This window comes from Lates calcarifer, linkage group LG19, assembly GCF_001640805.2.
Source record: "Lates calcarifer isolate ASB-BC8 linkage group LG19, TLL_Latcal_v3, whole genome shotgun sequence".
Lineage (NCBI taxonomy): Eukaryota > Metazoa > Chordata > Actinopteri > Centropomidae > Lates > Lates calcarifer.
Genome location: NC_066851.1, coordinates 20,402,116 through 20,524,011, shown reverse-complemented (window position 1 = coordinate 20,524,011; position 121,896 = coordinate 20,402,116). Strand labels below are relative to the sequence as shown.

The 121,896-nt window shown below is 41.4% G+C and overlaps 6 protein-coding genes across 16 annotated transcripts; 4 read left to right on the top strand and 2 right to left on the bottom strand.

Annotated features, from left to right (window-relative positions):
* Window positions 1-1,642: 1,642 nt before the first annotated feature.
* On the top strand, window positions 1,643-35,475 carry galnt16 (UDP-N-acetyl-alpha-D-galactosamine:polypeptide N-acetylgalactosaminyltransferase 16). 2 transcript variants are annotated; one of them, XM_051077924.1, is made up of 15 exons: window positions 1,643-2,033; window positions 10,159-10,340; window positions 11,056-11,154; window positions 11,254-11,321; window positions 15,411-15,476; window positions 19,462-19,583; window positions 25,344-25,431; window positions 25,815-25,899; window positions 26,611-26,714; window positions 27,722-27,848; window positions 28,648-28,740; window positions 29,289-29,372; window positions 30,467-30,593; window positions 31,486-31,602; window positions 31,905-33,298. In XM_051077924.1, exons 1-15 carry the CDS (start codon window positions 1,833-1,835, stop codon window positions 31,908-31,910), a joined length of 1,569 nt encoding a protein of 522 aa, XP_050933881.1. In that variant the 5' UTR covers window positions 1,643-1,832; the 3' UTR covers window positions 31,911-33,298. The 2 variants fall into 2 exon arrangements, with proteins under 2 accessions (XP_050933881.1, XP_018521790.1); XM_018666274.2 differs by lacking the exon at window positions 31,905-33,298 and adding an exon at window positions 34,557-35,475 and having other exon boundaries at window positions 1,644-2,033.
* A 2,860-nt stretch (window positions 35,476-38,335) lies between these two features.
* numb (NUMB endocytic adaptor protein) lies at window positions 38,336-76,916 on the top strand. 6 transcript variants are annotated; one of them, XM_018666233.2, is made up of 11 exons: window positions 38,336-38,496; window positions 59,542-59,678; window positions 64,142-64,216; window positions 69,670-69,702; window positions 70,418-70,492; window positions 71,290-71,430; window positions 71,867-72,071; window positions 72,352-72,648; window positions 72,978-73,121; window positions 73,813-73,944; window positions 74,687-76,916. In XM_018666233.2, the coding sequence occupies exons 2-11, from the start codon at window positions 59,553-59,555 to the stop codon at window positions 75,433-75,435; spliced, it is 1,977 nt and encodes a 658-aa protein (XP_018521749.1). In that variant the 5' UTR covers window positions 38,336-38,496; window positions 59,542-59,552; the 3' UTR covers window positions 75,436-76,916. The 6 variants fall into 6 exon arrangements, with proteins under 6 accessions (XP_018521749.1, XP_018521748.1, XP_018521751.1 ...); XM_018666232.2 differs by having other exon boundaries at window positions 72,349-72,648; XM_018666235.2 differs by lacking the exon at window positions 69,670-69,702.
* Window positions 76,917-77,308: 392 nt separating this feature from the next.
* exd2 (exonuclease 3'-5' domain containing 2) lies at window positions 77,309-85,839 on the top strand. 4 transcript variants are annotated; one of them, XM_018666239.2, is made up of 10 exons: window positions 77,309-77,479; window positions 78,905-78,975; window positions 79,077-79,498; window positions 79,902-80,158; window positions 80,300-80,426; window positions 80,681-80,991; window positions 81,250-81,356; window positions 81,914-82,049; window positions 82,463-82,831; window positions 84,335-85,839. In XM_018666239.2, exons 3-10 carry the CDS (start codon window positions 79,103-79,105, stop codon window positions 84,549-84,551), a joined length of 1,920 nt encoding a protein of 639 aa, XP_018521755.1. In that variant the 5' UTR covers window positions 77,309-77,479; window positions 78,905-78,975; window positions 79,077-79,102; the 3' UTR covers window positions 84,552-85,839. The 4 variants fall into 4 exon arrangements, with proteins under 4 accessions (XP_018521755.1, XP_018521757.1, XP_018521754.1 ...); XM_018666241.2 differs by having other exon boundaries at window positions 79,062-79,483; XM_018666238.2 differs by having other exon boundaries at window positions 77,310-77,479; window positions 79,062-79,498.
* A 50-nt stretch (window positions 85,840-85,889) lies between these two features.
* On the bottom strand, window positions 85,890-99,767 carry si:ch211-168d23.3 (BRD4-interacting chromatin-remodeling complex-associated protein). The gene is made up of 14 exons (XM_018666243.2): window positions 99,228-99,767; window positions 98,233-98,278; window positions 97,975-98,017; window positions 97,695-97,760; window positions 95,954-97,492; window positions 95,216-95,449; window positions 94,526-94,962; window positions 94,313-94,494; window positions 93,972-94,120; window positions 93,305-93,369; window positions 92,091-92,239; window positions 91,878-91,972; window positions 91,434-91,536; window positions 85,890-90,107 (listed from the first exon to the last, which is right to left on the bottom strand). The coding sequence occupies exons 2-14, from the start codon at window positions 98,271-98,273 to the stop codon at window positions 89,386-89,388; spliced, it is 3,825 nt and encodes a 1,274-aa protein (XP_018521759.1). The 5' UTR covers window positions 98,274-98,278; window positions 99,228-99,767; the 3' UTR covers window positions 85,890-89,385.
* Window positions 99,768-102,435: 2,668 nt separating this feature from the next.
* LOC108876620 (ERH mRNA splicing and mitosis factor) lies at window positions 102,436-106,127 on the bottom strand. Its single transcript, XM_018666256.2, has 4 exons — window positions 105,984-106,127; window positions 105,130-105,217; window positions 104,425-104,545; window positions 102,436-102,735 (listed from the first exon to the last, which is right to left on the bottom strand). The coding sequence occupies exons 1-4, from the start codon at window positions 105,984-105,986 to the stop codon at window positions 102,633-102,635; spliced, it is 315 nt and encodes a 104-aa protein (XP_018521772.1). The 5' UTR covers window positions 105,987-106,127; the 3' UTR covers window positions 102,436-102,632.
* A 537-nt stretch (window positions 106,128-106,664) lies between these two features.
* On the top strand, window positions 106,665-119,371 carry psen1 (presenilin 1). 2 transcript variants are annotated; one of them, XM_018666255.2, is made up of 11 exons: window positions 106,665-106,820; window positions 108,990-109,077; window positions 111,049-111,401; window positions 111,916-112,057; window positions 113,322-113,389; window positions 113,492-113,712; window positions 114,545-114,643; window positions 115,472-115,564; window positions 115,674-115,847; window positions 116,900-117,018; window positions 117,224-119,371. In XM_018666255.2, exons 2-11 carry the CDS (start codon window positions 109,042-109,044, stop codon window positions 117,377-117,379), a joined length of 1,461 nt encoding a protein of 486 aa, XP_018521771.1. In that variant the 5' UTR covers window positions 106,665-106,820; window positions 108,990-109,041; the 3' UTR covers window positions 117,380-119,371. The 2 variants fall into 2 exon arrangements, with proteins under 2 accessions (XP_018521771.1, XP_018521769.1); XM_018666253.2 differs by having other exon boundaries at window positions 111,046-111,401.
* Window positions 119,372-121,896: the final 2,525 nt, after the last annotated feature.

Below are 121,896 nucleotides of genomic sequence, written 5' to 3'. Positions count from 1 at the left end.
TTGCTCTGCAGGAGCTGGAGGCTCTTAATTTAAATGCACGATTTAAAATGCATAGGCAGAATAATGAGTCTTCTTATACAGTCTGAATAAATATGTTGCAGCAAATGTGCAGATATCTGAATTGCGGCTGACGGGGAAGCAGTGTGGAAGAACTTAAAGGTTCAGTTCACTCAAATTAACATATTTTCTAATTTATTCAGTGTTATCCAGCCACATAGACTGATTTTAGGTTCATTTAATTAATTTCAGTTTTCAAAGGAAATACTCTCTATGAAAACTGTGAGGTCTGTGGCTTATTCAGATGTAGCCTATAATACTGTTTCTGAAAAGAGATGCTGCTGTTGAAGTTTTTAATCCATTTCCCCGTGCTCTGGGCTCCACAAATCAAATTCTGTTCTCATCCATTGCATTAAAATGGAAGATGAAATTTCAGCAAGAGATGTCTCAAAAATGGGAACAAATAAAATAAAAACTATCTGCATGGATGAACAGCACTGGACTTGAATGAGAATTATGTCTATACAGACTTTTCTGCCTGTGCCCGCTGCAGCCTCAGATTTCTGCTCTCGGCTGACAGTAGTGAAACCTGATTTTGTTCTGTTTGATATGATAGTAAACTGAATATCTGTGGATGTTAGACTGCTGCTTGGAGAAAACATTACATTTGAAAACATTACCTTGGACTCTGAGACCTTAATCAAGAAAATACTTGGCTTAATCAATTCTAAAAATGTTCATTAAGTGCAGCCATATTCCTCTCTGTTATTCAGCTAGACTGAAACAAAAGATGTTTACATAAGTAATAGGGTCAAAATACATAATCTAATACTAACACAAGTACTCTAAGTCCTGCATTGAAGATACACCAAAGCTTAAAATATAATACAGAACGCTCCAGTAATAGAATAATATAACACTGACAGTGTTATATTATTCTATTACTGGAGCATTATTATTGCAATGTCATGCAAGAAGTAGTTTAATGTTGTATTTGGTTGGGGTGGACATTATTCTTTCTGCTCTATATACTTTGTGGTAGTTTAATGTGCAACAGTGCATCATATTTTATAGACTGATCACATGTGATGTGTGTCAAATCGTATTTATTTAAGTAAATAGTAACTTTTAACAGTAAAAAGTACATTTGCCATTCAAACATCGGGGAGGATGCGTAAAATAAATAAAATAAACCTCTAAACTACACTTCAGCAGAGCACCTGAGGAAATGTAATTGTTTTTTCCACCACTGCCTTTAATGCACACATTACCCAAGGCGATTTAAACAAGGGGAAGGGCTTTGTGTTTTAAAGGGAACGATATGTTCTTCCAAGTAAAGACAACCACGGTGTTAAATCGGGTTTCCACGACACGCAGAGGGAGTAAAGACAATGTGCATCAGAGGAGAAGTGAGAAGTGAATCTCCTGTCATCTCCTCCTCCGCACTTTGTATGTGTCTGAAATTAAAACCTCAGCTGCTGGGAGCAGGTTGGACATCCTCTCCTCAGTGTAACCGATGGATGGTTGATTTGTGTGTGTGTGTATGTGCTCTGATCCTGTGTGTGTGTCTCCCTCTCTCTCTCTCTCTCTCTGTGTGTGTGTGTGTGTTTTGTGTAGGGAGGATGATATGACTCGGCGCTAGGACCTTGGCTCTGTCAGTGCGCAAATCCCAGCAGAGAGGGAGCGCTCCGGCAGAAGAGCCTGTTCGCGGAGAGATAGAGGTTGTCTGTCTGCGCTGCGGTTCAACCCATCACCGGCGGGGAGGCTGCACCTTCTGCCGCGGACGGACCTGAACCAGCCGGGCTCACCTCCGGAGCCCTCCTTATGGACTCACCATGCGCAGGATACGGGCCAACGCCATCGCGATTCTGACCGTTGCGTGGATCCTGGGGACGTTTTATTACCTGTGGCAGGACAACAAGCCCCAGTCGTCGCCGTCGTCGTCGGCTTCGCAGACCCGCGGCAGGAGCCATGGGCAGAAGGTGGTCCCCGGTCGGCTGGAGATCCACCGGGACGACAGGACCATCCCGCTGATAGTGAGTGAGCGCGGCTGTGGGGGGATAGAGAGAAAGAGGGGGGGGGGGGGGGAAGGAGCGCGGCGCTGCGCACGGCGCTTTCGCTGAAGGCGCCGAGCTGCAGGAGAGTGTGTGCTGCATGTTGATGTGCATGTGTGTGTGTGTGTGTGTGTGTGTGAAACCTGGGATGATGAGGATGGAGGTGGAGTGGTGTTGGTGATGGTGCACAGCTGGGGGTGTCACAGCAGGAATGTGTTGCTTTGATGGACGTGTGTTGCTTTCTACAGCGTCCTCCACCTCCTCCTCCTGTGCGGTCATGTCTTCATTCTCCAGGCTGGAGAATCAGCAGCCTGCTTATACCTCTGTTTGTCGGTGTTTCCCTGCCTTTCCGTGCCTTCCCAGAGCCCGAGAGAACCTCAAGTACCCGTAAGAGGCTTTCCATAAGTCCTGTGCGTCGTGCGCAAACGCCTCGTAAACCATATTATGCTGAGACCTTTCTTGGATTGCACATGTGAGGTGAAAAACACGGGCTTTCAGCTCCCACAGAGCGAGAAGAGGCATCCTTCCTCTTATCGCCTCTGCCCTTTACAGTGTGTCATTAAAGGCCTATTTCAGTCAGGTCAGGTCTGTATTCGTCTGTCTTTGCCTGCGCCAGGACGGAGGAGTGAAAATTACCTCTGGTAAATAGTGTGACTGTAGGTGTGGTGGTCGTCAGGCTTGGCTTGCAGTAACTTCTCCAGGCTGCAACAACAGCCTATAGACTCGGTGTGAGCAGTGTATGCCGGGACTGTGGCTGGGTCCATGCCAGCTCAGATTAGGAGATCTGGTCTAGTTGCCTTCAGGGGTTTTTGTTGCATGAAGTGTAAAGGGATACAAGACCTGTAGCCTGTGCTTTTAGTCTGTAAACAGAGAGAGAGTGGAGAGAGTGAACAGGGCTGGGGTGCTCAGGGGATAATTGATCAGTCCTTTGCCAGAAAAAATCAATCAGTGATTGTATTTACATTTTATAATCGATCTTTTGGCATAACAAAAATCTGTATGAGAGAGATTCAAGTGAAAAAGTGTGTTTTCCACTGGTTTGAGTGAAGAAATATGACTTTATTAAGAAAAAACACATTTCAATATGAAATATTTTGTGGTTCCAGCTTCTCAGATGTGAGAATATGCAGTTTTTCTCAGTGTAAACGGAATATATTTGGGGGTTGGGGATGTTGTTTGGACAAAGCAAACACCCTGAAAATGTCACCTTGTGCTTTGGAAGCTTATGATTGGTGTTATCACTAAACTAAACAATCAACTATTAAATGGAAAATAATCCACAATTTGGAGCCTTAGAATAAACTGGGGCTGCAACTAACAGTTATTTTCATTATTGATTAATTTTCTGAATATCGTCTTGATTTATTGATTCATTGTTTTACATATGAAATAACAGAAAAGAGTGTAAAGTGCTTCTTACAGTGTCCTTTAGCTCAAGGTGATGTATTGAAATTCCTTGTTTTATTTCTTATGTGTCATATGTGACCATCAAAGCATCAAAACGTCACATTTAAGAAGCTGGAACCAGTTTATATTTGGCATTTTTGCTTGAGAAATGATGAAAAACAATTATTTTTGATCGAAATACAGTAGTTGCCAATTTATATTCTGTCAGTTTATCAACTAATCATTGCAGCTCTACAATAAAACCCACTTACTCGCCAACTTTTGAGCCTGATAAAAGTCTGTGTGATACTCTGACTATAGAAGTGAGTCTAGTTTAACATCTGTGAGAATACAAAGTTTTAAGGCCAGTTCTTTGTTTTCTTTCTCCAGCTGTTTACTGCTCCTTCCACTCCATAACCACGCTGACAGACAAATCAATTAAGTATGTATGTCCAACTGTATCTTTAGGAGACTGGGACTGTTGAGGAAACAGTGCGCTGGAGCCTCTTTCACAATTTACTAGACCAATAAAATTGTCTCAGCTGTGGCTGAGGATGTGTGCCAACATGTCAGGATGTTTTGCTCCAACAGCAGTGGCAGAATCATTAAAACGCTGTTCACAGGATTAAATAATTCAAGGGCAAATGGTGGAGCTGCTGTGGCATTTATGCTACTTAAGCAGTCTCCTCATGTGTAAAAGAAAAAAGAAAAAAAGGAAAAAAGAGAGGAAACTGTGGTCTGCATCAGTGTGTGAGCGCAGGCCAAGTGAACAGTGATGTTCAGAAGATGCACGCAAACAAATATGGAACCACTTTGAGTAATCGGTGAGTCTGATTGTAGTGAAAAGAGATATATTTCATCTCTGCAGGACAGTTTAGAGTCTGAACACACACATCACTTCTAATCAGGTCGGTCTTTGAACTGTATACTTTGGATGTGAGTGTTTCCAAGTGTAATCTTTGATTTGCTCAGCGGGGTCGTTCACCTTTGTCACCAAACTGAGATTTCCTCGCTGTAGTTTGTTCTGGTAATCTGACCTGAAGCTCAGAGGCTGCCAGCTCCACACAAGGTCCAACAGTTCAACCAGGAAGAAGGCCTTTCTTTCTTTCTTTCTTTCTTTCTTTCTTTCTTTCTTTCTTTCTTCATCCCTCTGTCCTTGCTCCCCTCCTCTCTCTTTCCTCTCTGTCTTTCTTTTATATTTCCACCCTTTCTTTTTTACTCCAGCTCACTTATTCTCCCATTTTCTCTTCTTCTGTTCTGTAATCTGCTCGTTTGTTTCCTTGTTTAATGCTTCAGTCCTTCTTCTATTCTTTCCTCCTCCTCTTCCATCCTTCCTTTCCTTCTTCCCTACTTCCTACCCTTCCTTTTTTCTCCTCTGTTTACTTTTCCTTCTATCCTTCTCTGTTGTTTATTTATTCACTTGTCATTTCTGTCCCTCCTTCCTCCGCTTCTTTTTCTTTAACTCCTTTCGATTGTTCTTCTGATCGTCTTTCTTTTTTATGTCTTTCATATGTCCTCTCCTTTGATTCTGTCTTTCTGCGCTGCTCTTCCTCCCTTCATTGCTTCCCTAATATCCATCCCTCACTCCACCCCTCTTTCTTTTCCCCATAAGTCTGTTCATTAGCAGCATTTGATGTACTAATGACATCATCTGTGAGATCTGTTTGCACTGGCTCCACTTTTTTTCCCTCTCATTTCCTGTGTTGAGAGGTCTAATTTCCCAGCACCAGTTCTCAGTCTCTTTCTACAGTAACAATGTGTGAACGCTGCTCTCTGTCTAATTCTATTTTAACATTTACATCAGCGGTAATCAACAGAGTCTCTGACCAGCACATCTGCTGCTGGACATGTTGTAAACATCTGACCACAGATCCTCGTCCAGTGTTCATATGTGTGGCTGAGTTTTCTAAGCACAGATTAACCGAGAGATTACGAGAAGCGTGCCACATTTTTAATCTATTATTTGATTTTGAGTAGTTGTCAGTGCTTCTCAGCTCAGGCTGCAGGTTCTGGTGCCCAGACTTTACAGTAGTTCTGTAGATACTTTTTTTCTGACCAACCCAGCAACAATTTTTTGATTCATCATGTGATCACATAAACAGTTCACAAGAGAACTGGGTTAAATGTGCTGTGAGCTAGGATTAGCTACATTTTCCATTACAGTATAATGCACACAAAACTAGAAGACACGGTAAGAGTACAACCCTCCACCAGTGCTGAACAGCTTCATCACTTTTTATCATTTAAAGTCCTTGAAAACAGAGTCCAAGTGTAATACTAAAACTCAGCTGATCTGTTTCAACAGGACTGTGTGGGTGTTTTATTTGATTGACAGTGGCGTGATCACACAAGCAAACAACCCCATTAAATGTTGTTAAATCCAACCACATTGTGTATGAATAACATTTTACATGTTATCGCCATGTTTTGTTTGTTTTTGTTTTTGTTTTTTTCATTTTGTCATCCCATGATATCATGTGGTTAAATCCCACTTGGTCCAAAGAAATACATCCCACAATCTAAGAGTCTAATATCCTAATCAAAGTAAATGTACTCAGCAGAATGGCAGCCTTTGGACTGATACATTGTTTGTAATTATAACAAATGATCACATTTTCGAAGGTAATCCTCGATTTTATATGTAACCTGTAACGAGATTTAAATGAGTACAAAGAAGTGTAGTAGAGGAGGTATAAAGTAGCATCAAATAGAAATACTAAGGTGATGTACACATCCTTTACCATGGTACTCAAATGCAATACTTAAGCAAATATATATATTCTTTTCATTAAATATATATATTCATTAAATTTTGAGATATTCTGCTGGAAAAAAAAAATAAATAAATAAAAATTCATAGGTGAGACCCTCAAGTGGGCCCTTAAAATTAATCCAGGGAGGAGGAAAATAAAAAGAAGTAAATTCTGCCAGACAAAATTAAGAATAATAATTCATTTTATTAATAAAGCACTTTACATTTGAGGGCAAATCTCAAAGTGCTAAACAACAAACAATAGCATAAAAACAAGTTAAATGCAAGTTAAAAACGGGTGTTAAACATAAATTTAAAAAAATTATAAAATTCTATCTTATATCTTTTCCTTTTTTATTATGAAATGCTGTAATGTTTCATCTCTTCAGCCCTGGTCTTGTCATATGAGGAGTGTAATTCAATACTCTAAGTTCGTGAATAACCCAAAAGGCAAAATACAACAGAGTCTGCACAGTGGGACATTTCTGCAGTGCAGTGAAAACATGTAGGAGAAGGCAGTTATGGTTGGAGGTGTCTGTCTGATTCCAGTCGTGCATGTAGGGACAGCAGCAGCAAGGCAGCACTGACACAGTCAGAGGCAGAGAAGACGACATGTAGGATGGGAAATTAATCTTACAGAAATTTATATCTTTATAAAGATATTCCAATCCCGTCTGACTTTTGTGTTTATACGATACATTAAAGTTTAATGGAATGAAGCGCCTCTGAATCTGGCTCCATAACATCTTGTTTTCAGTAGTTTCAGTAGTTTTTTCAGTAACTCTAAGGTTTTTTAAGTTTACAGTGAGTGAAATATTTAAAACCACAGCTCCAAGTGGAGATATGTTGATTTGCAAAACTAGCTGATAAAGTTTCTACTTGCACACAGTAACTATGATGGGACACATATTAGCACAAATATATTTCTTAGGGAAAATAACCTACCAGTTTAGATGACATGTAAACTGATCATAAATAGGACTCAGGCCCACCACATCACCACTACGTGATCTGATACGATGTGTCCTCAGCAGGATCTCATCATCTGTCATCATAGACTCAGAGCCACAGTGCTGCTTCATCTCCAGCCAATCAAGCAGATTTACTTGTTTGTGATTTGTTGAGTCTTTTAAACTCGGCTTGAGAGAGAGCCAGCAGACACGTGCTCACATTCCAGACGAGATTCATATTTAATTCAGTGGACTGAGCCGCAAAGTGTCTTCTGTTATTTTTGTCTTATTATGCTTGAGGTACCATCTTTGTAGCTTTAATATTTAGTCATGATGATACTAGTGGATTACCAGGGGATATAAGATACAAGATTCTGGAAAAAGGTCTGAATTGTGAAGTGAGTAAATTGCCTTTACCATCACATATTGGTGGTGATTGATTTGTTTAATGGTATTTACTATTAATAGTCATGTGAAGCTAGATGAGAGTAACTAATCATGTAAAATATACCCTTCAAACACTCATTTGTTTTCTGGGCTTTCTAGTTCATGACCTGACTCTGTCATCTTGGTGCTCTCAGTTCCTGTTAGAAGAGATAATGCTGTTAAAATTAATAGTAGTGATAAATATAGGCGTGTAACCCTGCCACTGTCCTTTCCAAGGTGATTTGGAGAATGCTAATGGACAGGCTACAATTGTTTATCTTCACAACTGATAATTATTTGGGCTTTGCATGGCACAAAGATGTGCAATCCACCATGTCTGTGTGTTTTTAGATGCCTGCAGGGGTTCACTGAATAAGTAAGAAAATGTTTCATTAAATTAAAGTTAGAACCTGAAAATCTTCTCTGAATTCCTGTGCATTGGTTTCAGATCAGATCATGCTGTTAGACTTAGTGAGGCTCATTCTTTAAAGCAACTAAGGTTGTGCTGTAAGGGTATTATCTCCATACTTGTTTAACTTATACACAGATAACTTGTATAACCAGTAAAGTGTTTGTCAAAAGAGTCCAGGTTTTGTAGTTAAACATTGTTGCATGAAGAAGAACAGTGTTGTTAGAGGTGTCTCTACGTGTGTAGTTAGTAATTAGATGTCCTTGTAGTAAGCATTGAAGTGAAACATTTTTGTAATGATCTTACAGATATGATTTGTTGAAAATTATACTCTCAATGTGGTTAGATAATTAACATGCTCTCAACTGATTTCAAGCTGTTTCTCTGTAGATCTAACTGTAGAGACTTACAGTCGCATATAATGACATGTTCATGTCAGGCAGTGATACTGAACCTTATGTATAAATGCATGTACATATTGGATGAGGTAGAGAACAATAGGCTTGATTAATGCAACACAATATACGCTGAGTAAAAAGGCTTCTTTACAAAAGTAAATTGAGTTGGTGCAGAGTAACTAATTTATATTCAGACCTTAAGTGTTAAAACACGAAGCTGCTGCTGAACCAGTTTTCCACAGGGTGTGGGAGAGTAGGTCAACTTTATGTCAAAGCCAGAGTTACAAGGTGCCTGACAGGTGCACACAAAATATACTAACACTGAATACAGAAAAACTTTAGGAAATAGCCCAATGCAAAGAAATAAAACTGGAGGAGGAGGAAGCGCTCAGGTAAACTTCTGGGGTCATGCTGCTCCTCTGAGAGACTGAAAATGAGACCACACTCACCTGAGCCTTGTCAGGAGCCTCCTCTTAATCCTCCATCTACACCGACTTTTAATGAAGCAGCACAGAACAAACACTCTGCCTTTCCTTTTCTCCTTTCTCCTTCCATTCCTCCATCTGTCCATCTTGTTGTTGCTTCTCTTTGATGAGGGCTACTCTCATCTTCCTTTATGTATTCATCAGCTGTTTTAACCTCCCACTCAGCCATAACAGGCTGCCAGCCAGTGTTAAACCTCCTTGTGGGGAAAATCCATTAATTACTGAGGATTTATAGAGTGTGGATTCTGATTTGATGAGTTCCCATCCCATTTTGCTCTGTTAGCACTGACACGCTGACCTGAAGAAGGAAATAGCATTAAAATGTTAATCGTTTGGCTGATACTTTTCTGCAGAGTGGTTGTGAAGTTCTCAGGGTGGATTTTTCAACCCCCAGCTCCTCCTGTCCATGTGCTGATGTGTCCATGAGCAGGAGGTTGTAGGCCTTGTTTGGTCTGACCAGGCGTCTAAAAAACATCTTACATTTTGCATATAAAGAAAAGCAACCAGAGCATTTTACATTTTTTCTTTTAAAATGACAAATCTAGACTAGACAGCATCAAGAGTAATCAAGTGATTAATAAATTATGAAAGTAATCTTTTTTTTTAGTTTGAATAAAATAAACATAAACTTCAATCTCCAACTTTTAAAGGCAACACGAACAAGAAGTCCTGAAAGTTCTCTGAAAAATAGATGAAGACTCTCTGCTGAGGAAGAGTGATAGGATCAGTGTTTTGCCAACAACTCTCTCCAAGGTCAGCAATGAAGTTTTAATTTCAAATACAGTCTAGGCCTTAGTTACAACAAAGCATCTCGTGCATTATTTTTAATGGGAGATTGTAAAAAATCGTGTCTGTATTTTATTTCTTTTTCCACTTCAGTCAAAAGTTTAGTTGGTCATTTATAGAAAGATTTGTGACCTGAAGGCTTGTGAAATGAACCAAAACCAACCTTTTTTTCTGAGCAGCTTATTAACACAGGCAGTTAAAATATGAGGCTGCTGGATGTGGCACTCAGCCCTCTCACAGTAATAATAGATGTGGCAGAGGAACAGTTTGTTGACAGTAGTGATGGCAGTGAAGAAGCAGAGTGTTGACACTAAAAACAACTCAGCTGCTGATGTGTGTGCACTTGAGTGACAGAGAGAGGATTTGTGTTTGTGTATCATTTAAATCCCACAACATTCTTCATTTCTGTTTAAATTTTTATCGTTGATTTCTACTTGAGTATCAGCTGTTCATATTACCCTGTGTTTTTCTGGCTGATGTGAGCGTTTAAACACACCATGCTGTGTCCTCTGCAGGTGACTCAGCCCCCACGGACTGAGCAGCAGGGCCAGCTGCTGGGCGGCTTTGACGAGAAGGCCTACCTGGTGGGGAAACAGCTGAAGCCGGGGGACGACCCGTACAGAGAGCACGCCTTCAACCTGCAGGAGAGCGACCGGCTGGGCAGCGAGCGCGCCATCAGAGACACCCGACACTACAGGTGAGTGGAGTTAGAGCCTCAGCCCAGGTGCTGTCTGCCTGCTTTGATCCGCACAAGTAGATCAGGGACTAATCTAAGCTCAGGCTGCACATGGATTTGGAGGTGTGTAGAAAAATCTGTCTCACACTTACAGGTAGTTAGAAGGTCAGATAGGAGGATTTTATTGCAAAGTTCAACCTGACCTGTGCAGCCTAGTTTGTATCCCCTCAGCACAGGGGGTAGAGAAACTGATACAAACTCTTAGTTTGATACCAAGAGCCTTACTTTGAAGAATTATAATCTGTTTCTCAGTTTGTTTTCAAGATGATAAAATGACTTCCTTACCACGCATTAAGAAAAAAAAAATGTTTTTAAGGGATTTGAATAAGGACTTTAAACCCCAGCAACGACTGTGAAATATGAGATGCTCCTGCATGTGACCCGGTGGCTTCGTTATGTTTTTTAGCTTATTCCAACCAATGTTTTTGAGTTGCGTGTTAAATAAAAGTTAAATAACAGAATCATCCTCACGTCTTCTGACCTGTGCTTAAGGCTCCCAGCTACAGGTGGCAGATTAAAGTGGAGGGTCAGAAATCTGTGCAGCTGTTGCCTGGCAACCAGATATTTCCATGTCACTACAGCAACAATGCTGAGACGACTCCAGAGGGCACAGCTGCCCAAAAAAAGAGGAAGGATTGAAACCTGCTCACTCTGTGTTATATTCGTCTCTCTGCAGGTGTGCCTCTCTGAATTACGACACTGACCTTCCCGCCACAAGTATCATCATCACTTTCCACAATGAGGCTCGCTCTACTCTCCTTCGCACCATCAAAAGGTAATGAGGTCGAACTTAAACGGCCTGATGAGACAGGAGCAATGACGCTGATGGATGTTTTTGTTCTCTGATCTCCATCCCTCCTCTTCTCCTTCTTAGTGTCCTGATGCGAAGTCCTCCATCTCTGATTCAAGAGATAATCCTGATAGATGACTTCAGCTCTGACCGTGAGTTTCTGTTTTACTGCTGCTAAAGTTGAGGCGAAGGTGCCACTGAGCACAGTGAGGCTTTATCCTCATTGTTTCTGGGAATTTGAGAGGGAGTTTTAAGAGGGGCTGATTCAGTATTTTTAAAGTGTACCTGTAAGGTGTTGCTCATGAACCCACAGAGAATTATCCACTCTGCAGTTCCTCCCCACCTTACACAGCAGGCTAGTGTGTTTCAGCTCGTTGTCTGGTAGGATTTACAGCTCTGTTTTGGTTCACTCTCACTGCTTTCAACAATGTTGTTTTCAACCACAGCAGGCAGCTGTTTTCAGCTTTAAAAAACCTACTGTACACTACCTGCTCAGGACCAAGTGGCAAAGTTAGCAACTAGCTGGTGAACGTAGTGGAGTTTGTTTCTGTCTACGCAGAGAGGCCAAAAGAACAGTTACAGCAGGTTTAAATGTGACTGTCTTTATGAAAAACAAAGGGATTTAGTATTTCTCCAGCAGAATTATATGACTGGCCGGGGCACTGCTGCTCTCTTGCTCCCTGGTTCCCTGTCATTTCTCCATCATTGCATGAAATGCCCTAAAGAATCATTTATGAAAATGATTCATATTACTGGCAGTGTGGAGGCTTGAAACAGCACGATCATGTAGACAGGCAATTTTACAGACAATATGATGAAACTGGTAAATGAAGAAATGTGAAACTTCTACAGACACTTGGTGGCTCATTAAGGAGGGGTGGGGCTGCACTGAAGGAATTTGGGCTCATAACCTGTATGTCTAAAACCCTGGCTTTAAAACACCAGGTGTTTTGCTGTCTTCACACTGCCATCTGCTATGAAAATGTGTGATGCAAATGTGAAGGGGAGAAGAGGAGAAGACCTAATAATAGGAGAGTGTAGGGGGAGGATAATATCAAGAGACAGGAGTGGCTAATATCACAGACAATCAGAAACTGAATCAGAGGTGAGAGCGTCCTGAGGATCTGCTCACTTTTTATGTAACTGGTCTGTGATGCTGCTGATGGGTGAAAACAACACGGCAACAGAGAGGAGCTGGAGCTGTTACCACCGCGAGAAACTGATTATTTTTTATGTAAAAGCAAATTAGTCGTCTAATTGACCTTGACATTAAGAAAATGGAGGAGTTGAATCAGTTTAATAGCGCCATAAAGAGCGGGTTATGTTTTATGTAACCGACCAGGACTGTGGAATTACAGGATAACCACATTTGAGCAATTATTCCCCTTTGTCAGCAATAGGCAGAAGAATTACATGAGCTCACGCTTCTCACTGTCCACAGCGCTTTCTGTAATTACCACCACATGCATCTTCTGTCTGTGGGAATAACACAGCGACCTACATTCACTGTGTACTCAGGCACTGACACACACACACGCCCACATGCACACGCACACACACATACATGCAGACACACTCAGAGGTGTCAGAGCTGGCCAGACATCTAAACAGTAGTGTCTCAGCGGCAGCAGCAGCGGGAGCTCTATTAGCTCACTAATGCCTCGTTTATTCTCCCTCTGCTGCTGCCAGTCTACCTGCACCCACGATGAGCTGGCAGCACCGACAGGGCTTGAATTTTTCCACCTCTGCTGTAGTGTCCTTGAGCAAAACTTTTAATGTTTGGATCTCAGGTCTCCGTATTAATTATCATGTGAAGCTGTTTCAAACACACTTAGGTTCCAGCCTGTGGCCTTTAGGTTTGACTCAGTCTGAGTGTGAACCAGTAAGCCTCAGATTAACCAGCTATTCTTTTCCTTCCAACTCTTCTCTGTTGTCTCCCTCTGATGCCAGTTTCTAATGCTGTGATTTATTTAAGTCTCAGTAATCTCTGCTAGTAAAAACAAAGTAAAACTGTTTTTTAAGTTGTGGTTTAAAGGCAGGGTGTAGAGCATTTCCTCTAAAATCCAAATCACTACATGATGTTAAATGAACATGGATTCTTTCTTGGAGCTTGCAAACACAGTTTCATCCAAATTACATAAGCACATTGCAAAATACAATTTCTGGTGGTGGTGATTTTAAGGTCACATGACTAATTGATATAAAGAAACTGTAAACAGCCTCAAATACCATCATAGTCAAGGCAAAATTGACAAAATCGACAGTGAAGCATGATATGTTGGAGGACATTTTTATGTTTAAATGAACATGGATACCCACACTGCCAACAGTAAAGAAAGATTACATTTACTCTGGTGTGTTTTCAAGTCTTTTAGCCTCCTAACGCAGTACTGTCAGAGCAAACAGCGTTTTCCACTTTCAACTGCGATCTTTCAGCTTTTCACAGCAATATAATAACAATAATAATCTTTATTTAATCTTTATTTAATTTAATCCTTCTGTTGAAAAACCTGAAGATCAGTTCACCTAAACACACTCACACACACAAAATAAATAAACCAGTTTGGTTTAATTTCTTCTACTGTGGCTGTTCACAAGTCCAAGACAGCTGTATTAACATAATAGCATTTGCACGTCTGTCTCTCACATTTTTTCCTCCACATTAATACAGTATATTTTGTAATATATTTGCTCTTTGTTTTCATTATTTATAGTGTCCATATTTTCAGTATATTCATATAGAATCAGGCAGAGTGGATTTGTCAGCTTTGTTTTTATTTTATTTTATAGTTTTCACGTAAGTATCAACAACAATAAAACACCCAGCAACACAGAGATTTCATGATTTTTTTCTAACATGTAGCTGCCGTGCTTAAAGTGCAGGTGGAGTTCAGACAGGGAGTGAGAGTGTGATCTGATTGGTTGGTAGATGTGACCTGGCAGGCAGACAGCTAGAGGAGGTGGTGGGGGATGTTGGTCAGCAACAGGAGGAGGGATCGTCCTGTCCGAGTGTAATCCTGTTAAGGCTTGCCTTAATCGTAAGGACACTGTCCTCAATCAAGGGCAGTGATCTTTACTACGAGTCCAGACAACAGCATGTGACTCCAATACTGTTGGGATAAGAATACACTGCAGTAAATACAGTGTACTAATGTTAACAGTGCACTATTGTGGCAGAAAGGGTAAAAGAAATTGAAGGAATTAACTTTGTTGTTCTAATTGGAAATCTTACGAGTTGTATCCTGAATGGAACTCCAGCTTTAGATCACCACCACTAATTTTAAATTAGACAAATTCATACATAGAATTCAATTACATGTTTCCATGCAATTACATGCATGGAAGCACTCACATAAGCATATGCACATACACACACACATGCACAGATGGACACACACAATCTGGCTAGAAGTATACAACATCTGCTCAGTGAGTGTGATCTATGACTTTCTGCTCTTCTTCCCTGAGTGGATAAAGCCTCCCTCCACTCCACTCCACTGAACACACACACACACAAACATCCCAGCTGTCTCCTCTGTAGCGCACTCATACTCTCACATATTTGACAGCTTAAATGCAAACAAACAGGTTTGTACACACAACTAATTTAATCAAACAGGATTACAAGTTGTCATGCTTGTTTCTGTCAGCATACTCTATCGCTGCTGGGGAGAGGGTCTGCTTGATCTACCCACAATCCCTTAGCAAGATCACACTCACTCTCTGCTGCTAATGCTAATCCTCTCAGGGGTGGGTGGGTGTGTGTGTACCTGTGTTTGCATGCTGTTTGCATCAACAAAAAGTCTGCGCCAGATATTGCTCATGTAGAGAAAGGGAGTGGATGATGGGAATGGGCTGCTCGCTGGACTTGTTTATGGAAAAAGGATTTTGAATTTAATTATCCTGTGAAATGAAGCTCTTTTGTTTGAGCACTCAGTCTCTCTGAACTGTGCACTTTTTGTGTTTACATGTTTCTTGATTATTTGCATGACAGTGATGGAGCACTGATGGGTGTTGTCTCTGAATGTGATGTGTTTAGGTCATATTGTTCTGTGGTGTGAGTGGCCTTGTGTTTATGTGTGTTTAAAGTGCTCTGAATCCATTTAAGTGTGGGATTGTGGTGTGTTTGTGGGTTTGTGTGAGTGACAGAGTGTGAGACAAGGCGATGAGGAGAGATGTTTTTCTCAGTGTGTGTTCTGATTCCACCATAACATCCCATCTCCTCTGCTCTCCTCCTCCAGCTGAGGACTGCCAGCTGCTCTCTCAGATCCCCAAAGTGCGCTGCCTGAGGAACGGCAGGAGAGAGGGTGAGTGGAGGGACGGGGGAGACAGGGGGAAGACGGGGAGGAGACAAATTGGTTTAATAGAAAAGAGACCGTACACATGTGTGTTTTTTAAGCAATCCAACATGAAGGCATTGTGTCACATGGTACATGTACACACAAATCGGCTTGGTGCTCAGGGCTGCAGCTGACTAATTATTCATTTATTTAAATCAATCAGTGGTTTGTTTAGTCACTTCTCTCCTGCTAAGTGACTGTAAATTGATTTTCAAATTAGTTATTTAATTAATTTTCTGTCTTGTCAAGTAATTAACTAATCATCTGAGTACTAATAGTGACAAAAACATAACTTAATTAGACTGTATAGCCTCAATCAAAACAAAATAATCAATTAACATACACACAAGAAATGAAATAGATGCTTTGGTGCATCCATTCTGCATCTGTATCTCAACACACACATACAGTATATACATGTGCCTATGGTTCATTTTACTTTCATTTGGATTTATCACCTACTGTGAGCAGGTGTGCACACCTGACATTGGAAATGTATTTGGAGAAACAAGGCAACTCTACAAAGTCTGTTCCAGTTCTTTCCATTGCAGAATCCTTATTAAAAACACAAACTACAGGACTGTAGAAGAACATGCCAGCATTGTTTGAGTCATCACCCACAGGTTTCTGAATTGACTTAATTTAATCCCCAAATTAGATTAAATCTGAACTAGCAAAACAAGAAAGTTCAGCCAAACTAAAGGCCAAAAGCGCCAGTGTTCCTGATTTGTTTGGATGCCTAATGATAAGCTCTCTTACTCAGGTTGCTGCTTGTGTTCCTGCTCTCACTGCAGAGACTAAGGACTTTGTTTAGGCTTATGAACCACATGCTGACAAAACATGAGCATGTTGGATTAAGGCCAGCAGAACCCAACTGGCAGCCAAGTTACATGAGCCAGGAGCGAGCTCAAGTTTGCCTTTAAAATCGATGTGTTCAGTGTAAAAGCCATGTCATGGAGTGAACAGTCTGATTTAATATAAATCTTTTTCTCAGCTAGGGTAAACCAAAAATGCAACACAAAATGCAGCTCAAGCAGAAGAGAACAGTCCCTGTCCCTGTGATTATTAGAACTGATTTCAAGATTGTGTTCCTACTTTACACAGCTCCTAATGGCCTCACACCTTCAGGCATCATTGACTTTCTCTCCTTTAATGCGTCAAACTGCTGCCTGAGGTCATCAAGCACTGGAGCATTAAGTGTACCCACAGTTGCAACAAACAAGCAGGAGGAGACAGGCTTTTGTTGTTACAGATGAGAGACCATAGATGGGTGGGATAGCCATATATCTGACATGTACTGTAACACACTGAAAATGAATTTTAGAGACAGTTAAACACTACTAAAATCTTTCCTTAACCTGAACCAAGTGCTGTTGATGCCCTAAGCATAACCATAGAAAGTTTAATAATGCTGTAGTCACTATAAGTTGATACTGTTCTGCAAGATCAGATAAACACATATAAACACATTCTCTAGAAGACAGGGGCTGTATCAGATGTATGGTGCTTTACAAATACAGTTGTTATTTCTGCACATAAAGTGAAATCACTTTTCATTTTTTTCTGCAAGGGCATACCTGTGGCACCTGAACTTTGGGACATTTAGACTGATGCACAGGTGTCACTCAGGTGACACTGACACTGGACTGAAAATGAAAGATCAAAGTGTCTGATTCAGGCTCATATCCCAGTTAAACAAAGGTTAAAAAAGTCAGTTTGACACAGTGATATCGGACGATTTTTAAAGTAGGTTAGAGTGCACTGTTGTGTGCTGCTGCTGTTAATTTGTATGAATCAAATACTGCTTTTGTTCCCAAATGCTGTGAACAACATTGAGCCAAGTATCTTCATACAAGTTTCAGTTAAACCTGTTTTTCTCTGTGAAATGGTTCAGTGTATTTGTCTTCTTATAAAGTGCATGTCTGAGGAATGTGTTTCAAAAAGATGTAGATAATAACCCCTCCTTCTCTATGACTCTATTTCTATATAACAGGTATAATCATGTTAGACTTCAGGGCTACTTTTTCTAAAAAAGCACAATTAGCTTTTCAAACAGTTTCACAAGTTTGTGTTATTTTAATGATCTTTGCCTTTGGAACAAAACTCCGCAGATGATGAGATGCATCAGTTAAATGAACTGTAGCTGCTGCATAGAACAAAAATTAAGTAAAAATATAATTAACCTCCTCCACGGATCCCTGTGGAAAATGCAAATTACTGTGACTGTAGACGTACTTTTGACGAAGAAAGACACCTTTGCTTCCATCACTCCCCTGTGTGTCTCCTTTAAAATAGATTCTACCCCTGGCTCCAAATTAACACTTTTTTTTCTTTTTTCAGCAAGCAATTGAAAGCGGTTGCCAGGGCAAATAGCGAGACACATTCTGGTATCTACTTTAGACTAATCCAATTAACTGGTTTCATTTCTAAAGGCTGTTTGTTCTGTAGAAGCTTTGCCAGCTAAAGTCAAATGGAAATACCCCAGAAACACAAATGATTTCCTCTCAACCAATAAATAACTTTAATGAGAGAGGTCCTTAAATTGTTCAGTACTTTGATGTTGTTATGTAATTTACTTTGTAGTGTAAAACATGTGGCCTATGATGACCTTTTGAATGCAGTTTAAATAGAGTCTCCAGCTTTTTAAAAACATCATTTGTAAACATGATGTCAGGCTCTCAGAATCAAATATCAGCAGCTTCTCTCTGCTTTGCAGTGATGCTCAGTGAGAGGGTGAGAAATCAATGGTAGAGGAGGCAGAGAGGCCAACTTTGGCCTCACCACATTAGAATGCAGCGCATCCATCTGGAAAAAACAACCCTTTTACAATCATTCCCTCCACCTATACGTGAAATCTATACCTGAAGCAGCAAGTTCATACCTGCTCATCTGCAGTTAATGAAAGTTGTTGTTGGGAAAATAGACTAAGAAACAAAAAAAATGAAACAAAGAACAACAATAACCTTAGTAGCAGACAAGGCAAAGCATAGAAATTGAGCACAGTTAATCATAAAAAGTGTTTTTAGTCATTTAGTGTTGCAAAGGTTAGTTGTTTTTTTTTAAGGTCAAATGTTGAGGCAGCAGAGGTTGAAATATATAAATATGAAAGATTTACTCTACCGTTTTTACACATCAAAGTGTGTTTACAGATCCCACAGTACCACTGCATACATGAAAAAGTTTCACAAAGTCTTCTGTGGCTCCAGGGGGAGTTGCAAAATCTAATGAACCAGCTAGAACTGACAGTTTGTTTGAGCTAAGAAGAATAAAAAATGCTTGCTCTTTTCATAAAAATTGTCCATCATAAGTCCCACAATTTTATATGAGTGCAATGCCAAATAAGTACTGTTTGTACCTTTCAAACTCTTGTTGTAATGAAGGCCTTCTGTCAAAGATTTGTAGTCTCCATGTCACCTCAAGCAATTTCAGTTGTGCAATAAGTTTATTATAGATCACCTTTCAAGAGCAAAATGTGTTCACAGTAAGAAAAATAAGGCAAAGGACATAAAGTACAGACTTAAGAAGAGTGAAGACCGCTTAAATAGAGACAAGAAAATTACACAGAGGAAAGTCTATACACTAACAATGTAAGGTGAGGCACAGTCTCCTTTAGTTTGAAGCTTGGAGTGAGGAGCAATCAACAAAACCTGATCAGAAAACCTGCTGCAGTAGCTCTGTAATGTGAGCAGAGCGCTGTAGGAATCTTGAGTTGAATTCTGAATTGAACAGAGAGCAGGTATAAAGAAAACATTTGGGAGACTTTGGAGGACAAAAGCTTAGCAGCAGCACTTTGAGCCACAGAAGACATTATACAGCTGTTCACAGGCTGAGGAGTAGTCATTGTGACAAGTAAATTGACTGTGGCATGTTCACTCAGTAGAGTGCATCTTTAATAATGACTCAAAATAAGCTTCAATTTCATGGCAGCATCTCTACCCTGTGCTTCCTCCAGGTCTGATTCGATCACGTGTGCGAGGAGCCAACACAGCGTCGGCCTCCATCTTGACCTTCTTGGACAGCCACTGCGAGGTCAACACTGACTGGCTGCAGCCCATGATCCAACGAGTCAAGGAGGTACAGACCCGCAGACTCACAGTCTGCCCTCATTCACACTCTCCAATCAGACACTTAATACATGCAGCTCACACATGCACACACACATATTTTGGAGGTGGAACAATTGCTTTTTTTTTTGCCCCTGTGATGTAACGCTTCAGGGGATTTTGCTCCTTTTCAGGGTAGATTTTATTGGCTGTGATGTAATACGTTGGCACTGCATAGTGTTAAATAAACACTCAATTTGTTCAGCTAAGATTTAAGTCATTGTAGACCAGATGTCACACAGACCATGGTGCCATTTTCCCAACCAATGTCTTTTCCACTTGATTGTGGGGTGTTTTACCAGATTAGTTGGTCTGTTTTGTGTTGCACCAGTGGTTTGTGTTGTGCATAGTGACAGCATTATCTCTGGCCTGAGGCTGCACGCTGGGTTCCTCTCTGATTTTTAATGCAGTGGGAAGATTCTCCCCATTCACCACATCTTACAAATTAAATTATGTAGCCCACCAGGGACACAACTGTCAAATTCAAATCAAAAAATGTGAACAGGATGAAATGCAGAACGAGCCACTCTTTATTTTTTGCTCTGTCATTTTTAATTTCACCGGTATTTTTATATGAACCTTCAAGGACATGTTGGCTCTTTCTGTTTCCCTCCTAGTCTGCTTTTCTGTATCAGTTTCACAAAGTTATACAAGTGAAGCGCACACAGAATTTAAATACATACATGCAGAGGCACACGAGTGTCTGCAGAGCTGAGTGTGTGCACTTACTGAGACGTGAGTGTCTGGGGTCGTGATAAAGAGAGATGACGCTGTGGAAAGCGTCCTTAATCACTCACTAATGAGCGATAGGCCGTTGTTGGCTGTGGTATAAGTAGCCTGCGACTGGGCTCTAAACACCACAGCTGCTTCCCCAAATCTGCTGCCGTCCGCCATCACAGGCAAACATTCCCTCTGACTGTGCAGTGGGAACAGTTACATTTCATATTTCTCTCAGTAATCACTTCTCCTCTCATGTGAGCTCCCACTTAAGTCTGACACTCAGACTGAGCTGTTTCCAGCGCACCTCATTTCTCCGTCCACTCCCTTTTTCCCTGTGGTTTTAAGGAGGCGCTGCGTCTGTCTTTACTGCCTCCATTCACTGTATTATTTATTTATAAAACTTGATTAAAAAAACAACTTTATTCACTAGGATAGAGCTCTCTTATCGGCTCTCCTCTCTCTGCTGCCTTTAAGTAGCTCCAAATGCTTCCTCAGTCCTGTCAATACACAGAAAATATTAGACACTTTTTGGGTAACTTTCTTGCTGAGTGTTAGGTGAGAAGATTGATACCATGTATGTTTGGTAAATGTGAAGCTGAAGCTCCTTATCTTAGCATACTGGAGAGAAAACAGATTGCCTGGCTCTGTCTTTAAGTAAATTTAGCCTACTAGCACCTTTACAGCTCAATAACTAACACATTATTTATCTTGTTTCATTCAAACAAAACCTTAAGAGCAAAAAAAGACAATTTGCACAGGTTAATGTGTTGGACTGTTCTTGCCAAAAAAATTTAACACCTCAGTTTGTGTTCAGATGGAAAAAAGGATAATTAGTGTGATTTAGAGGTGCTGGATTGTTTTTCTTCTGATACCGTGGTTTCCCCCTTTTTCCAGCCTTCATGTTAAGCAAAGTTAAAGCATAGGATAACTCAGGTATGTGTGGCACTTTTACTTATATAAAGGTTCTGAATATTTCTTCCAACACTGAAATTCATAGAATAACATAAACAAACTAACTGATTGAGACAGCAGTATTCCAGCAGCTCCTGTGTTCTGTGAAGTAAAATGATTGTTTTTGTCAGTGGAGTTTGGTAGTGATATATAGTGATGTTTCTAACTGAACAAAAAGGATCTTTCTCTTTAATAAATAGGTCTATCTCTGTAGGAATCCCATCCATAAAGTTGTCAGACACTTATAATAACAGTCTGAGTTTGTCAGTGGCAAAAACAAGTGCTTTATTGGACATACTTTGACACAGACAAATGTGCAGTTAGATTACACTGCAGCAGCTGTTCACAGTGTCCAGGTCCTCTGTTCTTGCTCAATGCAGCACAGATGCCAAAGATTTTTGTCCCTATCCATCATTTACAGAAACGTGATAAAATAAGGACCAGGTTAAAAAATATCTGAGTTATCCCTCAACTGTCATATGACTATAGCTTCATGTTAAATGTACAGACAGGAGAGCGGTATCAATCGATCTCGGCAAGAAAACAACTCAAAATGTTGAACTATTCCTTTAAATGAAGAAGCATTATAAAAAGTGAGCAGTTACTGAAGGACACGAGTCTGCAGTTTGTTCTGAAAGTACACCAGACAATAACCTCAACTCATTCAAAAACTCTGCATGCAACGAAACTCATATTCAAACCACAAAACCTCTCAATGTTTTATTCAGAGGACTCTACACATTGCGAGTGTATGCACATTGTGTTTCCGTAAACTCATCCTTGGCTCTGGGCAGCTCTGAATCATCCGGCTTGCATTACAGTCCTTTAGTCTGGCATTCATGAGAGCGCAGCCTAATTCTCCTGCTCCTCGGTCCGGCTGCACCTGGCCCTGGATTCATTAATCTTCCTGAGACCACAGTCCTGTTTTCATAAAGGAGAGTATGAATACTGATAAGGGGTCAGTGTCCAGTCCTTTAATGCAAAGTAATAACGCTTTTCATTTGTTAGCTCAGAACAGCAACTAAAAAAGCTTTAATTAAATTAGTAATTAAGTACTAATAATGAGCTCTCCCCCCAGAAATGTTGGGGGATTAGAATTGGAGTTTTGTGAAAGGTATAGCCTTTCATATGCACTCTCTGCAGCGCGGTCATTTTCTGATTAGGTTTAGGTGATATGTAATACCTCATGGGCGACTTTCTTTAAGTGCATTACCTTCTGTAGACCATGGAGAATAACTGTAATCGTCTGAAGGTAATTTTCTACAGCAGTTACACACTTACGAAGTACAGAAGCTAATAAAATATCATCAGTGGTTGTATAATGCTCCTCTCTTTGCTTTATCTTGTTGTCTTCACTGACCACAGCAGCAGTGAGCCCTGACCTTTTGGGCTCGTGACTCCTTAAGCTAGTTGCCAGTTATCACCAGATCAACCTAATTTACAAGAACAAAAAGCAAAGATTATAGGAAAGTCTGAAAAAAGTGTAGCAGCAATATTTTTTCTTCTTTCTTATCCTGTTAATCATCCTGTAACCCTTTGACCAACCCCAGGGTGGGAGTCATTTGCCAACAGACCAGAGACAATTAGTGTTTCACTTAAGAACATTTCTCAGATGCACAACTCTGCCTCTGTTTTGTTGGCTTTAGGCATTAGCACGAGATCTAATGAAAAAAAGCAAAAGAAGAGGAATTACATATCACTGCAGGCTAGAATTTTTCATGTTAGCTGGTTATTTTAACTAAAGCCGGACAGATCTGTGGCCAGGGGTGGAGGAAATACTCAGATCACTAACCTAAGTTAAAGCAGCAGTACAACAATATAAAAAATACTCTGTTCTAAGTACAAGTTACTGTAAAAGTTGCATTGAAAAGGTACAATAGTGGGCCACTATCATTAAACTGTAGTGAAAGCATCATAATTAAAAGCCTCTGTTATTTTATTAGATGATTATTACTGATGCAATAAAGTATAATTTTATCTAAAGCAAAACATCATATTTATAAGATCTTCTTACATTATGTAAATACAGTAAAATCCTAATTCATTTACATTATTATTATAATCTACAAAAATGCCTCTGCCATCTGTACCACAAACTATCTCCACATAGTGAGTGCATAACACACATTTACAGCAAAGAACATGATTCAGGACAGAGAAACAGAAGTCTGCCTCTTGACCTTTAGCCCCAGCTGGACAGTGTGTCCTCTGTTGGTCTCTTACTCAGATATTGATGCGACATTACTTGGTGATGAAATCTCCACATGTCAAAGCACAAGCTAAAGATAGATAAAGCTTTCATTCTGTCAACAGTTAATTGTTCATTTTTGTTCCCTTTCCCACGTTTCATGTAAATTAGTGTTCTTTTCCAGAGCCACATTTTGTAATTGCAGTAGAAAAATAAGCTTAAATTCCGTTATTAGTGACATTTAAAGCAGCCAGATGTAAGAGAAGAAATCACAGCACTCTGACACTGTAATACATGCAGACACAGGAAGAGAGAATGAAAAAGGGAAAGAAGGAAAGAGGGAAGCCATATTTAGAGATCATCAGTGACATCCATTTTGGAAGTGCTGCCACTTCACGCATTACCAAATCACAGAGGCTCATTAAAAGCCCAATAAATGTCTATTGCTTAAAGCTGTTGAGAGCATCACTTTCCAAATTGCTCTCTGGCATTTCACACTCGCTCTTCCCCCACACTTTTTGGTACAATGAGTTCAGGACAAAGTTCAGCTCAGATTCTGAGCAAAGAGAGGGACTGCACTAATTGGAAACAGTCATTTCGAGTGTCCTGATGCTAAGCTGTTCGATTATACACACACACACACAACAGATGCCTCATGGGCAAACAGCAGTGTTGGCACAGACACACATGCACAGACAGATGCAGGCAACACTCGCACTGTCTCCTCTGCTGTGTTTACTTTTGGGTTTGTGTTCCTTCTGCAGCAGGATGTAGTTCAACGGTTCAGAGTTCATTTCTCATGAATTTATGTCCACTATGAACTCTGGGAAGAATGAGGATATGCCTTTATGTTCTGCACCAATGATTGGTACATTTATTTTTTTCTTGCTTTTTACTCTTCTGATTTTTATTCTAATTCTTGCTCAGGTTAACACAAAAACACTGCAAGGGAGTTGGGTTGTTACCAGTGATCATCTCTGCTTATCAAAACCATAAGATCCAAACAGGCAGTTAATCATCAGACCTGTCTTTAGTCACATATTCCACTGGGAGATGAATTCATCGCCCCCACAGAGTGGTGGTGCAATATTTAATATTCATCAATATACACTGATGTATTCTCTTGACACACACAAAGACAGCTGAATTAATTTTCTGAACATCTATGTTCTGAGAAGGATTCTGATCAAAACATTGTATGTTAAAATGTTTCGCTTGTCATACTTTCTATCTTTTAATTAGTTAGAGTCAATTTTATGCATAAGCAAGCTGAGTTAAAGTTAGTCAGTGAAAAACATAATTATGATATAAAATATAAATCATCAAAAAAAAGCATTGCAAAATAATGACTATATTTATATTTTGACAGTTTGACAGATTTCATTTTTATATTAAATAACTGTGATCAGCTTTAACTGCATTTGTGATTTTGCTGCATGTCCTGTATTTTATTATGTTAAAATCTAATGTGTTATACAAAAGGTGAGGAATAATCAGTCTGTTCAATGCAATGCAATTTCATTATGATAGACAAGATTTTCTGGAGAAGAAATGAGAGTTCAGTATGTGATATTACACATTTTGTTAGTTACCAGTTAACAGTTGTTCAGACTGTTTGCTTGTTAATTCATCTGTTATTTAAAGGAGCTATAAATGTACATCCTAATTATCCAGAAACAAAAATCTGTTCAACCAGACACACTGAGTTTCTGGTCTACTAATACTAAAAATATGATTTCCATCTCTGTAGATCGGTTAAAACACAGCATATAAATACTTTTATGAGTTTAAATATAAAAGGTTTAATCATGTCAAATAAGTGTTTTAACACATTATGTTTTATTAATAATGTGTCCTTCTCCTCCCATGCAGGATCATACACGAGTGGTCAGCCCCATCATTGACGTCATCAGCCTGGATAACTTTGCCTACTTGGCTGCTTCTGCTGACTTGAGAGGAGGTCAGGACACAAAGCACAAATCATGTACAGTACCAGCTGATAACACACAGCTGCAGTCAGGGAAAACCCCTGTTTCACAAGCCCTTGTTATATGACATCATGATCCTCGCCAGATCAACTCAAAACTCAGGGTAGAAATTCAGAAATGGATTTACAGTTAGTTACTCTGGATATAAAATGTGTAAAGACAGAAAGTTTTCATTCGACAGCAGTGAATTATAAACAGGATTTTGTGCAAGGGCTTGTTGCAATGATTGGAATGAACACTGGGTGGGTGAAATCAGTCTTCTTGGCTGCTTTAGGACTGATGTCTAGACGAAGCAGTTGTAAATTTAACTGCCAGATTTGACTTTTTGTCTCACTTGTGCTGTATTTTTTGTCAGGATTTGACTGGAGTCTCCATTTCAAATGGGAACAGATTCCCATCGAGCAGAAAATGGCGAGAAGCGACCCCACACAGTCAATCAGGTGTGTCCACAATGCTCATCATCACTCCTCCTCATCTTCTTTTATGGTGTAGTGATCCATACTGCCACAGTATTATTGACTACTGAACTTAAAAATTCATCTTGAACATATATTATGTATATGTCTGAAATATTATGGATATACATTCATTTACTGAATAAACATGCTGTTGTGACACATTTTAAAATACAAAAATGATTTTCTTCTTCCCAGAGATTCTTCACCTTAGACTGAAGTTGGAGATTTCTTCTTGTTTAACAATTTAAAACACTTTCTGTCTTTCTGTTTCTGTCATGTGGGAACATTTGTGATATCGCTTGTTTATGGATTAAATTGCTTGGCCTGTGTTATTCTAACCCCCTGGACTTTAAGCTTGTTGTCCACTGTTTGCTTTTTCTTTGCTAAACTACTAAATAGCAGAGTGGTAATGTGATTAAACACAAATTAGTTTAGGAACATGAAACATGTTAGCATAAAACTAAAATAAAAAGTTCATAAAATTGGATTTAGACACTAGGACCCTCTGCAAAACCTAGTAAAGCAAGACCCAGATTTAGAAACTTATTTTATTAACTGATATTTTGCAAACTTAGATTGAAGTATGGCAGGCCATCTGCAGCGTTAGAAAGACTGCATGTCTTCAGGCTTGTAAAAACTCTCCAAAGAGAGAGAGAGAGAATGTAAATTACTCCTTCCCTCCCGTGTCCACAGGACTCCCGTCATCGCTGGTGGGATCTTTGTCATGGACAAGAGCTGGTTCAACCACCTGGGCCAGTACGACACCCACATGGACATCTGGGGAGGGGAGAACTTTGGTGAGCTTGCTGATGATTTTGAACTTTTACTTGAATTTGAATAATGGCTTTTTATTAATCATCCTCCACATATATCCCACTCAGAATGTCTTTAAATAAGTCCACAAAACCAGGCTTCACTGCCCTCTGGCAAAGTTCAGACACAGACTGTAAAACTGTCAATGTTCCTGACTTTATTGTGTCTAATAAAGATAAATGCTCCTTCAAATGATCCAATAAGTAGGGTTTCATTTCATAATTTATGCTTTCTACATTAAATTTTAATATGTGAACTTCCCTAAAGGTGACTAGAGCAGGGGCAATAGAAGAAAAGGAGATTACACATTTATTTAACGAAATAAAAAGAATACTGAATTGGAATATTGAACCAAAGTCCTGTACGTTGTCTCTAAATTTAAACCTGCCACAAATCACTTGTTTTAAAAGGAAAATTGATGAGGGACAATGGATTTGACTTGGGTTCACCCCATTAGTGTGCGTAATGAGAAGAATAATGATTTTCCCATTCAGTGTACATCGTATTCAGGTCTTGTTTGGGAACAGAAAACAAAAAGTATGCTTATTTATCACACTGTTTATTTGGAAAACACATAACTGTTTCCAATGACTAGAGAGTCTTGAGGTTAAATACATAAATAATAATGAAATGTTCAAATTTAAGCAACAAAACAGGAAATTTTAGTTCCTGAATGTGGTCTGCCTGGCTCTGGATGACTGCAGATGCTTTTGGATGCTGCAGAGGTCCAGCACCCTGTGCTCCAAAAATGCCAAATGTGTCCTTTGAATTTGCAAGGCAGCAGAGCGTTAACTTATCTGTGACAACAGCTCTCATGCACTCAGATTATAGCCATCTGCTGCATGGAAAATGTAGCAGGTGAACACGGCCAGGCTGATTCTGGGATGCTGCCAATTAAACAGTGTAATTTAGGGATAGACAGACAGACACCACCTCAGATAACTACACTCCTGCATTCCTGGCCTCATCCTCTACCTCTGTCCTCCTGCAGAACTTTCTTTCCGGGTGTGGATGTGCGGAGGAAGTCTGGAGATTCTCCCCTGCAGCCGCGTGGGTCACGTGTTCAGGAAACGACACCCGTACGACTTCCCAGAAGGCAACGCTCTCACCTACATTAAGTGAGTGGGTCGATCTGTACTGTGTTATTACACCACATCACAATCACCAACTGCAAAGAAGGTTAATCTTTGAGCCAGCCTTAAAATCTTACAGCTCAGTGTGAAGTTAAGTGCGTCATCAGGCAAATGTCACACTTTGTGCATGTTTTTACCCAAGTGGTGGCGAGAGATTAGTAAGTAAGCAACCACATTTTGAAAAGTCACTACCTGGACCTCATGTGACAAAAACAGTAAATGACTCAAACCTAAAATTCCTCTTCCTAACATCCAGAAGGTTTGAGGATGTTGACAAAGATCGAACTTTCTCTGGATGAACTAGAGCAGCAGTGTAACAAGCCCCTGGCAGCAGACCAGTAGTCGAGCCATGAATCATTTCTATGAAATTATATGAATCATCAACAAAAGCTTAACAATAATAAAATAACTTGGCTGGACGTTACAGCTTATTTTGCTGTATTGTCTTTGAACTCAGTGCAGTTTGTACTGCATCTTTCCCTCACCTCTCCCTCTCATCTCAACAACAATATAGTGATTGTTAAGTACTTATTAGCTTGCATCAGTATATAAATCCTGTGTAAGGTACCTACCTGCAGAGATCCAAACTATTTCATCTTCCCATTTGTCTTCACTTGCAAATATACCTAGGATTTAAGGATGATGAAGTTCCTGATGGAGATGGGTTTTTTCAGGCTGTCTGGAGGCTCCAGTGTGTGACACTGTCATTAGAGTTGGCTGCAGGAATGCCAGCAGCACTGTCATTACTGTGTCTGAGCAGGTGTTGTGTCTCTGTCCCCCACAGGAACACCCGGCGGGCGGCTGAGGTGTGGATGGACGAATATAAACAGTACTACTACTCTGCGAGGCCGTCAGCCCAGGGCAAGGCCTTTGGGAGGTTTGTCTGTTATACTGTCATCCTCTTCTCTCTCAATGTATCATGCAGACAGCAGCTCACATGCAGGTTTCCTCATGTCGCATACAGGTTACAGATTTTGTCTCTGACACCATATTTTGCACACATCCTGTATTGTTTCAGTCAGGCCAGTCCATGTAGTAGATGTGATGATAGAGCTAGAGAGCAAGATTTCTTCATTTCACCATTTTACTGCTCTTGTTCTTATGTGCACTATTTTTAGGGACATTTGTATGCATGGAGCAACACATTTGCATAAAGCCAGTGCTGTGGTTGTGGATTACAACAAAAAGCCCTGATTAGCAGAATTGAGTTATTGCTGATCTAACACTGTTAATAAAATCCCCATTAGCTAAGTTTGTAGCTGAGTTTTCTTCATCGAGCTGCTGATCGTGTTCCTGTGAGCTACACAGAGCTCATGTCTAGTTTTCTGTTCGGAGTTGGATCCAAGTTATAAATGTCTTCCTCTCTCCCTCCTATTTTTGTCCCTTTCCTCATCTTTGTCTTTTCTTTATCTTTTATTCATGTAGCATTGCAGACCGTTTGACACTGCGGCGGAAGTTGAACTGCAAACCTTTCCGCTGGTACATGGAGAACGTCTATCCTGAGCTGAGGTAAACTAAGCAGCAGTCACTGTTGTTCATGTCGACTCATGTTAATGACATTTAAAGATTCCCTCAAGACATTTTTTAGAATTTAGAAAAATAATCTGCTGAATATCTGAATAATAATGAATAATAATTTCTGTCTGATGTGAATTTTTCAGAAAAGAAGTTAACTTACTGTCTTACAAAGTATTAAAATTACATATAGTTCTTCTCCATAATCTATTTAAAAGTTTAAAACTTTGACTGTTTGACACAAAATGTCTCTTTCTTTACTGAAAAGAAAAAGCAATGAAGACTTCACATTTTCACATCACACTTTCCTAAAAACTAGTTGTGATTCCACAAAATCATGTTTGTACATCCAGGTGTTAAATTCAGATTTATGATGATTGTGTCAGACTCTGCACAGTAAAGGTCAAACATCCAGCAGAAAGAATAATAAGCAAAACACATTTTTGAGCAGAGGGGGACTTTGAATATGTATGCGGGCCTTTATAAACATCTTAATATTCATTTTGCGCTGTCTGTTATGTAACACCAAAGAGAACCAAGAAAAAGAACCATTAAAAACCGAGAAATGGAAAATACTCAGAAAAGTTTGTTCACCCGTGTTTCTTTTGATTGATTATTGGAGGAGGCCAAGGGGCTGAAATGAGGCAGAAATCGCTTTCAACTATCAGTCAGTTCAAAAGAAAAAAAGACACAGTTATAAATGCAATAGGATTTTCTTTTTTTCCTAGCACAAAATAATCTTGCAACCCCTTGGGGTGTTATGACCCCCAAGTTCAGAACCAGTAATCTAAATATATCTGACTGGGTGGGAATCTCTGAGTGGTTTATCAGTGTGTGTCCCACCAGCTTGTTTCTCAAGCAAAGCCCCCACCTCTCTGGCTGCGTCTAATCTATGGCATCTCTCCAAATAACTGTGGTTTCTCAGATTGTGATTGTATATTTTTATAAGTACGTGTTGTAACAGGGCCTATTACTTTGTGGTGCAATTCACCCAGCAGAGTGAAAAGTCAATTCAATCCATCTGTTCTTTACTGTTGTAATTCGACCTCTCGTTGACCTCTCTTCTCTCTGTAAAATGGTTCCTTCAGGGTCCCTGAGCAGGAAGCGGTGTCCAGTGTGTTGAAACAAGGTGGTCTGTGTCTGGAGACCCGTGGGGCCGACATCCTGGGCCTGGCAGAGTGCAGGGGCATCGGAGCCAACAGGCCACAATCACAGGTCAGGGCTCTCAGGAGACTGTGGGTCATACACTTTAAGTGTGAATTATTGCTATAAATTCAATAAATGTGCTGGAATTTGACCTGATAACACTGATGTGGGAGCAAAGTAACAATTAATGCACTGATAGGAGTTCATAGAAGACACTGGGACAATGTCAGATGTGAAAAATTACATGGATCCTTGGACGTTTACACAATTTAATCAGTGCATGACTCATGTAATAATTCTGTATGATATTTTTTTTAATCATTATGACATTTTTATCAACATACAAATCCCAGGTTCCTTCTTATTCTGTTACAGAACTGATAAACACATGCTATTAATTATCACGAGGAACAACATGCCAAACCTTAATTTAGTTTTAATTTAGTTTAGTCACGTTAGTCAACATTAATCACCATTATATTAATCATGATGCATACAGTACCACCTCAGCTGAATGTCACAGTTATTATTAGCTGCTAGGTTGGCACTTCTAACCTGTGATTTAGATAAAGTAATACAAATGAAGTTGAAAATCATCAGTTCTTCCTTTTCCAGGAATCAAACCCAACCATGTTCCTTGATTTCAGACTTCATCTCTTTAAATCAGTTGGACAGAAACATAGCTCTTTCTGATTGATAACAGTAGGAATCTGCGGTCCAGTTGTGTTGTGCTTAGCCTTTTGAGTTAGTAGCATATGAGACCAGTGTTTACACAAACCTGCTGGATTACTGTGCGTTATGAAAATCATTTTTTGTGATTAATTGAGGATTTAGTAAACAAACCTGAAAGGCACTACCAGAAACCGGATAACCACATGAATGCTAATATTTGTCCTTTAAAACTCTGTTCAAACTGAGATGATAGCTGTCACCACAGGTCTCTTTTTTGTGTGTTTTGCAGAGATGGGAGCTAATAGAGCCACTGATCCGACAGCAGGACCTCTGCTTGGCCATTTCAGCCTTCACTGCGGGGTCAAAGGTCAAGATGGAGCCCTGCAATACAAAAGAGCCCAGACAGGTAAGAAGAAAATGGTGTTATTCTTTCAAAAATATGTTTCATTTCTGTTATGAAAGAAGTTCCACAAAACATTAAAAAGCATTTGAAAAAAAAAGACTTGACACAAACAAGTCTCATTTAATTTCTTATAAAAAGATCTATTCTGTGAAGTTGGGAAGTTAACTAAGGGTTAACAAAAGAAACAGGACTTAAAGCTTTAATCCTCCACTATCAGTCATGTTAACAGTGGGTCTTAGTTTTTCCAAATACTTATTTCATTTTGGAATCAAGTGGTTCATTTGTCCTTGATGTGCCACTCACAGTGTTGAACTCATGACATGAAAGATTTGGAGATAAGAGGTGATTCCAGGACAGATGCTTAGCAGCCCGCCTGCTAATGATGCCAGAAGGCTGAGATGATCTGAGTGGCTCCCGCCAAAGGAAGAGATGATTTTAAAGACGCCGTAGAACAAGCGCTCCCATAACTTCAGACCCCACCCCGTTGCTTCCACATCCCATCCCAGCAGTCACATCCCATGTGGACTCGTGTTGGCCGTATGGCTGATTTATGACATCGAAGAGGAGTTATTAACTCAAACCATGTGTATGAGTGTGTGAGACTCCTGCCAGACCATCCTCTCATCTCTCTGCAGGCCCGTTGCAATCCTTTGAGAGTTCGTTGGGAGCCTGCCAGTTAACAAGCAACCAGTTTTTGCTGTGGGAGAAATTTGGCCTCTTTTGTCCTGAGTGTTTAATCCCCTAGAAAGGAAAAAGTTACTTGTGTTTCTGACTTTGCTCTCTAAATGAAAGAGCACTGAAGTGTTTAACCCTTAACCCAACAAGTGACTGTGGTGCCTTGTAAAAAAAAATGTAAATAGTGGCATATTTCAACATTAAACCAAACCACAGTTTATTCACAGAAGTTTGATATGAGGTTTTTATTCATTATTGGATACTTCAGTCATGATGTCCATTAGCAGAATAATGGGAGGGTTCTCCCTGATCACTGCTGCATAACAACAGCCTCGAGCAATTTTGCATCATTTTATTTTCTTTGCATAAATTCCATTACATCTGGCACAATCATCTGCATGGATTTCAGGATGAACTGATTAGAATTTGGTAGTGAAAGGTCAAAGATCGCCATCACTTTGACCACACAAAACATGTTTTTGGCCGCAACTCAAGAATTCCTACACTAATTATGACCAGCGTTCACATAAATGTCAAATAGGATAAAATGATGAAGCGATGACATTTTATATCTGAAAGGTCAAAAGTCAACCTCTCTGTAATATCATAATGTTCTGCACAAAAACACTTTTCTGGCCTTTATTCAATGGCATAACTCAGGAACAGAAGGGAAGATTGTGACCATATTTCCTGCAACTTGACTCGTTGGCACAGACATACAACCGTGAGGCCGTAATTCTAGTTTGTAAATCATTTCTTAGTTTAATCCTGAAAGAATTTCATTAGTTTGGGTTTTACTGGTGATATTTTGTCCAATCCTGGTCTAAAAGCTGTTTTAGAAGCTGTTTCCAACAAGAATAAATGAAAAGAAGTTCTTGGAAATTCTTTGGCATGATTTAGTTGTATGTCAAGACAGAAAACTGGCTCTAAATGTTTACTATCAGCAGCTTTATTACGAATGTATTAGTGTCTATATCAGTCTTCAAAAACTCATCCCTATCAGTTACTAAACTGTTAAAATTTCGCTCAAATGTTTCATTTTCTCCTTCTGCACAGACACACCACACATGTAACAGTATACAGTGTGTTTACAGTATGTGACACACACATGTATACACAGATGCTCTGTCCCTCCTCCAGGATTTTAAGATTAACCTCCCATTCACCTCCACACTTTGATTGGCTTCCATATGGCCCCAGAAATCTGTACGTGGCACTCCCATGCTCTTCCTTTGCATTAAGTTCAGCTCTAACTGTTTAATCAGCGAGCTAATAAACAAACCACTTATACCTGGTGATTTATAGACAGCCTGGTTATGAGGAACACACTCTCGCGCTCCCTTTACTTTTGGTCTCAAGTTTCTTGTCGAACTCAGACACTAGACTCCAGGGAGACACTGTAGAAAGGAATATTAGATTTATCAAGAATCAAAAAAAATCTAGCTGACTTGTTACTCAGTGGAAAAACATCACAATATAAACAAAAAACAATATAAAAAAATATTACAGACTCCCCTTTATCAGAGTGCCCTGTGATTGACTCTGATGAAGGGTGAAGGAGTAACTGATTTCATGATAATCAAATATAGACATTAGGAGAAAGTATGACAATAATAAAAGAAATATAACAGCTTTTTCACCACAATTTTTACAGCAAGGATGATAATACGAACTTGGTGCCTTTTAGTTCCTGTAAGCTTTAGTCTACAGTCAGACATGAACTTTATCAGTGAACTTCAGTTATGGATTATGTACAGTTAAATTCTTCACTAAAGTAAAGGTAATTACACTACAATACACAGTACATACATACACAAAAAAGTGTTTAGAATCTAAAAAAGTGGAGCTAATGAAGCTGTCAAGTAACTGAAGTGGAGTAAAAGTACAATATTTTCTTCTGAAATGTGAAAAGTCGAAGTAATATCCAAGTGAATTACATGTTACATTCCACCACAGCTGAACTCAGTAACAAATGGAGAACGTACAGGACGTTTTGTCAGCAAAAACAAATTGTTTCTTCTCTTAGGGGATGGCAGGTTGCCGTGCTCTGTACTATGATTTTTCCACTGTCAGTGTAGGAGGTCAATCATTCATGTGATTACTGTAATCCAGGTCTGACTCAGTCCATTAATCACTACTAACACTAACCTCCTGTGCTGATAACAATCATTTATGTGAAGGGAATGATACAGAATGTGTGAGGACGTCTGTGCTTTCTGTAAAACTAACCGACAGAGATGAATTGATCTGTTTCCTCCTTGTTTTTTTCTCTCTCTCTGCAGAAGTGGAAGCCAAAAGGCACAGCTCTGCAGCACATGGTCAGCGGCCTCTGCCTGGACAGCCAGACCCCGACAGGTCCTCCTGTCATCACACAGTGTCGCCCCCAGATGGCCAGCCAGTCCTGGGAGCCACAAGTTATCACCTGAGCCACAGCTGACGGGGAGAGGGGAGAGGGAGGAGAGGGAGGAGAGGAGCAGATTCTGAACCCGGCCTTTAGCGGGACTCAGGGGATCACATCTGCACACATCTGTTTGTCACCTTGCTGAGGGATGAAAGGAGTGAAAAACTGTACTTTTGTGATGTCAACTTCAAGCTCCTGCTCGTTGTGTCTTGGTGGCGAGAGCGTCACCGACGACATTTTAAGGCCTTGCTGAGCAAAACATCTGAGGTCTTTCATGTACAGTGCTTCATCCTTCGAGGATGCCACAGTTCTTCTACGTAATCTAAGCTTTTCACTGAAAACTGTTGCACATCTCACTTTTTAATTTCTGTATCTATCCTGGTCAACAATTTGCTTAAAAATTGGAATAGTGTGGATTGCCTCAAAACAAATGAGTGCATACTGTACTGTAGCAAATGTGTTGAGGTGCACCTGACCCACTCTGAGTGAAAGTCACTGCTTGTCTTGTTGCCTAGTCTTAGGTTGAGGCATGTCTGATGACTGTGTGGACCAGGGCAGCTTTATGTATAGCCAACTAAAATCTGAGCTTTTTTTTATTGCTGAACAACAGTCTTGAAACATGCACCATGCAAAGCACTGTCAGGAACATTATTTATTGTTTTGCATGGTCAGACCCAAAGAATGTTTTTTTTCTGTCTCTCTACAAAGTTTTATGTAAATATTTGAAGCAGATAATGGCTTGGTTTTTGTGTAAAGTACTCTATATGTTGTTTGAAAAATAAAATGTCGTAACAAAGAAATTATGTTTGGTCTTAAATGTGGTTTTGATCTACAGTAATGCTGCAAAGAGAAGTACCTCTCTAAAACCCAGTATTACTATTAACTAGATTCATCTTTTTAAACAACAAAGACACTGTTGCCTCGATGAAAGAGTCATTTTGTAAATACTGTAACTACCAATAAATAATGTTAATATATGTTTACAGTAGAAATGTCCTGTGCAGCTGCATCTATTCAACAAATATTTCAAACAAGTAACAAGTAATGAAGCTAATTATTAGTCAACAGTGTAGTTCAATTCCAAAACAACAGATAAGTCTAATGAAATATTTTAACATCTCTTATATTAATTGTCATGGAATTTGGCACAAACTCTGATGAAGGGCATAAATATTAGTGGCGTCCCTGACGTTTTTATTTAGTGCTATCAGCAGGCGAACCTTTCCACTTGTCCACAATGCTAAATACTGAATGTGTAAGCCCCAGCTGTACTTTAAGATTGATACTAACAGTGTCCTAACATGCTATAAAATGTACCGAGTGTAGACATATTACCATACTAAACGTAGGCTATAATACGCTTTAAATGTTATACACTAAACATAGCATGTCATCATGCTAAAATTGAAGCTCAGTGTTAGATCATAAATGTCAAAACCTCTATAACAGTTTCAACAGCAACAGAACATTATAGACATCATGAACAGTTGTTAGACTGTGCAGGTGCACCTAATAAGTGGACACTTTATTCATGTTATACCCTAATTAAGGCTCTGTTTAATTAGTCTGGCTGATTAGGACTTGGCTGTTGAATTTGGGCAATGGCATTGTCTGAGGTCATAAAGGTGGAATTTGTACTGCTCTAACAGGTGCAATAAAACTAGCTTGATGGGTTTGGATATGCCAGTCTGTCGCAGTGTGTTCACTACAAAGAAGCTTTTGGTATGATAGCTTCAGTTTGTTTGAAATGTTGGACAGCTACAAGTTTTGTAATTATTTCTTTTTGATAAATTAATTTGAGTAGATCTAAGATAATGAGGAGACAAAATTATGTGTAGGTTTAAGAAAGTGTCATGCCCACACAGTCCTGAGGAGACATCTAATTAAGCACAATAGGTGAAAACACTTGTGTGAGTGTATCGTGAATGTGAGGGGGGGCTTCATCGACATGTCACATTATTGGACTTACACTCAGTGACCACAAGGGGGCAGAATATCATAACAGATGTGAGAGAGGCTCACCAGCAATGTTTTATGACTCTGACCTTGACAGGTTGATGGATGATTGTTGTAAAAAAAAAAAAAAAAAGAAGAAGAAGAAGAAGAAAAAGGAGTCATAAAGAAGATTGGGTTTAAGATAATTAAGGATGAAAGGAGAGTGACAATGAAAATGTCTGTATGCTGGTTCAAAGAAACACATTGGCATGACAATCATCAGCATAACAGGCTTAACAACTTTGTTAACCAAGGGTTTTTTTTTCTTTGTTGGTTTTGTAACCTTCGAGGCCACAACACATGCTACACTGCAGATTAGTCGGATTCAAAGTATTCCAGGAATGCAACTTAATGCTGATAAACTTCTGGCCTTTTAAAGGGGCCAAGGTTTCATCACCAGGGGAAGATGGAGTGGGGGTGAACATGGGAGAAGCCTGAGAAAAGTTAATAAATATAAAACATTTTAAGATACAGCATAATGAATGTCAGTCAGTCAAATGTGTTTGCCATGGCCGCAGTTCAACATCTGACATATGGTGTGACGGATATCAAGAGAATTACTGTTATGATATCAGGAGGATCATTAACACTGTGGTGTTATCCAAATTGGCTTTTAAACTATCTGGTTTCATGAGTTCCTTCACTGGCAGGGCTTATTTGCATATCAGCCAGCTATAGAATATATAATCAGTCAGGTGACTGGCAAACACTAAACACAAGTGGAAACAAGTGACTTGTACATTTAGTCACACACTGCACTTAAGTACACTATTTAGTTACTTGTACTTTACTTGAGTATCAACATTATGTGCTACATTATACATAGTTAGTTTTACTTACTGTCAACTTAAACATAAAATTAAACTATCATACAATACAGTATCGTGATACACTCTATTTCAATATCAGTTTATTAATCTCAGTTAATCATGACATGATTAATGGGAGAGAAAAGAGATATGAAGTTCTGATACAGAAATCTATTTTCAGTTTTCTGATTTTCTCCAATCCCTTTTTGTGAAATACTGGATAACTTGAACAGTAACTGAAATTAAACCATGTGAGAAGTTTAGAGGGAAAAAGTTTTTTTTTTTTTTTTTTTTAAAGCAAAATTACAAACAACTCATAGGCATTTAAAATGTGTAAAGGGGCCCCCAACAAGACACTCATTTATGTTACAAGCCATAGAGGCTAAATTGAAATAGAACATAGCTCAGACCTGCAAAAATCTCTCGTTTTCTTATAGTTCCAGCCTCTAAAGTAGGAGGATTTACAGCTTTTCTTTGTCATATGTGATAATAAACTGAATGCCTTTGTGTTTTATACAGAAAAAGATATTACCTTGAGAAACTATAGTGAAAACTTTCATTATTTTTTGATGTTTAATGGACAAAACAAGTTGGTTACAAAATAATTAGCAGATTAATCTATAATGATGATGATGTTACTTGCAGCTCTAGAAATATAAGGGAGAGAGTCCAGTGCGGCGGCTGGTCACTCCCTTACAGTGATAAGTCTTTTCGAAGTGATTTGTAAGAAATGCAGTGAAAGTCCAGTTTGATTCAGGTTGCATTATAGTCTATCGATCACCTCCGATCTGCACGCGCCGGCCAATGAGGTCCCGCGGAGGCGGTCCGTTGCTAAGGAGGAAGTTTGGTTGAGTCTCCGCGTAGCAGCCATTCAGCGGCGGTGGCTGAAGCGATTGGACTGCGAGCGTCTCTCCCTGCACTTTCTGTGGAATTTGAATTATTTTGGCTCGGCACGGTTCGTGATACATAGGTGACGGCATTAGCGGGGCGTCTTCTGGGTCGCAGCGGTGATCACAGGTAGGTTGAAAAATGTGTGAGGGGTATTTTAATTAGCTTGCCCCGTGGAGCTTGTTAGCTCGTCAGGCTAAGCAGCACTAGCTTGTGTTTTTCGGATGCGGCACACGCAGCTATGTTAGCTCCACGGCTCGTAGCTGCCCGCAGACCCAATTACATGGCATTTAGCTCGCTTGCTAACCAGACTAGATATGAGAATGAGCCAAATGTAAGCTGAGAAGCTGTCTGCCACCTTTCACGGATGTTGGAAAAGGTCTGTTTGCCCTACCGAATGAGCTATGAGGTTAGTTAGCTAGCTAATGTTAGTTAAGAGGCTAACGAGACTCAACTTACCTGATTAACTTTAAGTGATGAACGTTACTCAGCAAAATAATAAATCTAACTCTGATTAAAATTATAGGATAGCTATCAGCTTGTACATTGTTTGTCATATAGATTTCAGGCTGCCAAACGTTTGCCTTTTGTAATATCGTTACAAATGTGTACTGGCGTTAAGAGGCTGAATTTATTTGTAGTTAAGTTTAGTGACTTGGCAAGTTTTTAAAAACATGTCAAGGTAATATCGAAAAAGGTTAAAACAGGCCACTCAGACATGTAGCGCGGTTCTAGCCATCACGCAGGTTGATTGCCCTGAAGATATAAACTCATGACTCATAGTCTTAACACTCTTGAATTTTTGTGTAGTGTGATAATGCGCCCTAGATTCTCTTATAAGGTAATGATATCATTGCTAGACCTTTAGCTCCTATGCGAGTTTACTCCCTGCATCAACCACAGAGCAAAAGATTTCCATTCTGGTGGTCTGCCATCCCATATCAGATAAACATCAGCGGTCAGATTACCTTCCACATGCAGACTTTACAAAGATAGCTCCACGATGGCCACAGCAGCACTCCCATTCGGCTGAAACATCCTGTTTATTGGACGGCAATCACATGTGGATGCCCTCAGTAGCAATAATTTTTCTGTCATTACTGTTTAGTTGATGACATTTATGACTTGATTAATACAAGCTGACGCATTACTTCCCTAAATTTGTGCACTAGCTCTGACAGGCACTAATATGTGCGACTGTTTTGTACTTTTTTTGGTGGAGAGACAGTCATGTTCAACTCCAAGGGAAATGCTGATGGTTTATTCTGTCTAAAACTGATGTTACTTGTATGTCACATGTAATAATAATAATTGATAAATTAGATAGAAAATAGTAAAACATGTCCATTATACTGTCCCACAGCCCAGTTTGATGTGTTCTTTTTGCCTGTTTTATGCAACCAGCAGTCCAAGTATATTTAATTTACTGTGTGACAAAGAAAAGCATCAAACCCACACATTTGAGAACCTCAACCCCCACAACTGTTTGGCTTTTTCTTTGAAAAATCCCTGAAGTGATGAATAGTGCAGAATCATTTTTTGCTCATCCACTAACTGATTAAATGGCTACTTACTGAGGCACTGATGTTGCACATTGTTTGTAGTGATAGCACACCGGGTGTCTAACCATTTGGGAATTGTATTTGTCTTCTTGGAAGGAATTTGCTGATGTCTCTCATACAAAGAGAGAGGAGTGATTTGGAAATTTTGAAAGTAACTCATGGTTTAGCTCATCTCACAGATTGAGGGAGGCAGGGTTGGCTATCTGCCACCAAACCCACTGTGCAAGTCTGTCAGCTGTTTGGAAGGGTGGGGTGGGGGGGGGCAAGAACAAGTTTCTCTCCAAAGCTTTGTGATTCACTCTGTGGGAGAAACTAGCGTTACTCTCAGCGTGTTCGCCCTGTTCTCAGAGGAGAGGCCTTTTCTTGGCAGTACATGTGAATGCTGAGTAGTGATGCAACACGGGGAAGATAAACTTGCTGTGCGATGACGACGCAATCAAAGGGCTTCACTTTTGTCCCCTGATAACGACGAGATAGCCGAGCTTCTTGCTCCTTATGGTGAAAGCAGAGTGAGCGTCGGTGTCAGCTTAGCGTTCAGCGCAGTGGTAACTGAATCGATATGAGATGACAGGAATAGGAGATATGCCTCTGTGTTTCTGTTCTTATTTTTCAACATCAAACACTCTGGATCAGGGCAATTTGAGTGTGACCAGCTCTTGACTGCTCACCTGTCCTATTTATGTGTCATGTTAATCCTTACTTCAGTATGCAAGCTATTGAATGCGCTGGCTGATGGTGCCATCTATAACCTGTGCTTTTTGTCAACATCACAGCCTGCTACAAGTGTGGGCACACCAAGCATATCTGGAATGCTTTCATAAAATGCTTAAATGTTTACTTATTCAGTTTGATTTGTGTGGGAAGGTGAGAAAGAGGACATATAAACTCAGGTGCACTGAGATGCCTGAAAATTTGTCTCTATTCTAAGTTAAGAGTGATATTGTTCATTAAGAGTGAGAATATAATCAGGATTTGTGCATTTTGGATGACATTAGCGTCAGAGATTATGACAAAGAGTGCAGACAGGTCAATCATTTGTTATTAAAGTCACAAAAACTAGAGTGGGATTTGTTTTGACACTCTCCTCTGTGAAAGAACTAACCTTGTGGGATGATGGGTTACTGAAACACTGTTCAGTAAAATAGCTGCCTGCAGTCAAGAGACTTTTACTCCTGGAACACTCATAATTGGACAGTGTGACTCAAGATGAATTGTGTACAAAAATGCACCAAAGTAAGCTTTTCTATTACTGTGAAGTGCAGAGAAAATGACCTGTAAAGTGGCACTTGCCCGACGGAAGTTGGAAAATTCTTCTGATGATTGCTTTAGAGGACAAATAATGGTGCAAGCATCATTAACATCCAGGTCCACGTAGAAACTGGCACCTTTGCATCATTAAAAAAGAAGACATGCTATCTGTATTTGTTAGCTTCTCACTCAGAGCTCCATATTCTGAGCTGATTGGGACTGGATCCAGCAGAGACACTCTGAGAAGATTCAACCAGAGGGGAGGTTTTACAATCAGGATCTCAAATGTGCAGCTGACCCCGTTTCAACATAAGTAGCCTAAAATAGGTTCTGTGGAACCGCAGAGTTGGTTTGAGCTTGTGTCTTTGATGTGTTTGTTGGTAAGCAGTGTTAGAGTGTTATGTTCTGTTACAGAGGAAGACTGTTGGTCAAGACTTTCTTGTTCAAATCAGTAAATTTCAAACTGATTGCTAACAAATCCAAAAATATCCAAATGTTCAACGCTAAGGAGCATCGTTGACAGGGGTTACATGCACACACAAACACACACACACACACACACACCAGTCAGATTAGGTTAGGAAACCGGACAACATGTTTATATCCGTCGCATTGTTCTGACTGCTCTTAAACCACAGTTTCCACAGTGTTTGGTAGTACGACACATTTTCCACAACCAACCCAAAAACAGATCTCATGCATGTATCTTCACACTGTTGTAAACAAACATGTAGTATATGAGATAACCGTTCAGTAGAAGAGTTCAAAAAGTTTCCTTTCACTTCACAACTCATAGCATTAGCAACCACTACCAGTTATAACATTTTTTTCTCCATTATGTGTATGTCACATTACAGTCATTGTGTGACTGTCCATTTTTATGGCAGAGTCACATGAATTGAACCCTGCAAGAAATCTTTCTGTGATACACTGGCAAGAGTTTCTCAGAATTCAGCATTTCTCTAGAGCATAATCTACATGTCCTAACCAGATTATCATCAGTCTATTTACCTGGTAAAAGAAACAGAATTTTGCATTTAGATAAATGTTTTTGAAATGTGTGTCTGCAGAAGAATGGCTACGTTACTACAGTGCATTTACTCACCCTATTTTATACAAACCTTGCAGTATTTGGCTGTGTCAGCACTCATTTAAAAAATGAAAAACAACAGCGTGAGGGTGGATGTTGCTGGTGTTTTACTGCTTTGAACACTGTTCTTTGAATGTCCCCATTTGGGACAATATCTTTAGCTCTTAATTAGGTCCAAGGGGCATTGAGCTCCTCATTTTGCCTTGGCTGTTTAAACTGTGGATTAGAGTTGGGAGGGTTGGCGGGAGGGGGTGTCACTGTATGCAAGGAGTTGCCTTTCAGGTTTGCGTCCGTATCAGTCCTCCCTGGGTATGGTATGGGGCTCAGGGACTCCTTTTGTCTCGCTGGGCCCTTATACAGAGTGATACTTGAGCCTTCTGGGCTGGAAAAGCTCATGCTTTATTCAGCCCTCTGATCTCTGCTTTAATTATGAGTGACCCAGGACGGGGAGACCGGCAGTGTATCACTCAGGGTGGGAACTTTGTTCCAGCCACTGGTGCCAGTCAGAGTGCTGGATGTGTAAGCCTTTTGGCTCAGGTGTGTTTTTCACCTCACAAAGACACATTCATGTATTAAACAAAGCAATCAAATTGACCCACAAGACATGAATATAAAACAGGGAATCAGATCTCTTTTGTATTAGCTATTTTTTAGCAGGTTTTGGCTTGTGAGTAGAAAGTTTCGCAGCCCTCCTTGTTCTTCCCTGTCTGGCTTCTCAGGTGCACTGATATTATTCTTGCTAACAATATTTGACTGTTGAATTGATATTTGTGTGTGATCTTTACCAGAGGTTTGTCACTTTATATGTAAATACTAATCACCTGCTTTGGGTCACACAAAATCAAATTGTGGTATTTGCTTTGTAAAACCACCATTGTGCATCCCACTTCTCATTTCCACTGTATGCACCATTGTGAAAATCTCACTGTGTGGTTGGTGTAATGACTCCCTGTCACAAACCTAAGTGACGCACGTCTTTGTCTCTGTGTTTATGTCTGATGACTCCCTGCCCTTAGCATGAGTGACAGTGCTCTGAGCAGGGATGCTATTCCCTCACATGTTGCGCACAATTTCCATTTACTTGACTACAGTGATAGTCTGTATGCTGGTTCCACTATAGTTCTGTCTAATCTGTGGTATAGTCCCATCCTTTCTTAGCCCCGCCTACCATCGTCACCCTGGACGTGCATCAATGTTGCCGTGGCACCAGTTCCCTGGTAACCACTACAGTGGTTGCTGGGTGATAAGCAGAATATGACCCAACAAAATGTTCAGAGTTGGTTCCCCATGTCATAGAAATACAGAAAAAACTCCTTGCTTGCAAAATGTAAAAATGTTTATTAAAGATTTTGATGCGCATACATTAACTAAAGCACACACAATGCAAAAGACGAACAACACAGTGTCTGTACTAAAACATGCAGATAAGTAGGAAATGCATCAGGCAGCACACTGCTTAAGCTTGGAACACACTCTGTCTGCAATTTTATTAACATATGCACATAAAAACCTGTAAGTTACTTTTACTTTCTGCAAGCAAGGAGCTACTAATCTTTGTTTTTGTTTCTTTTTTCTGATAAATCTGTTTACACCCTGGAAAAATAATGTATCAAATGAAATACAGCTTTGGTATCAAGACCAAGATGTTTTACATTGGCATAAGTCTGGAAAAGATGTCACTGATATCTGTCTTTAATCAAAATGGCCTCAAAAACCCGCTCTCCCTCAGTGTAACATCTCTCACCTCTCACTGCTTTGAGATCAAACTCTTCTGCTGACTCGTGGTGTACAGGGAAGCTGCTTCTGGCCCGTATGGGTTTAGTTGGACCAGCACTGGCTGTTGTGTAACTGCAGTGTGCCTGATCCAAAGTCCACTGGCTACTGTGTTTCTGTTAGATAACTGTATGCTATGAGTAAGCAAAAGATTCAGTGGTGTAATTGAGTTATTTTCTTATTGCAGCAGTGAGTAAAGAGTTATTGTTGTAGCAGTCTATGAACTGTTTTGGGTCTCTAAGTTGTTGACAATGGAGGGCAGAGCAGCACAGCAGCCAACATTGTAGCCTGGCTTAATCGATGATGAACGATCCCCAGCACAAGAAAGATGTCAATTATTAATGAGCTGAATATCATGTTCTGCCTCAAGTGGAGAGGCTTAGTTTTTGTTTATAAATCTTTGCTGCTGGCTTGCATTTGTTTCAGACACCATACTGTCAGAATAAGTGTAACACTTGTGTCTGAGAGGTCTCACAGTTTGTTTAACTTTGCTTTGTCAATCCATAGTCCTCTCAGATAATATGAAGCAAACCAGGAACAGGTAGTTAAAGCCTTGTTCCTGAGGGGTTATCAGTAAAGAGAGGCGGTGAAGAACGTGTTTCCTGTGTGTTGCATCACTGTGCAGCAAGTGCTGCCTTGAGCACTGCAGCTTTTTGTTTACCACAGAATTACAGGGACAGGTGTGCAAGCAGCATGTGTGTGCACATTTGTTCGACGTATGTTGTGTATATCGGACTGCAGAGACGAGGGGAAAGTGTGTGGAAAAACCAGAAACATGTGCAGTAGCAGGTTCACACACACCCCACACCCTTGCACCATTTCTCCACCACCAAGCGGTCTGCGGAGAGGATGCCTGGCTTGTGAGAGTGCCACTGTGCTGAGTCGACAGGAGGGGAACAATGGCTTCGCTGTGCTGCTTGTCTGTTTGGCCGCCTTCATGCAGCATTTCAGCGAGGGGCACCGTCGGCTTTTGGCTCTGCAAGCCTTGTTGACCAGGCCTTTGCCTGCTGGTCACTGACCCGTTGTGCCCACAGTGCCTGCAGCTTGTCAGGCCTCTGAGGGCTACCGATTATCCCACAGTAATTGGTGCCTGGGCTCTGGCTGATCAAAGGTGCCCAGCTGATTGTGGAGCCCTGGTAATTTTCCATTCTGTGATGCTCTGCAGTCCTTGCCTACTCGCCTGTTCGTCTGTCTTCCTGCCTCCCCAGACCCTGTCTTTGGCCAAAGAGGGAAAGACATGACGTCTGTTGGCTTTATTATTCCTGCTTTTCTCATAAGAGATGACAGGGCTGGGCTGTCCTTTCTTTGGCCTTTCAAAAAAACACGCTTTCCTTATGAAATCAAGTTTATGAATGTGAAATAATGGGTAGAATTCAGATTTTCAAAATCAATAGACAGATAGGTGAGGTCACAAGTTCAAAGCCTGGAGCCATTGTGTCTAACAGCCATGTGACTTGGCAAAGCTTCCTAGTACAAGACACCTACACCTCAGTCATGTGCTGTGCAGGTTTTCAGTTCAGCTGATCTCTGCGCTGGCTGATTTTTCTGATTAGTTTGTTCTCAGCTGAAAACCTGCATACAGTAACCCTTCTCTAACTCTATCAAGCATGATTATACTGTATACTTCCGTGAAATATAAAATCGCTTATTGCCTGTCTGAGTTTCATCTGCCCATTAAGCGCTGCAGAGAAAGCGCTTAATGGGCACGGCGAAATCACTTCTTATGCTCATATTACAGCCTTCTACTTTGGACTCTTTTGCAAAAGAGTTGTCCAACATTTTTGGAAAAAGAAGGCGTCCACCATGACTGCTGAATCATTCCTGGAACTGAAATAAAAGCGCACCGTGGAATAAGTTGCTTTTATATTAGAGACTGTTGCTTACATAAACATTAGTCTGTGAGGTTAGAATCACAGTGTTTTGGAGTGAAACCTGTAATGATATAATCTCATGCTTACCGATCTTCCTGGAGTCCATAGTCCAGGTTCACACCTTCACAGGTGTTTTCCATGCTAACTTCCCAGTAATAACCTCCAGCACGAAGCTGTTTCCAGAATTATTTCCTTACCTATAAAATCGGCAAAGACTGAAACCTTCCCTGTCCTTCTAAAGACAGTGCTCTGTTCACTAATCTAATTTAGCCACACAGCTAACACAATTCCAGCCATTAAGACTTAAGCCAATGTTTCTAAGGAACGTAGCATACTCTCAGAGGGTAAGATGTGCACATATGCTCGTAGGTTTAAGGCAGCTGTAGACCTCTTCCATGTAATTTTCTTGAAATTAAGTCCTGCTCCACCCCTGTCTGAGCTGCACCATAAATCTGCTGGGTAAATAGCCAGGTAGCACCAGCAGTTTGGCTTAATCTGCTGCATAACTTGGTATTCTACAGTCATCCTCGGCTAGACAAATAGCACAATCAGGACACAAAGTGCGAAGCTCAGGTACGTGGAAAGAATTCCTGAAATGAGCGAGCAGCTCAACAGCTGCACTGAATACTACGGCTCCTTTTACATTCATGCTCACAAGACCAGTTTGGTTAGCTGATTCCTGACGTCAACCCACCTTGCATCATGTGGACTCCCATTACTGTTTGACTCAGTTTTCTTTTTCACTTGGAGGCTGATTAAAAGACGTTTATAGACTGTGTGGAGTGTGTGCGCAGTAACCAGTTTTTATCTTTATTTTTTCATAATTCAGCATGTTTTTAAGATTAGGTCAGCTGACCTGAAGGGCAGATGAGGTGAGAAGAAAATGATTTGTGTGCGATGTGTGTGTTCACATACTCTGAGTATGTGTGTCTGTGTGTCTTGGCCTGGTCAGAGGGGCAGTGTAGCAATTGCATGTCTGTTCACTCAGCAGGAAGTTCCTGTTCCACTCCATCCTCTCATCACTCCTGCTGCTAGACAAATACTGCTACTGACACACACACACACTGTAAGTGCCACTGACCAGTGGCTTTATGTTGCCATTTACGCATAGTGTTGTTGGGATGAAAAGCTGTATTATTGACTCAGCAGCTGGAGCCATGGAGTGGGTTCTCTGTGTGATATTGATTCTTCTACGATTATTTTTCCATGTAATCTGTTCTCTTTCTCTCTGTCCCACTCATTCATTTCCATCTCTCATTCTCATGCAGGATTTCATTCATCCACTTTTAAATCATTTATACACTGTCACCTCTGTTGTATGTCTCTATCTTTCTGTCTTTAGCTCTCTGTCACTTGTGTCTGTTGCCCTCTCAGCGTTAGTCCTGTGTGTCTGTTTTTGGGCACGTCGAAGTGACACGCATGTTCTCAAGTGTGTATGTGATGCGTCGTAAAGTGTCAAAAGTGTGTGTGAATGTCAGCCAGCCAGCAGAATACGTTTCCCCTACAGCCATCTCTAGGTTATGATGGGAGACCAGTGAGGAGTGACAGGCCTTCATCACTCAGTGAACCCAGTGAACACACATACTGACACAATTCCTCACTGCGGGGCTTTCCTCGCTTCTCACACATTCAGATAGCCTTCCTTAATGATCTCTCTGGCCATATAAATAAACCTGAAACAAACTGTTCTAGTCATTTTCTGCTTTTTAAGGTATTGACTGGTAGTTACAAGGTATTATCTCACTTTCCTGACTATTTGTACTGAACACAGCTCAATTATCCTGATTATTATGTAGAAACATGGGACTACAAATTATGATTATTAATCTAGATGAGTAAAGACGGAAGACTTTTCTTTTTAATCCTATTTTTGCATCTTTCACCCACATCTTTCCTCAGCTCTGTTTTTATATCGTGGCCCACAGACCCAGGCTCATTTGCATCCTTTGTAGTGGCACTGTGGCTAACCTAAAGCTTCTGTAAAATTGCTCTGTCGGCTTTATAATCTCTGTTTACCAAGTGATGGGGCAGTAATGATGATAATGATGAAAACAGTCGGCTTTTAGTCATTCCAAACTGTTTCTATGATCGCCACCACATAAAAGCATTTTCTAAAGGGTCTAAACTGCCACAGACAGCACGATTTAACTTTCACTATACTGCATTAGCACCACACATAGGACAGAGAAATTATCCCCATGCAGTTTAATTCCTCCTGGATTGGCTTGGAAGCTCATTTGGGGAGCAAGTTAATTGGCTCCGATCACCGAATAATTTTTCTTACTTTGTAGTTTTTCTTTGATGCCTAAATTGACTTGCTTTGAATTTGTGATCACGTAACCGTCGCCATTGATTAAACAATCAATAAATGTTGATATTAATTGAGTGTTTGCCTGCAGCTGTCTTGTGAGTTCCCTATAAGCTTCTTTTAAGAGGCAAAGTCATTTGGCAGCTGCAGAGCAGACATCTCCTCTGGGTTGCCTTAATTCAATAGAAGTGAGAAGGGTGAGAGCACTGCAGGGAGAAGGACAAGCATAGTGGGGCAAAGAGGAACCTATAACTTCTTACCATTAAATAAACACTTGACTGTAAAGTAAAAGTAACCACAGCTATTTAGCAGCATGTTTACACAGTGGAAATCATCATAAATTGCTTTCCACTGTGCTGTTTGTGCTCCTCATCACTTCTTTGAGAATTAAACCACAGTTTGGGGTGGTGTTTAAATTGAAAGCGCTTTACATTTTTGCGTAAGGAGCAGGGAGGTGGCAGCAGTCGGTGTGCGTCAGCGGTAATGACTGTGTTTCAAAAACCCAGCTACAGACTGTCACTTGCCCAGCTGTGGTTAAATCAGAAATGACGGTGCTGCCGTTGCAGCGGCAGAGCTGAGTGTTATCTATGAGATCTTGTGATTGCTGAGGCCTAAAAACCAACAGCCACGCATGAAATTTGCCACAGACTGCCTTCAACCTCCCATCACTCAGGTATTGATAACATTATCTATGGTATTTCATTTTTCTCCTCTGAATCAGCAGCACTACAGGATGTGCACTCTGGTCTGCTTGTCTGTTTTCGTGTCTCTGCCCTGCATGCTAACTGGCTCACACTGCGACAACCAGACCCGTTTGACTTGACAGAAACGGTGTGTCGTTCTTTTTAGGGGAAATGGCCTATAAGTTTGTGGTTAAATCCTTAACTTGGCAGGAGTGTAGCTTGACATTTTTTGTGGTCAATTGTAAAGTGAATGTTGACACATGGGACTTTAACCAAGGTTCTCAGATTGTGGCAGTCTCCGCCTACTCAGTAATCCACATAGACCCTCTGGGCTCAGGTTCACAACTTCACAAACTCACGGTAGGAATACTGATCCAGAAATGGTCAGCTATCTGTTTTAGTCAGCAGGGGCTCTGCTGGATTAGTTTGCTGTTATATATGAGTATATTCACAACCTGGCGATATAACTGCAATCTTGGATCAGCATTCTTCCTCTTAGACTCTATAATGTGCTAATGCTCGCCTTTTTTGTTGCGAGTCAACCATAAGTAGGATTTATAGATCATGTATTAACAGCACTTTGCTGAGGCTTGGTGAATATGTAACTGTGGCTGTGTTTCCTCAGGTCAGTGCTGTGCTTAGAGAAAATACCCGGTGTGTAGTATTTGGCCTGATTTCTCCACCTTGTTTCAACTCTTCTAATGGCACTTTACATCTCTTTAGAACACCAAACTTAGTAAAAGAGCCATTTTGACTCCAGGGCCTCAAAAAGCCGTGGTCGTCTGTCTCACTTGTGTTTTTGTGTATGTGAGGGTGTGTTTTTCGTGAGTATTGTGTTTTTGAGTGTGTGTTGTGTTTACATTTGTGGGTGTATGGCAGGTGTGTGTTTATGCAAGTGTGTATCTCCACTTCTGCTTGTGTGTTTTCTGCACCGCTGCTACTGCTGCTGCACTGCTTGTGTGTGTGTGTGTGTGTGTGTGTGTGTGTGTAATGCGAATGATGTCAAGGGGAAAAAGTAAACATGGTTTCCATGAGTAGCTCTTTTGCTTCGAGGTTTACTCAAAGTTTCCGTGCAGAGTTCACTTCTAGAGTCAGGGACAATGTATTGTAGTTCAGTCTAAGTGATTGCCTGTGAGAAGGTTAAGTTTCTGTCCCACAGTTTGCACGACACTGATGTCTTCCCAACAAAGACAGAAGACAGGAACACTTTACTGCTTTGGGTCAGCTGGTGTACAAAGTCACAGCCACTTTATAAAGACATCTTCTCATGGCTGCCACATGAGTGGTTACCTATTGTGTTCTCAGCCGCAGTCTGCCGTAAAGAGGGACCTGGATTGATGGCATCGTGGCACTCAGACCACTACATCAAACCCCTTCTAGCAGCGCCAGTGCTTTCAGTCAGCAGCCCCTCTCCACACCATCGCTACAGTCTTTACAGCTCTTTTCATTTAATTGAAAGTCTACCCCACTTGGCTTACCATCTCCTCTGGCAAGAATTTTTTGAAAAAACAATCACAAAATGCTTTGGGGCAAATGCAAGGAACATAAATTTTAAGGATGCCTTCTTGATGCCCCCTGTGGCCTTGTGACGGAAACCAGGCCAGACCCTGCCTATTGATTCGGGCTGTGAATCATCACCGGGGCACGCCTGAGGGGAGACGATACAGTGACAGTGATTTGCCACTCCCTAGTGCCAGAGCACTGCCCTGGTCGTTTAAATGTGTCCTCAGCTGTTGCCCAAAGTGATGTGTGGCTCTCGGTGTTGAATGGCCTGCTGGATGATAATACCACGCCTGGCCGCTCCTGCATACACACACACACACACACAAAACCACAAGCGTGACGACACACGAAAAGCTTGATACAATGATGTACACACACAGTTAGAGGTAGCCGGAGTAAAGAGCAATTCAATATTCCCTGTGCAGTGGTCTGGTCCCTATTTTCTTTCTGTGCCTCAACCATAACCGCGGTCAGTCATGTGAACTCAGGAAACGGAGGTCGTCGTGTCTTGCGGGGGGCAGGGAACAGATTGAAGGACTCTGAAATGATTCAGTGGCAGACAGGGTGCAAGTGCGCTGTGCAAACAGTAGCCAGCACTCCTATTCCCATCATTTCCTTCCTTTGTGGAGTACCACCCATTTGTACAGAGTCTCGATCGTGGCTCTTGCTCTGTCCCTCAAACATAGCGACCCTCCCAAAATAGATGATTTTCAGGAATAGTAAAAATATTGAGTCATTGTTCTGCTGAAGTTTACAGTTGTATACGGCAGCAAAACTTGGGTTAAAATGCAGGTCAAGACATTAGAACTTGCTGATCATAGATTGTTTTTCCCTTGGATCTGCATCCATCTTTTCCTCATGGGTGTCAGGTTGTGTCTTTGGACTTCTGTACAGACACATGCTGTACCTATCAAATTAAGTGATTCTGACTATTCTGAGGACATTGATGGTGCAAAGTGTACAGATCATCGAAGCAGAGAGTGGCGTGCTGAGCCATAGCAGCAGGTGATGAGTTACACTTGTTTACTGACAGTGTCTCTGTCCACCAGCTTGGACATGCTGTTACTACTGCTGTTTTATTGGTGAATAGTTTCTCCTTCTTTTTAAACTAGTTATTTTATGTTCAGTCTTTTTGAAGCCAATTACAGTAATTGGCTGTGATGAAGGCAGGTGTGATCCTAGTTTTGGGGTCACAGCTGTATCAAAAATCTGTTTTGCCAGGTTAACAAAAAAACAACCCAAGATTACATAACACTTGCATGATTGCATGAAACCCTTTAAATGTCGTTGCATTAGCTAAAAAGTGTAATGCGGCCTATGATGTTATATGCAACTGTAAAACTGAACCTTCACAAGATGCATATAAAGAACGATAATTTAACACAACACATAACCTATAACAAACGAATTATGGAGTGTTGTCCAGCTTGTTGTATGTAAGCAGTTTGTTTAGCACAGAAACAGATAATTGTATTCAAATAATAAGTGATGTGTCACTTAAATCAATGTTAACTGTGCCATGCATTCATTGTATCTAAGAGGCACCTGGACCAAATGTGGCTCTCCAGAGAAAGACAAACCCGTCTCTATTTTTGGTTATTCCAAAAGTTGAATTCTCTGGGGAAAGATATCTTTTTGAACAGGAAATAACTCAGCACAGATATGTTAGTGCCACAGAAATACACTTTCATAGAGGGGGAAAAAGGTGCGCACATTTCCAGCTATGATGCCAATTATTTTGTACAGACAGCATGCCGCTACTAAAAAGACATATATTGACATTGATTTAACTCCATTTGGGCCACAACTGTGACACAATAATTATTTCTGTGCCAACGCATGTGACCCAAAATATCACATTTAGGGGTTGGCATTAATGAAGTTAGCTGCAGGACGCCCTGTCTCACATTGCTCTCTTGTACTTGAACATTGAATGTCAGTATCAGACTGTAATTAAATCAGTTGCAGCCCTAAGCAATAGCAAAACATGTCAGTTGTGAATTTTCCAATCCCAGTTGTTGATGGTTTTATTGAATTTGTTGTGTATGTTGTGTCGTTATTGGCTGTAAAAAGGAAAGATTAGTTTGCTAAGTCATTTCCCTCTGTTTTCACCATAAACTCAGTGATCAGGATGCCAGCAGGCATATAGTCCTGACCCTTGACCCCATTTTGGACCCACAGTCTATCCCAGACATTTTAGTTTTCTCAGCACTTCACTTGTGTGCCTTGGCTTGCTTTCCTTTTGATGCGCTGCACACTGTCGTCCAGATTTTCTCCTTGTGTTTTTTTTTTTTTCTGCCCCTCTTTTTACATAAGCATGCCAAGCCACAAACCGGGGCCCGGAAAATTGGATTACCACGGTAACAGCATTTTTCAAATTCTCCCTTCATATGGCCGTTTGGGAGCAGAACAGAGGCACTATCACCTCAAGTCGGTCAGCTCCCTGATAACAGGGCTCAGCAGATATACCGGCCAGGCATGCTTTGCATTACGGATGGCTGGCCTTATTGATTGAGGCTATCCTATCCCACTGTTGCTCTTCAAACTATAAACTCAGTCTGAACACAGATGACATGGAATTCCCTGAACAGAGCAGTATAAAATAGGATGAAGAGTATCGGCTGGCGCAGTGGTGGGGCAAGTCATGAAAGGAGACAGTGGGGCCTTTTTGTTTTGAATTGCTGCCCATTCTCTCTCTCTTTCTCTCTCCTGCTCTCACGCTCACTCGCTCTCCTAGTCTCTCCCTCCCTCCCTCTATCTCTTCTTTGAAACCCAACCACTGTACTCATCCCTAGGATCCTTCTGCAAGGATTAATCAGTTTTCCATTCCTGGAGAGATTATTCAAATACTGTTACATCTACAGCCAGCAGCAGCAGCACTCCCTGCCTCTTTCCCAGGCAGCAGCATAGCACTGACTGAGGGAAAAATCCCATTTGGTCTCTCCGCTTTCCTCTAGTTCTGTAGTTTTGCTCTCTGTTTGTCCTGTGTGTGTGTCTCTCCTCTTCTGTGTCTTTACACTTTGCCACCATTGTTGACAGTGTGTGTGTGTGTCTTTATTGCCCGTAATTGTCCAGTGAACGCATTGATGATATTGCATGTTTGAGTCTGTGGGGAGCTCTGTGCTTTTTGTTCTTCACTGTTGCTCGTTTCTGTGTATATGAACACACAGAGAGTATAAACGGCCCTTGTGTAATTGTCCTCATTAGTGCTGGTAGGAGAACAGCCAGCGATCTTCACGGCACCAGACTGTAGGAGCTGTGACAGCTCCAGCAGGGTTCAGATCCTGCTTTTCTACACCAAAGCCTTTACCTTCCCGCCTGCCCTTTTCCCTCCAGTCCCCCTCCTTTTCCCAATCCCCCTTCATGCCTCTCTCTCCTCCATTCACTCCATTTTTAGTTTTAAAAACTGCCATAGTATTGTTTTATTTTTGAAGCTGTAAAAGCTGGCTCTTAGACATTTATTTGCCTTTTGACATGATCAGTGTTGAAGGTGAAGCACATTCTATTTCTGATTTGTGATGGTTATACCTCTTGTACAGCCTTTGCCTTTAAATAAAAAGTACCCTTCATTTCTGACCTATTTTGTTTGGTTTGGCTCTCCCCATGTGTAAGTAGCCAAACATAGGTGTATTTATGTTATACTAGGATATTTATTGTTAACAGAAAAAAAACTGACCTTCGAAAACCTTATGTAAAGATCAGGACCTTGCTGTTCGAGAATAGCAAGAAGTCAGTTGTTGAAGAGGCAGAGAAATACAGTAAATCTCAACAGACCAAATGCAGGGCAACAACAAAATGTTACGTATTGTAAAGAGTTTTCTTTTCTCAGTGGCAGAACAGTGCTCTGCCATTATTTTTGGCTATTGCTTTGCAAATGTACAAACAGCAAAATTTCCACCCTCACCACCATTTCTAATTAGATTTATTTGTCTGCTTCACTTGAAATTATAACTTCAGTGTGATTCTTTCCTCAATTTTCATTAATGCCGACAAAAATCATAAGCTCGGTGGTTGTATTTGAGTCAGAAACTATTAGTCTGTTTTACTGCAAATTTGATTTATCTCCTTAAGGTCATGTGGTTGCGTTCATTTGAATTTTTTAATCCAGTTAAAAACAACTTTTGAAGACATGCTAATGCACTGAGGAAAATTATCCTTATTTTTAATGAGTCTGGGATAAAAACAAACCTAGGGGGAAACTGTGCTAATTCATATTTTACCCCTTCCTTCTCCACCTTACCTTTCAGCTCCTTCAGCTGCCCTGTTCTCTCTCCCTCTGTCTTAGCCTCTTATTCTTTTCCAGTATAATTATTTTTCTTCCCTCTGTCCCTCCTGTCACTTATCACGACTTTTCCCTTCCTTTATCTTCTCTTCACCTGCCCCTGTCTGAATTAACCACTCCATCTTGGCCTCCCACCTTGCCTCCTGTCTTGCCTTCCTCCTTCTGGATCACGGCCAAACAAGAGGCTAAACCCACCTCACATGACCCACACCCACCCACCCTGCACCAGGCAAACACACCCAGACTTTCCCCCTCACTGCTCATTCTCTGCTCCCTCTGGCCGCCATCCCTATCACTGCTCACCTTTCTGCCAACACCACTCACACACACACACACACACACACACACACACACACACACACCACACCACACACAGACAATAGAGTTACCTAACGCTGGTGGTATTGCAGATTTCATACACAAACACCATGTTTGACATGGGATAATGAACATGTGTTCAACCCGCTTTTTACCCAGCAGTCTGCTTTTACAGGTTAATCCCTTGTTGTCGATGTTGACACAGACCTCCCTATGTAACTGTAGTTCAGTGCACATTCCTGTAAGGCATTTTACATTGCTACAGTGTGTGCAAGTTTGACAAAATAATCTCACCCCTCGACATGAGGGTAGAAAAAGTTGAAGTTTATTGAAACCCTTTCATAACAAAGCAAGCAGTGTCAGACCAGGGTTAATCTCAAATTTAAAGCAAGGCTGAGAAGTAAAGTCAGATGATGTGTGCTACAGTAGTTAAGATGGATCACCCTGATGAAGACAAGGTAGCCAACAGAGTGAGGGGAATAAATATTGGTATACTCTTCACTGTTAGAAAATATTGTCTCAAATTACTGACCAATGTGCATTTATCCTGGGCCATTGTTTTAGTTTGGCTTGGGTGTAAGGGATAAAGAGGATAAAAATCTTCAGTATGAGCCTTGAGTTTTAGATAAAAAAAAAAACACTAACATACTGTTGAGGGATTCAGATTTTCTACTTGTGCTTATTCCAAACATCTCACATTTTGGCAACACTTCTCACATCACATTCCTGCTAATGGTTACACACGTTGTACACTCACTCAGGTGCATATGCTTGGCTGAGCACTAACATTTCACCAAATATACACAAACACAGAAAATGTACGCTTTCTTTCCCACGCACATGAATATATGTGCTTTCACCTACATTCCTGCTGCCTCCTTATTTGTCTCTCTCAGACACTGCAGTAGTCAGGAGAGAAGGTGTGTGGGTTGTACGCTGGCAGTAGCGTTAAGTGTGAAGTCATTTAGAAGGTGAGTTCAGTAAGATGCTCTGAGATGAAACAAAAACCATGGGGCATTAATGGGCCTACATCAGCCCATGAGATGAAAAAAAAAATTTTTTTTTTTCAGACCAATAGTGTCCTACCTCTGTCTGTCCCCGGGATATATACAAAGAGATGCTCCAAATTGAAATCTCCTGCAGGAAATGTCCTTTTTTTCTGTACTTGAGTCTGACTTGGTGGCTTACTTCATCCCCAGAGTTTACCAGCAGCTATTTTAGAAGTTTTCCTGGGCAACCCCTTTATGTCAAAAACTTGTTGTAGACAAAAAATATATAAATTTAAAAAATGATTAGTGCTGAAATCATTAGCTGATTAGTCAATCAGCAGAAAAACAATTAATAATAATAATAGTTTCAGTCATTTTCAAGCAATAACAATGCAAAAGTTTCCAACATCTCAGATGGCCAGATTTGCTGCTTCCACTTGTCTTCCAGTGAGCTCAAAATCTTTGGGTTTTGGACTTGTCACCTTCAACTCTGCAAAGTTGTGATTGGCCTTTTTTTCATTTTATATACCAATTACATTGACTAATCAACAAATAAATCAATAAATAAACAATTTCTCCAGTTATAAAACTAACCTCCATCTGGTTGTTATATGCAGAATATGCTTGGTTGTCAAATTGGCAAACTCGTTAGCCAGAGCCAAAACACAGCTGTTTCAAATTGTAAAAAGACTAGAAAAAAGAGATGCCTGTTTTATAATACCCTGCCTTCCTAAAAGTACAATTTCCCAGAGTATCATTCTACTGTGTTACAAATATGCTCTAATAATGCTAATGCTCTTAAAGACGTGTTAAAAAAAAACCACTAGCACCGCTGATATGTCCTGAAACACATGAATAAACATCAGCACTGGGTGGTGTCTTGTGTCTGGTGACAGTGTGATGAGTGAATTCAAGGTGACAATATTTATCCAAAATGTGCACATAGCACATCGGAAACAAATGCTCAAATGAACAAATGAAACGATGTGCTCAAGAACAGACAAATCTGTTTTCCTCCTGCTCCTCCTCTTCACTCTGCAGGCTGGAAGCATGCAGCCTGTCACTGGCACTGCAGTGAGCCCAAACATGATATGACCTAAATAAACGAGTGTGTTGGGAGAGAACGGGAGTGAGAGATGAAGCAATATTTTTTCCCCCTCTCTCAGTCGTCTTGTTTTCAAACACTTCACTCTACTCCAGGCTACAACTTTTGCATTGCCGAGTGCATGGTCAAATGCGTACAAGCATATTTTTATAAAGACAGAGTCAGATTTGCATCGTGGCACCTGAAAATAGGGGGATTTGGCTGTCATTACACAGGTGCTTACACACATCTAAACACTTGTCAGACATTGTTGCTGGCCCCTTTTCAGACAGCTCACCTTGTAAATTTGTATCTGTACCTACAATATGGCTCAGGGGTCATGATTGTCTTTCTACGAATAACAGACAGGAGACAAGAGAGGTGTTGGCTGTACCACACAATAGTTTCCATTACAGAAAATGTGGAAAATGGTGACAGAGATCCACCAACTACAGCCAAAACCCCTACTTGACTTTGGCTTCTGGCTTGCGAACTTGGCCTCACTAGCACTAATTTGGCCAAGTGACTAACTGTCATTTAGAAGACATGCTTTGTCCATAAAATGTAGTTGGCTTGTAAAATAGCGTAAACAGCAGGTTTTATTTGGTTTTGTATCTTTTCTAGGTGTACTCTGACTATTTCAAGTGCAGAAATGTTCTACTGCACAGGGCAGATTCAGGCTCTTGGGTACCCCTCCATTTAGTGACAGTAGGAAGTTTGATGTGTTTATGTGTGTTTCGGTGGCCTGGTCAGGACTCAAAGCTTTCATTGTGCGCTGCCCACAGAGCTGGAGCCTGGCACGGACAGATAAGACAGCCTCACCTCAAACACACTTTCTACCCCCAGCCATTACCGGCTGCCAGGACAGGTTTCATTATGCAAACAGCTAGCTCAGTCCTCTGAGTGTGTGCGTAGTTAAGTAGGCGCATATGTGTGTGATCGCTGTGAGCATGTGCGTGAGCGTACGCTGCTATGTTGCTGCTTGTTCTTGAGTGTGTGTGTGCGGACAGTCAGTTCTCCTGGATTAAAGACGTTTAATCCCGTCAGATCCTCATCAGCTCAGAAGTTGGTGGGTACAACTCGTTAGTCAAGTAGTATGCTCTTTGCTCACGTGTTAAAAGTCTGAATTGCATGGCTGAACGACTCTTGGTCCTCAGTTATGAGTTCCTCTGAGAGATGTGAGCAAAGCTTTGGATGATGGATGGACCTCTCAGTTCTAGTTTGGATCAGCAACTTATAATTGGGTCTCAGCTTTTTTGTGCCTCTCAATCTCTTCCAAAGCCAAGAAGACATACATGAACTGTTTAAAGCAGTGCATTTAGTCTGATGAATTGTGCTGTGTTAAGAACTTACACTTAAGTGAGACCTAGACTCAATACCAAGAAATAATTTTCTAGAAAAACTACTACTACTACTATTTTTGTTGCTCTGGCCTCTGGGTCTATCAGCTGTGATAACACTATACTCTCCACAGTAACTGCTTAGATGTCAAAATACAGAGAGATTGCTTACAGAGAAGTTTGAAAGGGTACCAAAGAATGCAAAATAAGCCAAAAGGTTTGCCAACTTAAATTTCCACTTTATTTGGAGTACCTCTGATGTTGCTAATAATCCCCCATCAAACAGGAAAAGTGTATACACCTGACAACTGACCAACTCATTGGCCTTATTTTAAGTGATTTCAGCAGTCACTTTGTTGTCTATAACATTATAATTTCCAAAAGAACTAATGCCCAGAGCTGCGGCTATGAAGTCCAAATTGTAATCAACAATACTTTTCCTGATTAACTGTGCTGTAGGTCCAAAATGCTGAGGAATTTTCATGTACAGATCATTAAGTCTCCTGATCATATGCCTGGTCAAGTGTGCTATATAGTTGGTTGAGTTAATTGTCTGCAGATATTAATTGAATATGTTAGGAGTTGGAAATGATCTGGATTGCAATTTAGCTGTAAAATTGTTACCCTGTTGCAATTAGCAGTTAAAACATTCTCTCAGTGGGAGCTGCAGACTTCCCTCTGCGTGCTCTGTTCCCTTTTTTATTTGGGACGCCTCAACTCCTTTAATACTACAGTGACTCAGGCTCCAACTCCTTTGTTCCTCCCGGTGAAAGACAACAGCTTACTGTGTTGTGCATGGAAGTTTCTGTTTAAAGCTTTCCTATTCACAGGGACTAAATGGGATGCATGAAGTGGTCGTCTAGCACTGTAGTTCTGCTCAATCACCAGCTTCTTATTCATTATCAAACACAGGAAGTTGACTAATGTCTGTGTTGACATACACTGCACGTGAACTGGTACATTTCCCAGACTTGAAAACTTTTATTACTTAATATGTTTTGCAGTTGTCCTTAACCTTTTTTGGTATTTCTCCAGCTTTCCAGCCGGTACTGCACCTTTCTATTCTTTGCTGCTGCTGCCCAATTTTCCTTGGGTTTAATAAATTGTCTCTCACCACTAACAGGGAGCTCAGTGATGAATAAGCTACGGCAGAGCTTCCGCCGGAAGAAAGACGTCTACGTGCCGGAGTCAAGTCGGCCGCACCAGTGGCAGACAGACGAGGAGGCGGTTCGCAGCGGCAAATGCAGCTTTGCAGTCAAGGTGACCCTCCCTGGCTTTCCCTCACACATAAACACACCTGCATACAGAAAATTTCTCACACACATTTCACAAGCACACAAACTCACACTGACCTTACTGTGACACACTCATACTTCTGAGAAACTTGCATGTCGCCTAGCTCCCCAAGGACACTGCTTGTGATTAATCATAAGAATTCACTGAGAGTGTGAGCACAGCTTTTATCTAGGTTGCAAGATTATCTGCTGTAGTCTTCCAAACCTGTGGGATGTGTGTGCACAATTGATTTCTGGCCTCCCAAGAGTTTTCAGAACCACTTGAACCATCAAGAGAAATATACAAAATTTAAAAAATGTTCAATTATACGAGACAAATAACTTAGGGCAATGCAGCAGCTGTTAAGTCAGTAGGATGTACAGTATCTCCCTACATGCAGTCTACAGAGATTCAGAAATGGACTAACTTTACCTGCGGTGCTGCAGTTGATGAAGTGGAGAGTTTGCTGTATTGTGGCAACAAAACCTTCCACTTTTGCAAACAGAAGCACAATGGTACACTTCCTCTCATGACATGGGTCCAAATGTTCACCTCCCTTAGGTTAAAGGGGAATCGAAAACCCTCAGAGTCGAGAAAGAGAACATTTTCCTCAGAACAGATGGACTCTATGGCTGGTGAAAAGATGTGGGTTGCACATTAGCACATGTACAGGTTATGGTTTGATGTTACTTGTATGTTTGTGTAATTCTATTTTGCAGTAAGAAACAGGAAATGAAAATACCTATAGAGGGTGGAGGGAGGTAGAAGTGACTGGCATCAAAGTAAGGCGGTAGGTGGTAGAAGGGGTTTATCACTGTCTTGAGATTTTTATTAGATAGTGAAACTTGGATGTGGAAGGGGTGTCCATGTTCATGGCATCAAGTTGCGCATGCGTTTAAGTGAGTATGTGAAATGCCCTAGATTCAAGCCTTCCCCTAAGCTGTCTTCCAAATGTCCCTTAAACACACGTGCTCATACACACCTTCCCTCCCCCACCTGCTCCCCATAAATTGTCTTTCGTTGTTGTACCCAAAGCTAGATTTGTGTATCAGCAGCTACTCTGCTCGTTCTTCACACCTCTTTAAAGGTGTAGATGAGCAAGTTTTTCTCATATTTAGTTTTAATTTGCTACTTCTTCAAGTGTGCACACTGTCCTTAAAGAGGTCTTTAAAGAGGTTTTTAAAGATTGTATTAAGTGCTGTAGATACACTAGATAGCACTTAGCCTACATAGAGCAACAAAACAACAAAGCAAAACATTTTAAACTCTGGTAACTTAACCATTATTGCTGGGTTTTGCATTGTTCTAAAAATCTTATTGTAAACTTGTTAAAGCAGTAAGGGAATTGCAGAATTTCTCACCCACTGTGAGCAAAAAACAGCTCATCTTAGATTGTTTAGATTGTTCCAATTACTTCTTTGGCCACTCACACTTCTCTACCAGCCCCCCCCCCCCTGCACTGGCTTTCACCGTGCCAGTGCAACCTACCATGCTACTCCACTGTTCCCTCCTCCCCCTCCCGCTCCCCGTCTCCTGCTCTAGGTGCCTCAGAGGAGCCCAGTTGTGTGTGGGTTGGAATAGTTGCAGTGAAATTATCACTGACTGCCGCACTACAGAGTAACGAATGGGGGAGGAGATGAGGAGAGATGCAGGGGAGAGGGAGAGGGAGAGGAGAGAGAAGAGTCTGTTTCAAAGTAATGTTGGGAGGAAAAGAAGGAGACCTGGGCTGGTGAAGCCTTTAATGTTGTGGCTTGGGGCTTCCCTCTTTACAATAGTGTCTTTAGCAAACGTAGTATGAGCCCAGATTTCAATTAATTATCAAATATGAGTTTTTACCTCTGTCATTGACATGTCATGTAAAGCCACACGTGTGTTTATTTGTGTATGCATTTCTGCCTGTGTATGCTGTTTTCAAGCAGAAATCGCCTAGACAATTATTCGATTATTCATGATTCAAGGTGATTGTCAAAGCCATAAAAAGTGTAGACTTGCTGTTTTGTATGGAAATGTCAGTCTTATGAGACTGCTGAAGGCTGGAGATGGATGTGAGATTAGATTAAATTGCATAATGTACGTATATGTCCTTGGTAAGTTCAAGTTATGTAGGCTCATTTGTAAAGAAATGAAAGAGTGCGTTTTCGTGTGAGGTTGTTTTCTGCCGTTATTGGAATGGAGTCTGCAAGGCTGCTTACAGCACAGACTTTCTATTGAATCTGACAGAATTTTTTGCTGAAACTGATTTATGGCCAATACCCTCAATTAATTCCGGAAATCCATATGGATGACATCCAGAGGATTTACACCAACAAAGTCAACTCCTCCTTACTGATAGAGATATAGTATCATTTTATGTGAAATACCACCTTGTACCTGTGCCATCCTCAGACCCTCTGAGCTAGAGGTGTTGATAGGAGGATTTTGTTAATGGAGTAGCAGTTCCCCCCTGTTTCCAGTCTTGCTAGACTAAGCTAACTGGCTGCTGGCTCCAGCTACGTATTTATTGTACAGACATGAGACAAGTATCATCTGACTCTCTGCTAGAAAGTGAATAAACATATTTCCCTAAATGATTAAGTATTCCTTTAAGATAAAAACCTTAATATTCAAACAGTACAGAACTGTTTGTGCAGAAACCTCCCAGTGCTGCACTTGTATTTATTATTATTATGTTAACTCTGGCCCTTTACAGCATGAAAATCACCCCCATTCCTCAGCAGACACCAAAACTGTAGTTGCAATAACAGCAAATAAAGACAAATATCATGATAAACTTCATCTAATCCTAGCCCATGTAGGATTAGTGCCAAGTGGAACTAATCCTGGGGTCAGCCCACAAACAAACGAGGGTTTCAGAACCAAATTACCCTACACATGTACAGCACACTGTTCAGGAGATATTCATTTCTTTTTTTTAAAAGTCGCTTTTGGTGAGCGCATCTATCAAATGCAAATGTTTCAGCCTCCAGATTGGTGCTGCCAGTTAGTTACAAACAGGATGGAGTAAGATGCTACAATGAAACATCTGTTGTGACACTTCAAGCCTCCCCTGCATTTACTCATCTCACCTCAGCCACGTCTCCTGGCAGATCCCCTATTAGTGGCGCTGCTGCTTTCATTGTCCTCACTACCCACAGCTGCCTCCTCACATCAGTTTGTCTTTAACACACTTGCGTTTCTATCAGCAACCCTGTGTGTTTACGTGCCTAAGTGTATACACATGTGTATTATAATACGGCGACAGTGTGACTCACTGTTGTGGCGTCACACTCTTAAAATAGCAGGGCCAGAGGGTGGGGGTGACAGGCGTGGGTCAGCGTCACTTGCTGTGTGTGTATCTATAAGGGAAGGGTAAGGACTTCCTCTCCGGCATCGCATGCACAATGGCTTCTGGGGCGGTCAGGGTTGCGAGTCTGGAGTGACACACAGCAGGGTGTGATGCTGCTTCAGGTCGAGGAGGAGGAGGAGGAGAAGGGAGGGAGGGTTGAGCTGGAGGAGGCCTTTTCCGTTTATATTTTAGTTGCAGTTAAACTCACTCACATAGGATTTCAACATAATGTAAATGTGAGGATTTGATGGTTTTCTCTGTCATACGAGATGGTAAAGTGAATGTGATTGGGCTTTGAACTGCCAGTGGGACAAAACAAGACATTTGAAGACATCAACTTGGGCTGTGGGGAATTATAATTGACATTTTTCATTGTTTTATGATATGTTAATTAAGAAAATTATCTCCAGATTAGTAGTAATAATAAAAAATATTTGTTATCTGCAGCCTTAACTTAAAGTATAAAGAACAGCTTAATTATGAAAGCAACAGCTTGTGGCCTTCAGGATGGGGATGACCCTGATGACAGCCAAAAGCTGAGATGCACTGATCTTATAATAAAGTTGTTCTTTATATAGTGTTAGTAGAGGCTGTTTTTATTTTGGGTGACGTGCATTGGCCACATACTTAAAATACAAGCTATATAAAGATCAAATAATTGCTTGAAATTTTTGAATGTAATTAATTGTCTTTTTGTGTGTGATGTCAAAATATCAGATTCAGGTCAGGTTTCCAAGTCCACATGAACACATAGGAGATTGGTCTCCATGCTGAGTGTTGTCTTGAGTAATACCTTCTCCATTGAATCACACACTTTTGCATCCACCCACTTCCCCATTTATATTTCTCGGGAACAGTTTAGCATTTTCTTTGTGGACAAAATTAGAGATCAACTAGGGAGCAATTGAACTGTGATTGACCTCAAAATGGTAATTAATTAGGTGTGTAAATCACCAGTGCCAGTGTACCAGGGGGTATTAGACAATCTGGACTCATTTAAATACCCAATCTATTTCCAGAGTTTATTATTGTACCCTTACTTAAACTTCAGTTGAGATAGCCACGGGAAAGGTTTGTCACAGCATTACTCAACTCTTTCTCTCTCCCTCTGTGTCTCCTGCAGTACCTGGGACATGTGGAGGTAGAGGAGTCCAGGGGGATGCACATCTGCGAGGATGCAGTGAAGCGGCTTAAGACGGTAGGTTTCTCTAGAAAATCCCTCTGTACTTCTAGGAACGAGTCTGCTAACTGCCACACATCCTACTTCCTTTTTATCTGCTCTTTCTCTTATCTTTTCTTCCATTAATTTCCTTCTCTACGATACAAATATCTATTTCATGGCAGCCCTCCTCTTGTCTGCCAGTAGACAGTTTTGCTCTCCTTAGAGCTTCATCACTGTTTATTCCGGCCTAGTCTTCTCTGTGCATAGAGGTCTGAGTGTGGTTGATTGTTACCATTTGTCAGTGAGGGTCTCCACCCAACTTAACCTTCAGGCAACCTCCAGGGTTGTCAGGGTCTGCTCTGAACGTCCCTTCCTCTCCATACACTGCTCTCAGTCAGAGCAGATAAGCCGGTGTGTATTTCCTGCTGCAGCAGATTCCGACGGAGTTGCGCAAAAAGAACAAATTCCAGTTTGGGGAGTAGGGGAGGGGAATGGGGGAAACTGCGGAGCAATTGCTTTTCCATGTTGTCAGTTGTTTGCCAAGGCCCCACCCAGGTTATAAAGTCCTGTGGGTAAATGAGGTCGATTCTCTGAAGTCAGAGCCAAACCTGAGTCGACAGGTCTGCTTCTGGGGTCTGTCTCTGCATGATTAGAGCCTGTTCAGGAGAATCCGCATGTCATGTCTCGGGACAACAAAAGTTATGAAACTCCTGTTTGAAGAGTAACTGATTAGCTTTCAGTTTCAATTTAAGATGACTCAGGCTAATTAAGAATTCACACCCTGTTTCTCCTGTTATCAGGACGTATTCTTCTTGCTCCATGGAATTGTGTAAAGGGCCTTTTAAGTTGTATTGCATGTTCTACTCAATGAGCTGTTGAAGCCTACTTGAGCTACTGAGAGCCATTTGTTAGTGTGATTATACTGAAGGACATGCTTGAGAGTAATTTTATATTTTATGAGAACAGTTTAATGGACAGTAAAACACTTTAAATTTTCATTCCAGTTAAAATAGAACAGTGTAATAAAGCAGAAGTTACATAATGCAAATAAGAGAACACACACTCAAACACACACACTTGGTTTTATATTTACATAAATGCACACGTATTCACACTTCGACTCATATGATGACACATTTGGGTACAGGGCATACACACACAGTTTTATTAGAAAAAAACTAGTATATGCATCGTTTCCGTGAAAGTCGGTGTCACACAACACACACACATGCTCATACAGCACAATGTTTTCATACAGTGTATTTTCTCACAAACATGCACATACTTGTAGACACCATGTAGCAGTGTGTGTGTGTGTGTTTGTGTGGGAATTTACACACACAGTTTCAATGTCACACAGTAGCACAAAACACATTTGTAGCACACACTCTGACAGGGCTCACAGAGGAACACACACAGGAAGAAGTGTACCCGGACATACTGCGTAACACACTCACATATACATGCTCATATAGTGAATACACAAAACTTGAACACACACATACAAGCCTGACAAGCACACACACACACACAGCAGGACACACATACCGGTGCTTGATGAGGTCACATGGTGTACACAGAGCCCGAGGCTGTGAGATCTTATTGAGTTACAGTCATTTTAACAAGGCGGACAAAATGGAGCCAACTCAAAAGGAGAGGCGGGTGCCTCTGCCTTCTGTCCTCCTGCGGGCCGCAGCTCTCTGACCCTCCTCAACCTAATGACATTTCCTCCTCTGTCTAATCTGACATTTTACTCCCTCGATTCCTCACTACCCACAGATGTTATTTGAAAGCTAGCACAGGCATGACTTTATTGATCTGCGTTTATAATCAGGGAGGGAAATTAACGCTAGCCTCCTTTCAAAATATGAGTCAGGCTGGCATCATTTCATGGTCTCCTTGTACACATTATCTTTCCTGCTTAGTGACCTTCTTCCAGTTGAGTCCTGACATTGACATAGTTTACCTGATCTGTGTGCCTTAAGGGTGCGTTTTACAAGAAACCACTTACACATTGCAGAATTTTCTTTCCCTGTGTGCCTGCCTACACTTGAGGATTGTTGTTTCCTTCCTTAAGTTTGCTGTCTTATCCCATACACTTTACACTGATATGCCAGTCATCACACAGGTAAAATAGCATTTTACGGGTTACAAATACTGAATCTTCACTATTTAAAAATTTATAATAGAAGAGTCTTGATATTTGCTTACATTCAGCACCGCAGCTGAGAGCAGTGGAGCAACAAAAGCGTTGTGCTGCATTACATTGCTCTGCACTTTCCATTACTCTAATTTTTCTCTTCTCCATTGTAATTAGTTTTGCAGTTAATTCATTTCAGAGTAGGATTGTATGGTTTAAAGCCTGCCATGTTGCCATCCCGTGTTGCTCTGTCTGCAATGATCTATGTAAAAAGAATAATGTAATAATTGGACTGACAAAATGAGGTTTGAATCAGGGGTTCTTGACTGGTGGTTTGTATCACTGATGCTCAGAGGGCAGCCATAATGTCATGTGAGGTCTCTGTTAACAGTTTTACAGACATCTTTTCTTACAGTGGCGCTTTATGGGAAAAATGGGAGCAAGGCTGATTTTGTCTCAAATAGCAGAGCAGAACTCACTGACTTACAGTATGACTACCCCTGATGCCAATTATTCATGTCAGACCTAGACTGTCCAGACCAGACCAGCCCCCCCCCCCAAACAGATGTACAATTAGCAAGGCCCTGATAGATCCCAGTTCATCCTCACCGACTCTTCAATTAGCTAACTGTTGTTGCCAGGCAACAAATACAGTCCGTACAAGTTGACATAATGTGAGTTAATATTACTCAGCTGTAAACTCTATTTCCAGGAACTAATAACTAAATTGTTCAGGAACCAGACCCACACCTGTAGGTACTTAATGTCTGATGTGGGCTGATGAGAGGATGCTATTTCCTGAAAATCAGCTCACAGCAGCCACAACACCAACACAGTCTGGCAGCATCAGCACTTAAGGTTTTGGGGCCGGCTAGAGAGATGAAGAGCAACAGAGTGAGTTGATACTCTCTGATGCATAAGTAGGAAAAACATGGGAATAAATGTGCTGAGATTTTTTCCTGTATGTGCCCTGTCCTGGAGGGTGCGTGTTGGTCTAGCTGTCAGTCAGTATGTATTTCTGCGTGTGTGACAGCTACAGCTCTGAGCTGACTCCCATTGTTTTTCCCAGCAGCCTTTGGGATGGTAATGAGAGTTTTCTCGCAGCTCTGTGACCTGTAACTCAGAGGGGAGGATGGAGGCGAGTGGAGGAGGAGGCTGCATTGCGGCACCGTCAACCTCCAAGCTGCCCCTGTGCGTTGTCATCATGACATCACTTCCTGCTGTTGCTGTTGGCCAGTGGCCCAGGGTTGGAGGTGTATTCTGTGTTTTATCAGTGGGAATGTTTTAGCTGTTACTCAGGAGCTCATAGTGACCTGGAGTGTTTCCTCTGTGTAGACTGGGTGGGGCACCCCACCAAGAGATGCTGACATACTGAAAGAATTTCAATTGTATTTGTACAACACCCAGTAGCCTCCAGGTACATTATTGACAATGTTTCCAAGTTCATCAGATGGTGTGTTTGTAAGCCAGTGGTTTCAGTGAAGACTTTTAGTGTGGTATGAAAAGTCTCAGATGCCTCCACCCCCACTAAAGATATTTCCTGAGTAAATACCAAATGTGGGAAGTTACAAAACACAATCTTCCCTCAACCCAGAGCTGCATCTGCTCTTAGGGAATTCTCCAATCATGTCCTGAACTCAACTCAACACAAAAACTGACCACAAAAAATAAACAGCTACTGTAAGCATTGTGAATGTGTCTTATTGGCAATTGTCCTCTCTCCTATAGCAAGCCTGCAGGGTGGTGGTGTTTTATTCTTTGACAACCTGTCAGGTAAAGTAACAGGATGACGTAAACTCTATCTTGGAGCAGAGATATATGCAGCAAAGGTTTTAAGGTGTGACCTGTTGCACAAAGTAGGTCTGTCATAGATGTTACGCAAAATGTGTGATTCGTTGTTGCACATCCTGTTGGTGGTTTGTGTTGTTTTTTGCTTGCAGATTTACTGTAAGCCACCAGCTGGTAGTGTCGCTAAAAGGCTTTGACTGTGGGTGTTAATGTTGTCTATTAAAAAGAGGTCAGTTATGCACAACTTGAACAACACAGAGGCAAAACTTGTTGGCTACAGAGTTCGTTTCCTGCTTCAGTTGTTTCATTTTTGCCTTATTGGCGTCACCTTGATCTTTCAAAACTCAGCTATCTTCTCTGCCCAGAAAGCTTTTTCCCCTACTGTAGTTTCATCACAATACACGCTTTGAATACCTGAATATTGTGTTACCTTTTTGTTGGTGTTATACATTTTTTTTGTCTTTTTAAGCAGGTTTTTATTGCAGAGAAATGCCTCCAAATCCCCCTCCCCCCACACCGCCCTCCCATTCTAGTTATCTTAACATTGTAGATATTTTTCCCCCTAACCACCTATCTTACTAATACTAGCTGTGCTGGCTCTGCCATCATCTGCATGTCTGTGTGGTTCTCAGAAATGCACACACACACACACACACACACACACACACACACTAACAAGCGCTTAGCTCATTCCAAATGAATCTCCAGTGCTGGTTAACACGTTAAATCATGCATTAACATGGTGCTCAGAGTGCTGTCTCCACCATAGCTGTGTGTAACAGGAGCAGAGTGGCACTCCTTTTCACAGCTTATGGGGAGGAGAGGAACTCTGAGGGAGCAGGGGGAAAAGTGAGGATTAAGGCTAGGCTGGGCTGGGTCTGATTGTGGTGTCTTTATGTGGTTGCGGCAGCCTAAACTTGACCCTTGACTCCGGCTGACCAGTGAACAGTCACAGGCTTGGTTCAGAGGTCAAACTGCCGTCTGTGGGAATCTGTTTCTGTCTGCTGAACAACTAAGGAAGGCCCACGTCTCGGTCTAGGAGTCAGAGGAGAAAGAATGAAATGGGATTATTATCCCCTCCACAGACACACACACCTGAAGGTCTGCCATCTTTATCTCCTCTGTCCAGGCAGCTTGGTTTGCTGTCTTAGCTGTGCTACTGTTGTAGTTTTGCAGGGTTGTTGTTGTTGTTGTTTATTTCAATCACAAGAACTTAAGGGTGTCATTCCCTGCTGTCAGGAGGATCTTTTGGGAACAGTAATGTGGTTTATTGGCTTCCAGGGTGGTAGTACTAACAGTGATCATCATAAAGACAATAACAATCACAGTATCACCCATTAAAACATCTATCAGTATGGAATCACGTGGAGCTACCTGATCCATTGACTCACTCACTCACCCACTCTCTCACTCACTCATAACCCAGTTTCACTTTCACCAAAAAGAAATCCCAAATCAAATCCCTTCCCGTGGGCTCCAGACAATTTTTAGACTTCCTAGGTAACATTTTCATGCCTTGTTCCTCCCTCCGTCTCACCCGCTCCTCTCACCCACCCTCCAGGACAGGAAATTCTTCAAAGGATTCTTTGCAAAAGTAAGTTATTGCTTTGTGTGTCTGAGTGTGTTTCTCTTTATTATTAGCATCATTATTGTTATTATTATTATTATTATTTTTCTTCCTCTCACATAACACTTCACCCTTTGATCGTGTTTGAAGGCTGGAAGAAACACACATACACACACTTGTACACCGGGGAGAAATCTGTCTGGAGAGAGACAAACACAATGATGCATGTGTCTGTGAGCAGGTGGGGTGGTTTAGGCTGGGGCGGGGCACTTTGTGTTTTGTGTGTGTGTGTGTGTGTGTGTGTGTGTTTTTGTATTAATAGGCGTGCCTTCTCTCCCTTCAGCCCTTCTTCCATGAACCAAGAATGGAACAATGAACAGCTTGTGTGAATGAGCATTTCCTTTTTGTGCACAGATATTTTATTGTTGTTTTTCTAACCAATGGGGCCACCACTGTCGACTGCATCAGTGCACCAAATCTCATACCAATCTTCTTATTTCTTTTATTAAATTTTGGGTACTAGTGAATGACACCGCACTCAGAAAAACAACTCCTGACTTGTGTCTTCTCTTTTTGTCTCTTACCTGGTGCTTTCTCTTTATTTACAGGTGTGCTTTGTGTGTGTGTTGAATAGGTACCAAGGATTGGTACAAAGGGAAGTAATCTTGGGGGATATTGATAGACTGGAAAAGTTTCTTTGTTTCTTAACTCGTCCCTGTTCCTGTTGTGTGTGTGTTTGCAGGCTGGGAAGAAGCCAGTGCGGGCTGTGTTGTGGGTGTCGGCAGATGGTCTTCGTGTTGTAGACGACAAAACAAAGGTAATAAGTCCCTTCAGTCCTCTATCACAGGCTTGATCAAAAAGAAAGGGCTGCCAGAGGAAGTACACATGGCTTTAGCAGCTTTAAAGGTTGAAGCTGCTGAGCTGCAGCAGTTAATAATGGTGGTGGAGCTACTATACTTCTGGTCTAGTGACCTCCAAAAGGCCCTCTTTGGATACATGTACTCAGTGCACCTGCAGGAGAAGAAAAATAAGTTGAGCAAACAGTTTCACATTAAAGGTCACATTGACACCTGCTGGAAAGCTCTGGTACTGCATCAAACCATGACCCTTAAAATGGTCACAGCATCTCTACAGCTTTAAGAGAACTGGGGCACATTCAGTCTCAAAACAGTTTGCATCATTTTGCTACAGAAAATTATCTAAAATTTTATTTTATTACCCAAAAAATGTTTTTTTATTTTAGACTTGAAACCTAGTGACAAACAATCCGCAGATAAAAGTGACAAGTGCTGTAGTTTGTGAAAAGATAAGCCTGGTCTGTTCTGTTATTTTAATTTATGATCCAGGATTCTTTCTTGAGTGAGACATAATGTGTTCAGTGTTGCCTTTATGTGAGGATTCAAGGTCATGGTTGTGATTGGATGCAGCCTGGTGATTCTGGAGCTGGTAGGAGCTCAGTCTTATTTGAGCCCTCTTGCCGGGCCTTCTCTCTGAAGTACTGTGCAATCATTCATCCCACATTTTGAACTGACTTGAGTGAGACTCACTTAACTCCTCCCTTGACCATAGGTTTTAAGCTCATGATAATGAGGTGGTGGTTGTTCTTTTTTGCAGGACCTGATTCTGGACCAGACAATAGAAAAGGTGTCATTCTGCGCTCCGGACCGGAACTTTGAGAGGGCGTTTTCTTACATCTGCAGGGATGGCACCACACGGCGCTGGATCTGCCATTGTTTTATGGCCATCAAAGACTCAGTGAGAAATCACTCTGAAGCCTCATCACTAATGCATGTTATGAAGTGTAAGATGGGGAAAACAACCACCTTACACTGTACAATCCTGTGTTTCCCAAGTCATTTGAAAAATGTAGTGTACATTATTGAAAACTAGTGTCAAACCAATCAGTTGATTGATCAGTGGATTAACTGACAGAAATTTTTAATCAACTAATTGTTAGATAAACATTAATCAAGCAAAAACATCAGATATTCTGTTCTCAGCTTCCCACGTGTGGATTTAAAACGCTAAAGTGAGCTCATGCAAATTATACCTTTACATTAATTTCACACTTCGACTGGCAGTGATTGTAGTGATTTTCTGTAGTGGTTCATCGCTGCTGAATTAACACAAGAGAAATCGAGCCCAGCAGACCTTTATTTATTTATTTATTTTTAACATTGTCTCTTTTCAGGGAGAGCGTCTCAGTCACGCCGTGGGTTGTGCATTCGCTGCCTGTCTGGAGCGAAAACAGAAACGGGAGAAGGAGTGTGGGGTCACGGCAACCTTTGACGCCAACAGAACCACTTTCACCCGGGAGGGCTCATTTCGTGTTACTACAGCAACAGAGGCAGCAGAGCGGGAGGAAGTCATGAGGCAGCTACAGGATGCTAAAAAAGGTCTGTATTCGTTTTTGTTATTCCCTGACCTGGGAAAATGGTCGGCCAGTTTAACCAAGGTCTTGCATGCAAAATTTACATTTAGAACATGTTTCATATGTTCAAATAATTTTGCATGTTTGAACCTTTTACTGAAGAAATTCAAGAGACATTATCCTGAAAACACATTTGTAAAATTTTGGAAAGAAACCTTTCACTTGGATTTATTTGGAATTTCCTGGAACAGCTGTTGTTTTCTGTGAAGTATTATCGTCTTAACGGTGTCCTTCTCTAACAGCAGAGACGGATGTGAAGGTTGCTGGGAACTCGGCCACCAGTGTGACAAATTCCTCAGCACACCATACAGGAGGTTCACCATCCCCCTCGTCCTCCCCGCCTCTGTCTGTGCCCACGCTGGGACCTCAGGCGATACCCCGCAGACATGCGCCGGCCGAGGCTCTTGCCAGGCAGGGCTCCTTCAGAGGATTCCCGGCCCTCAGTCAAAAGACGTCTCCCTTCAAACGACAGCTGTCACTGCGCATGAACGAGCTGCCCTCCACCATGCAGCGCAAGTCAGATTTCCCCATGAAAAATACAGGTAAGTCCTGTGAGCAACTGTCTGTGTCCCCAGCTCTGTTGTTGTTCCACACAGCTAGACAGATAACTTTCAAGTACACTGTCTGTTAGGATTATTTGCAAGGATCCACCATAAGTCTCACAGAACAGCAGGATAAGAGGTTTTCTTTTCAGTCTGGTTTTTGAAATACTTTGAGTTTTTGGATTAGTGACTAATCCAACATAAACACATTCCCAGAACAAAACTATTTCCCGTCTTCTAATGGAGTGATGACCTTTATCTTATGTACTTCAAGTGAAGTTCTCCCCTGTTTTATTTCTGGCTAACTTTTCTCTGGTGTCCTCCTGTAGTACCTGAGGTAGAAGGTGAAAGTGACAGCATCAGCTCGCTGTGTACTCAGATCACAACAGCATTCAGTGGACCCCCAGAGGACCCCTTCTCTTCAGCACCAATGCCCAAGCCAGCCTCATCCCCACAGTCTCCTGTAGCACCAGGTAAAACTTTTAGTGATTCTGACAACTCACTTGATTGGTTACAGTGTTCCCGCCAGCTGTGCGTGTTGTGAGAGGCTCTGATTGAATTTGTGTTGTGGTGTGATTCAACTACAAAGTTTCATGTAGAGAAATGATATATTATTGCGTCTCTGCTTTTCACTATCATAAGGTTACATTAAATTGTCATTGTGTGCTAGCTGGGAAGTTGATTAAGATAATTGTCTAGAGACCGAGGATGCTTAGAATGAGCATAATCAACTGCACAACCATTTTGCATTTGCCAAGCAAAACTGCCATGTTCAGTAGGGAAATGAAGTACACACTAATAGATAAGTTGTTGCTGCAGATGACAGCCATAAGTTATTTGTGGCCAACTTTTTTGGGCAACAGTCTCATTCGTTGCTCGCATTTTGGCTGAATTTTCAGGCAATTTGACTCCATATTAAATGAAAACAGACTTTCACAACTCAATGAATATGTTGCTTGCAATTTCAGTTTGCTGTTAGAGAATGTGCCTGCTGACATTTTATCATGACTAAATGTATAACACTTATTTTACATGTATGATTAACACTTATTAAACTGCTAATTAACTGCACGGTAACATTGCGCATGTCTAACAAAAGATCGGACCACGACATCCGACACACAAGCTTGCTTTGTACTAGCATCTCTCTTTTATCTGCTGTAGTGAACGGCACAGCTCCTGCCTTCTCTGTTGCTGCTACTGCTAACCCCCCAGTTATGCCCCCCGCTCTGCCTGCTCGAGAAACTAACCCCTGGGCTAAGACCCCAGCAGGGGCCCCGGCCTCAGCACAGCCAGGTAAGCAGCTCTTCAGGAAGATTAAAAGTCTGCATGTCACAGGACTCCATGAGAGTCTGATACTGAAATGAAAAATCTGTGCTAGTGTGTGTCTAATTGGAGTTATTAGAAAGGATAAAGTTCCTCTCATTATAATAGTTATTGGGATACAAGAACTAAATGTCAGTAAGTTATTGGTCCCACCAACACATGCTTACTTTCATTGTACATTTTTTTATGATTCAGAGTTAAAATCACTTAAACCAGAGGTTTTCATATTGAGCGGAGAGAGAGACAATACTGCATGAGGTGCAGGGCACAGGTGTATTCAGGTGTTCTTAACAACAGATTGGTAATCATTGTAGTCTGGCCCACTCATCAACAAATTCAGCAACTAGAACTGTAGAAGTGGCAGTGGCATAGAGCTCACTGAAGCAATTAAGGTACTTTAAAACCCTTAGCACCTGATTGTCTCAGTTTGCGAGTGCTCTGTTTCAGTCATAACTCAGTCAAATCTGTTCACACAAGTACTGTACACTTCAAGGATTTCCATATCTCTGTTGTTTATTACATAAATTAATAAACATCAAAAATCTGCTTAGAAATCACAGAAAAAAAAGTGCCAGTTTGCCAAAATGTAGATGGAGGAGTTTGTGTGTTTTTTCAACTACACACTTATGTAATATACTGTATCATTCTCCCTGTTAGATGTTTGGTTTATTCACTGACTTATTTTGCCTTTTCTGTGTCATTCTGACAACAGGAAGTGACTGGTCATCCTCTACTCCAGTGATAGTAGTGCCCCCTACATCCTCCCCAGCCATATCCTCTCACAAACGAACGCCATCAGAAGCAGACCGGTGGTTAGACGAAGTCACCAAGTCTGTCCGGGCTCCGCAGCCAAATCCAGTCATGGCAGCAGCATCGCCTCCCACTCAGCCGTTCACCGCTCCTGTGCCGATACCTGTGGCATCTGTTCCCTCTGTTCCCTTCATGTCTTCTCTGCCCCCTGCCGTGCCCATGTTGCCCCCTCGCCAGCCCGCCTTCCACGCTCAGGCTCCAGCCTCCTACCCAATGTCCAACGGGCTGCCGTTCCCTCAGCCCAGCGTGCCTGTGGTCGGTATCACCCCTTCACAGATGGTGGCTAATGTGTTTGGCTCAGCCACGCAACCCCAGCCGTTCCCTGTACCAGCCTCTACGACACCCCAGCATGACACCCAGGCTGTCGGCAGTATCAGCCCGTTCATCAAACCCCCACAGCCCACTGCCATGAACCCTGTTCACCTCCAGCCATCCAATGGCAGTGTGACCTTTAACGGGGCAGACAACTGGGCTGCTCCGTCCCAGCTCGCTCCATCCTCCCCAGCCACGCAGCCGCCCCCACAGCAGCAGGAAGATGCCTTTGAGGCCCAGTGGGCAGCCTTGGAGAGCCGCTCGCGCCAACGCACCACACCATCCCCGACGAATCCCTTCTCCACTGAGCTGCACAAGACCTTTGAGATCCAGCTCTGAAGACTGTGGTTGAGATGGCAAAGTACTGGACGATAAGGAGTGAGAGCAGGTAATTGACTACAGAGGAGAGGGGAATGTCTACCTGCCTCTCTTCATCTCACTTTCAGTGGACAAGCTCAGCGGGGCTGAAAAGAACTGGCAGACAGTGGAGAGCAACGGGTGAATCAACAGGGAGCAGAACTCTGTGCAGCAGTGAGGGGAGGAAAAAAAAAACTAAAACAGGTTGCAGTTAACAAGGGTGCAGTTCCCCAGGCATTTCGTTAGCATTGTCTGTATTGTTTTGTCTGTACCGAGCCACGCCCACGCCCCTGTCAGCCCCCCTACCACCCACCCAGGTGTGGTGGTTCCCGTCCCCTGCCCTCCTTCGCTTGGTCCAGCTCCCAGCGCCCCCTGTTGACAGAACGAGACCTCCCTCACCTGGCAGAGGAACTGCAGCACTGAGAGAACTCAGCTTCCAGATGAAAAGTTCTCGTTAATAACTTCCTGAATCAGAAGAATGGAGTGAGACAATGCCAAAATCTTTATTTTTATGCATTAAGTATATTTTAAATAGCTTTGGAATCTAACAGAAGAGTTGTAAGTAATCTTGCCAAAGGCACAGGCTAGCTACAATGAGACAAGTTTATGTTCGTGTATACAAGAAATGACCCTATATATTATACATAAATATATATATATCTATAAAGAATCTATACTGTACACACAGCTCACAGCAGTGCTAATTTTTAATGTGATGTAAAGAGATTTTGTGAAGGGACAGCTGCTTTACTTTTGTGTTTTATTGTTTTATTTTTGAAGAAAAATCTCTTTATTGCCGTCTATTGCATCCTGTGATTGGATGTGAAGCATCTCACTGTAAATATGGTATCATTGCAGCAACAATCAATGTGGACCTAGCAATGGTGGTGGTGCCCAACTGGTTGCCTCTCTTACCTGTGCTCAGTTTTCAGTAGTTTAGTACACATCAGTACATCACATTTTACTCCCTCTGTCTTCATTGTCATTCTGTTTTGTGTGGTAACGATCTTGTTTTTTATTTAACACCGTAGGATGTGTCATCTCCTGTTTCTCCGCCTCTTGTATTATTTTTTATTTTTTTTGTTGATGATTTCTTTAAATTTTTGTTTTGCACAAGCACTAAAGTAGATGATTTGACCTCACAGGTGACCTTGATCAACATGGGTTAGTCAGTTGTGGTGCTGCAGTAGCTGAGAAGCTGCATGCTGATCTGCCCTGACCTCCGTTAGCCTGCTGTGGTTCTGATGGTCAGCAGAAAACTACAGGGAGATACGTTTTCATCTCTCACTGTCTGATTTCTCTCTGTCATGTTTTTATTTTTATTTTTTAAATCAAACCTGTGAATATGATCTATTCTCTGATCTATTTTTCCATTTTGTAATTATTTCATTACTTTATTCCACTTCTTTGGAGAAATATTGAAGCTAAAAGATTGAATAAATTGATGGTGGTAGAGGAAAATATTCTGTGTGTTCCTGAATGAATACCGTTTTTTCTTTTTTATGTTATTGTAAATTGAGTATTTTTGGGTTTGAGGCTGGTTGTTAGACAAAACCAGCAATTTGAGGACATCTGTTGGATCTACAGTGTTCTTTTTTTTCTTTTTTTTTTTACTTTTTATTGTTATTATAAATATTATGTCTGAGCCCTAGTACAAGCACATACTTAAAATACTAAACTTAAATAATATTTAATGAATATTAAGGTAAAAGAAAAGGTAACAGGTGAGTACATTGTGGTCATAAAGTTTCAACATGAAACTTCACAATCACCACTTTTAAATTAAAAATAAACATGTAAATTATGTCCGACTGTTTTCCAATTAAACAACATCGTAAAAGCTAAGCTTTACCGGTTGCATTGGGCTGTTGGTCCATCCCGCCACCAGGCGGCGCTGTCCAGAGAGCTGCATCCCGGTGCAGCAGCGTCATTATAAATACAGCTGGGGAGACATGGGCCAGCTCAACGAAGAAAAACAAGTGTACATGTGTGTCAAACTGGCGTGGTGTTGGTTAGTTACGTAAAGGTAAGATGCAAAATGAATATATCAGCACGCCAGCGTACTGCTCTGCTGTTACGTAGTCATATGTCCAGTTAGGTCCAAGGTCGCCGGGCTGTACAAGCCGCAGAGTTAACGAATTTACCCGGCTAGCTGCAGCGGCTAACAAGCTAACGGTGGTTTTACTTCGCCATAACGAGAAAAGCTGGTCAGAATAATGGCAGAAAATAATGCTGGGTAGTCTCACTTTAAACAAATTTCCACGAGAAGGAGGAAGGTAATCCGGTTTAATTTTTGACCCTTGAACCAGCTAATGCTAACAGAAGCTGCGTTAACCGTTAGCTGTCAAGTGATAGCTCAACTTTAACGGTTGAATGGCAACACACGAGAGTTTCGTTTTGTATTTGAACTCGTTAACCCCACAGCTTAGTCATATAACTTTGTCATCTGTTAAACGTGTGCTTTATAATTACTATGACTTTATGACAAAGCTTCTGTCTCTACCTAGTTAGTGTGGACGAGACCCACGTTAGCGAGCTAGCTCGTAGCTAACGTGACATAATTTGACCTGTGGCAGGTGTCACAGCAAATTCTGTGACCTGTTCAACTGTGTGACCCTATGAAAAAGTCAACTGTCATGCATCTGCAAACTTTAGCTGTTTCTGATCAGGTCTGTAGAGCCTGAACACCTCACCTGGCGATATCTGCTCGACCTCTGGTCATGGTTGCACATGCACAGATTTCTGTACACATTTACAGATTCTTGAACACAGTCACTGAGTACACACAAATTGAGATACAGAGATACACAAGTCTCCACATACATTTGTCCAATGGTATTGCTAAAGTAATTCCCCCGGATTTGGTTGTTTTCATGTAATGACAAATAGTGAGCCATCTGTCCCTCCTACCAAAACTATCACCTAGCAAAAGCAGAGGATTTCCATTACATAGCTCCAAGCTGTGCACAGTTCTTCCGATTTGTAACATCAAATACTGCCTCCCACGGCTGCAACTGACCACTATCGATGATTATCTTCTCAATTATTTGTTTTGTCAATAAGATGTTAGGATGAAAAGACAGAATATCCATCAGGAGTGACAGCTTCTGATGTCTTGTTTTATCCAAAAGATATTCAGTTTACTGGGAAGTAAAACACAGAAAATGTGAATATTTGTTAGACTGGAAACAGCATTTTTATCTTTCTTTTATTATCTTTTGTGCATTTTTGCTTCATAATTAATTGAATATCAAAATAGTTAAATTAACCTAGTATCCTAACCTAGTACAGTCACAGATTCTGATGCACCAGAACCAGGATCACATTGCATCATCTATGACCCTGTCTAAATATTGTGGAAACACCATGTGTGTATGTAAGAGCTTTAATATTACTGCTGTTACAGTTTATTAAAGGCGGATATGTGGTGTTTGCTTTTTTTCCCTTCCAGAGGGATGCCGTGCCAGTCCAGATCACAGAAACAGAGCCAGGTTTATATGGGATCCCACTGACACAGGAAAGGTAAAACATCACTAATCTTTTATTAACAAACAAACACTTTGGGAGCTGCACTGAAGGCAAAATATGTGTATGTTTTTTGACTCTAGGTTTGCACTTTTCAGTCTGTTTAAAATCACTACAAGTCAACATGTCTCATCGAGGGCCTTTAACTGCCGTCATAACAACAGTACTAGGAGCAACCTTAGGAGGGCTGCTTATATGGCGAGTTTACCGAACAAAAAGGAAGAGGCTGCCTTCCATCCAGAAGGTGGCTGATCCTGTGGAGGCTCCACGTCCTGTGGAAAAGGAGTATCAATACGGCCAACTTCAAAACCTTGTAGAGAAAGAATTCAAGGCTGTGGAGTGTCAGACCACACAACTGCCCCCTCCTGTACAGATCCCGTCTTCTGAACAGCTTCTGGGAGTGAAACCAGTTATGGTGAGCTCTGAAGAGGAATGGCAGCAGCTGTGGCCACTGATGCAAAAGGAGCTGTCAGTCCTCCCTGTGCTGGGGCTTGACTGTGAATGGGTAAAGACGAAAGGCGTAAGAAATACCTTTTGCATGTTTTAAAATATGAAGAGGAAAAATCCACCCTGAATGATTCAGCATCCTGATTTGTACCCTGTGTTTGGACTGTTTTGTTTGTTTGGTATACATGCTTCATTGATACATTATTTATCACATTCATTTTTCAGTAAGAAATACATAATATTCACTGATAGACTCTTTTCTGCTTTGCTTTCCCATATATAATAGTAAATTGAATGTCCTTGGATAGATCCAAAATGCAAACTACAAACAACCCCAAAAATGCAGTTCATTTTAATTTTGACAATTCTGTACCAATGTAAAATTATCAGAAGGGTTGAATTTTCCTTTAAAAATCCTTTAACATTTTCAAGTGGCTCACACTCTGGTCTGACCTGGTTTCTGTTTCCTGTTGCAGGTCTCCGTGAAGGGCCAAGCCTCTGCTGTCTCCCTGTTACAGATGGCCTCGTATTCAGGTCTGTGTGTCCTGGTGAGGCTGCTGCCGTTTCGCAGCGGTCAGCAACCATTCCCGCTCAGCTTAATAGAAGTCCTCAGAGATCCACACATTTTAAAAGTTGGTGTCGGTTGCTATGAAGATGGCAAGCGTCTGACGCGTGACTATGGTCTGTCCCTGTCCTGTACTGTCGACCTGCGCTACCTTGCTTTAAGACAAAGGTAGAGGTTGCTTGTTGATGCTTGACGCCCTTTTTCTTAGATAACAGATGACTTTTGGCTCTTCTTTGTTGTTAATCAGACTGTGAGAAGTTATTTATCTGAATTGAAAATGATTGTTTTAAATTCTATCTCCATTTTCAGGCAAGCTACAGTGAACAATGGCCTCAGTCTGAAGTCCCTGGCAGCAGATCTGTTGAATGTCTCTCTAGATAAATCTCTGGAGCTGCGCTGCAGTGACTGGGAGGCAGATCAACTGACGCTGGAGCAGGTAGTTATTCATTTAACCACAGGATTTCTAACATTTTTTATATTACTAATTTTCACCTCTACCACAGTAAATAAATCAACAAAGCAGAGATGGTATCTAATGGGAGGATTTATTCTGGGTGTCCCTGGCTCCAGAATTAATTTTCTCTATAGACAGTGACTCACAGTTGGAGTCCTGCCACAGCTGAGATGGGTATAAAACAGAAAAAGATCATTACAAGAAAACTCTAAGTCTTTGTTGTTTGCTCACTCCAGATGACTTACGCAGCCAGAGATGCCCAAGTCTCCATTGCTCTCTTCCTCCGTCTCCTCGGCCTCCACTCTGAAGCCGGGCCCGTCTCTTCCAGCGGGAGCTCCTACTCTGAGTTGGCCACCCGCTGCCAGGGCCTGGTGGACGTGCCCTTCAGGGGCCGAGGAGATGGAGACGACAGGGCCGCCGATGGAGAGAGGAGGCGGAGGACGCGGAAACCACCCACTTATGAAAGCCCAGAGTCTGGAGATCAGCAAGTCCCAGACCCTCGAAAAAATAACAAGAGGAAACCACTGGGTGTGGGGTATTCTGCCAGGTGAGGGGGGGTGAACTATGTCAAAAGCCAATAAACAGTTTCACCTAAATCAGCTAAAAATTTACCAGTTTTTATTTTTTATTGTCTATAAAATGTATCATCACTGGCACATGAGTTTGGGGAAACTCTCATGCCTTTAGTATGTAGTTTTGTTTCAGGTGAAAAACTGATTTTAGTTAAATACATTTTAACTGATGCAAATCCAAAGTTTTTAACAGACTGAAGACTTTAGTTCAAAACTCACTTTTCCTGTCACAGGAAGTCTCCCCTTTATGATAACTGCTTCCTCCATGCTCCTGATGGCCAGCCTCTGTGCACCTGTGACAAGAAGAAAGCCAGATGGTACCTGGATAAAGGAATAGGAGGTATACCACTATGTATAAAATGTCTCATCCAACCTCCTGTTTTGAGGATACAACGTGCAACTTTTTGCCTTAAATTTAGTTTCGTCCCTCTTCTATTTATATGGTGTAGTTAACACCGCACCAGCATCTGTAAAGCCTCTTTGACGTTGAAGAAACAAACAGTTATTGCAGTCAGTCATGTTTTCCTGCATGTTTAGCTTTGTTGCACTTAGTTTACATCAAGTTTTCCAACATGTTGCTTTGATTTCTGGCTCTGTGGCTGCTGAGGGCCAGGTTAAAAATAAAAAAAATAAGTAGCTTGTATGGCCTGTTGTCTGAACAGGTTTGAAAGCAAAAGTGTTAATACGTACATGTTGACCTAATAAAATGAATAATTTTGATTTAAAAGTTGCATATTGTAGCTTTAAAATGTACTGTCCATGTGATGTTTATTTTGTGGAAGTGTAAGTGTTAATTTATTATTTCTCTACTTGATAAGCTCTGAGTCTTTCCTATTGTATTTGTAGTAGTCACTCACTGAGGAGGAGATTCAGCAGATGTTTCTGTTTCTGACCCAGTTCTCCAGAGTGAAGATCCTTTTGTTGTGAGGTTGCTGTTTGAGCCATCAGGACGTCCGGACTCCCAGCAGGACTACTATCTCACTGCCAAGGAGAACCTCTGTGTGGTCTGTGGAAAAGCAGATTCCTACATCAGGTTTGACAGTTTTTACCTTACTGTGATTTGATTTTGATTTTGATTTTTTTTTTTTTTTTTTAATTCTGTCTTTTTTTTTTTTTCAGTTAATCTGTGTTTTGTTCTTGGTTCATCAATTTATCTTTTAGACCAGAACAGTAGTAGTCCAGCACTCATAGGGATTATACACAGTATTATACAGTGATATAAAGCAAGAAAGAACTGCTCATGTTTGAGAAGCTTGAACTGATGAATCTCTTTAATTTTTACTCGAAATTACTTGAAGGATTAACTGATGAAAATGGTGAAAATGGTTTTCTATTAATTTCCTGCACTGAGTCATTGAGTTTTCTAATCATAATTATCTCATTTCGAAAAGACACTTAATTACTTTGCAGATATGATTTAATTGAACATTTTTTCTGGTCACACAGGAAAAATATCGTGCCACATGAGTACAGACGGCATTTTCCCACAGAGATGAAGGACCACAACTCCCACGACATCCTGCTGCTCTGCACCAGCTGCCATGCTGCCTCTAATGTGCACGACGGCTTCCTGAAGCAGCAGCTGGCCGAAGAGTTTGCAGCCCCTCAGGGCTGTGAGGAGGGAGTTCGTCTGCTGGAGGACTCGGATCGACGGCGGGTGCGTTCGGCGGCTCGGGCTCTGCTCACTGCCAAGGACGGACTGCCAGAGCAGCGACGGGAGGAGCTGCAGGACTTGATCAAGGGTTTCCTCAACATGAACGAGAAGGAGGAGCTGACGAATGAGGCGCTGACGCAGGCTGCCGGTTTGGAGACGAGGTAAGTTATCAGGAGAATTTTTCTTTTTTTCTTCAGAACCAAACTAACTTAATCCACAGTAAAAATCAGCAGTTTCCAGTGTGAATGTAACCCAAACATCAAATTTACTCACATTCACAACTACAAATTGCTCAGTTGTTATCATCACAGTCAAGTACTAAGAACCATGTCAGTGCTGCAGTATGAATTAAAACTACAGTGGTGCAAAACCTCCTGTAGATTGGTAAAAAATGTTTTGTACACAGCATCAAACAGCACAGAAGTGCTGGTTGCTGCAGCACTGAATGTTGGCAAACAGGAAAAATAAACCACAAGTGATCCCACAGCTCATAAAACTACATAATGGCTGTTTTATTAGCACTGGCTTGCCCAACATGTTTCCCTCAGTGTGTCATGAGGCTCATGGAAAGATGAAAGCAAAGGGCTGAAATGAGAGAGTGCATGAGTTAATGTGTTATTTAATATAAGTACCAGTAGCACCCGCATGTTTACAACAGGCTTAACTTCAACAATAAAAGTTCCCTGATTGTGTACTTTTATAGGTTGATTCTGGTTTTAATACCAAAGACATTAGTGGTTGAGTTTAATACACGGCACAGCACTTCAGCTGTTCTTGAAATTTACTTGACACGTCAGAGCAGTGTCTAGTCAAAAAATAAACAAAAAATGATGTTTTAAATGCAGCTAAAACTTTGCTGCAAGTTTCTGTTTGCTGTAGTCAAAGTTTCATTTTACATAAATCCTCAAGACATGTGACCAACATGTGTTTTTCTTAACTGCCCTAAACTATGTAGTAGTGACACGGTTTCCAAAGAACCTCAGATATATATTTTACATTTCTGTCTGTAGTTTCTTGTTATTTATTGACAGACATGCCCATACCAATATGCCACATTGGCCTGAATATAGGACGACCCAGATTATAAGAGGGGACCGTTATCAAACTTTCTGAGGATAGGAAACACTTCCTGACATACCATCGATCCAAGGAGAAGAAAGTCCTGGCCAATGGCGCATTTGTGAAACATGAAGTGCACATTTGTGTGTCTTGTCTATCAGTCACACACACACACTCTCACTTTCTCCTGCTGGGCTCTTTGAAGCAAAATTGCTGTCTGACATTTAGCATTTTCAGTCTCATCTGTGACAGCTGTAATTTTGCTGTTCTTGCTATGAAGTTGTTTTCAGTCAGAATTTATTTCTGCTGTATCAACAAAACATGAGTAACTGTAACTGATCAGTTACACTGATCCTCTCTCAATTTAGAAAGAATATGAACATGTAATTGTCTAGTCCTCAGGCCAATACGCATCTATGATGAGCTAATACCGGATGATGATGATAATCAGCCCAGCGAGTTATCGTCAAGCTCTAATCGTCAGTATCGTGTTCATCTGCTGGGTTGCATGCAGTCTTTATGGAGCTGTATCAGTTGTTTCCAGACAGTGAGTGCATGATACAGAATCTGCGCTCACTCTCTCACTGCCCCTCTTTCCTCTGAAGGATATTCAACGAGGCGTACGTGCCTCACGGCCTGAAGGTGGTGCGAGCTCACGCTGAGCAGGGCCTGCGGGGCCTGATGGATCTGGAGCGTCGCTGGAGGCAGCACTTCCTCACCACCATGCGGCCTCACCACCTCCCTCCACTCTGGTCCGTCGACCACAACCACAGCAAGTTCCTCCGCAAATACGGAGAGGACCTGCCCATCAAACTCAACTGACTGTCGGCCTCCGCAAAACAGCTACAGACCCCAGGATGACGGGAAGCTTTATTTTTCTCATCTGCTGGTCAAAGTGCCAGATGGATTTGAAACTTCCACACTCGCTGTCGATTTTTACAAGCCAAATTGCTTTGTTTTTTAGTGAGCGGATGAATGCACTAATCTACCAGCCGGGACCAAAATGTTACCAGCGTGTGGTGGCTGTCAATTTCCCACTCGTGAGTGTGTGAGTGGAGGACGTTTCACTCCTTTGTTTGGTGACAGTTTACCTGAGCACCAGTGAGATGCTGCTAGGTTGCCACATGGACCCTGAATGAACTTTAAGCAGAGACTCTCCCTGTGGGGAGGAAAGCCAGCACTGAATCTGGAAAACACTAACTTTGCAACACCGCGGTGGACGTTATGTAACTGCATATGGACACTTTTTTATTATCAAAAATGAATAATTATTTATGAGACGGGTTAAGATATTGAAACAGATTTTTAGACAAAGCTGCAGCCTGCTCTTACTTTGCCCTTAAATTTAATTAACACCCTCACTTCCCCCCCTGCAGGTTAGCAGCTTATTACCTCCCATCAGTCCCAGAGTAAATGATTTGCTTTGTAGAGAGAGGGTCATTTTAATATGACCTTAAATTATTTGGCACTCCACCCTGCTTTTGTTTCAGTCTGTTGTCTGTTTTAAGTCAATAGATGAAGGATGAGTTTCCCAGAAGCAACTAGAAATCAAATTTAATCTTTGGCTGTTTTGCTTTTTAAGAGATGAGTTTGGTCTCAAGGTGCCTTTAGGCCTGAATGTGTTCGTCTTTTTGTGCAGGGGGAGACGAATGAATGAATAGCAGAGTAAGGTTGGCTCATTTAGTTTGATCATTTAAACTTCATGTCTGCTGCTGCTGATTCTCCTGATGGTTGGGACATCTCCATGGCTCATGTTTTAATGTGCCTCTTAATCCCCAAACCTGACCGGAGACTCGTCGCAGCGCAAGGACGTGACCTCGTTTCAGTTTACAGCCGTTTCACTACGACGTCGTTTCACAGAATCCAAATTGTACAGAGAAGAAAAGGTGCCAACGCTGATGTGATTATGAGAATTATATTAAAGCCAACTCTCCCTTTGCAAGGCAGATTTCCGTCTTTTGAGCGTAATAAATTAATTTACGATGTATGCAACTGTAAATGATGAAAACAGCTGCTTCGTATTTGTATGCATTTTCCTGGATGTAATGTAGTTTTTTCCTAAATTGTGAATGTTAAAAAATTAAAGAAATAAAAGTAATGTTTATATTAATCTTTGGTGACTTACTTTTTCTTACAGCCCCTTAAAAAGACACAACCACATTCACCGTTTGTTTTTTTATTTCTTACAAAATCACAGTTTAATAAATAGTCTGTAAAAATGAGTACAAAAGCGGTTTTCTTAACATTTCATATATGAATCACTCATGACTTTCAGGTCAAAGGAGTCTTTAGTTGGATTTTTTTTTGTCAGGAATGACATTTGTTTTTTTTTTTTTACAATCTAGTTTTGCTGAATTAAGGCCTCTTGATTTTGGCATCAGAACAATCTGTCAGTCAAATGTTTTGTATCTGAAGTTGAATTAGTGTAAGAGTTATGAACTCCCCTGGTTTCACAGTTCAGTCAGAAAAATTAAAATACATTTACAAATAAATAACAAAGATGGCTCAACATGCAGATGTGATCCCTTTGTCCTAAAATGCTGAGAAAACTAAGCATGTTTCTAATGGTCAGTGTTTGACACTGCTGACATAATGCAACAATAACAATGGCACATGAGGCTGCTTCATTGCAGGGGATTCCATCAAAGTTGACTTGAGAATTTATTTCTCGTTTGTTTTGAGTGTCCTTGAATTATTAAAGAGAAAATTTTGGCAAACTTTTGGAAGTGCTTCTTTAAAGAAAATAAAAACGAAAGTACATTTTGGTGGAATTCCCCTTTTTAAGAAGTTTAGCGGTGACAAGGAGTGCAATCCTGTTTATGAAAGACACTCTGACATCTTTACTGCATTACAGTGAAACCTCTGTGAGGGTAGAAACACACCTGAAGATTTAATCAGTTCTCACATTTTCTGATTTTTATTTTGGGACAAATTCTGTTAAAGGAATGGACAAATTGGTAAATATAATTTTTTGCTTTCTTACTGAGAATTAAAAGATTGATACAGCTCTCATATCTGCACAGTAAACATGAAGCTACAGCCAGCAGCCTCTCCCACTCAGGTTTATTTAATTTGCAAATTGATGTGAGCAAAGCAACCCAGCTATTAATGTATTATTTTTAAGTCGATAGGTAGTAGATAATTTTTTGTTATCAGACAGTAGCTTATTTACTCAGCAGTTATAGAGCAATATTATCACTAATTTGGAGTTGTGTTTGTGGCTGCGTAGGAGATTTAAGTTCAACATTCACTGTTTTAGTTCCTATCCTTTGTCTCCACCAACTCCTGCAGGAAAGATCTGGCTTCACTATGTTCACCAGCTCCTCTCTAACTTTTTCCATCTGTTGTTTAGTACTGAGCAGGTAGTGTACAGTAGGTTTTTAGAGCTTTTCTCTGAAAACAGCTGACTGTTGGAGTCCAAAACAGCTGTATCCCCCTGTGCCCAAACTTTATGCTAAGCTAAGCTAACTGTTGGTTTATATTTACCTTACGGACATGTGAGTGATATCACACTTCTCATCCAATTTAGGAAAAAACCATAACTGTATTCCCCAAAATATCAACCTATTCCTTTATGAATCCTCAAGTGTGTGTCTACCCAAACGACTGCAGAGAGTTTCAACACTAAATTACTGCATATTATAACTCCTTTGTTCATTCCAACAAAAGACAATTTCACATATAAAAAATGACAATGCAATTTAAGAAATGAGAAGTCCTGTTTGATTTAGCCCCAAATTTCTATGTTTTTTTTTTCTTCTTTTTTTGAAGGGACAGGTTACTTTCACATTTCAGAACACCAGATGTTACAGTATTTTAAACTTCACATTAATTATCTTTTCTTTGCAGATTCCATTTCCTTAAAGGTACACTGAATTAAAAGGCATATTCATAACATTTCCAATTTGCAAGTCAAACCATGACCCCTACACACATCTCCAAAAGCTAAAATTTTGAAGCACATTTTCAATTTATGTTACAAAAATTAACATTTTGACCTTCAAGGTAAAATCCATCTACAAAGAATATTTTGCACACGTTTCATGAGGGAGAGTCGTACAACTGATACAAATGACCTCAACTCTCTCTCTGTCTCTTACCAATTTCATATGAACAAAATTCACATTTTCACTCAGACCAATAAGATTGTCACATTAACATAAGATGCTGCGAAAATTATATATTGCTCCAAAATGGCTGCGTGAAAATAAAATCTTCGGCTTAGTACAGCGGGCTATAGACCAGTGATTTTAATAAATAAAGAGAAGTCAACTTTGAAATGTGGAAAAAATGTGAAGCAGATGATTCCTCTAGTTTTTTGGTCAAAGGCTGTTTGATGATGCAGAGAGGCTCAAGTTCTGTACAGTGTCTGTCGTGGAAAAAAAACAACTGCGGTTTTGGTGTTTTTGTCTCTTGAACTAGACGTTTTTTCGTTTTTCATGGTCAGTTATGCCGTTAAGTGACCCTCAAGCCCTTGAAACATGTTAGAAACACAATTTCTAAACTACACGGGCTTCGATGACAAAATAAGCTGCTTTCATTCCTGGAAAAACAAACTTGGGTTTTTATCCAATGACGACAATAAGCAAAACAGGCAAAGATCTCCCTCCTCCTCCTCCTCCTCCTCCTCTTCCTCCTCACTGCACCACCACTGCTCCTAACAACCCTAACTCATTATTGCTTGCATGTTAATACATACAGTATGGGAGACCATTCTTGTCTCTGAAAACAGACTAGTTCACAGTCAGACTCCAGCATGAGCGACAACAAAAGTCCAAACGAAAAAAAAAAAGCATGACTCTGCCTAATTTTTTTTCTGTGCCCCCTCGGGTTCTTTCTGCTATAACAAAGACAGACTCCAGTTTGTGGGAAGAGACACAACATGGACGTTTTGCTGGTGTATTCAGGATGTAGCAAGTCACAAATTCTTTGGAGTTTCATTCGTTAAGCCGAGATGATGGAGCCTGCGGGATTTTTTTATTTTTTTTAAATGTACCGTCTTCGTCGCAGGATGCAATGTTTTCACACACTCACTCTTTAGATCCACGCAAATTATTTCCAAATGAAAACACATACACACTCACATACTCGTCACACACTCACTGCCTTTCTCAATGCAACTCATCTGAAAACACAATTGGCACAGATTATCAAAATAAATACCCTGGAAGCTTGGCACTATGCAAAAGAAACTTCACATTTTTTTTGAAAGAAATCTTATAAAAAACTATTGAATAATCTCAGTCTACTCCACGTTTTCGTTATCCTCACTATTACTTATATACTATATGCTGATGAAGGTTACACCAGTGTCGTAAACCTCTGAATGACTTAACTACCACTGAAACAATATAGCTCCTATTCAAATAGATTTTTTTTTTCCACAAACGTACATCAAAATGAAGTATCTAACATCTATCGGACTATAGATAGTGCTGTTGTCTGGTATGCATCTCTTTATAGTGCCTCTTCATTTTTTTTCCTCCTCCCTCTTCTTTCAAACAATCCGTTCCTTAAAAGTAAAATCTGAAACCCAGAAGCAAAATCTCTTTTAGTTCTGGGAACAGATAAGAAGTCAAGTACGCCTCCCTCTGTTTTATCCCACCTCAGACAGATGTTTCTGTATCTGTGTGGACGTCTGTCAGAGCAGATTACCTCACAGGTGTCCCTCCAGGATGCTGGTGACAGCCTGGTCCAGTGAAGGGCCTGACGTGGCCCTGGTTGGGGCTGCAGAGGGGCCCTGCAGGCGCTGGAGCTCCAGGATGCTGTCGATGGCACTCTGTAGATGTTCACTGAGCATGTTGTCCTCTTGGAGGGGTGGAGGCGGCGGGCTGAACCGCTGCTCCGGCTGAGGCGACGCATCCAGCCTGTAACATTTCAGTTTTGGGGCACTGACATCTCTGGGAGGCAACTCGTAGCAAGCGGCCTGTGGCTCTGGCATAGAAAGAGGATTGGGGGCTTTTATTTTGGAATTGGGTGCTGTCTGTGGGACCTCCTCTGCAGGGTTACCAGGCAGAGCTCCGTTGGAGATCTCCCCATCATGCTGAGAATGCTGGGGTGCTCCGTTGGGTGCCTGAGAGTGGCGTTCGTTCACGGCTCCACCGCCGTTGGTCAGCTGCCCCGTGTGATCCCTCTTGAGTCCGGGGTCACAGGCCGAGTTGTGGACCACCTTACGGGAGCCGGACTCCTGCTTGATGGTGAGTCTGAGAGCCCCGCGGGAGCTGGAGCGGTACGTCTTCAGTCCTGGGGGCCGGTCAGACAGTCTGGTCCAAGCTGGTGGAGAGGAGGGGCTGCCAGAGGAGTGCAGGTGGGAGGGGCCAGAGGATTGGGCACCAAGAGGGGAAGACGCTGATGTAGCCAAGGCCGTCATGAATGACTCTGGAAGAGAGAGAAGTATCAAGTAACCTCCTGAACACACTCAGGTCAATTCACCTTTTCTAGCCAGGAAGACAGTTCGACAAATCTCACTACTATGTTTATCAGACTGACACTTTTCTGTGATGGTTGGTGAGGACAGGTCTGTCTGTTTTGAGCTATGGAGTGCCTCAGGGGTCTATGCTTGGCCTTAGTTTATTTTTTACTGATGTACCACTGTTGGGCCTTTTCCTTCATTAGTGAATCGTTAAACCTTTTTACTTTTATGTGGATGACACACAATATTCCCTTGTTATTTTTTTAAACCAATGTTTTGCTTTTTTGTTGAAGGTTAATTAAATTAACATTTGTTCTCTTAATTTGACCAGTTTTCATTGGAACCACCTTCTATCTTTTAAATTGCTTTGATTTGGTTGAAACAACCCTTTAAATTCTAGTCAAAATTTCCCAAGATACTAGATAGATATGTGTTTAATTAAAGGGAAATGTGTATCTTTTATACAGCTTCATAAAGGGTAAATTTAAGGCAAATATTGGGAAGATAAGGCCTTACATGTAATGTTGGTTGAGGGTTAATTTTTGTTTATACTTTTTCCAACTGGTCTGGTCCTGTTCTTATAGGTTTTTTCTGTGAGATCCTGTTGTTTTTCCAACAATAATCCATATGAATTTCTTTTTAATTAACTATATTAGTCTGAATATGTAACGTGTGTCCTGGGATTATGGATGAGAAATACATTTGCAGCAACATTTATTCATGTGCACTTTCTCTGTAAGTAAAAAATAATGAATATATTTAAGGATTTTGTTTCGCAGAGCATCAAATATCACTTGAGATTTGTTTAATAATAAGAAGAAGATTATTATTCATTCATGAGTCCCAGGGTCCAACAGCAGCCAGGCCTGACATTTAACAGTTTTCAAGATCTTCCTTCCCCTTTTCCAACTTTTTAATTAACATAACAGCCATGCTTTAATGTGCTCTTAACCTCTCATGTAATTTTTTCGTCATCACGCTGAGTGTTTCTCAGCACGACCTTGCTCCACATTTACACAGCTTAATTACACATTCACACCTGGGAGCTGCTCTGGAGCAAATATGGAGGTTAAGTGCCGAGCTCTGAGGCTCTGTTAAATTAGTTTGTAAGAAGAAAAGAGGGAGTGCCACTAATTCACTTTTCCCCGTCCAGATTTCCTGTCGCAGCCCTGGGATTTCAAATGGCATTTTACTTGGCAAAACCGACAGTGCAGCTAAACACAAACACACAGAGCCTCCGTGTAATAAAGTAGGTGGTGATGATGGTTGTTATCTCCTGCTGGGACACTGACCTGGGTCTCTGCGGGCTCGCCGTCTGTCCTCTGCTAAAGCGTATCGCTCGGCCTGAAGGAAGAGACGCTCCAGCATCACCATCTCTGCTGATGGACTCTCCTGCTGTGGAAACCAGTTCATAACCCATTAAAACAAACAGCTTCAGCTGGCTGCTCCAAACACTACTGAGCAGACAAACTGTGTTGAATTTTTTATTTGGTTCATTTAGCTTATTTAGTTATCTGCTAATGATGTTTGATAATGATATTAATGATAAACAATTAGTAATAAAGGATACATTTGCATTTAACTCAGTAATTTAATGATCTTTGTTGGAGATAATGTAGAGAAGTGAAAGTTAATTAATATCCAGACATAGTTATGATTTGGGAATGATCCTAGTTACTTTGCTTACTGTATAAATACAGGTAAAAAGGGAGCGAGAGCAGTGTCCTGTGTCTCACCTGGGCTTCTCTAACCAGTAGCTGCCTGTATTTATTGACCATGTCCTTGGTGCGTTTCAGCAGGAAACCAGACACAGTGTCAAACTCCTGGTCCACTGTGGAAAGAGAAACCTCATCACACTCAGATTAAGTTTTATTATTACACACTAATGTGGGACTTACGTTCTCCACAGCAGATGGTTCATTAATTTTCATCAACCAAAGTTCACTAACCTAAACTGAAGTCATTCTGAGTCGGCAGGTGACCAGCGCAGGTGTGGTACGGCAGCAGGCGTCTAACTGCGTCCTTCAGGGTGGAAAAGGCCGGGCCGGTGAACGGGCGCTGAACTGCTCCGTGGTCCAAACACAGTTGCTGCTGGAACCTGAACAGTGACAACACCCTGTTAGCCTGGAGACTACACCTGGTAAAGTAATAAAACCTTAACGAATTTACTGATTGTTTCCTGATGTATGATGTAATGCAACAGTTAGAGTGTTAGTGGTTAAATCCTAAGTTTCTTCATGGTACGTCTTGGTGCTTGGTGCCTCCAAGTTATATCTCTCACAGAAACCAGTCAACACGCTGGAATACTACAACACTCCAGGTTAGTTTGTGTTAACTGGATGAAACACAGCTTTATTTAGGAAAATGCACCATGTGAGCACAACATGAATCTAAAAAATAAAGGTTTTGGAGTTAGATTTTGACACAAGGCCCTTCTACTAAACAAGACCACAAGATTACATAATAATCCAGGGTGATATTATATAGAGCAACAAAATTCCAAATTACCAAAATGTAAGTGATATACAGTGCACCTGGGAGTTTCGGGACAGTTGCCTCCTTTGCTCAGTTGATAATCCAGCCTTAGCAGTGTTAGAAGTACTGGACGTGGTTAAAGACTAGTTGTTATCAGTGTATTGGTCGTGCTAGCCATAGTAACAGCAGCAGCAGCTGTTGTGGAAGTAGTAAAAGTAGTAAACAGTAGCAGTAGAAACAATAGACGGAGTCCTGGAGGACTGAGATTAAAAAACATTAGTGAAGGATCAGGTTTAATCCTCATCAGTCTGTGAAACCAGCCAACTGTTTTTTAATTAATTAACTGAGGTAAGAAAGCTCCTCTGCAGTACATCATCTCCAGTAATGTGACAAGTACAAGAATGTAAGTTTTTTAAAGGAAATAACATCAGTTCTACTGTGTTTTCTAATGAAACTGAAGATCAACACTGTTTCTGTTTTTTATGTGACCAAGCTGCTTGCATTTATTTATTTATTTTACTTTAGGTTTCCATTTCAGCCACTTTCCTATTATTCCACGTCTACAACATCTGTTTCAAATTCATGATTGGAAAAAAAAAAGAACTGTTGTGAGTCTGAGAAGAACTATGTTTGTCTAAATCTGAGTGATCTCAGAGAACAGGATCAGAGTGAGTGCTCTGTCTCTTACCTGTGCCTGCGCGTTGCTGGTGTGAGCCTCTCCTCTCTCTGCTGCTGCTCCAGCGGACCTGCCAGCTGGCAGACACATAACATTTTGGATGAGATCAAAGGACCGAGACAGGGGTGCATTTTGAAGACATTAATATTAAAATTGCTGCATTTAACAAATAATCATTTCAAAGCTTGCTATCTCTGTTTCAAGACTCGAGCCAAATTCAGCTGAACACAGAGAGGAAATTATTATGATTCATTATAGAAATTTTAATACTCAGTGTAAAACTAGTCATAACTCACCTCAGAAGTTTTATAATTAGAGCAGAAATGATGGGTCAATTAAACACTTATGGGGTTAACATAAGCAACTTTTTGATAATTGTCTTTTTTTTTAGTGACGATGAGCTACTGCTTCTAAAATGTTTTTTAAGTCATCTGTGGTGATAAATTTGATATCTTTTGGGTTTAAACTGTTGGTCGAGACATTTAAATATGTCAGCTCAAGCTTGAAATCATGAACAGCAGTTTTCACATTATCCTAACATTTTACTAACCAAACAAACTACCAGCTGGTTGAGAAAATAGCAGGCCGATTAATAATGAAAATAATCTGCAGTTGCAGTCCTAAACAAAAATTACTGTATTCTTCAATCAGCTGGACCTACAGTGAATGGATTCCCCACCTTGGTGCCGGGCTGCTGGTTCATCTGGGTGGGGGCACACTCTCTGGGGGCTGGGGGCCCGTGAACCTGGACACCCTGGGCTGCAGGAGAGGGTGGATGGACATCGAGAGTAAACGCTTTGCTCTCCACGGCCAAGGCAGCTGTTGGCTCTGACGAAGGACACAGCGAGAATGATGATGATGACGATGATGGCGATTGGAGATCATGATAACGACAGCAATGATCACAGCGATGGTGAAAGAACGGCGATGATGGTGGTGGAGAAAGTGACACCAGTTAGAATCACACATTTTCAGTCACGCTGCTGTGATTGAATTTGTTACACAGCAGATGAAACTCACTGTTTTGTGTGTGCTGTTGGACAGCGGAGTCGTCTCCTCCTTTGGAGAGACTAGCAGCTGCAGGATCAGGCTGCTGCTGAGGCACCGAGACGCTGACGAGCAGAGAGGAGGGGCTGCTGTGGACTGAAGTGTGAGTCGAGGACTGAGGCTGGGTCACAGACGGTTGGACCTGGACCTGGGCCCTGGACCTGAACATGGACCTGTGGCAGGGACTGGGAAACGGATGACTGGATCTGCACCTGGTTCTGGGCAAATAACGCCTGCGAGACCTGGTGCTGACGAGGGACCTGGTACTGGACTTGGGGCTCGATGAGGGGCTGGGGAGCTGTGGTCTGGGGGACTGAACTCTCAGGTCCGGGTAGGGTAATCTGAGGTCCTGCTGGAGGGGAGAAAGTTGCCGGAGCTGTCCTCCCGGTGTCCTGAATGGGAGGGGAGGAGCAGAGCAGCGGTGTGTCCTCAGGGTCTGAGTGAAGCGGAGAAGCTTCTACACACTGGTCAGACATCGCGGTGTGAGTCTCCTGACCAGGGACTGCATGGGTCTGGGGTTGAGTCTCTCTCTCATTGGCCACGGGGGACGCAAGAGACTCCATCGGCACCACTGGCAGCGCTCCAACCAGTAATTCAGATGCGATGGGAGAGCTAAGTGCTTGCTGTGGTAGAAATTAAGAGAAAATTAACAAGTGGGGTTAGATAGCTGTTACAGATCCTTTAGCAGTCAGCCAACAGTCCCTCTGGTGAGAATCAAACACAGTGAGGCTGCATTTAGTCACTCTGTTACACACACATGCATCCAGCTTCCAACTGAAGTCACTCACTTGTTTTTCTGCATCTTTAAATTTCACCTGGCTGCAAGAGGAATTTCCCCCTGACATAATCTAAACCTGAATTTGCTGAATCTCTGACCTGTTGCAGATGTTGCATAAAGGCCTGGTTCTGACTCATCGAGTGGGCCACCTCTTCCACTACTTGGGTCATGTCTGCTGGGGGCATCAAAAGTTTGGGCATCTCCGCAGCTGGATCGGGAGCCAGAGGTGGTTCAGGAGGAGGCTGGAGGACTGTGACTACAGGAGGAGAGGAGGCCTGCAGCCCTGCTGAGGTGGGCTGTACTGAGACGTGCTGGAGCACATGTCCATAGGGCTGTAGAGGGAGAAACCAGACATCGGAGTAAGACAAAACTGTATTGGGTTCTGTTTTTTTACACAGTATAAAAAACCACCACCAGTATAGTCCTTTAAATTACAGATCATACATTCACTCCAAGCTGAGAGTTAACATTTGGCTGCAGTAGAGTGTATCCTGGTGTGTCTGTTTTTTATCTAAAAACATATCTCCACATGATATGATGATATATATCATGAGATAACAGAGATTGTTTGTATCCAGGGATGTAGTTTAATATCACTGGTTGTCGTAGGTCATTGTAGGTAAAGTGGCAAATCAATGAGCAATGGTGGATTTACAGAATTTATGCACAAGTGTGAAGTATCTTGATTTGTCAGGTATTTCATTCATATATTTGCCAAACATAGACATTCATATCAACATATTCTATCTCTTTTAGCAGTTTCTCAAACAGAAGATTTTATCATTTCTTCCTAGCCTCCCTCCAGAGGTTGTGACACTGCAGTGGTGGCAGCTTACCTGTGGTAGTTGGTGGAAAGTCTCCTCTGAACTGCTCCTCTCTTCTTGGACAGCTCTCTCTGGCAGCAGCACCACAGACGCATGCTGGAGGCTCAGCTGTCCTTCGGTCACTCCTGCCTGAGGGGCCGCGGCCTGGGCAGCAAAAGGAAGCCCCTGAACCACCGAGGGGCCGTTAACTATTGAGATGGAAGTGAGATCTGGAGGAAGCACCCCCGAACTGTTAATCAAGGTAATGTGGTTTCCAAGAGCAGGACTGTGAACCAGGGTAGCACGCTGCCCCTGCCCTCCAGGAGTGTAGGTTCCAGCCAGCTGTGCTGGCATCTGGAAGACAGTAGGGGGCGCTGACTGTAGATGTAAGGGTCCTGAAAGCACAGTAGCCTGGCGGAGCGCTAGCTGCCCTGTGGGGGTGGTGAAGACAGGGCTGAAGTTCAGCTGTCTTTGGGGCACAGTTAGGATCTGAGAGCCGTCTACGAGCTGCCCAGTGGTGGGAGTCACGCTGTGGACCGACGGGCCTTGGTGACTGGGAGTCAGCAGTGGTCGAGCTGCACTGGCAGGCTGGGAGATTGTAACAGGGGACTGGCCTGGAAGAAGGAACTGGTTTTGGCCTTGGAAAAGTCCCTGAGGCTGGAGCACAAAGGAGCCGCCCTGGTTGACTAGCTGCAGGCTGACTGGTTTGGGGAGCTGCTGGGTGGGCTGCGGTGGTGGAGCTGTGGGCTTCTGGCCTGGGGGTTGGGACAGTAAAATATTTGGTGAGGCAGTCCCGGGGACAAATGTAAGACCTGGAGTGTGTTTCTGCCCAGAAGGCTTGGGGCTAATTTGAACCAGTCTGGGCTGAATGCTGATGGGGAGCTTGGGTTGGATGGGGAGAGGGGCCCTCTGCAGGACGATTCCTGGTGCTGCTGCCGTTGCTCTCAGGGTTGGAGTGATAAGAGGACGAGTGGTCACACTGGGGACAGCCTTGTGGATGATCATACTGGAGCCCTGGGCAGGACTCAGAGAGAAGGAGGTCTCTGGAGAAGGGGCAGGGAACACATTTCCAGGCAGGAGCCCCATCAGCTGAGGCGGGGCAGCAGGTTTCAGTGAAGGGCAACCAGGCCCGACAGCCAGGAGGGAGGGCTGGGGAGGCTCCACTGCTGCCTGGGTGTCTCTGGGCAACGCCGGGGTGACTGGCAAGGTCACAGACTTGGGTACAAATGGTATGGTGGGAGGAGAGAGGAGAGGAGCAGGTGAGTACAGGGACAGACTGTCCCCAGGTTGAGCCAGACCTGCCTCCAGTGCCATGGTCTGCTCCGTGATCTCAGCCTCCTGCAGGCTCTGCTGGAGGATATCACACGCCACCTCCGCCTCCTCCACTTCCTGCACTTCTCCCTTCTTCGCCTCACATCCACCCGCCACAGGTGGCCCGCCCTGCACCACCTGTGGGTCTTCTCCACCCTCTGGCGATGACAGGAGGGCCTCCTCCAGGAAGGACAGATCCACACACCCGGGTGGAGGCGTGTCTGGGGAATCCCTGCCGTCTCCCAGCAGAGAGACGGGGCTCTGGAGGAAGAAACAGTGGGAGATAGAAAGAGAGGTGCAGACAACAGGAGAGAGGAAACAGAGTGAAAAGGAGGGGAGAACTGTGTGATTAGCAGGAGTTAACAGGAAGCAGTTTCAGGCACAGAAGGAGAGAGAAAAAATCATTCTCCTGGGGAAAATTCTGGTTGTTGTGACGCTGCTGGCTGTGGATCCAGACACTCACCGGGGCATCTGTGAAGAGGGAGGGCTCCCCAGAGGAGGAGTTAATGAGCAGGTCTTCAGTCTGCAGCTGGTGGGATAAAATCAGTCAATTTTGGGTTGGGCTCGCACAGTCATGGTGAGAAATGCATGCAGTATTACATTACAACTCCTCTCACACTGTCAGCCCTCCTCCACACATCTCGCAAGACTGTGTGCCAAGAGAAATTTCCATCTCAAATTTATCATTTGCACTATTGATTTTTTTATTTGAGACTCTCTCTATTTAAGACTACTTTTGTTACCTCATTGGTCCCATGAAGGAAGTCGTTCAGGGCTTGGGGGTCACTGTGAAAACGAGGAGAGGGAGGAGATTATAATCACAGTCAGAATCAAGTCAATCTTGGTGAATATTTGGTGCAACAAGACTTTGAAGATGGTAAAATGTCATTTCAAGAAGAACTTAAGACTAACATATAGGGCTGTACATAACAAACCCCTTCAATGTATTCTATTTCTCTTTAATTATCTGTAGGGTATGTTTATTAATCAGACAAACTTACCACAAAACATCAAGTAGACAAGTCCCATCTTCATCCTCCATGTCAACTGAGGGGAAGAAGAGGACAAACGCAATCACGTGAGTAACATTTATATTACTGTGATGAAATGAGGAGGATTAATCAGTGAGAGAAAAGCAGCTCATTACACACAGTTTTATTTTTATATTTCAGATGTAACACAGAAAGCTTCACTCATTAAAGATCCTCCTCTTTGTATACACACAGTTCATATCAGACATTCAGTTTACAAACCTCTGTATTTGGTTTAGCATCCTCCTAAAGCAACAGACTTGTGCCTTGGCACTGCAGTTCTCTCATAGCCTATGTGAATGAATGTGCATGGGTGTATGTCCTCTACATATACCTATTTGCTTTTCTGTTTTATCTAATCCTGTAACACACCCTGAACCACTTTTGTATGAAATTGTGCATCAATAATTTCAATAAATTGAGTGTTAGAGCTAGAAAAAGTCATAAAATAGTTCCAGAGCCCAAGGTGACAAATTCACAGTGCTTGTTTTATCCAACCAACAAACTAAAACCCCAAAATACTCGTTTTAATTGACAGAACACTGTTGAAGAAAACATACCTTTAATTTAGCAGTGCTTGAATGTTTTATTAATCCACATATTGCTTCAGCCCTGACTTGTACACATCACTGGTTCCCAACCTTTTTGGCTTGTGACCCTTTAAAATAAGTGTGGACTCAGTTTCGAGCAGTTCAACCACAGAGTGACTGTTTTCCCTCTCAGATTTTAATTATATGGTTAGAGGCCTGAGGAGGTGAAAGTGTCTTTTTTTCACAAGAAAAAACAAAACATGTAGGTAAATTTGAGAATGATACTTAATTATTTTAAATGTTTAATGGCCCCTCAAACCTCTCTTGACCACAGGTTGGGAAACACTGAGCAAACACCCCTCTGTCATCCAGAACCACCCAACGACCTGAGGTCTGCATGAGTCCAAACGGAGACAGACCACAACAAGGACCTACTTCATATGTGAGAGGCCCCATACAGAGCGGTCAAGCTGAGTTCTGGTGGTGGCCTCATGGGAAGTCGTGGCCGGGCTTCAGTGTCTGGAGGCGGGGGTAAGCCAGGCCGAGGCGGCGGGACGGAGACAGGTCCTCCTCCCTCTGCTGCTGGGGCATCGCTGCGTCCTCACGGGTGCGGGAAGCCGGTGGAGACAGGCTGGATGTTAAAAGGGCAAGGAGGGGAGCACAAACACACCACACCACATGTTGTCAGGTCACTTGAGGTTACCAGAAGCCAAAACACATTCTCATCTCACCGGTGAGACATAAGATCAATATATGATTCATCAGTTTCTCCTCAGCTGTGGGCAGTGCTGGTTGTGATTTGGTTGCAGACATCTGGGCAGACTGGACCAAAAAAATCTTTACCCTGTAATAGCATCATATTTTTTGACTGTATTGATTATGCCTGAGGCTGATGAGGAAAATGGAAGCTATTGTTGTGGCTATCACAGACATGAGAGGCAGATCTGAACGCCTCAGCTGTAAATAGACGGCTCCCCCTGCGCCTTGGATGTGACTTGTCCTCTCCTCATGGCTGAAGGAAAAACACACACACACACACACACACACACACACACACACAGAGGCAATGTGGAAAAGCTCGGCACATTGCAAGCCAATTATAACATTACTCACTGCCTCGCGCTCAATTTCCCGGGGAGGTCTCTTATTTAAAAAAAACAAAAAAACAAGACAAACCTCCCTCTCTGATCCCGCTGACATATTTTTGTTTACAACACGACAACCGCATTAACACCCTCAAGGTACCGCATCGCCCAATGAAATCCAGGCAAACGACCCCTCATCTAAATCTGCAGCGGCAAGTGCATGCTATTCTCTTGCAATAACAGGACCAGGATACACTGATGCGTTTATAGGTTACGTAAGGTGAATGTGTGTTCATGTGAATTTAATGTCCCAAACGATGCGGGATGCGGAGCCGCTGGTTGCACCTTGTGGTGTTTTTTTCCTATTTTTTTTAATATTATTTTTTTCCTCCCTGAGTGGGACCACGGCAGCTGACGCCTGCTGTAAATCATATCGCGGTAACAAAAGATGCCTTGTGTTAAATATCATTTCCACACAGCCAGCCCCGAGCGATTCCCTTATCGTTGTGCCATTAGAGTAATTCCGCAATTCAAAAAAAACAACCAAGAGGAGGAGGAAAAAAAACTCACCCCTTCTTTGTGGTTTATTGTCCTGTCAAGCGGGCCTCTGCGCCATCGATTCTCACTCAGTGGTCTTTTCAGATGCTAAAAGGAGGAGAGGGGGTGGTGGTGGTGGGTGGTGGATGGGGTAGGGTAGGGTAGGGTGGGATGGAGGTGGGGAGTAGAAGGAGGGGGTGTAGAGGAGGGGGGTGTACCGGGGTGGGTGTGAGAAACAGACTGACTGGGAGAGCCGATCACAACACAAAGGTGGAGAAAAAAAATTACAACTGAAGAGGAGGAGGAGGTGGAAGAGGAGGAGGAGGAGGAGGAGGAGGAGGCGAGGATCCAGCGTTTAACAGCGCGACTGCAGGAGAGGAGAGCAGCCGCCTTCTGCGCTCCGTCAGGCGGCAAGACGCGTCAAACGTCCCCGCGCCTCAGTGCGGAGCTCCCTCAGCCAGGTTGTTTTTTCATCTAGTTTAATGTTTTTTTTTCTTTTTTCTTCTTCACATAAGTTCAAGAAACTGTAAATACTTTCCAGGGACAGTTGTGGAAAAATCAATATTTCTAGATGCACTTTACTCCTGAGCCGAAACAGAGGGAAAAGAGGAAATTAAAAAAAAATCTTATTCCCTTACTGAAAGCAAACAGCCAACCTTGGCACTTTTGTTCAGTCAACACCACACTATGCAATAGGGAGAAAGAAAGAGGATAGGAAAATAAAAGATAGGAAATAAAGAGCAAAAGGAGAGAAGATATCACCACAAAGAGGAAATAACATCTTGTTGTAATCTTAATCCCAGCGAGAGTCCAGGAAACTAAATATTTTTCTCAGGCTGTTAAAAACAAACAATATTTTCAGACTGGCTTATTTGCCACTGTATTGAGTGAAAAGGGATCATTACCATGCACACTACTGTAAAACAAACTGTCAGTGTTGTAGCAGTTTTCTACATTGGAAAGTAAATTGTTACAGAGAAAGACAGGGACAAGAAAAACAGAAAGCAAGAAGGAGAAACATCAAGGCGGTAAGGAAACTGGAAGGAGGAATATTTCATCTCTTATTTCCACCTGTTTTAAAAGTCCAAAGGAAATATTTTTACCAGGCAGTAAAAAAAAATCAATATCTCCACACTAGTTTATTTGACATTGTATTGAGTGAAAACTGCAAACTGACATTTTTCTACCGTCAGCAACATAATGTCAGAGGAAAAGAGGTGAAAGAAAAAATACTAACATAAAAGTAACATTAAAAAAAAAGAGAAAGGAACAAAAGGAAAGTTTTTAAAATGATATTCCCACAAAGCCTCTTTGATTTGAAAGTCCAGGGAATTGTAAGTATTCTTCAACATTCTTCTTCTTGCACATGTTTGCTGCTGTATTGCATGAAAGAGGAGGAAATGTCCATGAGCACTACAACAAGCTGACATCCTCAGTAGTCTGAAAACAAATAAACAAACAGAGGAAGAAAACAGCAAAAGGCAAAAATAACACAAAGAAGAAAAAGCAAAATAAAAGAAAGTAAATAGAGACAAGACAGGATAGAAAGAAAGAGCAATGGAAGAATTAATCTTATTTCCATAGACTCCATCTATTTTGAAAGTCCAAGAAATTTTTTAATACTTTCCCCAGGCACAGTTTAAAAAGAAATCAATGTACTGAGAGAGGCTTATTTGCTTGTACTGAACAAAAAAGGGAAATGACAATGTAGAATTATCAAATCACACTTTTCTATAGTCAACACCAAAATGTCAGAGAAAAGACTGAGAAACCCACAAAATGTAAAGTAGGACTAATTTTCACAGAATGAAAAATCAGTATTTCATTAGGTTTATTTGTCACTGAGTGAAAAAGAGGGAAGTTAAACTGCAAAGTAACCTGTTACAGTCGACACTAAACTGTTCTACAGCGGGAAAAATATGACATATGGAGAGAAATGAGAAGATCACAAAGAGAAGGAAAAACCAAATGAAAAGTACAAGCGAGAGGAGAGAGGCAGAAAATCACACGATGCGAGCAGGTTATTTAAAGGAAATCTTTATTAATAAGTCAAACATTAAAATACAAAATACACCTCCTCTCCATGAAGAAAAAAATGTTTTAAAAACTTCTAAAAACAAGTTAGGCCAAAACACAAGTTACAGATAGTAAAAATAATATTGACCCTCCCCATCTCTCTCCACCGCTCTCCACCCGTCCATCCACCTCCTCAGAGGCTTCACTTTCCCGCCTGCTGGGCCTGACGGCGAAGCAGCACATAGATCTTCTCTTTGATCCAGTCCTTGTTGTACGGCTGGTACGTCTGTGTGTCGGCGCGATACCTGAGGCAGCAGGAGAAGCTCTATTAAGTTTCAAGGTTTTTTGTTCTTGGCACCAGATACTCACTTTTCTAATGAGCAATCTGAACAGAAGATGTGGGCTTTTATTGTGAAACATGAGCTATTAATCAAATCAGACACTCTCTGCCTAGATTACCTTTGTTGCTTACCCTCTCCTTGAGTCAAGTTCACCTACCATGACAGAGAGAAGTACCATGGCGGCTGGTACGGATTGTGTTTTGCTCAAGGGCACTTAAGCAGAGTGGTTGCTTTTATACACAGGGGTTTGAACCTCCCACATGAAAGCAACAAAAATGTCTGAAATTGACAGGGCTTCAGGCACAGAACTTCATCTGCTCTTACAGGATATTTGCAGCTGTTTGAATGTATCTCTACTCGCTGGAACAATAAAATGTTACATTACAAGATGTTTATCCAGATATATATCAATCTGAATGAGATAAAGCAGAGGGAATATTGGTAAAAAGGCAGAAATGTGACTGATAGTTCAGATTTGTCAAATCTAATTTGCTGTCACAAACTGTGGCAGGTTGCACTGTTGGTTTGCACTGAGAGATGTGTGGCTTGGGGCAATGTTTAAGTCACTTTATGATGGAAATATGAAAGTAACGAGCCTGACAAAGACTGAGAAATGATTTATATGGATAATAGATTTGCTAGAATAATTAATGTGGCTGGTAGTTTGCTCATCTCACCCTCACTCTTTATCCTCATTTACCCTCTTTTGGCTGTATGCTTCACAGATCATATGCAAATTTTGTAGAATTTCATTAAGACTTGCTGTCCATAATATTTAATGTTAGTGATGTGGCTGTCATGATGCCTGGCAATGATGTTTCTGTCCTGCTGTATGTTTCTGACATAAAAAAGATTTTCTAATAAAATCTAAGTCCCAGTAGTTATATGAGTGTTTTAGCTAGGAGTGATTCATCTATTTAACCACTACAAGACACCTGTTGTTAAATTAATTAAATGTTCCCATATCTCTTCATGACAGATTAAAATTCCCATGTGTTTATGCTTTTTTTTTCAGAGTATTTCTCAAACCAGTCCTTCCCCACCAGCACCTCACTGTGGAGTAACTCCACATGAAGTCACACTCACAGCTTTGGAGGCACTTCCAGAGGGAAGGTGTAAACAAACAGGTAAACTGTGGGACACACATGCTAACCTTCGCCACAAGCAAGGGAAAAGTAGTTACCATGGATACTGATAAACAGCTCAAGTTCAGTGCGTTTATCAGTGTGCAAATACAAACAGCATGACCTACATTTAATTTGTACGATGTTCCTGCTATTTTACAGCATGTGTGCCTCTGTTAAGGAATACTGCAGGGCCATTATATTGTTGGAGGATATTATCATGCATCTCTACTGCTCACTAACTGGTTTAAACAGATGATAAATTAATGAATTACATGGGTTTTGAATAATATAATAGAAGACTTGGAAATACAAGTATCTTTGTTCCACTCCCGTCTCTTCTTCATACTATATAAATATACTATATTTGTATGAAATCCAGCCTAAGTAGTGCTATATTACAATCAGTTGAGATTCACAGACCCAACATTTTAAAGACCAGTTAATCATTAATTTCTTTGACTGTACCAGCTAGTTTTATTAACAGCAGTTTCAATGTACTAAAACCAGTTTTTCTTGTCAAACTTACACCAAACAGCTGAGGTCAGCCAGGTCATCAATGAAGTCAAACAGCTGGCTGATGTCGTACGTTATCGACGGACTGTTGGGGTTCATCCTCTTTAAATGCTCCTCGTACATCTTACACACACCTGTGCAGGGAACAGAAGATACAGTATATTGCGCTTCTCACCTGTTAACCCCACCCAATTCATTAGAGAAAACTGCTGCTTGGTACCAAAACAAAACACACTGAAAATCTATGATTATAATTAGATTTCAGTCAAGAGTTTCAGTATGGTCAGATGTGTTTATGTTACATGCTGTTTACCAACTGATTTCACATTATTTTTGAAGGACAATTCTGTTAGAAGAAAGTAGACACCATGTTACTGTACATGTGTATTTAATAATGGCTTTTAAAGTAGTTGCAGGGGTGTTTAAAAAATACTGTTTAACCAAGAAAATAGAGAATAGATGATAAACATAATTTATCTCAAGCTGTGTTGTACGTTTTACAGAAATGTGTCTCTTGCATAGTAAGACTGCTGATAAGTCACTCAGGGGTTTTTAAAACAAGATTGTCATCACATGCATCTGTATAACATTGGAAGGACATGCAAACAAGACACATACAGGTCAGAAGAGTAAAGAGTACTGGAAATGACATTTGGTTGTTATTAATGGCATATGCAGTCCTTCAGAAGAGCAGGGCACAAAAGAATGATCATCCTACCTTCCATACACTCATTGACTGATTCATAATCAGCATATGTCCTCCCCTCTGGCCTCTTAGTGGGCTGCACCAGCAGGATGGTGTGAGACTGAAAAACCAGACAAATGTTTTTAGACCATGGTGAAACTGTTCATCTCAATGTCCTGTTGAAAGCATAATCTGGTTTAGCAAAAATAAATCTAATTCAGGCTAGATAATCATTCATTTAGTCATTTAGTAAAAGCAAAAAGCACTAACTTTACATAATTGCAGATGTGTAGACTGGGTTGTTTTGCTAAATAGTATTTCAATATGAACTGAATATGCTGAGGATTTTTTTTATAGCTAGTTTATAGCAACTGTAAATGCCAAGTTCACTATTTGTGTTTGTTTTTTTACTTTTACGTAATTATCGGCAGATTACACGATAGCTGAAATAAACATTAGTTAATATAGTTAGTTTCAATGCAACTTACAAAAGTTAAATTCAGCTTAAATACTGATGCATGGATAATAATTATCTTATGATAGTATATATAATATTATTGCACTCACACTAGCTTTTACTTTGCATTGAACATATTATACTGTAATTATATTTTCCAGATAATGCTTAACCTAATTTTTCAATGCAAGACTTTTACTTGTACTTATATTTTACAAAGCAGTAAATCTGAGCTTTATTTGTCGGCGAAAATGTGGTGGTTTTATTGCAGCTGCTCAACAGCCAGACGTCCCCCACATTCATGCTAACGTTAGCAGAGAGCTTGCTTCACCTAACACCAGTTCTGCTGAGGCACAACTCACACTAATTTGACTTAACACGATCACACAAAAAAATATGTTCTGTAAGCACTGGATCACAGCATACTCACCATGGTTTTAGTGGTTTTTTGGTCGGTTTCGGTCGATTTTCTTGGCTCCTTGCTTCTTCTAAACGGGTTGACCTTTGTCACAGGAAGAACAACTGACTGACATTAATGCTGCATTCATGTAATGTTGCTAGAATGGGAAAACTGGTAAAAACGTTACCAAATCGTTAAACGTTATTCCGTGTTCCCGTATTATCCCGAGGTGGTTATCCCTGGTGCTAACCTAAATTAGTTACTTTTATAGAGTTGTATATTTGTAGCGGTTACAAAATTGGCTGAATGGATTAAATTAATGCCAATGATCCAACAGCAGGTGCGCATTTTTGGCATTTATATGCCTACAGTTTGTGGACATGACTGAAATTCTTTTTACCAAGTTGTTTTAGAAGATCCCGGCTCGGAATTGCCGGTCGGAGGCCGATGTAAACTGATTTTCCCCCTCAGCTGCTCATAATTACGGTTTAAATGAATAAGTTTGAACGCGGCATGGCTGTTTTTTAGTTTATAACGGTTATGTTGTAATTCTCTAATTTTAATCTGTTGGTGGTTTAAAAGCTAACATTTTGTCGACGGAACCGTGTAAATAAGAAGTTGATACATTTGAAGCAATTCTTTTATTAATATCGTTAACAAAATAATCAATAGTTGATGACTCTTTAACAACGTTTTGATCCTGAACGCACCCTAATCTGCGAGCGCAGGAGGAAGTAGCTAGCTTGAGTTTACACCAGCGGCCGGATGTTCTGTGGGAAGACAGGAACAATAAAGAAGGGAAAGCGCACGGGTTTTAAACCTACTTCAAAACAGAAAAGGAAGGAAATTATCTGCTGTTTATAGCAGGTAAGTTTCACTGTTTCAAGCCCGCTATTCAGGTATTGTATTTTGTGTGCGCTCTGCAACGCTATGTAGCGTTAGCCACCCAGCGCGGCCGCTACCTGCTCTGCCGTGACATTATTGGCTAACTAGCCAGTTTAGCGACTCGCTAATGATAAGATAGCTCTGTGATTAATGAGTTCAGTCAAATAATTAACTTAGCTTGAAATAATTACCGAATCATATTGGCAACAAGTCATATTTAATTTCAGCATTTCAACAAATATTAATTTAAAATGATTTCCCGGCGCTTAATAAGTAACGTGAACGTTACTTTCCCGCTGTAGTTAAGCGTTACTGGTTCAAAATCGTATTTTCGATCAGTATTTGTCGAACTGATCTCCAGGGTATGCTCTCTAGCGGTATACTTAACTCCCTTATTGATCATTAATTAATCAGCATAGTTGTTGTCACATTTTCTAAAGGATAGGTTCATATCTTACCCTAACAAAATACTCACATGCAGTGGTGGGAAGTGTTACACCACTTGTACTTGTCATTTTATTCCACTACTCCACCACTTTTCAGAGGGATATATTGTGGATTTTACTCCACTATCTTTACATGAAAGCCATCCTTGTTAAAAGATATATTGCAGGTGGAGATTCTACCCAAAAAAGTAAAATAATCTCATGAAAAACAATACATTTGTAAAGAGAAACCAGTGGGACCTGGCCTATTTGGTATGTGACCTTACAAAAAGAAAACAGAGTGTAGCTGGAGGCCCAGTCAAATTTCAGACGTTCATGGAAAACACTTCCTCTATAAACTTCTCAAATAGTTTCATTTCGCCCCAGAGAGGTAAAATTATCTAATATTTCACGACAGCAAAGATTAGGGAAGAGTCCAAAAACTGAAAACAGAAACGAATAACAAAACCTTGTTTTTTCTTCTTTCCTGCGTCATTAATCATGTAATGACCACCCAGATTTATCTTGTGACTCTTTCCAGGGGGTATATGAAGTAGTTAAAAGTAGCTCACACCTCGATCTGCTGCTGAGACATGTGTGTCAGTATTAATAATTTAATGATATTGTGTTACATATCAGTTAGAGGTGCTATTTTCCTGCAGAAGTAGTATTTTACTTTTTATACTCGAAGGACATTTTGCTTAAGATACCTGTGCGCTTTCATTTAAGTGTATTTCTGAATGCAGGACTTTAACTTGTAATGGAGTATTTTTACATTGTGGTATTTGTACTTTATGTATGTGAAAAATCAAAGTACTCAGTAGTTTTTCCACCACTGCTCACATGTCCATATGTACACTGAAAGAGTTAATGTTCGCTGTAATCATTCCTAACATGCAGCCTTAGATTTGGGAGTCTGCTGTGGACCAAGAGAGAGCGGTCTTACCGTGCTGATGTCAATTAAAGAGGATTATTTAAAGAGAAACTGTAGTGCAGTTATTAACCACAACCCAGAGTGACTGGAGAGCACAACCTACCAAGAGAAAAGCAGGTATCTCCTAAAGTTACAGTATTCTTACAGAACAGAATTCACTCTGTGTTTCTGTCTCCATTGCAGCTCAGCAAGTGAAGTACATGTCATAATATAAAGAACTTTGGGAAATACCCACTCGGTTCGTCTAATTCAAGACTGTTGAAACCTGATAATGTCAAATGTGGCTGGTCTTTAAAATGCATTTTTAAACAGAATGATGACTGTGGATTGTGGAGAGTCACTCTAGGAAGGGAGCATTTTGTGACCAGTGTGGACAGGAGGAATGATTACAGCAACTAGTAACTCTCTGAATGAACATATAGGTATGCAGATGTTGATTAAAGGTACTTTATAATTGTTTTAAATATCAGTTGATCCCTGGGAATTAAGCCAGACTGTGAACTTATCTTTTAATGTGACAGTCTGCTCTTTTTTGTATCTAATACACAGTTTTTATGATGGAAACACTCCAGAATAAGATGCTCTCTATGTGTGTGTGTGTTTTTTTTTTTTTTTTAAATTAAAATCACTGTCACGACAATTTCAGATCACAAGTTTGCCTCACAGTGCTTTACAATCTGCACACCCTCTGTCTTTACACCCCTTGATTTGATTTGTTGTCACTGATACGTCTTTACTGGATCTATTTCTGATGCCGTAAGCTTAATATTGTCTCCTATTCTCTTTCATCAGGGCAAAAGAATTTGGTTTGCATGTGAGGACTGAAGTGTCTGCCAAGCCAACAATGGCGAACAATGCAGAGGATATTGAAAACAATATGGTGAGTATGAAAGAATGTGACACAGTTGCTCTAACATTATCTCTCCGTGTTAATGTATTGGGTAATGATTAGCCAACATTTTAGTTGGCTAACGAAGTGTTTCAGTGTCATGGCAGTGGTGAAAGAGTCATCTGTTTTCTAGTCAGTCAGTGACGCCACATGCTGTGGGGGAGGCTCAGTCTGATAACTCTGGTTTTATTTGGCCTTTCATATAATAAATGATGATTATGGAGGGTTATGTTCTGAAAAGGAAAGATGTTAGACTGAATCACTAAAGTAGAAACATGAATGCCAGTGTGCTGCTGTTTTTGCTCTCTGCATTTTGCTCTTACTGTAAATAAAGGTGTGGCCTCTAGCGCATTCAAGAAGTCAAAGTCCCCTCTTACTGTCACAGTCCGCTGAGCAATCCTAAGCCTTGTTCAGTTTTTTGTTTACCCCATGACAGTAGTGCACTTACAATACACTAACAGTATTTCTCTTTGGGGCCTCCAGTTTTCACCCTCGAATAGCATATTATGGTCATTCAGTTCATTATGAGGTCAGGTCAGTACAGCCATAAGGGAGTATGACTGATGAGGGGTTTAACACACATTTTGTTATACTATTTTAGCATCACTACCCTCAACAACTGGTCAAACTAAGACTAATTTGGTAAAGTAGTCCGTATCTCTTGTGTCCTTGGTACTAACATTGGCCTTATTCCCAGGACTGAGAAACAATGCGGCGTACCACACAGTGAGGTCATTTTGTGCAGCAGGCTGTTTTAAGAGCAGTGACAGCTTTCACTATTCAGATCAGTCTCTGGAGATGTCTCCTGTCTTCATTTCTGTGTACCTAGTGAGATTACTTCATGTCTGGGCTGCTGCATGTCTTGACTCGCCTGACAGCCTGACAGTTTTAGTTCACAAAGTCTCCTTGAATTTCCCCTTTATTTTTTTCCCTGACGGAACAGGTCCTCAGGGTGGGCGGGAATGAGTACGCCGTTGTTATCCTCGGACGAACTGGTGTAGTGAGTGTGAATGTGCCAGTTTAGCTCTGAAATCCAAACATGGATGACCTGATAACGGTTTGCTGTTCTGTTTGTCCACTTTCTAGGTATTTTTGCCAACAGAAACTGCCTTTCATCTGGTAATATGATGCTTCACATATGTGCTTATCTAAAACTTTTGCAGATAGAGGAGAGACAGACCTGGACTATTAATGCAGCAAATTCTGAATTTTTCAAAATGTCTGGGCTCTCAGGCTCACACAACCTAAAACATAGAATATATGGAGAAGATTGCAGCAGAACAGGGCACACTTGTGACATGCAGATTTAACCACAGTGTCTCTGTTTGAGGGCAGCATCACATTTAACAAGTCATTGTTAATTGCTAAATTTGTAAGTCCTCCATGGGTTGCAAGTATGTTGTTTGTTTTGAGTAACTAAACTTGTCTGAATGAGAGTCAGGAGAAATTATCTTATGTTGCAAAGATTAATTTAGCTTCTGGCTCCTGTCCTCTCCATACTTTTCACATAAAGGCATTAAATTAGCAAAACTGATAATTTCTCTAATTATTTTTATGGCATTTTTCTTTTTATTCGATAATTTAGAGCATGGACTGATGGGAGACATGGGGAGGAAAAAAAGGGTTGACAAGCAACAAAGACTGAGTTGGGTGCACAAAGTTCTAAACAGCGCAGTGCATTTCTTAGCTCATCAGGATGTCTCAAACATTTGTGACTCTACCACACCTAGATGGAAGATTTGATTAACAGGCATGTTCTTGTTGATTCTGAGAAATCCCTGGTGGTGCTGTTGCTATGCCTGGTCTGCTATCTGTATGTTTTGCACTGTTGCTCTGATTTTATAAACATCTGTTAAGTACATACATATTTTATGTGTTTTTATGTTTAAACTGTCCCCACACTGGTGTCGTGGAAACTGAGCAGACACAGAAAATAATTTGATTGTTCTCCCATACCAGCAGAACCAACAGCAGTCCAACGGGTCCCCTGAACCTGCCCAGCAGCCACAAGAGGCTGGGGTGACCAGAGTGCGGTCAAGGGGAGGCTCAGGAGCTGAGGGAGGAGGAGGTGGAGGAGGAGGAAGAGGAGGCAGTGGAGGTGGCAACGGTAGCGGACCGGAGCAGAACGGACAGCCTCCCGCTGCCCGTGCTCCTCGTGTGGTGGAGACTGAAGAGGACGAAGATGAAGAGTTGACCTTGAAATATGGGGCCAAGCATGTCATAATGCTGTTCGTTCCCGTAACCCTCTGCATGGTGGTGGTTGTGGCAACCATAAAGTCTGTCAGCTTCTACACCCAGAATGACGGGCAGAGATTGTGAGTGTTATGACCCTTATCAAACAGGTGGTGGTAGATAGGGAAATAATGTGGGACTGGTGCCAGATTCACAGCCCATCTGCACTGGTGTTTGAATGAAATGCAATATAACATCAGTGCCACTAGGTGGAGTTAATGCAATATATTCTGTATCTTTCCTACCTTGTTTGAATACCAGGGCATTACTGTTATTGCATTAGATCAGCATAGCAGACTCTGCATATGGCTGAGAGCACATAAACACAACATTTTGTATTATTAGCTCTTATCCAGAGCAGTTTAATCGCCATGAAATGGCAGTAAGCATTAATACCAACTAGCTCTAATATGAACCACTGTGAAAGCAACTGCACACAGACCACACATGAAAACACACTATTGTACATATAAAATGTTATGATACTGTGAGCTACATACATTCACTAATCACTATTGCATTTATTATACATTGTCTATTCTTTGTTGTTTGACTGAGACGTGTTATTGTAATGTGTTTTTGAAATGTCACCCTCAGGATCTACACACCGTTCCCTGAAGACACAGACACAGTAGCACAGAGAGCCCTAAACTCCATCTTGAACGCCACCATCATGATCACTGTGATCATCGTCATGACTTTGGTGCTGGTGCTGTTATACAAGTACCGCTGCTACAAGGTACAAACTAATGCTTGTCACATCACACTGCATCACATATGCTGTTGTCCTATTATGTCCTATTATACCTGAAATGATTAATGTAGTAGTTTTTGTTTGTATAAGCTAGGTCTAAATACCTTCCACAGCAGACTTTTTGATTTCTCATAGTAGGAAAAGTTCATGTTATACTAATTACATTCACATTTCAGCCATCATAATAACATTTTATATTTATACCTGTGCTTTTCCTATTGTGACACACTGTCAAGATTTCTTCCTTTAAAAAAGCCTAATGGCAAAATTTCAGTGAATGAAATTTCAGGATCAGCCATCAGCATTTATTTTCTGAACTCCATCGCTAAGAAAGAAAAAAAACAAGCTGGTTGTGAAAATATGTTTTCAGGGCTGTTTTTAAATCTTTCAAGAATAGGATTGTGAGGGAAACACACAAGTCTTAACTTCACAGTAGATTAAAATTTAGAATTTGAATCCATTGCCTTTGTGCATCATCACAGGTGTAGTGTTTTGCATCTATAAAATGTAAAGAATTGCGTTATTTAAACTTAAAACTAAAATGGTGGAGGGTATATACAATCCACTTGATAGTAAATAGGGAGTGACTGGGTTGGAGTGACCATAGCCATGGTGTTTTCCTCTTAATCACTAGACAATGGCTACAGGTGTACCTACCATTAAAATGGCTGCATTCCATCAGCATTACATTTAGGTGTGCCAGTTCAAACCCCCTTGTTCTCTTCTGTTCTTTCTGCATGTCGGGACACTGTCATGAGTTACTGGGACACCTCAATGGAGCAGAGCCATCATTAATATTATTAGTAACACGTGTGCTTTTCCTGCTCTGACAAGCCAAAATGCCTCCTGTGAAAAAGGTTTATGAGAATGATAAAGGTGTGTGAGTTGTTCTGCCCTAACAGGTGCACCAAAGCCAGGAAAATGCCAATAAAGTCCTGAGTGGAGGTCTTATCCTGAAGGAATTTATAATAATTGTGGTGGCCTCTAATAGTTAATGGTTTTAACCCCAAGTTTGTTGAAGTCCTGTTAAAACCAGACTCCCAGGGCACCTTATGGGTGGGGCTGAGTACATCAGGACAATAGATTCACACTTCGTCCAAACTCTGGTGTTCTTTGTATTGCTCTCTGTGGGAAACCCCACCCATCTGGTAGTCTTAGTAGTTTAAAACAAACACAAGTAACAAGTAAGTACAAGTGATTTGTTGAAACAGTGCCATACATTAAATCCCATGACTCTTTGCATTCATAGGTGATCCAAGGCTGGCTCTTCCTCTCCTCTCTCCTCCTGCTGTTCTTCTTCTCCTACATCTACCTCAAGTAAGTCTACCCCTGTCATTTTCAAAACTTGCCATATATTCTTTATGATGATAGATGGAGACTTTCCAGGTATTTTCATAAAGTCTCTGCTTTGTCCGACAGAGAGGTTTTTAAGACCTACAATGTGGCCATGGACTACTTCACCCTGGCGGTAATAATTTGGAACTTCGGAGTGGTGGGCATGATGTGTATTCACTGGAAAGGACCTCTGCGACTCCAGCAGGCCTACCTCATCATGATCAGCGCCCTCATGGCCCTGGTTTTCATCAAGTACCTGCCAGAGTGGACTGCCTGGCTTATATTAGCTGTCATATCAGTCTATGGTAAATCCTCTGCTCCCATCTTCTTTTCGCTTTGACCTTTGTGTGCTTTTAAGGAAAAAAGATGAAGGCTTTACTGAACCTTTGAAGATATTTTTTGTGCACCAACATTCAGTCATCTGGTTCCTTTTTAGTGCAGGACGGAAAAGGGAAAACTCAAAGTGTGTAGTCTAACATGGGTTCTAAAAGTTGATGTACAGAATCATTTTATTAGGGAAAAAGCACCCAAGGAAAAACATTTATCACTTTTAGCTTTAAAAAGAAGCAACATTTGAACCAAAGCCTAGTTTATTAACAAATAAAATTGCAGCATAAAACCTTTAAACAGAAACGCTCTCCTGCAATATGTATATATGACTGATGTCATCATTAGTGTGGTGAAAGGAAGGATATGTCTCAAGACCTAAAGCATTTACATAAATGCTTTAAGGAAATGTGCAATGAAAGACAGATCTACTAGGAAAGGAAGTCTCAGGGAGAAGCTGAACTCAAGACTGTCACCGCACCAGCAAAAATAGCTGCTTAGCCTGTTTCTTGTAAGCGTCCCCTTTGCCTATAGACAGAGGTGATGGTCAAAATAATGGGGAGTGGACAATTAACACTTATAATTGTAGGTGTTTGATTTTACTGGGCAGATCAGGGGATAACAAGAGCAGTCACATATTGTCAAAAAATTTACCTTATTCGTCCTTGCCTGTTAAGGAGTGCTAAGTAAAAACTTGAAAAACTTTTTCAGGCAACATAATGGACGTTAAGTTTTCAATGCTGTTACTTTGTATTTGTATGACAACAGCTTACATCACTTGTCTGGTCTCTGTCTTCTTTCCTCTCACAGATTTGTTAGCGGTGCTCTGTCCCAAAGGGCCTCTGAGGATCCTGGTGGAGACGGCTCAGGAGAGGAACGAACCCATCTTCCCAGCTCTCATCTATTCTTGTAAGATAGACACTGACCATAGACCTAAATTTATTAACATGTTGTTTTAATAAACCAGAGGAGGCTCAATGAATCACTTGACATTTGAAAGCTAAATATATCAAACATACAGGAACTAAAAGTGCTTATACTCGAACTCCTCTCTTTGCTTTCACTTTGACTGACACTTTGATCATCAGCACTTTTACTTCAGATGACACTACAACTCCATTCAGCCTTTGCAATTTAAATACCTCCCTTTAAACAGCTGTTTCAACTTCTTGCAGTGCTAAAAAGTGCTTGGTCTTCAACTCCTGCAGTTAGACAGCAACTGACACCTCAACTCCTCTCAGACACTAACTGCTTTTTTGCAGTGGTTTAACTTAAACTTTTCTCTGCATTTTTTGCAAGTGATTCAAACCCTTTCTACGCATTTCACATAAACTGACACTTCATTTACTTTTAGCGCAGTCACTTGAAATGACGCTTGAACTCCATTTAGTGTTTGCACTTTATCTGACATTTTAACTGCTTTATGTGGTTACACTTTAAATATGACTGAAGCTGCTTTAAACCATGAGACTGACCCTTCAGCTCCTTTTAGACACTTCAGATCTCTCAGTACTTTCACTTCAACTTGGAACATTTCCACTGATTCGCTATCAACTGACACATCTTCTTCTTTCAGAGCTTTTACATCAGCTGATGCTCAAAACTTATTTTATCGCATTCAACTCCTCAGTTACTTTCAGCACAGTCTCTTCTTATTTTTTGACTCCGCATGTAACACAAACCTTGAAGCCTCTATATTATTATTATTATTATTATTTTGACTCACTCCCCCCTCAGCTACAATGGTGTGGCTTGTCAACATGGCCGACACAGACAGGCCAAAGAGGAACTCAACAGAAGCAGCTTCGCCTCAACAGGAGACCCAACAGGGTGAGCGGAGTCTGTGTTTATAATTGAGCAGGGTTCAACTTATGGCCGGATGGTTACCTTTCACACTGTGAGGTTGTTGTTTAGTCTGACTGATCTCACTTGTCTGCAGCTGTGGCGTCTCCTGCCCCCTCCAGTCCGTCACAGGACGACGGAGGCTTCACCCCCTCCTGGGTCAGCCAGCAGGAGCACCAGCTGGGACCTCTCCAGACCACAGAGGAGACCAGGCGGGAGATCCAGCAGTTGCCCTCTGCTCGTCCTCCTGTTGAAGATGACGATGAAGAGAGTGAGTGCTGACAGCAGAATGGTTTACATTTTTGTCTTTTAGCTGACATTTGTATCCAAACAAAGTTGTTTGCTGTTGTAAGGGTCTACATTGTGAATTCAACCATGTGGCCTCCCAGTTTCAAGGGACTTTTAAACATACTTTAAAACAAGGGGTGTACAGATGCAGTGAAGGAACAGGCTTTTTTTACTGTTGTTAGTTCAAATGTTATTGTCAGTCTTTTTTTAGTTATTCATTAAAGTTATTGTTGCAACTGAAGCTTTAGTGCCTGTCCTGGCCTACACAGTAGCCCAGCACAGATCCTCCTTCTGTAATACACCCAAGCTTTAAGGTTATGACAGATGCAGATGGATCACATTACTTTAATTGATTCAATTATTTCTTTGGGCCTTTCTTCTAGTGAGATTGCAGTCAGTGCCAGCAGCTCTTTAAAACACATTATATCTGACTCACATCTCTTCAGTTGAACAACTGATAATGGAAACCACATTTCAGCACTACACCATTGTATTATCATGTTTTGGGTGGAAAAACTATAAAATATTGTTATACTATCAAATACATGAGTAAAACTATATTATGATCACTTTAGATTTACTTCCCAGCCCTAATATGAAGCTGAGCTCTCTCATTCAAATTTGTGAGTTTCCAGATTGTCTGACTGCCTCCTCCTCAGTGTGTAATCATCATCTTTCAGTTCCCTCTTCTTTGAACACATAAAACATTTTAGGAATGTTTTTTATGTGTTCCCGTTTCTGTGCAATTAGCGTGTGTATGTGAATGCGACTACATGTTAGGCTGTAGCCTGTTTTTAGTCAGAGCAGATTAGGAAGCGATTATTCATGGCAATTGCTAGGTTTCATGTCTGTACCATGTGGGGGCCTGCGCTCTTTCTAACCTAAAGCTTGGGTAAATATGGGGTCGGATCTCTTGTTTGTACAGTAATTACAGTTGAGAAAAGATTTCTATGGGGGTTGGAGGGTGTGGGGTTGAAGCGCATCTTGTGTTTGAATTGACTCCACCCTGAATGTGGTGTCGTCCTGCGTTTTCAGGGGGCGTCAAGCTCGGGCTCGGAGACTTCATCTTCTACAGCATGCTGGTGGGAAAGGCCTCAGCCGCAGCCAGCGGCGACTGGAACACCACGCTCGCCTGCTTTGTAGCCATCCTCATTGTGAGTGACCACAGCTGCTTATTTTGGTGTCAGGCTCAAGTCACCACAACCTCATCTCTGTCTCTCAGCACAATATCTCACCCCAATTTATGCGAACCACTTGATTGTATAACAAGCAGTTTTTTTTCCCCGTCCAGAGCTGATTTTGTTTGGTGCACAATTGCTCAATGTGTTATTTCCTCTGGGTCTGTGTCTACCCCCGCAGGGCCTGTGTCTGACCCTGCTCCTCCTCGCCATCTTCAAGAAAGCGCTCCCCGCTCTGCCCATCTCCATTTTTTTTGGCCTGGTCTTCTACTTCGCCACAGACAACTTGGTACGGCCCTTTATGGACAAGCTGGCGCTACACCAGTTCTACATTTAGCAGGACGCTGCCCTGATAACCCTCACCCACATAGCTCTCTAGCCAACAACACGAGAGCGGTCCCTTCACAGCCGGGGAACAAAGGGTGATGTGGGGGCCCCTCCCGCCCCCACATCCCCTCCTAAGAACTCACGATGATGATGGGACACAAGTTGTTTTTGTTTTGCCTTTTTTCCTGGCGCCAAGAGAGGGTATTCCCCACAACAGCTGTTCTTAAATATTTTGTTTTAAAATAAGATGTGACATTTCTCGCTCAACTTGGGACCTCATCTTCAAATTGTTTGTCGATCACTGGTCTCAGGCACAATCCAAGATGTTAGTGAGAATATTTTACCTTTATTTATCCAGGGAGGCTCTACAAGAGCTCGTCTGCTCCTTTTCCAGCAGCGCCCTGCTTCACGTCCACACTCATTCATATCTGGGAGCTGCCCAGTACAACCACAGTCTTCTACAACTGGGGTTGTAGTAGGTGCCTTGCTCATGGACACCTTGGCAGTAGCTGTTGAGCTATTGGGAGACGGTTTGATTGAATCTCCCCTCAATGACTCTAATCCAACATCTTTCCCGCCACAAGTCTGTTTTGACTTGTGAGCTTCCCCCCCAGACTTAACCGAAGATTCAAAAAGCCTTCATCAAGCTAATGGATGATGACATTGATTATAGATTGGTAATTGTGTAGTTTGATCATGTATGAGCTGTTCGTCACCAGAGCGTGCTTTCCTCACCGCTGTTAAGAATGGTTAAGATCTTTTTTTTTTTCCACTTTAGACACAAAAAAACGAAAGCTCTAATGCCAGAGCAATTTACACCCAGAAAGATTTACACTGAACAGGATGTTTCAAACACGTTGATCTTTCACATGTGGATAAGTGGAAAAACGTGCATCAAGAATTTAAAATATGAGTGTTTTTGTGACACTGATTTCACCGTGTTCTCTGCCCTTAATTTTACCTTTAGTCACATGAATTCACAGCCTGCAGAGGCAGGAAAGTTCACACACACTCACACCTGAGGACTTGCCTGCCATGTCAGCCATGTACGGTCAGCCACTGAGCAGTTCTGCCGGAGCAGTTGGAGGTTCAGTGCCTTGCTCAAGGGCATTTCAGTAGTAGTAGTTGTCATTGATGTTGTTATTGTGGGACAGAAATGTGCTTTTCATTCTCTACCCTGACTGAGAATTGGGATTTTTTTGTTTTCTTTCAACCTGTCCAGGGATTGTAACCTGTGATCATCTGGTCACAAACTCTGAACCTTTAGGCTATAGCTGCCCTCATGATGCTCGCCTGGTGCTGTCTTGAACTATGCTACATCAAACACAAAAAATATTTCCTCTATACACAGATGTTGTTGTCCTTTTTTCAAGATATGCATAAGAGAAACTTTGTACTTTTTGAAACATGGGGGTAAATGTTAACAGGGTTCCTACACAGATCAGCAGCATCTGGGAGAGTGTGATAACAAACGCAACTTCTGACAGAAATAATGTGGAGGTGTTGAGTAAAAAACACTCAATCCTGGTAAAGGAGGGAGTTGTAGCTATAGTTAAATTTGATACTTGAATTTGTCAGCATGTTTGGAAAGCATTATCTCCAGTCATCAAAGCATTATTAACCTAACTGATGATTTTAATCAAGTTAGAAACAAACCAAAAAGTTTAAATTAAGGTGAGAAAATAATGATCTGGTATGAAACATTGAGATGTGTATGAACCCAAACTCTGTGCTTCTCATATATGAGACTGCTGAATGGTAAAGATGAGCTGCACTGATCGCTCTTTTGTTGTTGCACTCGAGTTACATGCTTGCAGAGAGGAGAAACCAAGACGGAACAAAATAATAATACTAGTTTTCGAGACTGTTTATTTCCCCTTTTTTGTTTTTAGGGAATATGTTGGGTGACTGGCTTTTTTTCTGTCCTTCACATGCATATGTGTGTTATGCAAAATGATTCAATTCAGATTTTGTTCTTTTTTTAAATAAATGATAAAACTGAGACTTGTCTTTTTCCCCCTTCTTTCATATTTTTTCTGTTGTTGCTCTTGTGGATTCACAAGTCTCTAATTTGTATTTATTTTTCTCAGCTTGTGCAGTTAGTGTGGACCACAGTGTAGCACTTAAAGTGGTAATCTGTGAAATCAGTTTGTTTGTTTGTTTGTTTGTTTATGCCCAGTGCTTGTGTATTTGTTTTTTTTTTTGTTTTTATTTTTTGCTTTTTATCAGCCAGAGTTAAACTGTCCGTCAAAGTATGGGTGTGTCCAGTGTTACGAGAACACAGTTAACCCCCTGTTCACACGTGCACACATTAAATGTACTGTCGGTGTTTCTGCAGCAGTGATGAAAAGAGTGAGCCCCGCACACTGACTTCCACTCCTTGAATATAAATTGACAATGTTTTGGTCTTCGTTGAGTCAAAACATTTAAAACTGGTTATCACACCCCACATGTATAAACCAGGTGTGATTGATAAGTCCATGGCCTAAGGTAGAAGGAGACGAGTTATGCAGAAAGTTTGAAGTTAATAACTTTTCTGGTATTTCTGTGTCAGGTAACTGAAAACTGCAAGTCAGCTTGCAATTTGGTGACCAACTAAGCTTCTACTCCATCTAAGGGAGGAGGTAGTCGTCTGATCAGGTGAACAGGGTGGATGTTGGAAGCAGATTTGGTAAATGACTGCATGAAGGCCAATGTTCATTTTCTCAGACAGTGCGGAATTTTTAATTACCCAAAACAGAAATACCACAAAAGTTATTAACGTTCTGTTTAATCACTCAGTTAAACTGCATGTACATGTAACAGGAGCTGTTCAACTTAGCTCGTTTTACCTTAGGTAACAAACCTAATCATCAGTCATTTCTCATATAGCAAAACAATCAACTCAAGAACAACAACAACAAAAATCAAAAAATACACATACTAAGTATTTTGTTGTGTCCAGTACTGTGACATCTTTTATTTCTTATTTAATGCTCATAAAGTTATATTTACTCTTTGTAATGTTGCTCGTTAACCCAGAAGTTTCTTTTCTTTATTCCAGACAAAACACAGGAAAACAAAGAGCTACAGGACAAAGGACTGTCACATCAACACCACTGCATACTTGATACACAGCGCAAAACAACAGGTAAAACTGTGTGAGGTGAGCTTTTCTTTCAAGGAAACTATTCTCTCTTTTCTCTCCTTTCATTTGCCCCCAGAGGTCAGAGGTCAAACTCATCACGCCTGGACCTGTTTAATACTTTCACACAGTAACAAAATGCTGTTGTCTCTCATGCTTAATCAGCACTGATTTCCAGGGAGCAAACCCTCCTGGGAATTGACGCAAAGCATCCCTGCAGACGGTGGGAACATTGTGGAAATTCCTCGGCGTGCTGATGTACTGGCATCCCGCGCTCGCCATCCCCCGATGCCAACTGGCCGACGGGCGCGGGTTGGCACGTCGCCTGGAGCGCTGGATGCATTTGCTGTCACCATGGGGACTGTTTGGCCTCGGTGGCCGGGACAGTGGCACAGTATGGCAGTTCACCCAGAATGTTTAGCCTCATACTGTGACTTACCTAACAAGCCCTCAGCGAGGCCTCATTCTGGCGTGTGAATCCTGTAGCTCAGCTGGTGAACAACTACAGAGTTAATTCCATAAGGCCTCTATTGCATTGGTTCCAGACACCTGCTCTGTTCAGATTATGTTACACCATGTATGGCATTCTTTCCCAGACAAGATTAACCCTAATTTTGCCCAATGATAAGGAGCTCCCATTGAGAGACATTTGAATCGTTTGTTTTATTTCTCTCCTTGCAGATGTTAAATTAGACGTCATATTTCTTCGTAGGCTCTTAAGCTTATTACTGACGAGTGAATGAGACTACAGAGTGAACAGAGTTAATCTGTCAATCACTCTGCATGGAGTGGACTTATGCAGGAGACGCTGTGACTGTGTGTCACACCTATGTACGTTAGAGGTATCCCAGGATAGCTCTGCTAAAGGGATTACTGTGCAGGGAGGGAGGTCTGCTCCATGTGAGACATGTAAGGAATTGAGGATTAGACTTAATAATCACTCTGAACCAGCAACAAGCGCAGAGACAGGAGAAGCTCTGACAAAAAGGGGAAAAAAATCTGTAAAGGTTGATTAAAACATTTCAACAAAGATGTCTAAGGACAAGCTGGAGAGCCTGGTGAAGCGCATGGAGGACACGCTGTCAGAGATGGAGCAGCTGAAGCTTCACTGCGGGAAGCAGAGCGAGGAGCTGAGCCAGCTGGTGGTGGAGCTCCGGAGAGAGAACCAGGAGCTGGTGGAGAAGTACAACCAGCTGGCTGCGGAGATGAAGGAAGCCAAGGAGATTATAGAACAGCTACAGGACACAAAATATGCCTTTAACGCTAAGGAGAGGCAGGCGCAGAAGCTCAGCCGGCAGCTCTGAAGGCCTACGAGGAGGGCGGAAACATGACTGTAGGTGGATGTGACCTGGGTGTGCTGAACACAGAGTCCTGGAGGAAAACAGAGCGGACGAGGCATATGA

What these genes read in the sequence shown, in the direction of transcription:
- galnt16 (XM_018666274.2), top strand. Translation starts at nt 1,833, where the DNA reads ATGCGCAGGATACGGGCCAACGCCATCGCGATTCTGACCGTTGCGTGG. An exon ending in TTCTGCTGACTTGAGAGGAG is followed by an intron (nt 25,432 to 25,814) that starts GTCAGGACACAA and finishes ATTTTTTGTCAG; the next exon opens with GATTTGACTGGAGTCTCCAT. An exon ending in AACGTCTATCCTGAGCTGAG is followed by an intron (nt 29,373 to 30,466) that starts GTAAACTAAGCA and finishes TGGTTCCTTCAG; the next exon opens with GGTCCCTGAGCAGGAAGCGG.
- numb (XM_018666232.2), top strand. Translation starts at nt 59,553, where the DNA reads ATGAATAAGCTACGGCAGAGCTTCCGCCGGAAGAAAGACGTCTACGTG. An exon ending in CAGTGAAGCGGCTTAAGACG is followed by an intron (nt 64,217 to 69,669) that starts GTAGGTTTCTCT and finishes CCCACCCTCCAG; the next exon opens with GACAGGAAATTCTTCAAAGG. An exon ending in TTATGGCCATCAAAGACTCA is followed by an intron (nt 71,431 to 71,866) that starts GTGAGAAATCAC and finishes GTCTCTTTTCAG; the next exon opens with GGAGAGCGTCTCAGTCACGC.
- exd2 (XM_018666239.2), top strand. Translation starts at nt 79,103, where the DNA reads ATGTCTCATCGAGGGCCTTTAACTGCCGTCATAACAACAGTACTAGGA. An exon ending in GGTGTGGGGTATTCTGCCAG is followed by an intron (nt 80,992 to 81,249) that starts GTGAGGGGGGGT and finishes TTCCTGTCACAG; the next exon opens with GAAGTCTCCCCTTTATGATA. An exon ending in AAAGCAGATTCCTACATCAG is followed by an intron (nt 82,050 to 82,462) that starts GTTTGACAGTTT and finishes CTGGTCACACAG; the next exon opens with GAAAAATATCGTGCCACATG.
- si:ch211-168d23.3 (XM_018666243.2), bottom strand. Translation starts at nt 98,273, where the DNA reads ATGGAGGATGAAGATGGGACTTGTCTACTTGATGTTTTGTG. An exon ending in TCCTTCATGGGACCAATGAG is followed by an intron (nt 97,761 to 97,974) that starts GTAACAAAAGTA and finishes TTATCCCACCAG; the next exon opens with CTGCAGACTGAAGACCTGCT. An exon ending in TACTGGTTAGAGAAGCCCAG is followed by an intron (nt 91,537 to 91,877) that starts GTGAGACACAGG and finishes TGGTTTCCACAG; the next exon opens with CAGGAGAGTCCATCAGCAGA.
- LOC108876620 (XM_018666256.2), bottom strand. An exon ending in AGTCAATGAGTGTATGGAAG is followed by an intron (nt 104,546 to 105,129) that starts GTAGGATGATCA and finishes TTCCCTGCACAG; the next exon opens with GTGTGTGTAAGATGTACGAG. An exon ending in GCTGACCTCAGCTGTTTGGT is followed by an intron (nt 102,736 to 104,424) that starts GTAAGTTTGACA and finishes CTGCTGCCTCAG; the next exon opens with GTATCGCGCCGACACACAGA.
- psen1 (XM_018666253.2), top strand. Translation starts at nt 109,042, where the DNA reads ATGGCGAACAATGCAGAGGATATTGAAAACAATATG. An exon ending in CCCAGCTCTCATCTATTCTT is followed by an intron (nt 114,644 to 115,471) that starts GTAAGATAGACA and finishes CTCCCCCCTCAG; the next exon opens with CTACAATGGTGTGGCTTGTC. An exon ending in TGAAGATGACGATGAAGAGA is followed by an intron (nt 115,848 to 116,899) that starts GTGAGTGCTGAC and finishes CTGCGTTTTCAG; the next exon opens with GGGGCGTCAAGCTCGGGCTC.